Source organism: Centropristis striata, chromosome 15 (genome assembly GCF_030273125.1).
Source record: "Centropristis striata isolate RG_2023a ecotype Rhode Island chromosome 15, C.striata_1.0, whole genome shotgun sequence".
In the NCBI taxonomy this organism is placed as follows: domain Eukaryota; kingdom Metazoa; phylum Chordata; class Actinopteri; order Perciformes; family Serranidae; genus Centropristis; species Centropristis striata.
The window spans coordinates 20,037,404-20,154,143 of record NC_081531.1 but is presented as its reverse complement, the minus strand read 5'-3'; the positions used below and the strand labels follow the sequence as shown (position 1 = coordinate 20,154,143).

The 116,740-nt window shown below is 40.3% G+C and overlaps 9 protein-coding genes and 2 long non-coding RNA genes across 14 annotated transcripts; 9 read left to right on the top strand and 2 right to left on the bottom strand.

The window, feature by feature from the left end:
• Positions 1-10,116: 10,116 nt before the first annotated feature.
• Positions 10,117-19,509, top strand: LOC131986582 (15-hydroxyprostaglandin dehydrogenase [NAD(+)]-like). 2 transcript variants are annotated; one of them, XM_059351612.1, is made up of 8 exons: positions 10,117-10,287; positions 10,591-10,729; positions 11,035-11,158; positions 11,797-11,903; positions 12,228-12,324; positions 13,098-13,174; positions 17,254-17,411; positions 19,003-19,509. In XM_059351612.1, exons 2-8 carry the CDS (start codon positions 10,637-10,639, stop codon positions 19,121-19,123), a joined length of 777 nt encoding a protein of 258 aa, XP_059207595.1. In that variant the 5' UTR covers positions 10,117-10,287; positions 10,591-10,636; the 3' UTR covers positions 19,124-19,509. The 2 variants fall into 2 exon arrangements, with proteins under 2 accessions (XP_059207595.1, XP_059207594.1); XM_059351611.1 differs by having other exon boundaries at positions 10,117-10,729.
• Positions 19,510-20,914: 1,405 nt separating this feature from the next.
• LOC131986584 (15-hydroxyprostaglandin dehydrogenase [NAD(+)]-like) lies at positions 20,915-34,400 on the top strand. Of its 3 annotated transcripts, none has more exons than XM_059351615.1 (7): positions 20,915-21,576; positions 21,997-22,120; positions 22,400-22,506; positions 22,760-22,856; positions 23,659-23,735; positions 24,685-24,842; positions 33,844-34,400. In XM_059351615.1, exons 1-7 carry the CDS (start codon positions 21,484-21,486, stop codon positions 33,959-33,961), a joined length of 774 nt encoding a protein of 257 aa, XP_059207598.1. In that variant the 5' UTR covers positions 20,915-21,483; the 3' UTR covers positions 33,962-34,400. The 3 variants fall into 3 exon arrangements, with proteins under 3 accessions (XP_059207598.1, XP_059207597.1, XP_059207596.1); XM_059351614.1 differs by lacking the exon at positions 33,844-34,400 and adding an exon at positions 25,054-25,770 and having other exon boundaries at positions 20,930-21,576; XM_059351613.1 differs by lacking the exons at positions 20,915-21,576; positions 21,997-22,120; positions 22,400-22,506; ... (1 more) ...; positions 23,659-23,735; positions 24,685-24,842 and adding exons at positions 29,700-29,838; positions 30,763-30,886; positions 32,195-32,301; ... (1 more) ...; positions 33,231-33,307; positions 33,506-33,663 and having other exon boundaries at positions 33,844-34,276.
• A 4,515-nt stretch (positions 34,401-38,915) lies between these two features.
• On the top strand, positions 38,916-44,384 carry LOC131987116 (uncharacterized). The gene is made up of 3 exons (XR_009395737.1): positions 38,916-39,049; positions 43,034-43,157; positions 44,118-44,384. It is a non-coding gene; the product is annotated as an uncharacterized LOC131987116 (long non-coding RNA).
• Positions 44,385-59,485: 15,101 nt separating this feature from the next.
• On the bottom strand, positions 59,486-64,231 carry LOC131986209 (15-hydroxyprostaglandin dehydrogenase [NAD(+)]-like). Its single transcript, XM_059351061.1, has 8 exons — positions 64,109-64,231; positions 63,470-63,567; positions 62,906-63,029; positions 62,567-62,673; positions 62,342-62,438; positions 61,465-61,541; positions 60,463-60,617; positions 59,486-59,606 (listed from the first exon to the last, which is right to left on the bottom strand). The coding sequence occupies exons 2-8, from the start codon at positions 63,560-63,562 to the stop codon at positions 59,486-59,488; spliced, it is 774 nt and encodes a 257-aa protein (XP_059207044.1). The 5' UTR covers positions 63,563-63,567; positions 64,109-64,231.
• Positions 64,232-66,132: 1,901 nt separating this feature from the next.
• Positions 66,133-79,759, bottom strand: LOC131986208 (15-hydroxyprostaglandin dehydrogenase [NAD(+)]-like). Its single transcript, XM_059351060.1, has 9 exons — positions 79,667-79,759; positions 79,103-79,226; positions 78,884-78,990; positions 78,656-78,752; positions 77,955-78,031; positions 77,663-77,817; positions 76,613-76,682; positions 74,874-75,064; positions 66,133-66,250 (listed from the first exon to the last, which is right to left on the bottom strand). The coding sequence occupies exons 1-9, from the start codon at positions 79,757-79,759 to the stop codon at positions 66,133-66,135; spliced, it is 1,032 nt and encodes a 343-aa protein (XP_059207043.1).
• A 2,471-nt stretch (positions 79,760-82,230) lies between these two features.
• On the top strand, positions 82,231-85,608 carry LOC131987021 (uncharacterized). The gene is made up of 2 exons (XM_059352173.1): positions 82,231-83,700; positions 84,049-85,608. Exons 1-2 carry the CDS (start codon positions 82,356-82,358, stop codon positions 85,518-85,520), a joined length of 2,817 nt encoding a protein of 938 aa, XP_059208156.1. The 5' UTR covers positions 82,231-82,355; the 3' UTR covers positions 85,521-85,608.
• An 865-nt stretch (positions 85,609-86,473) lies between these two features.
• Positions 86,474-95,167, top strand: LOC131987264 (T-cell immunoglobulin and mucin domain-containing protein 4-like). The gene is made up of 6 exons (XM_059352451.1): positions 86,474-86,507; positions 87,310-87,657; positions 88,883-88,944; positions 89,436-89,517; positions 90,723-90,744; positions 92,913-95,167. Exons 1-6 carry the CDS (start codon positions 86,474-86,476, stop codon positions 93,055-93,057), a joined length of 693 nt encoding a protein of 230 aa, XP_059208434.1. The 3' UTR covers positions 93,058-95,167.
• Positions 95,168-96,884: 1,717 nt separating this feature from the next.
• LOC131986207 (hepatitis A virus cellular receptor 1 homolog) lies at positions 96,885-103,011 on the top strand. Its single transcript, XM_059351059.1, has 5 exons — positions 96,885-97,047; positions 101,400-101,738; positions 101,961-102,035; positions 102,277-102,338; positions 102,964-103,011. The coding sequence occupies exons 1-5, from the start codon at positions 97,014-97,016 to the stop codon at positions 103,009-103,011; spliced, it is 558 nt and encodes a 185-aa protein (XP_059207042.1). The 5' UTR covers positions 96,885-97,013.
• Positions 103,012-103,270: 259 nt separating this feature from the next.
• LOC131987265 (uncharacterized) lies at positions 103,271-106,995 on the top strand. The gene is made up of 2 exons (XR_009395755.1): positions 103,271-103,344; positions 106,645-106,995. It is a non-coding gene; the product is annotated as an uncharacterized LOC131987265 (long non-coding RNA).
• Positions 106,996-107,466: 471 nt separating this feature from the next.
• Positions 107,467-109,470, top strand: LOC131987046 (cornifelin homolog B-like). The gene is made up of 3 exons (XM_059352190.1): positions 107,467-107,569; positions 108,602-108,756; positions 109,017-109,470. The coding sequence occupies exons 1-3, from the start codon at positions 107,467-107,469 to the stop codon at positions 109,137-109,139; spliced, it is 381 nt and encodes a 126-aa protein (XP_059208173.1). The 3' UTR covers positions 109,140-109,470.
• A 1,467-nt stretch (positions 109,471-110,937) lies between these two features.
• On the top strand, positions 110,938-113,301 carry nhp2 (NHP2 ribonucleoprotein homolog (yeast)). Its single transcript, XM_059351623.1, has 4 exons — positions 110,938-111,228; positions 111,840-111,909; positions 112,113-112,218; positions 112,417-113,301. Exons 1-4 carry the CDS (start codon positions 111,057-111,059, stop codon positions 112,540-112,542), a joined length of 474 nt encoding a protein of 157 aa, XP_059207606.1. The 5' UTR covers positions 110,938-111,056; the 3' UTR covers positions 112,543-113,301.
• The last annotated feature ends 3,439 nt before the right edge of the window (positions 113,302-116,740 follow it).

Below are 116,740 nucleotides of genomic sequence, written 5' to 3'. Positions count from 1 at the left end.
AGTTTAATCTCGTGTTTAAAAGAGAAATCAGCAAAGCCAGTTTTATGCATCAGTTTTTCAATATTCTGCAGCAATATATATCTCTGACAAAAAAACTACAACATCCCTTGTAAAAAAGTTTTAATTAAAATATAAAAAACGTACTAATCTTAAAGATAAATAAAAACTTTTAACATTAACTACCATATAGCCACTCCTATAAACACATGAACAACAGTAGATCCACATCTCCTTTAATGTGTGATTTGATGAAATTACAGCTGTCTTTGTCTTTGAGGGGGTGAGTCATTTCCACAGCCAGTCAGATCCACAGAGGTCTACATTAGCTTATCACTGTAGCACATGACCAGAACACATTCAGTCACAGATATCAAGTCAGTTACACATTCATCACACTTGCTGCCTGTTTTCTGGTATCAAAAGTGAAGTTACTCAGACTGATCACTGTCAGAAAAGTAGAATGTTGTACAAATACATACAATACATAAAAATGTTGGGAGGAACCATGTAAAGCAACATACAAATAACACTAAAACAAATAATAGAAAATAATGTCACACAGCAAGCTTTAGCCTATTTATTATTTTCTTTATTTTCATTTCTCTGCATATTTACTTAATCTTTGTTTTATCTTACCATTGAGTATGCAACTTGTGTCTTATGACTGGGTTTTATTTTAATGTTTATGAGGAATAAAGTATAAATCATCACCCAATTATGTGTAGCACCGTTTTAGTCAACTTAATTCCAACGGATGACCACAAGTCTTTGATTTGTCAAATGTTACCAGAGGATAACAGGAGGGTTAGGCATTACTCTTTTACCCATGATGTATTTCTGCAACGCATAAGATTTTTCCGACAGACTTGAATGCAGCACGGTGCCCCACAGATGACGTCGGTCTCGCCCTCTGAACGCGTCTACAACTCCCCGTTCACTCGTTAAATATCTGTCAATAACACACGGTTCTTACTGCAACTACCAGCTTATAAAGCGTTGTGAATGTGGCTTAACATTAGTTTGTCCCTCAGTCATGTATTTTATTTTATTCTGTTTTCTGAAACCTGTAAATAAAACTGGGGAAAAACACCTAAAACCACCCCTACACGTTACACACGTGTCTACACCGGAGCTACACGTGTGAGGTCACGCTCTGAGTCCTGTTTTCCACGGAGTTTTTGCTTATTTTCTGAAGCTGTGTAATTTTATCAACAGACTGGGACTTTTACGAGTGTGTCCGTGTTCAATAAACGTCTATTGTGTGTGTCGTGTTGTGTTCAGTGACATCCAACGTGGATCGACATTAAAGGTTGTGTTTTTGTCTGTGTGGTTGATTATATAATAGCTTATAGAGTTGGACTGGATGTGTACTGTTTGATACTCACTGTGTGTTTTACTGTGCCTTAAATGGTAGAATGTAACACAGCACATTTGCAAGAAGGCTACTGTTACAGCCTTGCAGGCACTTTTTTTTAAATTTTACTTTACTTCAGTACTTTACTCCTGAACAACTCAGAGGTTGCCTAAATATTGTACTTTTTAGGCTCCACTAATTTTTGTTACTTTACAAATGACATTTTTAATTCCTGTCCTGTGAAAATGTATTTCCTAATTCAATTATTTAATGATTTCTATTTTTTTTTTACGATAAACTAAAGGACAAACTGTTCTTTATGTTATGAAAGTTGTCCTGTGTCTCCCACTAAATAAACTATTTTAAAACCCTCTTGGATCTAATAGGAAATGCAATGCAGTAAAATACCACATACGCATTAATGCAGCAGAGACATGAATCCAAAAGCATCATCTATAACAGTAAAAGCTCACAAGGAACACGTTTTTTCCTTCATACTTTTTTTAAAAAAAGTGAATACTTAAGATGATAATACTCACATATTTTTTTTTTAATTAAAGAAAGATTTTGAATGCCGTAATGGACCTAAGCATGGTGTGTTCACTGGTGTGTAAAAATGATGGGTTAAATACAGACGTTGAATTTTCCCATTATGGAACTAATAAGGGAATCTTAATCTTAATCCTAATCTACTTTTACTTAAGTAAAGTATCTGAATACTTCTTCCAACACTGGCCTCTACAGCGAATATTGATTGCTTTTTGTCAGTGATGGAAGAAGTACTCAGATATTAACTCTTTTACAAGTAAAAGTCCTTCAGTCAAATTTTACTTAAATGAAAGTACAAAACCAATGACAGCTTCTAGAATCTAGCTTCTAACCAAAATGTGCATATAAACACTAAAACCAATATATGATTATAGTTTAAGTGTTAAAAATGTTGTATAAACTATACAAGATTATGCATTAACATCATGATGTAACATATTTTACAGTCCACACAGACATCTGGCCTGAAACAACATGTTTTTAACCCAACACAGTCAGTCATCCTGTTTCCATGTCATGTACAGTTGCAGGGATTGTGCTGATGACTTTCTACATGTATGAAGAGAAACCATCAGGCTGCTTCTGACAGGTCAGAACAGTCATTCACTGTTTCTTTTCCAGGGAATGTATATAGCTGCATTCAGGTTTTTAAAATAGGTTACAGTGTTGTAATATAATTTGAAGACCCTTTTAGCCTTCTTCACTCAAGTAAAAACATGGAAATCCTGTTTGAACATACACATTAAATACTTACTTTCTTCTTACTCGTGTCTGTTCGGCCACAAGGCGCTTGTTCGCAACAATCAGGAGATGTTAAAGAGGAACTTTGGAGTTAAGGGTCCACACAAACTAGTTTGTAAAAAGTGTCATGAGATAACAGCTTCAGGCAAAAGTGTAATCGCTTGGCCTGAATGGCCACATTTGAAGGTTGGATGAAAAGCTTGTTTTGATAGAGAAGATTCAGACACAATGAACCCTACAAATAAAGATCATGGCATTTGAGATAATCAAAGTTATTCATGGTGTTGTACTCTGTTAATATACTCTTGATAAGTGATGAAAATAGTTGTATAAAATAGATTTTTCAAAAACTGTGAATCACCACAACCTCGAGAGGTCCTTGAGCATACAGTCATTGATGTGCACGAAAAGTATTAGGCTGGCTGGTTCTGTAGTATGAGAGACTGACAGAGGGGCGGATACAGACACACACACACACACACACACACACACACACACACACAATCACTCACTCTCACACAAGACCAAAGGATTCCCTGACAGAGATAATAGTTAAAACGTGCTGATAAACAGGGTGGGAGCTTCTCTGAAAGACTTCAGGCCTGCACACGGCCTGCAGGATTCCTCAAGTGTTTATGACTAAAGCCTGAAATATGCTGTCAGTCAGTACCGATCAACACAAGTGTGTAGTTTCTTGCTGCATACTGTAAATGGTTGCATTATTAGGTTAAAAGGGTGCAGCATTGGTGGCTACTCTTCTGTGTGTTTGAATGATGGGCGTGTTAATGGGTGTACAGAAGAAAAGAGAAACTATAGACAAAGAAAGAGTTTAACATTTAACATGAAATATGCTCTTAAAGTCCATTACACACACAACTCTCCTTTATACCTATCATACCTTGATGGGTGCTAATGACTCACAAGTCCAATTGGCCCTCATTAGTGCTGGCACTGATTTTTTTTATCGTATATGAAAGTCTATGACATCTATAATCAAACTGACCTCATCATCAGAGAAAACATGTGATTCAATGTCCATTAGTGACAGTAAACACAAGAACTTAAATCTAGTGCCTTGATTAACAGGTTTTTTTTTTTAAAGAATGGACATTTGTTTTTCATTTTAGCTCAATTTAACCCAAAATATGGATGTTTTTTCACCTGAAAATCTCAAAATGTTCTCCTATAGCGGGTGGATATACAGTATTAATTAAGATTCAATCCAGATATAGTGAAAAGGATATTCTATTTTTATGAATTTATTTTTTAATCTTTTTGTATCTGCAATGGCTAAAGATTGGTTAGGGGGCCGGGGGGAGGGGGGATATCCAAATATTGATAGAACATTTGCATTGTATTTGCATGTTTCTGTAAAACTAACCTTTTCCAATTATTCCAAAAATAATCATGAAAACAAAACAATGACAAAAAAGAAGATTCTTTATAAAAGTGGAAGGACCAACACCCCCTAAATCCCACAGATAACCAAAATTCCCCAGCTGAGCAGGGTGTGGTGTGGACAAGACTCTACCAGCCGTCCTCCTTGGGCTGCTGTAAAGCTTCTGGCTATTACTCACATTTAAGTCATCTGACAGTCAGATATTTAGTCCTCCAGGTGAGAAAAGCAAACAGTCAAATGTCAGATTCATGCCTGTATACAATGTTCTGGTGTGGAAATGCTAGATAAAAGCATAAAAGATTCCAGTCTTTACCTTCAAAATGACTGAGTTTTGCAATTCAAGGGGGGAAAAAACTCTCATTCCAACAGACGAGAGGCTATGGTGGATTTCAGGAAACTCTCTCAAGTTAGCTGTTTAGTGCTACTGTAGAAACATGGAGGTGCAACATGGCAGACTTTGTGGCAATAAGTCCTCCAAACCATGCAATCTCATATGTGGCTTGTTCTGTAGCTCAAACGCTGTACAAACGACACATGGATGGGATCATATTTTGGGAAGAGGATCCTCTCCCTATATGAATATAAAGGGCTCACAAGCTTACAGGAATACACTTAAACATTTTAGCCTGAAGTTTATGCACAAAATTCTGAATATTTTATCTAATTTTTGCAAACAGAGGTTCGTAAATTAGGGGTGTCAGACTGATTCATGAATGGGCCGGTGTGGCTGCAGTTTTTTGTTCCAACCAATCAGAAAGACACCTGACTTGACTCATTCAATCACCTGAACTGTCTTCCCTCAGTTGATTTGCTCTTGCTTTGTTGGAACAAACACCTGCAGCCACACCAGCCCATTCATGGATCAGTTTGAAACCCCTGCTAAACCTCACACACTGCTCCTTTAATATAGTATACAGCAGACCAATAATATACACTAGAAACAGCCTGAAAAGCCCAAGTAACATGGCTCCTGAGGTGTTTGCTTGGGGAACCATGAATTACCCCCCCAAAATGCTATTAGAAGCAGGAGCCATTTTGAAAGCACACTTTTGTTGGTGCATTTAAATGCTCGCAAGAGACTCCGACATCTGAGCTTTGGGAGTTGGCTGCCAAACAAACATTGCATTTATAAGATACATGAAGGCCAATTAAGTTGTGAAAAGCATGATGTGAATCTGGTGTTTATTGCATTAAAACTGATTATTAAGTGTTGTGATTTTTGCATTTTAGATCTATAACAGGGACAATCAAAGACATGTTTGACCTCTGTTATCACTCTGTTATAGAGTGAATACAGTTTCTGCGCCTGTTTCAGAAGCACTTCAGTAGCACAGTTAGTGGTGTTGGTGCAAGGATAGACCTCACGTTGTCTGTTATGCATCTGTTACTTGACTCATGTGTTCATCTCGAACATACAACAGTTTGTTTTTGAGTAACTGAATGAACCTCTCCCTCTCTCATCCTTCTCTGTTTAAGCTGTAATACCCGTCACACACCCTCAGACCACTTAATCTCTAAAAACACACACACCAAAGCCTTTTGTATTCACAGTCACAGTCTCCTGTAGGTATTGACATGTAGACACACACCCTCATACACACACACACCCTCATACACACACACACACACACACACACACACACACACACATCCTCCCCCCCGCCCGCCCATCGAGGCCCCTCACTGTAAACAGGCTGATATTTGGTTCAATGGCAGCGTCCTATTCTTTGCGACCGATGACACTGGTGACATGTAAAGCTCTCGGGCATTGTCCAGCTCTCTGGAGCTCTTTAGCAGTGTAATCACCAGTGAAATGGCAATGGGCCACTGGGATGAAAACACAAGTCAGCAGCTGGTCAGCAAATCACAGTTGAAAGCCGTTAAATGGTGGATTTGCCCCGTAAGCAAGACGAGCTCGAGGGGCCTTTGTGGACCTGGTTTGTGAGTGCACAGAGTTGGAAGGAGAGACTTTTTTCCATAACCATTTATATTAGTTAGATTCAAGGCCTCTGAACTACATACTGTGTAAATAGTTTTACTCAAAACATCAGCAGAGGAGCTGGATTGACTTGATAAAACCTTCAAATTTGTAAATGACCTCATTGTCAAAACCACACCATTTCAGAGCTGGTTAAAGGTGTTTAAAGTTCTGAATTAAGTCGTTTTTAACGTATCACCAGTTCCTGTTATAGTGGTTGGACATGAGCTGACTATTATTATTATTATAATACTGGAATTGGTTAAAAGTTGCTGGCTAGAAACATTTCATCAGGCTCTTAGTTAGCTTTGCTGTAACTGTACTATAATATTAATGTTATAATAGCATAACATGTAATATATGTTTATATACATATATTTTATTATATACATATAAATATATAAATATATATATATTTACATTTTCTGTGTCTGTCAATTTTGCTCAAAGCTGCTTTATAGGTTGCGATTAATAAAGTACATTATCTATCTATCTATCTATCCATCCATCCATCCATCTATCTATCTATCTATCTATCTATCTATCTATCTATCTATCTATCTATCTATCTATCTATCTATCTATCTATCTATCTATCTATCTATCTATCTATCTATCTATCTATCTATCTATCTATCTGTCTGTCTGTCTGTCTGTCTGATTACAATAATAATAAATATAATAGTTATTTATCTGACCCCGTGACCCGAGTGCGAATAAGCGGTTAAGGAAATGAATGAATGATATTTATCTGACACTGCAAATGGTACATGCAACAAATTACTAACAGTATATTTATATTATATTTTATGAAAAACAAGTACTGGTCCAACAACTGTATGATGACATCATCACCGTGTGCAACATGGAGGCAACAGCATCACAAACTAACAGTGGTCAGAGTGTGTTCTTCCACTAGGAAAAAACCCCAGAACAAATCTTACAAAATCATATAGAAAAGTACTAAATTAAACAGAGTGACTTCAGTTAAAAAACGAAATATGGTTTAAAAACTCTCACTTTCTGCACCCACATGTCTAAACTTTCTGAAACTCTATGAAACTATGATGTAATGGACTCAGTGTAGCAGGCAACATGTCACCATGTGGCAACTCGACACTCCACCTAGTGGCACATCAGGACACAGAGGTCTGTGCACTTCTCCACAGCAGGATAACACTAATATAGTCATTTATTTAACTTTAAACTATTGTATGGTTTTATTGTACTTGTGTACACTTTCTATAGCTAAAGATGTACCAGAGAAAATAAATTCTGCAGTAAGGATCTACACTGTGTGTTTTTAATTTGGGTTTGTATCAAACATCAAGACACTATCTTTCCAGAGCTTTTCCAAAAAAAGTTGGGATGCTGTAAGAAATGTATTAATTGCCTTTGCGACCAACATTTAGTCTAATTAAATGCAGTAAAAAACAAAATATCTGATTTCAGATAGTTTAAAAAAAACAAAAACACTGATTCTAAATTTGATGCCTTCTTGCCTTAGTTTTTATTAAGGTTTTATATATAGGTTACATATATATATATATATATATATATATTATTATTATTTTTTATTTTTTTACAGTCTACAATTGCATTTATTTCACTTATTTCCTGGTTTTATTTCAGGCTTGTTTTAGCTTTACTTTTTTTTTTTTTATTGACAATGCATGTTTTCAAATGGTTGTTTCATTTGGTTTTGTTTGCCTGGTAGATCAATGACCACTTTGTGAAGCTAATAGGCATCAAGAATAAAGAGTTAAAGATCCTCCTATAGTGCCAATCTTCAGGACAATTAGATCATTTTTATAACATGTGGAGATCCTCAAAGCTATAATTAAGTCTGGGTGTTTACAAGTTAAGGCTAATGTATTTATCTGTTTATTTAGGGTGTTCTTGTTAGCCGCAACAAAGGCAGTTATGGTTCTTATTGTTTTTTAACAGAACTGCATCACAGTTGGCTGAACTAAAATAGAGTCGGCTATTCTGCTGCATCTGTTGCAACATTTTTTGACACATTTCTTGTGGTTGTGACAGACTCACACAGTGTTTCCTTCAGCAAACTTTACTGTTGCAGCAGCATGCACAGTCTTGCCAAGTATGCTTATCAAAACCCTTGAAGCAACAGGCCATGCACACATGGGTGGAAAATCTAATACACATGCTGCTACTGTACCTGTTAACCCTTCATACAAGCAGTGACTCATCCACTGTTTATGTACTCCGAATATAACTGACTGTATGTGTATTGACAGATAGGATCCTGTTGTATCTGATTATCACTAAATCAGACAGAACTTATCATGCTTATTTATGAAAATAACTCACTGTCATAGAACACTTTACATTACAAATATCAATGGAAGCCCTTTTCTGCCCGTAAAAGAAAAAAAAAAAACGAAAAGAAACGGAGCAATGTAATTAAAAAAAAAAGATCGTGTACATCATTATGAGAAACTTTCTTGAATAAATGACTTTTCTCAAAATAAAGACACAGTATTGCAAAATGACTAATTAAAAATAATGATAGTATTGCAACAATGTGACATTTTTTCAAAAGAAAGCCTATTATTTATTTATTTATTTATTATGAGTGAGTCTTTGGGTTGAGAACTGTCGATTTGGTAACATATCTTTACATCATGCATCCAGGTTTAGGTAGTTTAAGCAACTGGGAAAAATAGCCATTACAAATGAGTAATAAATTAGTAATAGAAGGTTACTGTATTGCATCAATATTGCATTGACATTTGGATTGTAGATTTTATGGGAATAAATGTAAAGATTTCTGTGAGGTATATTCGTTATTCATCGTTCCTCGATATTCATTAAATTGGAGTAAAATATAAAATAGACTTTCCTGAGAATTATTATAATGTGCAAACTTCAAGTGTAGTAAGATTTATTCCAGTGAGGTGGGGGAAAAATGCCTTAAAGGGTTTCCTTAACCACACAAAAATGTTTATACGGTGCAAAAATAAATTGATTAAATAAAAAGGCACAAATAACTCATTAAGTATGTGATTCAGCTACTTTAGCTCATTTCAAGTTCACTAAAACACATAATTTGAGTAAAAGCAATGTGAAACACCAATATACTGTCAGCTATCAGGGTGGGCTGTGCCAAACCTGAAACCAGCTGATAGTGCTGCTGGTCAAACTCCCCCATGAACTAGAAATCTAATAATAACCCAATGAATGCATAGTGTACAGACTGCATGGATATACAAACACAAAATAATTGTGAGTCGGAAAAAATAACTGTAACCGTTAAATCAGGTGGAACTGAAATTCTAAATCAGGGATGGGCAACTTAAATGCTGGAGGGGGCCACAATTTTTCATCGACACTAGCACAGGGCAACATATAGGACTAGGCACTTAACCAGATATGATGAAACTGCAATTTTAAATATGTTTACATTGCAGTAACTTAACATATTTCATGCTCAAATGCATGTATAACAGTATAAAGAGGAATACAAAAGGTTTGAAGCAAAAAAAACAACACACTTATTGTGATTTCTTTTTTTTTTCAGTGCAAGAACGGCAGACCAACATTAATTGCAAGAAGTAATTTTGTGCATTTTTACACTGCACTTTTAAGATTTCATGCTCAAATGCATGTAGTTGTACTGAGGGCCACTTCAAGTGAGGGTGCGGGCCGTATGCGGCCCCCGGGCCTCCAGTTCCCCATCCCTGTTCTAAATTGATTTATACTGATTACAGATACCTGGATAAATATGAGCTAAAAACACAGCACGATACCTCCATCTAGTGGTGACATATACAAACAGGACGCGCCGGTGCTCAGGAAACGCTTCTCCTGGCACGGTCATTCCAAACTCCATTGAAAAATGTGGCAGCTGTGTGCTGCCCTTTGTATGAACAGAGATACAAACGATCAAAGTTGTCATTAAATAGATTTTTAGAGGTACAATGAGACGCTCTTAAATTCGGCATAGGCCTACATATTATCCACCAAAAAGCTAAAACCAATTGAATATCCAAACTTTTGCAGGTTTGTTAGCGATGCTGCTTAGCGCCCATTAGGCCTATGTTGAATTTTGTGATTTGTGAAGTTAGATTATTATTGATGACAACAGGGACACACCGAATCGAAAACGGTGTCTCATCGAGGCAGAAAAGGTATGTTATTGTGTACAGTAGGCTGTACACCTACCTGTCATGCCCAAGTACATTTTGTTAAATCGCAGTTTTTGGACGGAAATGTGCGTCATGTCGGGCTCTGAAGTTGATTCAGGTAAGTCACGTATGTAGAAACCGTGTGACTGGCGGTATTTCTGTAAAATTATAGAGGGGTCAGCGTGTAAGGTGGGCCTGGCTGTTTTTTAGTCCCCAAATGAAATGATCCCCACCCCAAAAAACGTGTTTTCTCAATCAATTTTTAATGAGAAACACACTAAACTGCATTTGTCCCACTTGCTGTTCACCTACCCCTCGACCTTAAACCACGCCTGCACGCAGTTTTAACCGTCGGAGGATGGGCGGTGTCACTTTGAAAGCATTCACTTCTCTGGATACATCACTTTAATATTTCCTGCAGGGAGCTTAAAGCTGAGCGCTTCTTCTCTTCTAACTGATCATCTGCAATGGCATTAATTGGTAAAACCGCAGTAGTGACTGGAGCAGCGATGGGAATAGGAAAAGCAATGACGGAAATACTCCTGAAAAACGGTGCCAAGGTAAAGTTTATTGTGATCTTGTGGTTAACTGCATAGATTTCATGCATACTATTACCTATTGTGGTACTGGCAGGATATTGTACTTTTTTCAGGAAAACCTTTTCATTTTACTTCCTATGTGACAACTTTAAGTGATCTTGTGGTTTGTGGAACTTACTGCCGACCAGTGTTTTTGAATATTTTTGCCATTTTTCAATCATTTTGGTATGGAATTGAGACATTTAATGTTTATTTTCCTTAATCTTTCTTATTCCAAGACTGCATTAGTTTTAGCGTGTAAATTTGATGGTCCTTCACCTGTACAGGTTGTCCTCTTGGATGTGAATGAAACTGCAGGAAAGGATTTAAAAGAAGCCCTCGATAAAGAATATGAACAGGAGAGGACTTTGTTCCTGAACTGTAATGTTGAATCAGAGGAGCAGTTTAAAGGTTACACACACACACACACACACACACGTTAGAAACAAAGTGTAGAGGGGGGATGTACTGTTGAGAGGAAAACAGCTGGAATCTCAAATGCATGAAGCTAATCTATTCCAGCTGAACATGCAGAGTTTTTTTATACATTTTTTGCAGTCGTCTGATGTTCGTCAGATACCATGAGTCATTACAACTCAGGGACATTTTGTTTGGAATTAAACCAGGTGTCTTGTAATCCTAGCTGGAGAACCACATCCCAGATAACAGTAATGAAAAAGATATAAAGTAATTATAGTTACATAATATTATGTATATTAAAGGAGAGGTCAAAAACTTAGTGTGGGTTAAGGTAGTTTGTTGCATAAATGCATAAGCTTTCTTTTGATTTGACAATGATTACATATAATAATTTGTAATAATTTTTTTGTTGCAATGTAGATTAGTGACTATCACAGGAGCAGAGGAGGAAGTCAGGTTGTTGATTCATTTTCTGGTGATACACTCATCACTTAGCTGACTAATTGTTGCTGCTCTAAAGTGAAGGATACCCTGCTAACAGGGTAATAATAGGCCATATAAGAGGAAAAGCCAAATCTGGCAATAAAATGAAAGGTTAACTACTAACTGTTTTCTTCTCTGTTCTCAAGCTGCCTTGCAGAGAAGCGGCGAAACATTTGGAGGAATAGACATCCTGTGCAACAACGCTGGCATCATGAATGAGGCCATGTGGGAGAAAACGGTCTCCATAAACCTAGTAAGAAGAAGACAGAGTAAAAAAAAAAACACAAAAAAATATGTTTGTGATTGCATGTTGTAACTTGTAGCTGTTTGCACTTCTCCCAAACAGGAAATTACACCACAACAGATATAATTGCAGTGTTGCATGAGGAACTGTTTGCACCACTGTCAACAGGAGCATTTATTTCTTTTTAGCAGTTAGAGTGTGAGGAAATGATTTGGTAACAAAACATTTAACGTTCAGCTTCCTGTGATTAATTCCACAACATTTGGCACACATAAATAACAGACAGAACAAGTGATGTCTGTCAAAATCCACATTAAGTATTATGTGTTTCAGATGGGTGTTATCAGGGGGACTTACCTGGCTCTGGAGCACATGAGCAAGTTGAGTGGAGGTCGGGGAGGGGTCATCGTCAACACTGCGTCTGTGGCAGGTAAAGTACACCATGTACTGCATATGTGTTTGGTTTCCATTAAAAAACAAAATTCTTTCCAGTCAGATGAGTAAAAAGTCTACATAGAACAGAAACATATTGGCTTAGGCCTATTAACTGTACATAGGATGCTAATATGGTGCAAAAAACTCTTGTTTTACAAAGAAGTTGCATGTTTTAAGTTTATATTTTTCTTAAAGCTCAAGTTAATGTCTTGTTAAAATAAATAGTCTTCTCCTTAAGCTTTCCTTAAAATGTTCACTTCAGTATTTTTTCCTTCTTAATCTTAATTTTATTACATAATACATTGCTTTACATCAGGTAAGCTGTTGCACAAAAGAGCATAGCAACCAAAGTAATGAAAATACTTTAGGACCCGGTGGCTCTATTTTGATCAAAACATAAAGAAATAGAAATAGAAGGAAATAGAATTCATCCAACTGTCTAGAGTTGAGTCACTCTACTTTCTTCCCAGTCAGTACTAGACAAGTAATCTAATGTCCCGATTGAGGCCAACGGCGTGCTTCAACATGTTTCAAAGGTCCTTACCCCTTTACTGAACATGTCGAAGTTCCTGTCAAAATAAGAAGGTAGACTTCTGTAAACTGCCAACTTCCCAAAAGTGTTAGGGTGATAATTGGGACAGAACTCAGGATTCAAGCACACATAGCCTAATTTATTAAAATATTTCATTTTACTACTATACATCTTTCAATGTATTAATGCCTTCATGTTTTTTTTTAACACTGACTGATATAACCCACATGCTGCAGGTTTTGGTCCCCTACTAAGCTGTCCTGTCTATACAGCAACTAAGCATGGAGTGGTCGGCTTCACTCGAGCCATGGCGGTAAGGAAGGTTCACCAGAAAAAAATTCAGGCAGATTAAAGCAACTAAAAGAAACTTTAATTTTGTGTTGACTATGGTGGCCCCCTGTGGTCAAAAGAGGTAGTGTTTCCACTGCCTCTTGTTGTATAGATCTGGCAAGTGTGTGGAGTACGTTTCCCCTTTGTGCTTGTATTATATCAAATCAAATCAAATCAAATCAAACTTTATTTATATAGCGCTTTTCATACATAAAAATGCAACACAAATTGCTTTACAAAAAATAAGAAAAAACAAACAATAAAAATGACAAAACCCACCCCTCCCTCCCCCACATACACATCTGTAAGTATACATACACAAACATGCACACACGCATTTAGTCATGCACGCACACAAACACACTCAGACTCACACACAGCACATATTGATTGACAGTGTAGAGACATGGCAAGGCACCGAGGATCCAGATGAGGGAAAAGCAACCTGTGGGAGCATCCACACTGAGAGGTGGCAGAGCCCACAGCCATAGAGGACGCCGTCACAGAGACCACCAGGACCCGGGGAGACCGAGGCGGACTCCACACATGGTGCAGAGCCGCCCAGCCCCCCGGGCCCAGGGAGTCCCCAAGACCACATCCCCACGGGCAGACTGAACACACACCCCTCAGTGAGGAGGCCCCCATGAGGGAACACTGGAGCTAAAGACTAAAAGACTAAAAGACAACAGGACAGAATAAAAACTAAAAGACTAAAAGACAACAGGAATTAAACTAAAAGACTAAAAGACAACAGGACAGGATAAAAACTAAAAGACTAAAAGACAACAGGACAGGATAAAAACTAAAAGACTAAAAGACAACAGGACAGGATAAAAACTAAAAGACTAAAAAACAACAGGACAGGATAAAAACTAAAAGACTAAAAGACAACAGGACAGGATAAAAACTAAAAGACAAGATAAAAACTAAAAGACTAAAAGACAACAGGATAGGGTAAAAACTAAAAGACTAAGAGACAACAGGATAGAAAAAAAAAAGATAAAAACTAAAATACAACGGGAATAAATAAATAAATAGTAAAATAATCAGTTAAAAGCTAGACCAAACAGGTGGGTCTTGAGCCTCCTTTTAAAAACATCAACAGTCTCTGCGGTCCTGATGTCCTCTGGCAGGCTGTTCCAAAGGCGTGGGCCATAATGGCTGAATGCAGCCTCCCCGTAGGTTTTAGTTTTAACTTGGAATGATTAAAAGGCCGGTGCCAGAGGACCTCAGGACCCGCGAGGGTTGATATGATAAAAGCATATCAGATAGATAAGATGGCCCAAGACCGTTAAGACATTTAAAAACTAATAAAAGAACCTTAAAATCGATCCTGAAACACACGGGGAGCCAATGCAGTGATTTTAAACCCGGTGTAATGTGCTCCCGCCCTCTGGTCCTCGTCAGCACGCGTGCGGCTGAGTTTTGTAATAATTGTAGGTTGTGGATGCTGTTTTTGGGAAGACCAGAGAGCAGGGCATTACAATAGTCTAAACGACAAGAGATAAAAGCATGCATCAGCACCTCCGTGTTGGCCTGGGAGAGAAACGGGCGGACTCTGGCTATGTTCTTAAGATGGTAAAAACCTATCTTTGTTGTATTTTTAATATGAGGAATAAAACTTAGCTCAGAGTCAAAAATGACGCCCAGGTTCTTTACACATTGTGAGGTTTTAAAATCTCGTAGTTTTGGTAAAAGTTTCTCTCTCTTGCCTTCAGGACCGATGACTAAAACCTCTGTTTTGTCCTGGTTGAGCTGTAGGAAGTTCACTGCCATCCATGACTTGATATCTAAAATACAGTTTAAAAGTGAATCAATTGGCTTAGTGTCATCAGGAGACACGGCGATGTACAGTTGTGTGTCATCAGCATAGCTGTGGAAGCTGATGCCGTGTCTCCTGATGACGTCCCCAAGGGGAAGCATATACAGATTAAAAAGAATTGGACCTAAAATTGACCCTTGGGGAACCCCACACTTGATTTCATGTGTTCTGGAGGAGCATGTATCCATACTTACAAAGAAACTTCGATCTGAGAGATAAGAACTGAACCAGTTAAAAACAGTACCAGAGAGGCCGACCAGGGTTCGGAGTCTCTTTAATAAAATGTGATGGTCTACTGTATCAAAGGCGGCGCTGAGATCCAGTAGAACCAAGACTGTTAATTTCTGTGAATCTAAATAACACCTGAAGTCATTTAAAATCTTTAAAAGAGCTGTCTCGGTACTGTGGTTCATTCTAAAACCAGATTGATATTTCTCTAAAATGTTGTTTCCATTTAAAAAATAATTTAACTGGTTAAAAACCAGTTTTTCTAAAATTTTACTTAAAAATGGTAAGTTGGATACAGGCCGGTAGTTATTTAAAATGTTGGGGTCTAAATTACTCTTCTTCAGAAGGGGCTTCACCACTGCCGTTTTGTAGGCAGTGGGGAAGACACCCGTCTGAAGAGAGCAATTCACAACATTTAAAATCTGTTCCTCAAAGAAAGCAGAAAATGATTTTAAGAGCGATGTGGGAATAGGATCTAAAAGGCAGGTTGTTGGGTTTGCTTGGGAGAAAACTCGACCAAGTGTCCTTGCATCAACGAGGGCAAAACTCTCCAGTGTTTCCTCAGATAAGAGCGATGGTTCAGGTGTGTAAAAAGTTACATTCTGGGATAAAAGACTGGATCTGATACCATCGATCTTACTTCTGAAGTGGTCTGCAAAGTCCTCGCAGAGGGCCTCTGATGGTGTCATGTGAGCTTTATTAAAACTAGTGTTGGTTAAAAGATCGAAGGTGGAGAAAAGAAACCTGGGGTTGTTTTTATTGTCTGTGATGAGTTTCGAGAAATGGGAAATTCTTGCTTGTTTGACTGCGTTATTGTAGGTTTTGAGTTGTTCACGTAGTATTTCATAATGGACTGTTAATTTAGTTTTTCTCCACCTTCTCTCCGCACTCCTGCAATTTCTTTTTAGTTTTTTGACGTTAGCGGTTCTCCAGGGTGGTACAGGTTTTGTTCTTACAGTTTTAGTTAAAAGTGGAGCCACTAAGTCCAGTGTTGATTTTAGTTTGGAATTAAAATTGTCAACAATAAAATCACAGGGTGCAGGTAAAACCTCAGCAGGGGTGCTCTGTAAAATCTCGATAAAATTTGCAGCCACTTCAGAAGTCAGGTAGCGTTTCCTCACTGTTCTCACCGGGGCCTCCTGAGGGTTAAAACTGGCGATGTTAAAATACACACAGTAGTGGTCAGACACAGCCAGGTCCACAACAGAGGACACACCAGCGGACAGGCCGTAGGTTATGACCAGGTCCAGGGTGTGTCCTCTGTTGTGAGTTGGCTGTGCGACGTGCTGTTTAAAATCTAGGCAGCTTAAAAGGTTTAAAAATTCTCTGGACATTGTGTCCGAGATGTTGTCAACATGTAGATTAAAATCACCAGCTATTAAAACCCTGTTGTAAGTGGTGTGGATGATTGATAAAAATTCAGAAAATTCACTGATAAAAGACGAAGAATATTGGGGTGGTCTGTAAACTGTGATGCAGATAATCGGAGGGCTGCTAAAAACAAAGGCGTGGTATTCAAATGATATGTAACTGTTAAAAGAAACCTCTTTTGAGTTCAGCGTTTCCTTTAAAAGTGACGCAGTACCGCCTCCCCTCCTAACCCCCCTTGTGGAAAATAAAAAAATAAAATTAGGTGGGCAGGCCTCAGTGAGAACAGCTGGTGCATCGGTGCCAAGCCATGTCTCTGTCAGAAGAAAAATGTCCAGGTTATGATCTGTAATTAAGTCATTTATGATGTAGGTTTTATTGGAGAGAGAGCGCACATTCAGCACGGCCAGATTAATGTTCGTGCCAAATGTGCGCTCACAAGGTGTGGTGATGGGGACCTGCAGGAGGCAGGTCAAGTTGCTCAGAGCCTTATTGAGAGGGCCTGAGCGCCTGTTTGTTATCCTGACTGGAATGGGTAGGGGAGAAATAACAGGGAGTTTGGGCAGAGTAGTAGTAAGCCCGCCTCGCCTTGTGCTTCTGAAAATTTAAAGCTTAAATGTTTGTTCATGTGTGTCTTTCACTAGGGTGCCTCTACCGTATCAGGTTACGGTATACGGTTCAATGTCGTTTGCCCGAGTTTCATCCAAACTGAGCTCTTCTCCAGTATTCCATCCAAATTGGGGCAATTCATCCACCTGGCTCCTGCAACCCAAGCAGTGGTAGATAAGTACGGGATGTTAAAGTAAGTCTGCTTGTTAAAGTTGGTATTTGGCTTCACACTGGAAAAAATAGCACCTCAAAATTAAGTTTAAAAAACCCCCAAAACAATGAAAAAGATCCTTATGAAGGGGAGACATAAAAAGCAATGTACCTCGCCCAGCACGGGTAAACCAGGGTCCCCTCCCCTCACAGCTCAAAAAACCCATCATGGATCCGCTGACCTGTGGGTCCACCACCCGCAGGGCTATACATAGAGGTCGGTGCAAAACAGCCTGCCCAATCTGAACCCAAGTGGTGCAGTGTTATTGAACTTTTATGCTACTCACAGATCGACCATAACAAACACCATGTTCGAGCATGGAGTTGCTCATAAGTGAACCAGAGCACTCTGTATCATCAGATCTGTGGACGAATGTCCTCAACGCTCGGGTGAAGAGAGGAGAAGAGCTGTCAACTGATCCCCACCTGGTGGTGAGTTGGATCAGGTGGCAGGGGAGGCTGCTGGACAGACCTGGCAAACCCAAAGTTGAACTGGGAACGTCTAGCGGAGGCTCCTGTCTGCAGGGTGCCTGTGGAGGCAGAGTCTAAGTCTGAAGACTCAGGGGAAGACTCCCCAATGTCCCTGGCAGAAGTTGCTAAGAAGCTGCCCGGCGGCAAGGCACCAGGGTAGGACGAGATTCGCCCTGAGATGCTGAAGTTTCTGGACACTGTTGGGCTGTCATGGTTTACGCACCTCTTCAGTGTAGGTCTGGGACAGTGCCAGTGGCGTGGCAGACCGGGGTGGTGGTTCCCATTTTCAAAAAAGGGAACTGGGGGGTGTGTTCTAATTACCGTGAAACCACACTGCTCAGCCTTCCTGGGAAAGTTTACTCCAGGGTGCTGTACAGGAGGCTCCAGCAGATTGTCAAACTCATATTCAGGGGGAACAATGCGGCTTCCGTCTTGGCCGTGGAACAGCGGAACAGCTCTTTACCCTCGTGAGACTGATGGAGGGGTCATGGAAGTTTGCTCATCCAGTCTATTTGTGTTTTGTTGACTTGGAGAAGCCTTACGACCGTGTCCCCTGGGAAGTCCTGTGGGGGGTACTGCGGGAATATGGGGTACCGTCCTCGTTGCTACGAGCAATCCGGTCCCAATATAGCCAAAGTGAAACCTGCTCGCCACAACTTCAAACACGTTCCAAGTGGTTGTTGGCCTCTGTCAAGGCTGTCCCTTGTCTCTTGTTCGGTTTGTGGCATTGATGGACAGGATCTCAAGGCGCAGCCGGGCAACTCTGCTGCAACTCTGCTTATTGCCGATGATGTGGTTCTTTTGGCTTCATCAAACCAAGACCTCCAGCACTCATTGGGACTGTTTGCAGCCAAGTGTGAAGCAGTTGGGATGGGAGTCAGCAACTCCAAGTCTGAGGCCATGGTTCTCTGTTGGAAACGGTGAACTGTCCCCTCTGGGTAGGGAGAGAGGTAATGCCTCAAGTGGCCCTGGAAAGGGGGAAAACATGGATGGATGGATAGAAAACAATGAATAAGGTGTTTTATTGTTTATAATAAATATGTTCAAATGTTAAGTACAAATACATGCATATTAATTGAAGTCACTGTACCTTTTTATCTCAGTGTGTCTGAGGTGGCCGAGGCCCTGCTGGAGCTGGTGACTGATGAGACGAAGAATGGACAGGCCCTGATGGTGACCCCGAAAGGAAAGCAATATATGGCTTTTCCTTCATTCAACTCGTAGCTCTCTGCAGTGACAAACCTCAAGAGTACTAGATCTTGTTTCTCTGTGCTTTAATATGCCTTAAGTGCCTCTGTGTAAAGCAGACAAGGATGTTTAGCTCACATGTTTAAGTCAACACGTGAGGTCTAAGCAAGAGGTTCTCAATTTTATTCTCCTTTATCTCAAAAGATAGGTGACCCCCTCATGTATGTCTCTTGTAGTAATATGATGAAGCCTATTTGTTACACTTCTATACTTTTACTTATGTTAAAGAAGAACATATGAATATTATTAATATATCTTCAAATGTATTAGAGAGATATTACAGATGTGAGTTAACTCTAAGAGTTATACATTTGTTAATTTGAAACTGTTATTAATGTCAAAATTAAAATATTATCTGTTGATCGATGAGGTCTTTTGCTCATATTGCACATATCTATACATATGCATTCAAGGTTAGGTAGTTTAAGCATCTGGGGGTTGGGGGGGGTTACTGTATGGCATCAGTATTGCCTTGACATTTTGATTGCAGCAAAAAATACCCGGGGCTACCTTCACCACACCCACATTTTTCAACAAAAAAAAGAAGAAATTAAAAGACACAAATACCATGGCATCTGAAAAAGCTAATATAGTCACAAATAAACTACCAATACCTCATCTTAAGTATGTGATTCAGCTCCTTTAGCTCATTTCAAGTTCACGAAAACTTAACTCTCATTATCTGAGTAAAAGCAATGTGAGACACCAGTATAATGTCAGCTATCAGGGTGGTCTGTTCCAAACCTGCAACCAGCTGATAGTGCTGCTGGTCAAACTCACTCCCCATAAACTAGAAATTGCTTTGCAATAACCCAATACATGCATAGTAGACACACTGCATCATCAATCAATCAATCAATCAATCAATCAATCAATCAATCAATCAATCAATCAATCAGACTTTATTTGTATAGTACTTTTCATACGAGATGCAGAACAAAGTGCTTTACATAAAAAGGAGGAAGTAATAATAATAATAATAAAATAATGAAACATAGAAACAAGCAAACACCCTCTGCCCATCCCCAACCCTCCACCCCACCCACCTTCATCCAACCCATCCTATTAAAAACAAAGCACAAACTGAGGAAGCACCATCTCAACATGGAGCATTGAGGAAACACTGGAGGCAGGTTAAAAATTAATTAGATAAAAAAATAAAGTAAGGTAAGATAAAATAAAATAAAACAAGGTTAAAAAAGATTTTAAAAAGTAAAAGTAAATATATATATATTTACTTTTACTTTTTTAAATCTTATATATATATATATATATATATATAGAGAGAGAGAGAGAGAGAGAGAGAGAGAGGAATAGAAATAGACTAATAAATAGTATCAAATAAATAAATAAAAGAGAAGATGTTTTAACACTAAGATGCATGAGCAGAAAAATCTCTAAAATTGGTTCAGGTAAAAGCCAAATTAAAAAGATAAGTCTTACGTTTGCTCCCCTAAAAATATGAAGAAAAAATATGAAGACTGCATGGACATACAAACATAAAACAGCTGTAAGTCTGAAAAATAACTAACACAGCAATATACCTCCATCTAGTGGTCATATAAATAGAGCGCGTCTGTCGACAGTGGCACAGTCATTCCAAACTCCATTGAAAAACGTGGCAGCTGTGTGCTGCCTTTTGTAAACAGAGGTACAAAATATCCAAGTGGTTATAGTTTTTAGAGGTACAATGAAACACTCTTAAATGCGGCATACATTTAATCCATCAACAAGCTATTACGGATTAAACATTTTAACTATTGCAGGTTTGTTATCGATGCTGCATAGCGCCCACATAAATTGAATTATGTGATTTGTGAAGATGTTATTGACATATAGCCTACTTGGCAACAGGGATATGCCAAATTGAAAAGGGCGTCTCATTGAAGCAGAAATAGTATTTGATTGTGTTCAGTATACACTTACATGTGACGTCCATGTACACTGATTGAATTGCAAGTTTTCTGTAAAATTGTAAAATTATTGACGGATGCACATGTATGATGGGCATGGCTGGCTGTTTGTTAGTCCTCAACCAAATTGCTCCCCCCGAAAACAACACTTTTCTCTTCTCAATCAACTTTTGATGAAAAACATATTGAACTGTATTAGACCCTCTTGCTGTAAGACCTACCCCTCACCCTCCAAAACACGCCTACATTCAGTTTCAAACTGTAAAATCTGTGTTATGTCCTCATTTTCCGCATGTTTCGACGCTATCCGGGCGATGGGCGGTGTGACTTTGGAAGCATTCACTTCTCTGGATACATCACTTTGATATTTCCTGCAGGGATCCTACAGCTGAGCGCTGCTTGTCTTCTAACTGAACATCTGAAATGGCATTAAATGGTAAAACCGCAGTGGTGACTGGAGCAGCGATGGGGATAGGAAAAGCAATGACGGAAATACTCCTGAAAAACGGTGCCAAGGTAAAGTTTATTGTGATCTTGTGATTAACAACATAGATTTCATGGTACTTTCAAGATATTGTACTCTTTTTTTTTTTTTTTTTTTTTTTTTTTTAGGAAAAAGTTTTAATTTCTACTCCCCTACCAGTGGTTTTGCATATTTTTGCTATTTTGAAAAGAAGAAATTTTGTTTATTTTGTTTTAAAATAAAAACATTGTCAGAATATTTCAGCGTGACTTTAGTGTACATTGATCTTATTACAAAAAACAAAAAATCGTAATCTATTTCTGCCTAACATAAGCTTAGTTTTACAACATTATTTTACACAAGTTGGTGTAAATAAAGAAAAATGGTAGAAATGTTTTAACAGGACTACACTTTCTTATTCCAAGACTGCATTAGATTTAGTGTTTAAATCTGATGGTCCTTCACCTGTACAGGTAGTCCTCTTGGATGTGAATGAAACTGCAGGAAAGAATTTAAAAGAAGCCCTCGATAAAGAATATGAACAGGAGAGGACTTTGTTCCTCAACTGTAATGTTGAATCAGAGGAGCAGTTTAAAGGTAACACACACACACACACACACACACACACACATTCTCACTTTAGCAAACAAAGTGTATAAGTGGGGGAGGTACTATTCAGAGGAAATTAGCTGGAATCTCACTTTCTGTAATTTTTTTCACTTAGGCTATATATTATGTTGTTTTATATTTTTGGATTGTATATATCATGTTATATGTCTGCAGAATGTCACCTTTTTGTAGAATATAAGGAGAAGAGCTGGACCTGGTAATGAAATGAAAAGTTAACTACTTATTGTTTTCTTCTCTGTTCTCAAGCTGCCTTGCAGAAAAGCACTGAATCATTCGGAGGAATAGACATCCTGTGCAACAACGCTGGCATCATGAATGAGGCCATGTGGGAGAAAACGGTCTCCATAAACCTTGTAAGAAGAAGACAGAGTAAAAAAACTGCATCTGGTTGTGATTTGGCCATTACTTAACCGGTTCCACTGCTCCCACACACAGGAAATTACACCACAACAGATATAGTTGCAGTGTTTCATGACTTACAGTTTCCACCACCAAAATGAAACATTTACATTTCCGTCTTTTCGGGAGAGTGTGAGGAAACTTTTTAGCATCAGTTTAACATCCAGCTTCCTGTGATTCATTCCATAACATTTGTGTGTGTTTCAGATGGGTGTTATCAGAGGGACTTACCTGGCTCTGGAGCACATGAGCAAGTTGAGTGGAGGTCGGGGAGGGGTCATCGTCAACACTGCGTCCGTTGCAGGTAAAACACACCATGTACTGCATATGTGTTTGTTTGGTTTTCCATTAAAAGAAAACAGCACTCTTTGCGTTTGTAGTGTAAATTTACTACCTCTCTTGAGTGAGAAAACGCTTGGGCACGTTTTCCGGGAACAAGCACGCTGCCAAATCTACAACCTATACTTGTTTATATTTCTGCTTCTACAGCCTCTACTCTCTGACAAATCCCAGATCCTACAGTACATTATTCTGGTTTAAACCAGTTGTTACAGTTCTGTTCTTAACAAAAGGTCAGACTGGGGCCCTTTAGTAAAAGACTTACACTAAAAGTAACATAGAATATTACACTTGTAACATAAAATATACTACACGTTCCTGATTAAAAATAGCACAGACATGATAATTTCTTGACTATGGGGAATTTAAGTTGTACAGCTAGCTCTAGCTATGACTTTAATAGCTTTTAAATATTGTTTAGAATACAACCAGAAACTCTTCTCACTGCTACGCTGTGCAGATGCGTGGAATTAACAGTACTTGTGTCTCTATTATTAACTGCTTTTGTAAAAGTCAGCAAAAAATGTCAGATGGTTAAAAGATCTGCACAGAACAGAAACATATTGATTTATTTACTGTACATAAGATTGGTTATGTGGTGCAAAAAACATTTGTTTTGCAAATAAGTTGCACGTTACAAGTTAATATTTTCCTTAGCCCCGGGCTTAACATTGCTGCATGAAAATAAAAGACAGTGTTGAATTTTGTGCATTCCTATTAGTGAGGATTAAACCCTAACACTGACTGATATAATCTACATCCTGCAGGTATTGGTCCCCTACTAAGCTGTCCTGTCTACACAGCAACTAAGCATGGAGTGGTCGGCTTCACTCGAGCCATGGCGGTAAGGAAGGTTTCCCAGGGGAAAAAAATCAGGAAGATTAAGGCAATTTAAAGAAACTTTCATTTTGTGTTGACTATGGTGGCCCCCTGTGGACAAAAGAGGTAGTGTTTCTGGCAAGCATTACGCATAGAAGCGAGTGAAAAAAAAAGAAGCAAATTGTTTTTAATGCTATTTTTCTCTCTTAAACACTTTCTTTCTTTGTAGAATGCACAGCAATGAGAAAAAAATCTGAAAGAAAAGAAGAAAAAAAATCTAAAGGAAAGTCTCCTTCTGCTTCAGTTTAACTGGCCAACATGCAGACACTGCCAACCTTTGCCTGGAAAAATGCTTTTCAAGCTGTTCTGACCCACAATCCTCTTTGCAGCATATGAACCAAAGGGTCACCGTTTAAGGCGAAATGTAATGACAAAGAAGTATGTCCCTGTTATATGCACACTTCATGCAACATTATGTACTTCTGCAGCAGTACATACTTCAAGTAAAAAGAAAAGAAAACACTTGCAATTTTGAAAACAACAAAAGGGTCTTCAGGTCGTTTTGTCTAATTTGCAGAAAATCAAACTCAGTGACAGTTAAGAATAATTATGTAGAAATAGCCAATCTTCTCGCTGATGGTCTTGTTTTTTGGGGTTTTTTTTAGGTCATGTTGGTCAAATCTGTGTACAAAAGGTCGATTAAACTATTCATTGCAAATAATGCTGATATACTTTATAGCTCTGTCATGACATTTTTATATCACAAAATAGCTAACTTATACTACTCTTTATAAGAGTCTATGCACTACTTCGACCCAGTAACTGATTTGACATACAGGTTGGGTTTGGCTGTTTATTTTAATTAAATGACTGTAATACAGAATGAGACAGCTTGTCCCCTTTGTGCTTGTATAATGTATTGTGTCTCTAAATATTTGAAGCTTAAATGTGTGTTCATGTGTGTCTTTTACTAGGAGGCCTCTACCGCATCAGGTTACGGCATACGGTTTAACGCCATTTGCCCGAGTTTTGTCCAAACTGAGCTTTTCTCTGGTCCTCTATCCCGATTGGGGCAGTTCATCCACCTGGCTCCAGCAATCCATGCATTTGCAGATAAGATTGGGTTATTAAAGTGAGTCTTTTCTGCTTGTGACGTTTTGTTAAAGTTGGTATTTAGCCTCACACTGGTAAAAAATAGCAACTCAAAATTGAGTTAAAAAAACAACAATGAATAATGTCTTTTTTTGTTTGTAATACATACGTACTATGTAAAAAGATATTTTGACTAGAAATTAGTCAAATACATGCATATTAATTAAGGTTACTGTACCTTTTTATCTCAGTGTGTCTGAGGTGGCCGAGGCCCTGCTGGAGCTGGTGACTGATGAGACGAAAAATGGACAGGCCCTGATGGTGACCCCGAGAGGAAAAGAATTTGTGGCTTTTCCTTCACATTTCTAATAGCTCTCTCTGTAAAGCAGACAAGAATGATTAGCTAAGATAATGTAGGTCGGCACAATGTCCATGGGAGGTCTAAACAAGATGTTCTCAATTTTATGCCCTTCATGTACATCTCTTGTAGTAATTTCATGAAGCCTATTTGTTACACTGTTACACTACTCTTGTCTAAAAGAAGAGCATATGAGAAATGTAGTATAGATATATTACAGATTTGTTAAACATACCTTCAGATTCTAAGAGTTATACATTTGTCAGATTGAAAACGTGTCTCATACCCTGTGGCAGACTGTTACTGCAGTTAGAGAATTGCTCATCTAAGCTGTATGCATTTGCATCTTGTGCTGGTTTTCACGTGTTTGCCAATCATTTAACCCTTGTGCCTTACTTTGTAAAAATTGCTCCGACATCCTTAGACGACAAAAACGTTTGTGTCAAAAAATATAAAGAAAAGAAAATAGGACAGAACAGAAGGCTGTTCACATTGCAGAAAGAGGACAGGAGAGGTTGTAAAAGACCCCCAATATGCATGGAACGTGTGGGCACTTGAAAGAGTGTTGTATGATTGAATTCCATTTCATTACAATTAAAAAATGATACATCAGAGAAATTCAACTTGCATTCGTCATTTTTTTTAAATGATTTATGTCATTATAATTATGTTGTACTTCACACAAGACACTTTTGAGTTGTTCCCCCCACTTCTTTAGGCACGTCCTATGATTAATTTAGCACCCGCTATGACTACCAGAAAGGACAAGTTGGCTGTTAGCAAACTAATGTTAGCTAGTTAGCAAGCTAAGGTACTTAATACTGCATAGTTTTATATATTTATGTATGTTTGTAACTGAGTTTGCCTATATGTACACTATATGGACAAAAATATTTGGCCACACTTGTTATTAACTGAATTCAGGTGTTTCAATCAGACCCTTGCTACAGATATGTACAAAGTCAAGCACCTAGCCATGCAGTCTCCATTTGCAAACATTTGTGATGCAAAATGGGTCATTCAAAAGAGCTCAGTGACTTTAAGCGTGGTACTGTGATGCTACCACTGCAGTAAGAGGGTTTGGGAAATGTAATTCCTGCTGGATATTCCACGGTCAAATGTAAGTCATGTTATTAGAAAGTGGAAGCGTTTAGGAACAAAAGCAAATCAGCCACGAAGCAGAAGACCACATAAAATCACAGATCAGGGTCAACGACTGCTAAGGCTCATGGTGTGTAAAAGTCGCTCTGCTGATGCCATAGCTGAAGAGTGAAGGAGGAATAATGATATGGGGCTGTTTTTCAGGGTTTGGGCAAGGCCCTTTATCTCCAGTGAAGGGCTATGTTAATGTTTTGGCATAAAAACACATTTTGGCTGATAATATGCTTCCAACTTTGGGGCAACAGTTTTGGGAAGGCCCTTTTCTGTTCCAACATGACTGTGTCCCAATGCACACAGCAAAGTCCAAAAAGACATGGTTTGATGAGTTCAGTGTGTAAGAACTTGACTGGTCCACACAGAGCCCTGACCTTAACCCCATCGAGCACCTTTGGGATGAACTGGAACGGAGATTGCAAGCCAGGCCTTCTTGTCCAACATCCGTGCCTGACCTCATAAATGCTCTACTGAATGAATGGGTACAAATTCCCACAGAACTCTGAAATCTTGTGGAAAGCCTTCCAAGAAGAGTGCAAGCTGTTATAGCTGCAAAAGGGGGACTAACTCCATATTAAAGTTTATGTATTTGAGTAAGGGCTGTCAATCGATTAAAATATTTAATCACAATTCATCGCATGATTGTCCATAGTAAACTCGCGATTAATCACAAATTAATTACACATATTTTATCTGTTCTAAATTTTTCAAGTTTTTAATACTCCTATCAACATGGAAAAGGACACATATGCTTGATTTATGCAAATGTATGTTTATTAGTATTGCAACAGTCGGCCCCTGGGCCTCCAGTTGCCCATCCCTGCTTTAATATTTCCTGCAGGGATCCTACAGCTAAGCACTGCTTCTAACTGAACATCTGAAATGGCATTAAATGGTAACACTGCAGTAGTGACTGGAGCAGCGATGGGGATAGGAAAAGCAATGACAGAAATACTCCTGAAATACGGTGCCGAGGTAAAGTTTATTGTGATCTTATGGTTACAATAATGTTTTTTATAACATGCACACCATTACATTATGCAAACAGTGGCAGAGTTACAATAATCGATACTGTACTGAAATTCACACTTGAGTTACAAAAACATTGTCAGAATATTTCAGCATGATTTCACTGTAAATCGATTTTATTACAAAACAAATCTATCTCAATTAAATGAAATTTAAATGAAAATGAAGAAAAATGTTTGAAATCTTCTAACTGCACTACATTTCTTTCCAAATGAATCATTGACACAAGGTACTCTCAAATACAAGGTTCGGTAAGGTCAGAAAAGGTAAGGCAATAAGGTCAGAAAAGAAGGTAAATGGTACAAATACAAAAAATTTCAGACTGCTTTATTCCAAGATTGCATTAGTTTTAGCGTGTAAATTTGATGGTCCTTCACCTGTACAGGTAGTCCTCTTGGATGTGAATGAAACTGCAGGAACGAATTTAAAAGAAGCCCTCGATAAAGAATATGGACAGGAGAGGACTTTGTTCCTCAACTGTAATGTTGAATCAGAGGAGCAGTTTAAAGGTAACACACACACACACACACGCACGCACGCACGCACGCACGCACACACACTATGAATGGGGTTTGGAAGTGGGGGAGGTACTGTTGATAGAAAAACAGCTGGAATCTCATTTGTTGGGATAAACATGTCTTCAAATGCACAAAGCTAATAAATCCCAGCAACACATGCAGAGTTGTTTATACAATTTTTGTCCCAGATGTTTGTCAGATACCATGAGTCATAACAAAGCAGGGGCATTTTGTTTTGAGTTAAACTTTCAATCGCAGCCGGAGAACCACACCCCAAATTTAAATGAGATATGAGGTATTTACAGTTACGTAATATTAAGTTATGTATATTAAAGGAGAAAACACACTCCCTGAGGCCTTAATGTAAGTTAAGTAGAGGAGGAGGTCAGGTTGTTGTCATTTTCTGGTGATACACTCATTGCTTAGCTGACTAATTGTTGCTGCTCTAAAGTGAAGGATACCCTGCTAACAGGGTAATAATAGGCCATATAAGAGGAAAAGCCAAATCTGGCTATAAAATGAAAGGCTAACTACTAACTGTTTTCTTCTCTGTTCTCAAGCTGCCTTGCAGAGAAGCGCCAAAACATTTTTGGGAAAAGACATCCTGTGCAACAACGCTGGCATCTTAAACGAGGCCATGTGGGAGAAAACAGTCTGAATAAACCTCGTAAGAAGACAGAGTAAAAAAAATGCATCTGGTGGTGACCACAACAGATATAGTTGCAGTGTTTCATGAATTACTGTTTGCACCACCAACAGAAACATTTACAATTCTTTCTTTTCGAGAGAGTGTGAAGAGATTATTGAGGAGATGGTGGATGAAACACATGCATCAAGGTGTCGCAGATCCGACTACAAGAGCAAAACATACGTGATGTGCATGAAGTGCAAGGTATTCCTTTGTGTTTCCAAGAAGGGGGATTGCTTTTTGAAATATCATACCAAATAAGCACAACAAAGCAAAGCAAAACAAAACAAAACCAAAGTGATGATGGACAGTTACGTGGATGTTAAACCCTGGTATTTCTTTGTGACTAACTGGTTGCCATCAAGATTCAGTTTCACATACGGCGTTCCGATGCCCGCTGTGGATGTCTTAAAAGCACAACAAAGCAAAAGTAATGATAAGCAGTTATTTGGATGTTCAACTCATTCTCATGTTGACTTTTTGATATTTTCTATGAGATTAACTAGTTGCCATGAAGGTTCCATTTCACATGTATGGCGTTCCGATGTCCACTGCAGTGGACACATGATATCTTAAAAAAAACAACTTTTTTTTCAAAAAAAATGTTTTCAGTATTCTAATTACCTTACAAAGATTGGGGAATTTAAAAAAAAATTTGATGGGACAATATTTTTTTTCCTGGTAGTCAGGAGGATATGATTATTTTAGCACCTGCTATGAGAACCAGAAAGGATAAGTTATCTGTAACTGACTTTATGTATCTGCTAACTCACTTACAAAATGTACTGCATAGGTACGTTACTGTTAAATATACTTTTTCAGGATTGCACAGTTTCCCCATTGTACTGCTAATGTCCTAAGTCCGTATACGTCTGTATCCACCTAAGTCCTCCTAAAAATTCAGTTTTTCAGGTAAGTTTTTGAAAAACTTAGTTATGGTTTCTTCACCCTGTTGTTAGTGCAGTTCACCACACAGCAGCTTTTAGACATGTTTCTGGTGTTTGCTAGTGACCAAATGAACAGAAAGGATCCTTCTTACTCTCTTCAGTCAATGGATTGGTTTCCCCTCCTGTGGGGGCGGGGCTTAAGTGCCCTCTGGATCCAGTTTAAAAGCACTGACTTCTCTCCATTCATCCCTCTAATATTTCCTGCAGGGATCCTACAGCTAAGCACTGCTTCTAACTGAACATCTGAAATGGCATTGAATGGTAAAACTGCAGTAGTGACTGGAGCAGCGATGGGGATAGGAAAAGCAATAACGGAAATACTCCTGAAAAACGGTGCCAAGGTAAAGTTTATTGTGATCTTGTGGTTACCAGAATATATTTATAGCATGCAAACCATTATATTATGCAAACAGTGGCAGTGACAGAGTTACAGTACTTGATAGGAGACTGATATTTTTTACAGGGATGTATTGTAATTTTACTCCACTTTGTTTATTTGACCCTTCTGTCTCCCAGTGGTTATTCATATTTTTGCATTTTTCAATGATGCAGTTACTTTAGTATGGAATTGAGACTTTAAATGTTTATTCCCCTTTTAAAATAAATGAAAACAAAAATATTATAAGAATATTTCAGCATGAGTTAAATGTATAAGCATAGTTGAGAAACATTTTTTTTTACACAAGTTGATGTAAATTAAGAAAAATGTTTGAAATGTTCTTACTGGGCTTCCTCCTGTTTTTTAAAGAAATCAATTATAAACACAAATGACCTTCAGACTTATTAATTTAATTACAGATTAAACTGCCAAACATTTATTTCCACCTTTTTACTGCAACAAAGAATATTTATATATCCATTTAAGGGCGCTTCATACTGCAAATGTTATGTAATTGGTAGCCCACTTTTCATAAACAATACCCTGGTGTGATATTACCTATATAGGTGTAACCAATCCGTGGCTTCTATCCTGGGACTTGACTACTGTTTTTGAAGTACATTCAAATACCAGGTTCAGTAAGTTCAGATAAGATAAGCAATAAGGTAGCATAAGCCTTTATTTACCCCCAGGGGATAAATAAAGGTGTGGCAGCAGCAGGGACAGACATAAGTACAGATAAAAGTAAAAAAAAAAAAGAAAAAGAAAAGATAATTAGAAATATATAAAATAAAATGAGAATAGAAATACAAAATATGTCAGATTGTTTTATTCCAAGACTGCATTAGTTTTAACGTGTAAATCTGATGGTCCTTCACCTGTACAGGTAGTCCTCTTTGATGTGAATGAAACTGCAGGAAAGAGTTTAAAAGAAGCCCTCGATAAAGAATATGGACAGGAGAGGACTTTGTTCTTGAACTGTAATGTTGAATCAGAGGAGCAGTTTAAAGGTAACACAAAAACAAACTATCTCTCTCTCTCTCTGTCTTTCTCTCTCTAACACACACACACACACACACACAACATGTCAGATAACATGAAAGCAGGGACATTCTGTTCTGAATAGAACTTTCAATTGCAGCTGGAGAACCACACCTCAGATAAGAGTAATGCATAATATATAAGGGAATTACATAACATTATAGTTACGTATATTATAGGAGAAGACAAACACCCTGTGGCCTTCATGTAAGTTAAGGTAGTTTAATTCAAGGTTCTTTTTCCACTTAGGCTAGGGTGACCATATTTTGATTTCCAAAAAAGAGGACAATTGGCACGACCTCGAGACACAAATTCAGACAGGCTTCTCGGAGGTTGATGAACATGCTTTATTATGCTTCAATGGTGCAAAATTAACTTCTGTAATAAAATAAAATGAAATCTGTAAAAACTTGTAACAAAATAATAGCTCTCGTAGACTCTTTTCAAATAAATGAATAAATAATATGAAATAATGTTCTAAATATGAACTCTTCTGTTAGAAAATCTAGCTTCAACAATATATCTCTTAATAACTGCAATAAGATAAATAATAGAAGAGTCTCACAAAGATACTAACTTAACAAACAAAAAGGATCTATACTTTTCATCTTTAGTTGTCTTTGAGCTTTGAGCTTTGAGATCTCCAGCACCTTTATTAGACACTGAGACATATATGTCAGCATTGCACACGGTGCACTTCACCTCCCACCTGTCCCGACCGGGATGGTACGTCGGAAACATTTTTTTGCAGTTCATCTGTGAAGCTGCACTTACGCTTCGGCATTTCCCGTGCAATGTTGCTCCGCTGTTCGATCTGCCCTCTGTCTGCTCTGCTCTCTGTGTGTGTGTGCTCGGTGCTGACCCGCCCACAAGGCAGCCTCTTGGTAATTACATCTCGCAAAATTGTGTGCAAAGCGCCGGTCAATTTACGTGCACGTGTACTGGTCCTATGAAAAACAGTGAACACCGGACATTTTCGTGAATTTATAAAACCCGGCCGGACGCCCCGGACAGGACGTAAAAAGTGGACATGTCCGGGCAAAAGAGGACGTTTGGTCACCCTAACTTAGGCTGTTGGTGCGGTGAAAAATAAAATACATAAGAATTCTTTTTATTTGACAAAGATTAAATGATATATTCAGTTGTTGTACATTTATTTGTTGGATTGCATATATCATGTTATATGTCAGCACAATGTTACCTTTTTGTTGAATATAAGAGACCCTGGTTATGGAATGAAAAGTTAACTACTAACTGTTTTCTTCTCTGTTCTCAAGCTGCCTTGCAGAAAAGCGCCAAAACATTCGGAGGAATAGACATTCTGTGCAACAACGCTGGCATCTTGAATGAGGCCATGTGGGAGAAAACGGTCTCCATAAACCTTGTAAGTAGAAGACAGAGTAAAAAAAACTGCATCTGGTTGTAATTTTGCCATTACTTATGCGGTTGCACTTCTCCAACACATGAAATGACACCACAACAGATATAGTTGCAGTGTTTCATGAGTTACTGTTTGCACCACCAACAGAAACATTTACATTTCTTTCATTTCGGGAGAGTGTGAGGAAACTATTTGGCAACCGTTACCTATTCAGCTTCCTGTGATTCATTTGACAACATTTGTCTGTGTTTCAGATGGGTGTTATCAGAGGGACTTACCTGGCTCTGGAGCACATGAGCAAGTTGAGTGGAGGTCGGGGAGGGGTCATCGTCAACACTGCGTCCATTGCAGGTAAAACACACCATGTACTGCATATGTGTTAAATTGATTTCCATGAATAGAAAACAGCACTCTTTGCATCCCTAAAGAAAAATAGAACAGCAGTCAATTTGTGTCCCTCTATTTTGCACCTGATCTCTTGAAGACAGTTTAAGATTGCTCTATGTTTTTATACCGCGGGGTCTTTCCAGTCACTACTTGACAAGCTATTTAATGTCCTGAGGTCAATAGTGTGCTTCACCGTGTTTCAAACACCCTTACACCTCCGCCGAACACTGTGAAGTAATTTTTAGTAAGTTACTCTTCGGTAAGGCCCTTAGCTAAGAAGAAATTAAACCTTAAGCTCCAAACACGAGGTGTTTTATGCAACCAGTCCCAGGATTGTTGGTATGTAGAAACTCTACATCCAATATAGCTTTAAGTAAGTTTATAAAGCATTCATAATTTAATTTGTTTGCCTTTTGGTAATATCATGGCCTCACTGCAAAGCCCATACAATGTTGCATGAAAATAAAAGACAGTGTTAAATTTTCGGCATCCCTGTTAGTCAGGATTGAATCCTCACACTGACTTATATAACCTTCATCCTGCAGGTATTGGTCCCCTACTAAGCTGTCCTGTCTATACAGCAACTAAGTACGGAGTGGTCGGCTTCACCCGAGCCATGGCGGTAAGGAAGGTTCACCAGAAAAAAATTCAGGCAGATTAAAGCAACTACACGGTCGCCCATAAAGTTGGAATAACTTTGTTTTCAGACATAATCCTCTGTTAATTGTGGTTTCATTTTCATTGTGATATATTTGGAAGAGATTGATTAATAACATTTTGAGAAGATATACACTTTTTGTTTATGTATGTCTTTCACTAGGAGGCCTCTACTGCATCAGGTTACGGTATTCGGTTAAACTTCATTTGCCCGAGTTTTGTCCAAACTGAGCTCTTCTCCAGCCTTCCTTCCCAAATGGGGCAATTCATCCACCTGGCTCCTGCAACCCAAGCATTAGTAGATAAGATTGGGGTTTTAAAGTGAGTCTTTTCTGCTTGTGATGTTTTGTTAAAGTTGGTATTTAGTCTCACACTGGAAGAATAGCACCTAAAAAAACAATGAGTAAGGTTTTTTCTTGTTTGTAACATAAGATATTTTTCGACAAGAAATTAGTCAAACAGATGCATATTAATTAAAGTCACTGTACCTGTTTATCTCAGTGTGTCTGAGGTGGCCGAGGCCCTGCTGGAGCTGGTGACTGATGAGACGAAGAATGGACAGGCCCTGATGGTGACCCCGAGAGGAAAAGAATATGTGGCTTTTCCTTCACATTTCTAATAGCTCTTGTGTAAAACAGACAAGAATGTTTAGCTAAAATAATATAAGTCAACATGTCAACATGGTGAATCTAAACAAGAGGTTCTCAATTTTATGCCCCTCATGTATGTCTTTTGTAGTAACATGATGAAGCCTATTTGTTAAACTTCTAGTCTTATTTATGTGAAAGAAGAGCATATGAGATATGTATTAGAGAGATATTACAGATTTATTAAACATACTTTCAGATTCTAAGAGTTATACATTTGTTAGATTGAAAAGGGTAATCTTTAAACTGTTATAGATGTCAAATATAAAATATATGTTGATCTGTGAAGCCTTTTGTAAAAATGTTTAAATGAATGAATATGAAAACGTGTCTAATACCCTGTGGCAGACTGCCAATGCAGTTTGAGAATCGCTGAGGCCCGGCCCTAACCAGGCGGCAATCTCCGTGTCTGAGCATGGAGGCCAACCAGGAAGTGCATTAAGCCTGCAAGTCACCGAAAATTCCAGTAGGGGGTGCTAAGTTTGGCTGCAAAAAAATCTGCCCATTCATTTCAGTGCAAAATTTGAAAACTTCTCACTTGATTTATTACCTCAGAAAAAATTTTCAGGACAACATTATGGTCTCAATTGCTAGTAAAAAAATCATCTTCAAGACAATTTGATGTCAATAGTTCTAATAATGGCCCCATTTAGAAGAAAATAGAAGATAAAGAGTATGATTTGGGGTGTTTCTAGCTTTGATTGACAGGTCACTGACAAGGCGAGCCGTCACCAGGAGAGAAGCAGAACAATGCGTATCCACGGCAGCGTGTCAATAAAGTTATATATAACGTTATATAGATAGAAAAGAGGACGTTTGCCGATTTGGTCTCATAACTTTGACCCTTTCACACTGTATTTTCACTTAATGACAGTTTATTTGAACGTTTTGTTCAGTAAAAATGCCTTGTTCAGTGTTTGGCTGGACTAACAGACACTCCAAGGAGTCGCTGCTCAGTTTTCTGAGGGAAGAAAGATACATTTTGTTTTTGTTTTTTTGCTAGCCAAAACTAACATCTCAGCTAATGCTCCAATTAATGCTAACATGAATTAGCAGCAGCTTCTCTCAGTCGGGTTGCCGGTGTAGAGAGGCGTGTAGTCAGTGTCGTCAGATCCCTCTCGCTCCTCTACAGTCCAATAATGGTCTGCTCCGCGTATCGGAAACAAGATGGCGACGCAAGATGGCGACGAGTGTAACGCTGAACTCGAGGCTTCCAACGGGCAGTCCACAAACCAATGGGTGACGTCACGGTGACTACGTCCATTATTAATATACAGTCTATGGCCAATCTGGCACCCTAGATTTTAGGTGGCGCCCCCCTCTTACATCGCCAGTGTAGTGTATATACTCACAAGAAAACAAATAGCTTCGTCTTTGACCTTTTTTTTAACTTAAAGAAAGCAAATTCACAATCAGAATAGTTAACAAGATAAAAAAATATAAATAAATACAAAAAATAAAAATTTATATATGAAATACAATCATTTTTACATACAGTACATTCATAAATAGCCTACATAAAGTATAAGATCTTACTAAACACAAAATAAAACATGTCAACAAGTTGTATAAAACGACGTAATGCTGTAACATTACAAACACCGCCTACACACCACCGGCGTTTCATGCTGGTGAAAAATTACCATAAAAGTCACTAAAAGACTTTAGTAAAATCGGCAAAATGCCACCCAAACCAAACAAACAAAACGTGATTGATGAGGAAATGGAAGAAATCAGGAAATCACTGTTGTTTATGAGTGAAGAGTTAAGCAACGTCTCCAAACAGCAGACCAAACTCATCGAGCTGATGAATGAGGTGAAGTACCTCAAAACAATCATCAAAGAACAAGATAGGAAAATCCACGATATGGAGAAAAGAATCGAAAATCTGGAACAATACACGTGAATGGAAGACCTGGTCATTTCTGGACTGGAAACAAAGCACCAAACATACGCCAGGGCGGCAGTTGCCACAAACAAAGGTGAGGAAGCCCCGACCCGAGTTACAAACATTGGAACAACAAGTTATGCAGTTCTTTGAGTCCAGGGATATTTCCAGCGCAAGGAGTAATATCTCGGCATGTCACACACTACCCAGAAAGTACAGCAGATCAAAAGCCTGTTATCATAATTCGGAAAGAGAGCAAAACTGATTCACTGAAACAGGGCAAGAAGCTGACCGGGACTGGAGTATACCTGAATGAACACCTTACAAAAAAGAATGCTGAAATTGCCAGGGAGGCACGCATTCTAAGAAAACAGAATAAAATCCAAGCAACATGGACAAGAAACTGCAAGGTCCTGATACGGCTGAATGGACCTCCCAAAAGTGCAAAAGTGGTGACGGTGAGAGAACTAAAAGATCTGGATAACTCGGCAAACAGCGTTGATCCGTATACCGTAGCCTGCGCCGGCGGAGGTAGCCTGGTAAAAGACACATTCACACAATTAAGCTTCAACAGCTCACAGGCACAATGTATAATACAAGTATAAGTATTACAGAGAAAAGAAATTCAAGCAGTTCTTTTTTGATCAGTAAACATAAGAAAACCTTTCTTACCGCAAAGGCTCGAGTGAAGCCGATCACTCCATGCTTAGCTGCTGAATAGACAGGACAGCACCTAACTGGAAGGAGACCTGCAGGATGGGGTTTTTATCAGTCATTATCATTGTTTTTATGAAGTAATTTCCCTTTAAATAAAATAATTCTTGACCCATAACCCATAAACTGTAGGCCTACATGAAAACTCACCAAAAGTGAACCCAAAACATCCAATTTCCAGTAGTTCAAGTCAAATAGCCCCTACCAAGTATTGAGTGCATATAGATGGACATACTTTTCAGAGGCCAACATTTCCATATTAAACATAGTTTTTAGTTTCTAAAAACTTAGTTTTGGCTTCTTCACCCTGTCAGTAGTGCAGTTCACCACACAGCAGCTTTTAGACATGTTTCTGGTGTTTGCTATTGACGAAATTAACAGAAAGGATCCTTCTTACTCAATCAATGGATTGGTTTCCCCTCCTGTGGGGGCGGGGCTTATTTGCCCTCTGGATCCAGTTTAAAAGCACTGACTTCTCTCGATTCATCCCTCTAATATTTCCTGCAGGGATCCTACTAAGGATATGATTATTTTAGCACCCGCTATGACTACCAGAAACATTCTTGTTAACGAGATGAAAATACAGAATCCTTTCAAAATAAAACAATACGCAGTTTATGCAGCCTAAAACAACTTCACATCAACATTGCGTCTTGGCACCAGATCAGCAATCAATCAATCAATCAATCAATCAAAGGGTCTCAGAGGGTCGGAGACATGGATGACAAGAGTCGGATTGTTGAAGTGGAACGTCATCAATTTATGACATACAGTGGCGGACTCTAACTGTTAGAAGGGCAGGGGTGAAAAAATAAAAAGGGCCCATTCTGCACAACATGGGGCCCCACAAGCACGCAAAAAGCTCTGATGCATCATGTATGATGAAATATTAGCATGAAGTTAAAAGGAGATCCAGATCAAAGTAATTAATGATATGGTACTGACAATTAAAAGTATCGAACCAAACCATCCAGGGGGGTCTGCGGGCATGCCCCCCCGGGAGAAAATTTGTACATTTTTAAGTAAAATGCATCTATTTTGTGCACTTTGAGAGCTAAATGAGAGCAAACATCTAGAGGGCACCAAATATTTTTTTGCACGTGCAAAGGGCAGCCAATAAGGCACTTCCTCTTGTTTTCACCACTCTAGAGGCACTTTAGAGCGCTTTTTCAACCATGGAGGCGCCACTGATGACATAACATTCTTTCTATAAGGATAGATGGTCAGATCAACAGATCTTCCACGTCGGAGAAGCAAAGTAAGCTGTATGTTGTTGTTGTTGTTTACCTTATACACAGTTCATCACGGGATCTCGCGGTCTCCCGTATGGTCAGGATTATCGCGTGTTCTCGTTATCTCGCGTGTATACGGCTGGCTCGCTACGCTGCCGTTAAGCGCCCGGTGGGAACTGACGCCGGGCAGAGGACGGAGCAAACCCGCGGCGGAGCCGTTCCGCGCCCGGTGGAAATGTGGGAGAGCGCACGCACGGACCGTATAGCCGTGTTTCGGCTACCACCGGGAAAGTCTCATGCCACACCCTCTCTAATGTCCGCTCACTCTGCGTGTCTCCACTACAAGTTGGCCCCCAGAGCGATTTAGAAACTCTGGAGGTGTCGTATGGTTTTCGCCGTAGTTAACTGTGCACAGCAAATGATCATAAACAAAGCAGCATGGCTAATTATTATGCACAGTGTCTCGCTGATCATAAACATAGTGATCTTGAATAAACGGTACACGCTAACTGCGCACAGAGTGTCCGGTGCTTGTTGTAAACAAACAGATCGCTGTTTCTCCTGCAGCAGCAGCACATACACACTGTACTGCTACAGAGCTAACTGCCGCTAATGGCGGCTCTTCTTAACGAGCCGGCCTCCGGCTCCTTAGCGGGTCGTTAAAAAGAGAGTAAGAAGGAGTTGCTGGATTTGTCTCCAGTCACTTTCTTGAGAAATAGTAATGACGTGGGTCTAAAGCACGCTCGCCGATGAGCCGCCTTCTTCTTCTCCGGCAGGCTATACGCTATCCACCGTAATGCCGCCTCCCCGGTCTTACCCAGATCTAACTAACTAAGGGTTTTAAACACGGTTAAAAAAAAAAAAAAAAAACACCGAAAAAATCCCGAGCCGGATTTCCAGCACCGCGCCGGAAGTCTTCAAGCCCTGTGTTTCTGGTGTTTGCTATTGACGGAATGAACAGAAAGGATCCTTCTTACTCTCTTCAGTCAATGGATTGGTTTCCCCTCCTGTGGGGGCGGGGCTCAAGTGCCCTCTGGATCCAGTTTAAAAGCACTGACTTCTCTCCATTCATCCCTCTAATATTTCCTGCAGGGATCCTACAGCTAAGCACTGCTTCTAACTGAACATCTGAAATGGCATTGAATGGTAAAACTGCAGTAGTGACTGGAGCAGCGATGGGGATAGGAAAAGCAATAACGGAAATACTCCTGAAAAACGGTGCCAAGGTAAAGTTTATTGTGATCTTGTGGTTACCAGAATATATTTATAGCATGCAAACCATTATATTATGCAAACAGTGGCAGAGTTACAGTACTTGATAGGAGACTGATATTTTTACAGGGATATATTGTAATTTTACTCCACTTTGTTTATTTGACCCTTCTGTCTCCCAGTGGTTATTCATATTTTTGCATTTTTCAATGATGCAGTTACTTTAGTATGGAATTGAGACTTTAAATGTTTACTCCGCTCTTAACTTTGAAACCAAAAATATTGTAAGAATATTTCAGCATGAGTTAAAAGTATAAGCATAGTTGAGAAACATTTTTTTGTTTAAGTTGATGTAAATGAAGAAAAATGTTTGAAATGTTCTAATTGTGCTTGCCTTTTTTTTTTTTATTAATTATTAACACAAATGACCTTCAGGCTTATTAATTTAATTACAGATTAAACTGCCAAACATTTATTTCCATCTTTTTACTGCAACAAAAAATATTTATATACCCATTTAAGAGAGCTTCATACTGCGAATGTTATGTAATTGGTAGCCTGGTGTGATATTACCTATATAGGTGTAACCAATCCGTGGCTTCTATCCTGGGACTTGACTACTGTTTTTGAAGTACATTCAAATACCAGGTTCAGTGAGTTCAGATAATATTAAGCAATAAGGTAGCATAAGCCTTTATTTACCCCCAGGGGATTAATAAAGGTGTGGCAGCAGCAGGGACAGAAATAAGTACAGATAAAAGTAAAAAAAGAAAAGATAATTATAAATATATAAAATAAAACAAGAATAAAAATACAACATATGTCACACTGTTTTATTCCAAGACTGCATTAGTTTTAGCTAGGGGTGCACCGATCGATCGATCGGTGCCGATTTCCTTAAGTTTGCGGGATCGGCGATCGGTCGATTCTTCTACGTCAAACCGATCTTATCTACATCTTATCTACCTCGATAATAACCCCCCACAGGCGAAACTGCAATCAAGTGAGCCGTCATTCGCTTCTCCGTAGTCAAGCCAGCCGTCCCTATATAATGTAGTGCACCCGTATTGTGATATTTACGGTAAATTCACTGAAACTGCTCCAAGCGAGCTGACATGAAGGATAAACACTTTACTGTCATTCTTTATCATCTTTTTTCAGTATACAACTCTTACCAGCAGAGAGGAGATGCAGTATTAACGTTACATCAACACACCATGTGAAATAATCAAATTGCGTCGTTTGAAAATGTATTTGTTGTTTCAGTTTTCAGAATAAAGTGTTACACAACCAGGCCCTAATATCAGAAAAATATGGAAATACGATTAATTGCATGATATTCACAGAACTGTTCACTTTATTTTGTAAAATGCCTTTAGATATAGACTGTACAGTAAAATATTACATTATATTAAAATTAATTAAAATTAAACTGTCTGTTTCCAGTCACTAATTTCACTGCAGGTTCACTCTATGGCACCTAAGGTATATTCTCACAAAATTACAGCACTTTTCACTGTGGAAATTCATAATAAAATGCACTTCAATATTTACTGTACCGTAAAAATATTACATAAAAAAATAATTAAAATTAAACTGTCTGTTTCCAGTCACTAATTCCACTGCAGGTTCATTCTACAGGACTTCAGGTATATTATCACAAAATTACAGCACTTTTCACTGCGAAAATTCATAATAAAATGCACTTCAATATTTACTGTACGCTAAAATATTACATTAAAAATTAATTAAAATTAAACTATCTGTTTCCAGTCACTAATTTCACTGCAGATTCATTCTACAGGACTTCAGGTATATTCTAACAAATTAACAGGACTTTTCACTGTGGAAATTAATAATAAAATGCACTTCAATATTTACTGTACATTAAAAATATTACATAAAAAATTAATTAAAATTAAACTGTCTGTTTCCAGTCACTAATTCCACTGCAGATTCATTCTACAGGACTTCGGGTATATTATCACAAATTCACAGCACTTTTCACTGTGGAAATCCATAATAAAATACACTTGAATATTTACTGTACAGTAAAATATTACATTAAAAAATTATTAAAATTAAACTTTCCATTCACTAATTCCACTGCAGGTTCATTCTACATGACCTCAGGTATATTCTCACAAACTTACAGGCTTTACTTTTAATTAATTTTTTATGTAATATTATGTAAATGTGTGATAATATACCTTAGGTGCCATAGAATGAACCTGCAGTGGAATTAGTGACTGGAAACAGACAGTTTAATTTAAATTAATTTTTAATGTAATATATTACTGTACAGTAAATATTCAAATGCATTTTATTATGAATTTCCACAGTGAAAAGTCCTGTATGTGTAAGGATATACCTGAAGTCCTGTAGAATGAACCTGCAGTGAAATTAGTGACTGGAAACAGACAGTTTAATTTCAATGAATTTTTAAAAATACAATGTAATATTTTACTGTACAGTAAATATTCAAATGCATTCTATTATGAATTTCCATAGTGAAAAGTTCTGTAAATGTGTGATAATATACCTTAGGTGCCATAGAATGAACCTGCAGTGGAATTAGTGACTGGAAACAGACAGTTTAATTTTAATTCATTTTTAATGTAATATATTACTGTACAGTAAATATTCAAATGCATTCTATTATGAATTTCCACGGTGAAAAGTCCTATAAATGTGTGAGGATATGCCTGAAGTCCTGTAGAATGAAACTGCAGTGATATTAGTGACTGGAAACAGACAGTTTAATTTTTATGAATTTTTTGAAATACAATGTAATATTTTACTGTACAGTAAATATTCAAATGCATTTTATTATGAATTTCCACAGTGAAAAGTCCTGTAAATTTGTTAGAATATACCTGCAGTCCTGTAGAATGAATCTGCGGTAAAATTTGTGACTGGGAACAGACAGTTTAATTTCAATTAATTTTTAATATAATATTTTTAATGTACAGTAAATATTCAAGTGCATTTTATTATGAATGTCCACAGTTAAAAGTCCTGTTAATTTGTTAGAATATACCTGAAGTCCTGTGGAATGAATCTGCAGTGAAATTAGTGACTGGAAACAGACAGTTTAATTTTAATTAATTTTAATATAATGTAATATTTTACTGTACAGTCTATATCTAAAGGCATTTTACAAAATAAAGTGAACTTCTCTGTGAATATCATGCAATTAATCTTATTTCCATATTTATCTGATATTTGGGCCTGGTTGTGTAATACTTTATTGTAAAAACTGAAAACCGCACGTGGACACAAAAAATAAATTTTCGGTACGACATAATTTGATTATTTCACATGGTGTGTTGATGTAACGTTAATACTTCATCTCCTCTCTGCTGGTAAGAGTTTTATACTGAAAAAAGGTGATAAAGAATGACAGTAAAGTGTTTATCCTTCATGTCAGCTCGCTTGGAGCAGTTTCAGTGAATTTACCGTAAATATCACAATACGGGTGCACTACATTATATAGGGACGGCTGGCTTGACCACGGAGAAGCGAATGACGGCTCACTTGACTGCAGTCAGGCGAAGCAGTGCTCCCAACTTTGTAGCTAAATTTAGTAACTTTTCAGACCCCGTTAGCAACTATTTTTCAAGAAAACGACTAGAGCCAAATCCAGCGACTCCTTCTTACTCTTCTTAACGAGCGGCTAATGAGCCGGCCTCCGGCAAAAAAACTCAGGACACTTTATTTATGTTTGCAGTTCTTCTGTTAGTTTGTCCTGTAAATTGTTGCTATTTATTTTAAGTTCAATATTTTATTACCTCAGGCATTGTGATTTCCTATATTTGTTAAAGAAAAATACTGCTGTGTTATTTTTCAATAAAATAAGATTCAAACATTGAAGGTTCAGCTGTGAGTAAAAAAAAAAAAACGGTATTGGCCAAAATCAGAATCGGCAGGTCAGTCTTTTTAAAAATCGGTGATCGGGAGTTTTATTGTGTAAATCTGATGTTCTTTCACCTGTACAGGTAGTCCTCTTTGATGTGAATGAAACTGCAGGAAAGAATTTAAAAGAAGCCCTCGATAAAGAATGTGGACAGGAGAGGACTTTGTTCCTGAACTGTAATGTTGAATCAGAGGAACAGTTTAAAGGTAACACACACGCGCGCACACACGCACTTTACAAATGGAGTGTGAAAGTAGGGGATGTACTGTTCTGTTTTTTGCAAAAGACAAACATATCTTGAAATGCATTAAGCTAATCCCAACATGACAATGTTGTACATTTCTTTGTACAAAACTGAAAAAGAACAATAATTGGAGATTTTCAAACGTCTTCTTCTCCGGCATAATTTCACCTAGAGACTCCATTTATGAATTGTTGTATTAATCCACGTTTCGATAGGTCATATAGTTTTTTTTATTAATCCCTGTTCAATGACCATGATCATTTTTGGAGAAATTCTGAGATTATAATGGGTGTGTATTGCATGGAATGTTCGTGTCAGAGTGTGTGACATCATCACGCAGAGTGTAGAGGGAGAGAAAAAAATTTCCAAAAATAAATTTGAAAACTGCGCTCCAAGCCGCAAATTCCACTCTACAGAAATAATTTATACATAGAAACGTAGGAAAATGTATCTTATCACTCACAATCCTCTGGTAAAGCTGTCAGAGATTTATAGTTTGAGTGTAGGACACACAGATGCGCCACCAACACGCACTAACAGCCCAATTGACTCCCATATTAAAAACGCAGGAAGATTTCTGTAGAAAAGCATATTTAACAGTTTTTCATATCGCTCTTACAATGCTATTTCTTCATTTTTCTTCACAAAAAACATATGTAGCTAGTGGTCGGCTTCACCCGAGCCATGGCGGTAAGGAAGGTTCACCAGAAAAAAAATGATTTTGATTGAACTGTGATTACTTTAATTACATATATTCCATTTGCTTAAACTGATTAAGATTCTATAATCACAAAGAATATATTGTATTTCATATTTTTCAGACTTTAGAATCCATGTAAGACAGTGAAAATCCTTTGTCTACTGTTATATCTCTGTAAGACATAACAAGGCAGAATGTTATTCATAACAAGTTTGTTAGCAGGTCAGGGCACGGCCTTGTTCCGGGCAGCAAGATTGTTGCCCAGGTGGCATGACGTGTCCTTGGCTTGTATTGATTAAGACTGGCGAATCAGCGGATCAAGAAGGCGGAACTTCCTGGAAGAAATCTACCAGCATGTTTAGTAAACCATTGTTAGTATTTAATGGGTTCAGGGAAATTAGACGGGGTTCAGACTTCATGAACTGAAACCCGTCTGTGTGTATCAGGGACATGGAGTTTTGGACCCAGAGCTCTGTAACTGCACATTTCTTGACGTATTGTAATAAAATGATGTTAAACTGAAAACTTGGACGTCCTCCTGCTCATCATTTCCCCATCAACGATCTGCGCAGAAAAATGGTGAGGATTATCAGTTGGTGTCAGATTATCCATTTTCAAGGTTTCCTCAAGATATTTTTCTAACAGATTTCATGTGAAGACTAATGGGTGTCACTGTTAAACTGGTAAATGTGTAGAGCATAAAGGAACCGATTTACCACAAAAATCGTGGTTGTAGTGGGCGGAGCATGCCACTTGGACATAGGCTGAGACTTGGATCAAGTCGGTCAGGTCACCTGGATGAGGGTGTCTGTTGCAAGACCCGAAACACCCAGTGAGTCTAGGATACAACACTGATGATGTGTCCAAGTCTGTGCATGAGTAGATGTGCTGTTAACTATGTTCATTGATAATGCTGTTTTTTTTTTTTTTCCAAATCTTTGTTTCTGCTGTGTACCACAAATCAGTGAGCAGGATTAAGAACATTAAACATTGAGCTGCTAGCTGTTAGCATTCGGCCTTACTACCTCCCGCGAGAACTAAGCAGTGTTCTCGCAATAACTGTTTACATCCCCCCCCCGCGGCCGATGCTACCGCAGCTACAGATCTGATCCACTCTGTCGTCTCTCAGCTACAGACCCAGCACCCTCAAGCCCTCATCCTCATCTCTGGGGACTTCAACCATGCCTCCTTGTCCTCTGCTCTCCCCACCTTCACCCAGTACGTGAAATGCCACACCAGGGACAATAAAACGTTGGACCTACTGTATGCAAACATCAAGAATGCATACACCTCATCCCCCCTCCCCCCACTGGGTCGCTCAGATCACAACCTTGTCCACCTCATCTCAGACTACACCCCCATGGTGGCCAGACAGCCACCTGAGCAGAACTCTGTGAAGGAGTGGTCTGAGGAGACCAGTGCAAGGCTCAGGGACTGTTTTGAAACAACAGACTGGGAAGCACTCTGCAGCCCCCGCAGTGACGACATTGACAGTCTGACCCACTGCATTACGGACTATATCAACTTTTGTGTGGAGAACACTGTGCCCTCCAAGCTGGTACGGTGTTTCCCTAACAACAAACCCTGGGTGACCTCCGAGATAAAGGCCCTGCTGAACGAGAAGGAGAGGGTCTTTAGATCGGGGGATAAAGAGGAGCTGCGCAGAGTCCAGAAGGAACTCCGGCTGAAGATCAGGAGGGGGAAGCCCTGCTACAGGAGGAAGCTAGAGGAGCGGCTGGAGCAGAACAACACCAGGGACGTCTGAAGAGGACTACAGAACATCTCGGGCCATGGGAAAGGAGTGGGGAGACACCAAGCCAGCGCTGACAAGGGCTGGGCAGATGAACCAAATCTGTTTTTTAACAGATTTGATTCTGCCCCCTCTCCACCCCTCAATCCCCCTTTTGACCTCTCATCCAAGAGGTCAACTAAAAGATGTCTTCGTCTTCTGCATTGTCACAATCATCAACAGTAGCAATATCCGTGAGCAGCAAAGCATGCAATTCAGAGTGGATTAATGTCATTTGATATGGGGAAGGGGATTTACCTTCGATGACCATGGAGATGAGGCAGACACAGACAGAGCAGATACAAGAGACACACACACACACACAACACCACTATAATTGTGTCGTCAATATGTCAATTCCTATATATAATATAGTAATAATATAATAATATTACCACCATACGGTACTCTGTGTCCTGGTGTGGGTGGTCCACTCTCCCCCTCAGCTCCAGGTAAAACAGAACAGAGATCAAGCATATGTTGTTGCTGTTTCAACCTGATATGGACCTGCCCAACGTGGTTCCGTCCACTTCCTTTTGATGACCTTCAGCCACACCCACTCAGAGAGTCTTACACCCATACCCGAGCTTTTCTCTGTCTGGAGCTGTCATGTCTCCTGGACCTGTGTAGACAGAAGGCTTCAAGTGCAATTAATGTCCAGCAAAAGGACACATGGCCCAACTGTGGTAAATCCAAGGGCACCCCCCTTTCACCCACAGTGGCCGGTCCTTCAAAGTATTTACTGTAGAATAGTGAAGCACACTCAGTGGAAATGAAACCAAATAAATCACAAAGTATCTCAGTACACTGATAATAACTGAATAAGTATTGGAGAATAAATTGCAAGAAATGCTGGGCAAGTATATAAATTCAGGCAGATTGTGAGTCAAATATCCATTTGAAAAAGTGCTTTTAGCCTTTTCAAAAATCTATTATAAAATAACTTTGACCAATGGGGTAAAAATAGACTGCATTTAAAACAGCTGTATTTTGCTGACATCCAGACCAAATTAATGAATGGACTAAATTGCTCTCTATGCATCTGAAGCTCTGTGCATCTAAAGTAACCCTCTCTGCTGTTTAAACGTTAAACCTGTATGCCACAACAAGTAGAGACAACATATTACATGGTGAAAACAGCTGACGGGACTTCTGATAAATCCCCCCTCTTTTTTTTATTTTATTTTTTAATTTTTTAAACTGGCCTTCAAGACAACTTTCACTCTGTCTTTTATAAGTTTGTCACCAACATCAAGGCCATAATGTTGTGCTATTTTTAGCAGCTGCTCTTTTGTGCAGAGAGCCAAAAAACTCCACTAAAGGAGCAATAAAAATAAAGAATAAAAATAAAAGATAAATAAAATAAAAATAAAAATAAATAAAAAATAACTCATCAACACTTGTCATACTTGGGTGTGCGCAAAAATCAATGCAATGAACAGTGCAGCCACCTGGTGCACAACCAGCCAAACACTATGGCCTAGACAGTAAACAATGTGCCCCTCTAGCTGACTACCTGACCATTACTGTCTAACAATCTCAGCCCTAGTCTTCACGTGGATGACCAGCGGCGGGTACTTACGCACTGAAGCCCATGGCGAGGGGAAGCAACCAGAAACTGGGACCTACCCTTGACCATGGATGTGCTCCCGAGACAAATGCTCTAACCAGAGCCACCACAACACTAGTAAAACAAAAAACAAGACGAAACCCAAAGGGGTAACGCCACTTGGTCTAACAGGGGAACACTTGTTCACATTACAGTAATATTCTGCACACCAGTCAATTACAATTATACTATGCTTCCACACAGACCAGGAAAAACTCCTCCGCCCAAAGCACAACACATAAAGGATAATAAATCAATCAAAACATAAACCAAAGATACCATGAGGTGTGATTATCAGTGAAAGTCAGTATGGGTGAGTGAGTGTAGCTGTTAATTTGAAAAGAAAAATGCTGTGTATCCATAAACAAAACAACAGGCCTGAAGGAGACCAGGCTACCTCTCTCTCTATTTCTCTCTGCCTTATCTGTGGCCTTGGCTCCTCTCTGTCTTTTTCTACACTGAGAAAAATAACGTAAGATTTACTTAAAAAAATATATTGTCAGTATTTGCACACAAATGATTTAAGTAAAATTTAATGCTGCAATATCAAGTAACACTCACTTGCCAGTATCAAGTCGATTTTACTTTCCATAAAACATATCAGTTCTGAAGATATTAAGTAACATTTACTTAATTACATCCACGTTTTCAGTTATATTTATTTAAACAAATTAAGTAAAGTCTATTTGTTTTTCATAAGCAAGAACATAATTTTACTCAAAAATTTAAGAACACTTTATATATCTGTAGTATTTGCTGTTATGAAGTTATTTAGTAGATATTAGTTATTTTCTTGTGCTTGACATTTTAATTTACTTGCTTGCATTATGTTACATTACTCACTAAAATTAGGTAATCATTGCCAGTTTCTTTTGATAAATGTCACCAAATAAATTTAACCAATACTCTATGCATTATATATTTATCACATATCATACAACTAAATTACAATGCAATTAAATCCACTGCTACTGTGGATTAAATTGCCCAATCTTTTACGGGGCTGTCATAAATTCAACATTGGCATGACTGACATAAAAAGAACAAACAGACAGTATTACACAGTAAACACTGTCAATACAATGCACTATAATGGTAGACCAGCACTATCCACCACAACTTCAGTAATAAACGTAAAGTCCAATGTATCACCTTTGGTCTTGTAAAAATAAAATAAAAATAAAAACTGAGCAGTGTGTGGATACTTCAACAGATAATGTTTATATTTTTGTATATATAACACATAGTAATGTAGTGTATAAACGCATTATTACCATTATTAACCTACATAACTTGTTACCATCCCACACACACACAAGTACACACACACCCACGCAGCACCCACCTACTTTCATCTCACACACCTGTTTTCATCCCTATATCGTGTGAAGACATGCTCTTTAAATTTGATTTTGAAGTGTTTAATGTTTGAACATTGTTTAAATTCTTCACACATCCCATTCCATATTTTTACTCCGCTGAATGAAATGCAAAACCTTTTTTCTATGATATATATGTTCACATATAAATCACTTTGCCACACGTGCTCAAGTCAAAAGATTGTATTGGACACATTGCCCCGTGTTTTGAACCAGATTGAGAAGCTTCTACAATATTTATAAGAAATATTGCGCTCAATCTCTGGGAGTTTAACTCAGTTCAGCACACAGTTTTAAATACAATCTGACAGTCACCAACAGTTTAAAACAAACCTCCCACAATTCCCCACAGACAAATCTAAGAGGAGAGACACACATGTGCTCTTTTAATTCACTCTATGAGAAAAGACCCAGCCCAGACATTTCAACCCTTCATGGATAACTTTGATTTATTATTATATACACACACGTTATGAAAACGTCTTGATTAAAACAATACAGCGAGACCTCGTCTCCTGCTTTTCGGCTGGACTTTCTTGAAAAAAAAAATCCCCCTTTAAAATCAACACAGAGAACCGAATTTTCCGTCTTCTGGCTGGACTTATGGTCCCCCATTTAAAAACACAGTGGACCGAATCCCTGTTTTCAGGCTGGATTTATGATCCCCCTTTCACTATTTATACAGCAGACTAAATGTTAGGGGTAGCGGGGAGAGGCTCGAGCGCACAACACAGGAGGCAGGATTTAGTAGAGTTCAGGGTTTTATTAGTAGGGTGATGTGGGGGGAAAAGGCTGGGTGAGCTGGAGGGGAGCTGGAGGTGAGCTGGAGGGGAACCGGAGGTGAGCTGGAGGTGAAGAGCAGGTGAGGTGACTGGGCTGGTTGACGGGCAGGCAAGCCGGATCACTGCTGGAGAGGGGAGATCTGTGGGAAGAGAGGTTGAATATGAGTTGGAGCAAGGCAAGGAGGCAAAAAGGTTCAAAAAGCCAAAAGGCAAAAAGGCAACAGCAACAAAACACTTCTCTTCTCTTCTAGGTACTTGCCAGGTAACAATCAGGGAAGATCTGGCGATGACTGGCAGGAGAGCTGGAGTCTTGTAGGCAGAGGGGTTGATTGGAGAGTGGCAGCAGGTGTGCAGTGATCCGGCTCATTCACCTCGTCAACTAACCTGTTGCAGCTGTGTCTGAGGAGTGCCCGCTGGGAGCGAGCTGAGGTGCTGGGAGTGGCTGAGGCCGGAACAGAGGGGTGTGAAGGAGCAGAGGAGGAGGGTGTGGGTGGAGCCGTAACAGGACCCCCCCCCGAGCGAGCACCTCCAGGTGCGGCCATCCGGGGCCCACCCGGGGCATCAGGGTGGGCCCTGTAGAAGTCCCGGAGGAGGGCAGGGGACATGATCTGCGACCTGGGAACCCAGCTCCGTTCCTCAGGCCCATACCCCTCCCAGTCAACAAGGTACTGGAACCCCCTGCCCTGGCGCCGGGCCCGAAGGAGCCGCCGAACCGCCCACTGAGGGTGACCATCCACCAGCTGAGGAGGGGGCGGAGCAGGAGCCGGCGGCACAAGAGCATTTGTGACGACGGGCTTGACCCGGGAGACGTGGAACACCGGGTGGACACGCCGAAGGGAGTGGGGGAGGACCAGCCGGACAGCCACAGGGTTGATCACCCGGTCGATGACATAGGGGCCGATGAACCTGGGCGCCAGCTTCCGGGAGGGGACGTGGAGGGGGAGGTCAGCAGTGGACAACCAAACCTGCTGGCCGGCCTGGTACTCAGGTGCAGGGGAGCGGCGCCGGTTGGCACCCCGAGCGGCCCGCGACGTAGCACGGAGCAGAGCCGAGCGCACAGAGGCCCAAACCCGCCGACACCGACGGATGTGAGCCTGGACAGACGGGACCGAAGCATCAGCCTCCTGGAGTGGGAGCAGGGGGGGCTGGTACCCCAGGGAGCACTCAAAAGGTGACCGGCCGGTGGAGTCGCTGACCATGGCATTCAGGGAGTACTCAACCCAGGGCAGGTCCCTGCTCCAGGAGGATGGATGGAGGGAAGCCATGCAGCGGAGTGCCGACTCCAGACTTTGGTTTGTCCTCTCGGCCTGCCCGTTGGTCTGGGGGTGGTAGCCGGATGAGAGGCTTGCCGTGGCCCCAATACCCCCACAGAAGGCCTGCCACACCTTCGAGGTGAACTGGGGACCACGGTCAGACACCACATCCTGGGGGAGCCCGTACAGCCTGAAGACATGGGCAGTCAGCAGCTCTGCAGTCTCCGCTGCGGTTGGCAGCTTCGCCAGGGCCACCAACCGCACAGACTTTGAAAATCGGTCCACAATGGTGAGGATGACTGAGTCACCCTGGGACAGGGGGAGACCAGTCACAAAGTCGACCGCGATGTGGGACCATGGACGACTGGGTACGGGGAGGGGCCGCAGCAGACCAGACGGGGGCTGATGGGATGTCTTGCTGCGGGCACAAGTGGGGCAGGCTGAGACGTACCCCCGGACATCCTCTGCCATAGTAGGCCACCAGAACTGCCGGCGCAGGAAGGACAGGGTACGTCGGGCCCCCGGGTGGCAGGCAAAGCGGCTGGCATGACCCCACTGGATTACCGTGGCTCTGACGGCCTCCGGAACGAAGAGACGACCAGGTGGACCAGTCCCAGGGTCGGGCTGGGTGTGCTGAGCCCTTATGACCGCTGCCTCGATGTCCATATTGACCACTCCGATGACCCGGGAGGAAGGAAGGATGGTATCTGGAGTGGTAGGCTCCTCCCCCGCCGCATGACACCGAGACAGAGAGTCAGCCTTATTGTTCAGGGACCCCGGGCGGAACGTGATGGTGAAGTCGAACCGCCCGAGGAACAGGGCCCAGCGTGCCTGGCGGGAGGTCAACCTCCTGGCCGACCTGATGTATGTCAGATTCTTGTGGTCTGATAGAACGGTGATGGGGTGCTCTGCGCCCTCCAGCCAGTGCCGCCACTCCTGGAATGCCTCCACAACAGCCAGTAGCTCCCGGTTACCGATGTCGTAGTTGGCCTCAGCGGGGGAGTAGCGACGGGAAAAGAAGGCACAGGGGCGCATCTTCTGGTCAGCAGCCCGCTGAGAGAGGACACCGCCCACGCCCGTGTCTGAGGCGTCCACCTCCACTATGAAGGGCTTCGTGGGATCTGGGTTGACCAGGATTGGTGCAGAGGTGAAGCGCCTCTTCAGGTCAGCGAAGGCGGTACTGGCCCCTGGTGTCCAGGCAAACGGTCGCAGAGAGGAGGTGAGGGCAGTGAGGGGGGCAGCCACCCGACTGTAGTCCCGAACGAACCGGCGATAAAAGTTGGCGAAGCCGAGGAAGGACTGCAGCTGCTTGCGGGAGGTAGGCTGTTCCCAGTCGACGACTGCCCGGATCTTCTTAGGGTCAGGCCGGGTCCGTCCCCCCTCCACAATGAGTCCCAGAAATTCCACGGAGGGAGCGTGGAAGATGCATTTCTCAGCCTTAATAAACAGTCGGTTCTCCAAGAGACGCTGGATGACGAGGCGGACATGCTGGACGTGTTCCTCGGAGTCTCTGGAGAACACCAGGATGTCATCCAGGTACAGGACCACAAAGATGTCCAACATATCCCTCAGCACGTCGTTCATCAGGGCCTGGAAAACCGAGGGGGCGTTGGTTAGGCCGAAGGGCATCACTCGGTATTCATAGTGGCCACGGGGGGTCTTGAAAGCCGTCTTCCACTCGTCCCCCTCACGGATCCGGACCAGATGGTATGCGTTCCGTAGGTCCAACTTAGTGAACACCGTGGCCCCGAGGAGGGGCTCGAAGTTGGAGCTCATGAGGGGGAGAGGGTAGGTGTTCCGGATGGTGATGGCGTTGAGCTCACGGTAGTCAATGCACGGCCTGAGGGACCCATCCTTCTTCTTCACAAAGAAAAATCCCGCTGCCACCGGGGAGTGAGAAGGTCGGATAAGCCCCTCGGCCAGGCTCTCGGAGATGTACTCATCCATGGCGGCCTTCTCTGGAGGGGCAAGGTTGTACAGGCGGCTGACCGGGTGTTTGCTGCCAGGGCGGAGCTCAATGGCACAGTCATAGGGCCGGTGCGGGGGCAGGGTGCGTGCACGCTCTTTACTGAAGGCCTCTCCTAAGTCATGGTAGACCTCTGGTACGGAGGAGAGGTTGGGGGGAGCTGGAGGGGGCTGTGGTGGTGACGACGGGGTATGAGCAGCACGGAGACACCGCGCATAGCAGGCCGTACTCCAGCTGAGGATGCGCCCCTCACCATAGCTGACATGGGGAATGTGGAGCTCAAGCCATGGTCGGCCCAGAATGAGGGGGGCTTGGGGAGAATTGAGGACATAGAAGTCGATAGTCTCCACATGGTTCCCGGAGATGGTCATGGAGAGGGGTCTTGTGCGGTGGGTGAGGGGCCCCAGACTGTGTCCATCAAGGGCAGATACTGCAAGTGGGGACTCCAGGGCGACGAGGGGGAGGGCAGCCGAGCGGGCAAACTGGGCGTCCAGGAAGTTCCCGTCTGCCCCTGAGTCTATGATGGCCCCGACTGAAATAGTCTGACCCTGCCAGGAGAGGGTGACAGGGAACCTGGCTGGGCTGATAGGTGGTGGGGAGTGAGTAATTCGGCTCACCCGCAATCCCCCTTCGGGTGAGCCTACTCCTTTTGACAGGGAGGGGCAGGTGGTGGCTGGTTCTCGAACAGGGGGGTTGGCCCTTGGTGGGGAGGCCCCGAGGATGGTGTTCCAGGGCCGTGATGAGCTGGTCGGGGGCCGCCTCTCACGCTGGCGCTCCCTGATGCGCTCGTCCACATCAATAGCCAAGGCCACCAGTTCGTCCAGAGTGGAGGGCTTGTCTCTGATGAGTTCGTCCTTGATGTTCTCACTCAGCCCCTGACGAAAAGCGCTCCTTAGCCCAGCGTCATTCCAACCACTCCCAGCGGCAAGAGTGCGAAACTCCGTGGAGAAGGCAGCTGCTGTCCGGTTCCCCTGGCGGAGGGACATCAGCCGTGCCCCAATCTCCTGCCCGGCAGTGGGGTGGTCGAAGACCCTCCTGAACTCAGCGAGGAAGGTGGTGTAGTCATCAAACAAAGCCGGGCGAGAGCTGAGGATGGCCTGGGCCCAATTCAGGGCCTCGCTGGTGGTGAGGTTGGTGATGAAGGCCACACGGGCTGCTGGTGTGAGGAACTGGCTGGGTTGATGGGAAAATATCAACTCACACTGCATGACGAAGCCACGGAACTGGGAAAAGGTCCCGTCGAAGGGGCGGGGACTGGCCAAGTTGGGCTCACGGGGCTGGACGGAAGACAGGGCCGGAGGCGGAGCAGCCAACGGGGGTGGACCTGCGGCAGGGGCAGCCAGGGGGGTGATGGCAGCCATAAGTGCCGCCACCTGCTCCGACAGGGCCTGGACCATCGATGTGAGGTTCTGGACCTGGGAAGAGCGCCCCTGCTGTAGAGCCTCCTGGGCCAGGAGCCGGTCACCCAGGGACTGGACAGAAACTGAAGCCTCCCTGAGGAGACGGCTGTGGTCCGAAATAACTCTCCCTTGGGCCTGGAGAGCCTGTTGTGCGGGTTCAGGAAGCGGGGTTTGGGTCCGCTCTCCTGTGTCTGCCGAGCCTGGGTCCATGGCCAGATCTTCTGTTAGGGGTAGCGGGGAGAGGCTCGAGCGCACAACACAGGAGGCAGGATTTAGTAGAGTTCAGGGTTTTATTAGTAGGGTGATGTGGGGGGAAAAGGCTGGGTGAGCTGGAGGGGAGCTGGAGGTGAGCTGGAGGGGAACCGGAGGTGAGCTGGAGGTGAAGAGCAGGTGAGGTGACTGGGCTGGTTGACGGGCAGGCAAGCCGGATCACTGCTGGAGAGGGGAGATCTGTGGGAAGAGAGGTTGAATATGAGTTGGAGCAAGGCAAGGAGGCAAAAAGGTTCAAAAAGCCAAAAGGCAAAAAGGCAACAGCAACAAAACACTTCTCTTCTCTTCTAGGTACTTGCCAGGTAACAATCAGGGAAGATCTGGCGATGACTGGCAGGAGAGCTGGAGTCTTGTAGGCAGAGGGGTTGATTGGAGAGTGGCAGCAGGTGTGCAGTGATCCGGCTCATTCACCTCGTCAACTAACCTGTTGCAGCTGTGTCTGAGGAGTGCCCGCTGGGAGCGAGCTGAGGTGCTGGGAGTGGCTGAGGCCGGAACAGAGGGGTGTGAAGGAGCAGAGGAGGAGGGTGTGGGTGGAGCCGTAACACTAAATCCCTGTTTTCAGGCAAGACTTGCCCAGTCTTCCTTTTCCAACAAATAGGCCTACAGCGGGACCGTATCGCCTGTCTTCGGGCTGGACACCAGACAGTCCCCCCTTTAGTCAATACATTTCTTGATGTAACTCCTGGAGTTGGAGTTTTCTTTCTTTCTCTTCCGCACATTTTTGCATATAATTTGCACTCTGCACATTCCTCACACAGGGTTATGGAAGGAGATGTTAATCAGTGTAAAATTTGTTAATAAGTTATTTCATCTGACCTGGATAAAGACTATAAGATACAAGAATCATTATTACAAGGTTTATGGAGATGGTTTTCATTCATTATGCCCTGCACTAAAGCATACCATGCACTAAAGCACACCATGCTTTATATACCATAATAAACAAAATACACATCATTAAAGAAGACTTGAAACAAGCCATTGAGACAACAAACTCACCAGTCTACTGAGGTAATAAATTGTAACAATCAAGTGTAAATAACCTTTTTTTGCAACCACTAGAGTCGCCCCCTACTGAGCATCAGAAATAATGCAGGTTTTAGTACAAAATCAAAAGATAGAACCCAAAAGGAGAAAACAGTGATGGCAGGAAGAGGTTGCACTGTGTTTATATCTGTGAGATGTAACACATCGTCAAAATATGGGCTACAGGCGTGTAATTACAATTAACGTTTGAACCTTTTCCTACACTGCTACTGTCTCAAAAATTTGCATGAAATTCAGAAAACATGCTAATTTTTTTAATCATGCTATACTGGTATGTAATATGTCTTTTTTTTAGTAATATCTAGTATCGGTGACACAATACACAACCATGGGTTGTAACACTGATGGACCCTGTCCACTCTAAAGGGTGGCCTTTTAGCGGACAATAGTATTGAGATAAATAAATGTTATTCTCCACCCTGCCTCTCAAACATCCTGAGTCCATCGGTGGGTTTAAGCATGTCATATGATTATTTTAGCACCTGCTATGACAACCAGAAAGGATAGATTATCTGTCACTGATTATCTGTCACTTACTTTATGTATCTGCTAACTCTGTACTGCATAGGTATGTTTTTTGTTTTTGTTTTTTTTAAATAAATTTTTATCCCACGATTTTGTAACCCATTTTATTTATCACCCAGTTTGTCCTATGTCATGATCCTGGGGGTCCCTGTCGGCCTGGGAAGAGCCCTGAACTAGTCCCATGCTTCCTCCGATACATGCGGAGTTAGCAGGCCCTTCTTGTCACCTGACAGGGGGAGATTCCCCGGTGGGACGTAGCACGTGGGAGGATCACGTTATTCGCACCGGTTCCTCTCCCCCCCATCAGGCGCCCCGACCGACCAGAGGAAGGCTCTATAGCGACCAGGATCAATGCATGTTTTTGTGAGAGGTCCCTGTAAGGGGATCCTCGGGGGGATCATGCAAACATGAGAACATGCAAACTCCACACAGAAAGGCCCTTTTGCCGACACCGTTCAGCGCTGCAGACACCGGAGACATGGAGCTGGGGACACGCCTCCAACGCCCACAGCACCCTGGCGGGAATCGAACCCAGGACCTTCTAGCTCTGAGGCGAGAGCCCTACTTTTTTGAGGATTGCAGTTTCTCCATTGTACTGCTAATGTCCTAAGTCCGTATATGTCTGTTTTGTTTCCACCAAAGTCCTCCTAAAAATTCAGTTTTTCAGGTAAGTTTTTAAAAACTTAGTTTTGGCTTCAAACTCCCTCTTGTTAAGTTCCTCTTGAGTACAAACAGTTCTGCTTCCTAAAACTGAAATAAAAATACTATATTTTAATATTCATAAATATTTTCCACTTTCACTTAGTGAAATGTTTAACTGATATTCGTCCTGATTGTTACACCCAAACATTCTTATTTTTGTCACAATCTGTAAGACAATGCCATTTCATGTGAAGACCACTGGGTGTCACTGTTAAACTGGTAAATGTGTAGAGCATAGAGGAACCGATTTACCACAAAACATGTTTTCCTCACTGAGCACTTCAGTAGATCGTGCTCATTTTTATTTATAATGGCATGCATTTATAGATAATACATACTGTATTATTAGTCCGTGCAGAAGGGAGGAATACCAGGAGTTCCTGGTTGCCTGGAACACACGGGCGTGGTAACCCAACTCATCAGGGAGGCGAGAGAAGGTAGAGGGGATCTGGCGGTGCAATGGCTGGATCTCACCAACGCCTATGGCTCGATACCACACAAGCTGGTGGAAGTCGCACTGGAGAAACACCATGTTCCCCAGAAGGTGAAACACCTCATCCTGGACTACTACAGCAAGTTCAGCTTGAGAATCTCCTCTGGCGAGATGACATCTGACTGGCACCAGCTGGCAGTTGGCAGTTGGCATAATCACTGGGTGCACAATCTCAGTGACCCTATTTGCGTTGGCAATGAACATGCCGGTCAAGGCAGCTGAACCAGAATGCAGAGGTCCCCTCAGCAAGTCTGGAGTAAGGCAACCTTCCATCAGAGCCTTCATGGATGACCTCACAGTGACAACAACAGCTTTACCAGGAGCCAGGTGGATACTCCAGGGGTTGGGGCTCATGCGAGCGTGGGCTCGCATGAGCTTCAAACCGGCAAAGTCCCGGTCTTTGGTTCTGAAGAAGGGGAAGATAACAGACAGATTCCGCTTCAGCCTGGGAGGACCCATCAGTCACTGAGAGGCCAGTGAGGAGCCTCGGAAAGGTCTTCAACTGCAGTCTGAAGGATGCAGATTTCATCAAGGCAATCAGTACTGACCTGGAGGGCTGGTTAAGGACAGTGGACAAGTCTGGACTCCCTGGAAGATTCAAGACCTGCGTCTACCAGCATGGGATCCTCCCAAGAATCCTCTGGCCTCTCCTCATCTACAAGGTCCCCATGACTGGTGGAAGGCTTTGAGCAAAAGGTGAGCAGTTATCTGCGAAGATGGCTAGGATTGCCACGCAGTCTAAGCAGCATTGGGCTGTATAGGAACACCAACAGGCTCAGGAAAAGGACAAAGGACAAAGGCCGGAAAAAACACCAAGGAACTGCTCTACGGGTTTGCTCTCCATGGCCCGAGACTGGGTGATGACAGTTGACCTGGAGAAGCAGCTGAAAATTCCACCACACATCACCCACTCCAGATTGAGACCAGACATCATCTTGGTATCAGAGGCCACAAAGTTCCCTGGGAGGAGAGGATGGAGGAGGCCCAAGAAAGAAAGAGGGAGAAGCAACAGGAGCTGGTGGAGGATTTTCAGAGGAACGGGAGGTGTGAAGACCAGGTGTGTGCCAGTGGAGGTGGGCTGTCAGGGGTTTGCCAGCCACTCCCTGAGCAAAGACAATGGCTCACGAGGCATAACGGGTGTCAACCATAGGCATACCATGTAGTGGCTGCAGAAAAAGCCTACAGCTGGCTCTGGTTGAAAAGTGGAGAGCAGTGGTTGTAGTGGGTGGAGCATGCCACTTGGACACAGGCCGAGACCTGATCACCTCGGTCAGGTCGCCTGGATGAGGTCTGTTGCAAGACCCGAAACACCCAGTGAGTCTAGGATACAACACTGATGATGTGTCCAAGTCTGTGCATCAGTAGATGTATTGTTAACTATGTTCATTGATAATGCTGTTTTTTTTTTTTTTTTCAAATGGTTGTTTCTGCTGTGTACCACAAATCAGTGAGCAGGATTAACAACATTAAGACGCTACAACTCCTGAGTGAGAAGCAAAATAATTTAAAGACGTTTTGGCTGCAAGAGGAGTCCTGCAGCTGGAGTTGTAGGTTATTATATTAGACATATTTAATAATATGTGTTCTTCTATTCAAATGTTTTATATATTTGAACATGTTTTGTTTTATATTTCCTGGATCTGTCAACAGACAGAGAACAAACAAACATCAAAAGGAACAGTGATGTTTGGACAGATTCCCAACAGCAGTCATGTAGGGCATTATTTTGTTTAACATCATGTTGAGTTCGGTGTCGATTAATGTTGCATATCACAAAATTTTGATATTTAATCAAATGACTCTTTGCACTTTGAAGATGTTGGAGCAACTGCAAATGACTGAAAACAGAGATATGGTAAGTTTTATTGGTTTAGATTGTTAATGTAAGCTATACATTTGTTGAACTATAAAAAACATATTCAGGTAAGTAATGAGTCAACATATTTCTTGATGATAAGCATGATGAACATCATCATGTTGTCTGTTCTATCTGATTGGCAAAGGCATGTAGCAATCAAAACTTAACTTGATGATTTACAGGAATCAGTCTTTACACACAGAAGATACCATTTATCGTATAAAGAAACTGTAAAAACAAGCATTAACATCAGATTTAAATATTCCAACAGGTTACGAACACTTCCGTCAATGAAACTTAAAATTGTGATATTTTTCACAAAATCACTTTATTCTACATGTTAATTTAAAATGTTGCTGAAGTAAATTGTTTGGCGCATATGTATCATGATAAAAACATTCGATTCTGTGCTCCTTAGCGGAAATAGCGCTAAACACAAAAAAGTTTTTTGTTGCCACTTCTAGCCATGATTGTGCTGATTCCACAGAGGTGCACGACTTCGGAAACAGCTTCGGATTTAGAAGGTTAACACAGGAAATGTCATGTATTTCTTTTCACCATATTTCACCAGTAAGGCCTCTCCATTCTTCGTCTCATCTGTCACCAGCTGGAGGACACACTCGGCTACCTCAGATGGACTGAAACAAAAGACACAGTGGTTTAAGATTGTAGATGGTTTAAAACTAATGGACATGGTCACTGCCACATTGACTATTGGTTTGTAGACTCAGAGTTTGAAGCCTTGTGTTCAGCATCTTGTCAACACACTGAACTGTGGTAATTAACTATCAATCATAAGACAACCCTGCCCTAAAACATATCAAGCTTCATTTACCATAGTAAACAAAAAAAACATCATGCTGTATTGAAGAAGACTTGAAACTAGCCATTTAGACCACACACACATGTGAATATATATTGAGGCAATAAGTAAATCAATTGAGAAGTTGAGTTATTTTCTCATTGATTTTTATACAATCAGACTTCTTTTTGCAAGTGGTGGAGATACCCCCTGCAGGGCATCAGAAATAATGCAGGTTTAAGGCACTTCTGCATTAGACTGCCTCACAGGATGTAGGCTGCATGCTGCAGTTAGCATTCATGGGAACATGAACATCAGAGCTTAGCCGTGAACTTCATGAAGACCGCTAGCCAACGTTAGCAGTTATATTAACTTCTATTCTCATTAATGTGACAGTCTGCAAGAAACAGTCTGCTGCTAAACCGCTAAAAAGATGTGACAGCACCTATTCATACTTATCGATGCTGTTTCGCAGCATTTCTAGGCTGGAGAAAAGGACTGCTCTCTTACTGTATCTATGGCTTGCTATTTTAGTGGAGTTATCCTCCCCTTCTTCTATCTCTACTCCTATACCCACAGATCCACACATGCAAAACAAATGACTGAACACATGATTCCTTCCAGGCTTATCCTATCCCTGACGGAGATAAAAAAAAAAATTGGGTTTGATTTCAAGGGAACCTTCAACTCACTTTATAACCCCTGTCTCTTCACATTGTTCAACTGATAGAGCAAGGTGGCAAAATGGTCCCAAACTGCTATAAATGTTGGAATAGAGGTCAGTTCGGACATAACTTGGGCAAACGGCGTTGATCCGTATACCGTAGCCTGCACCGGTGGAGGTAGCCTGTTAAAAGACACATACACACAATTACCCCTGGATTCCACTGGATGTGTAACGGCTGCAGATCCGTCGTCAGGAGCTGTTACGCACCCATTATAATCAATGTGTGAGATTCCACTGACTGCAGATCTGCTGCATAATGAGTCCGATAACGCATGGCCATCCGACAGCCCTTGCAACACTTGCGCAGAGCTTCTATTTTTGTCGGACGACGGAGCACGACGCATAAATTCAGCACAGAACAGATCGTTCGGGACAGGAAGTCGTGCACAGACACAAAATAAAACATCCGGTATATTTTCAAAAATAAAGTACCTCGGGTTCACGGCGGATCGTATTTCATAACTTGAAGACCTGAAATCAACAGGTTAGAGGTTTTCACTCGTCTTTTCACCCCACTGACACCGCTCACTCCGGTGCTTGTTGTAAACAAACAGAGATCACTAATGCTTGTTAACAAGAGGCTCTTGTTAACAAGCCGGCCAACCTCGTTAGCGCTCGTTAAGACGGAGTCGCTGGATTTGTCTCCAGTCATTAACGAGGAGATGTTGATTATCTTCCAGTTATATCAATTGATTAGGCGTGAATTCGCGAGATCTCGTGCATCCTCGGTACTCTGCTGTCCGCAACAGCTCCGACACAGACGGATCCGGTGGGTGTTGACGGGCTGCGTAGATACGCAGCCGTTGCGGACGGACCCCTTTCGGAGTCGTTACGCATCCAGTGGAATACTGGCATTAGGCTTCAACAGCTCACAGGCACAATGTATAATACAAGTATTACAGAGAAAAGAAATTCAAGCAGGTATTTTTTGATCAGTAAACTTCATCATAAGAAAAACCTTTCTTACCGCAAAGGCTCGAGTGAAGCCGATCACTCCATGCTTAGCTGCTGAATAGACAGGACAGCACCTAACTGGAAGGAGACCTGCAAATGGGTTTTTTATTATCATTGTTTTTATGAAGTAATTTCCCTTTAAATAAAATAATTATTGTGCCCATGAACTGTACATGACAACTTGCCAAAAGTGAACCCAAAACATCCAATTTCCAGTAGTTCAAGTCAAATAGCCCCTCCCAAGTATTGAGTGCATATAGATGGACATACTTTTCAGAGGCCAACATTTCCATACTAAACATACTTTTTTTAAATTGGTCTTTTGTAAAATTTTTGAGACACTGGATTTTAGGTCTTCATTAAATGTAAGTCATTATCATTATAATTAGAATAAATTAAGAAATGAAATGTTTCATTATATGTGTAATGGATCTATTTAATGTGTTATTTCCATTTTTTAAATTAAATTACTGACATAAATGAACTTTTCTATGATATTCTAATTTATTGAGATCCATCTGTACTTGTTGTCCCTGTGGTGTGTTTTCAAGTGTTTAGTTTTCCTATAAGTTTGATTTTAATTTGTCATCTGATGCTATAAAATAGTGGTGTAATGTCTTGAGTGACAGGTCAGTCAGTATTTTTGTAAAATAATAATAATGATATATAAGCCTATGCACATCATATCAGAGATGTAATAGAGACAAAAGCTCTCAGCATAAGCAGTGTTTTCAACTTTAACTTCTGCTAATTGATTACTTCCTATTTTACAGTTTCCTTTATAGTTCTAAATTGTTATATAACTATCATGAGTGCTCACTGCATTTTCTATTTTTTTTTTTTTTTTTTTTTTTAAGCGAAGACACACTAAAATGAATTGTGCGTTGTACCTGCAATGGATGCAGTGTTGACCATGACTCCACCACGACCTCCAGCCAACTTGTTCATGTGCTCCAGAGCCAGGTAGGTCACCCTGACAACAGCCACCTACATCACAGAAAGTTACTGTAGTGTACACAGGGTTATGTAAGGAGATGCTAATCAGTGTAAAATTTGTTAATAAGTTATTTATTCAGACATGAATAAAGACTGTAAGATACAAGAATCATTATTACAAGGTTTATGGAAATGGTTTTCTCCCACTCTGTCTCATTCATGATGCCGGCGTTATTGCACAAGATGTCTATTCCTCCAAAGGTTTCTACAGTTTTCTGAAAGGCAGCTTGAAGGCAGAAAATAACAGTTAGTTACTATAATTTTACACACAAGTTGAACTCCAGCAGCTACGTTATACAGTACATCTTGGCTGCTAGAGCCAAGTGTGTGTGTGTGTGTGTGTGTGTGTGTGTGTGTGTGTGAGAGAGAGGTTCTGTGTTTGAGAGTGTGTTTGTGTGTGTATATGTGTGTGTGTGAGAGAGTGTGTGTGTGTGTGTGTGTGTGTGTGAGAGAGATACCTTTGATTTGCTCCTCTGACTCAACATTGCATTTGAAGAACAGTGTATTCTCTTGTCCGTACTGTTTGTCAAGGGCTTCCTTCAAACTCTTCCCTGCAGTTTCATTCCAATCCAGGAGAGCTACCTGCACAGATGAAGGACAATCAGATATACATTTCTACTTTTCAAAGCTTTATTGTTTTCAGAGATGGAATTAAAATGGGCACTGAACAGTCTTCATGTATTGCGTTTTATGGCTGAACTTCACTTCAATGGGCACATAAAGAACTACAGAAAATATGCTATTTAAAAAGTGTCAAACATACTGCGTCTAATGACATTATACAAAAAACAACTCTTGATTTCATTTTTTGTGTTGTTGTAAACCATTCACAGTTAAATGCATCTACATATCAAAAAGCTACTCATTGTTAAATGCAGACTGTGTCTTAACCTCTTAATATACATTTTCTATACAAAACGGTTGTCTGGTTAAAGATGGTTTGCTGTTGAGATGCACAATAAACATATGCAGTTGCTCACAAAAATGCACACACACATAGTTAGATGTGTTATGTTGTTTACCTTGGCACCGTTTTGCAGGAGTATCTCTGTTATTGCTTTTCCTATCCCCATCGCTGCTCCAGTCACTACTGCGGTTTTACCATTTAATGCCATTGCAGCTGTTGGTAAGAAGAGACGGGGAGGTCAGCTGTAGGATCCTGCTTGATAAAGAACAAGAATGAACTGGGATAACTCAGTGACAGAGGTGATGCCAACCTAATTAAAGTGGGATGGCAAGGCAGGCACTGTAATAACTAATCTGGAGTGAGTTAAACTTCAATTCTATGTTTCCTTTAAAATAAATTAAAAAGATTTATTTCTGAGTTTTGCATTTTGATCAGTACAGAGCAATATTTTCATTATTTTAACTTTTATCATTTTATTAAGTGTTTTTCACAGCATCATACATGTGTAGGGGTATCTGGTTGCAGATACAAATTGCCTCCAACAGGGGGCACCCAGAGATGTAAGGGGTGTCTGCTTATTTAGATCAATTTTGCAATCAGAAATTGACTAAATTAATATTCATACTTTAAATAAATTAAAGTTACTGTCGGGGCACCACCTCTTTACTTAGAAAGAGGAAAGATAGCAAATCATAGTAAATCAGTCTCGTAAAGTTAACAAATTATCAATTTGGAACATTGATTAATAATTTACCTTAGTAATGGTTGAAGGCTTTGGAAGTTCTTCTCATAGCAGACGTTTAGCGAATCACTCATTCATGTTCAACATTAAAAGGGGCAGCGTATTAATCCAAAAATATATTTATTCTAAAACAAAGCGAAGCAAACAAAACACAACACACAATAACTCATCTAAAAGACTATTTACAGTGGAAGTGTGGGAGGGAGAAATGTGTGTAACAAAATGGCCGACCAAGGGCGGTCATTGAAGCTGATCAAAATGGCAGGAGCCCTTTTGTTCTTGGGAGAACAATAGACCATGTGGCCTTGAAAGTCTATGTGTTTGTAGGAAGCCAAAAATAAAGTATATTTTATGTGGATTAGTGTGTGAGCAAATCAAATGAGTTAGAGTTCATTTACATGTACAACTTAAAGTCTGTAGAGCAAGATTAATCATATAACTCCAAATGATGTGGCTACACAAAATATCACAAACATACTTAACAAACACACAACAGATCAACACCATTGATTCAAGTTTAACAAACTTGTTCTTGCTTTCTATATGTGCCCAGTACTGTACCACAGAGTCCAGAGTTGAAAAAGGGGGGAAGCCGAAATCCTTTTCAAGAAGAATCAGCCGCTGGTTTGGTGTCAGTGTGCTCAGAGTCTTTCGCTGTTGTTGGCTCCAAAAGCTTGGTGAAGGTCTCTGTGATTATATCCAGTATAGATCACAGGCAGGAAACTTAGGACGTGGTGGTGGGCCCAAGCTTGGTTTGGGGCCTTGCAGGCCTTCCCTTACAGCTGGAGAGAGGATGAAATTATCTGATCTACCCCCCTTGAAGATCAGAGCAGGACAGCAGCCATGCTGTTCCTCTGAGGGAGATGAGATGAAGAGAGTGAAGAGAAGGCTGCAGGAAACTTTTGTGTCTCCTGGGAGTTGTACATCCTGGGAGGGCCAGCCAATGAGGTGTAGGTGCAGATACCTGTGGCCATGGTGATGGTGGGGGTCGTTTGTCTTTGTTTGGGGTGAACAAAGAAAGGCACCCATCTTGAAGCATGGGATCAAGCATGTATCTCATACATTTACTGCTGACAAACTAGGGCTCTCAGAATATTCTTATCCAGTGAGAACTCTCCAATGTAAATATAAGCACCTCAGCAACCTACCTTTGCCTCCTGTAGACCACGCTCAACCCCAACTGCTCATTGGATCCGACATGCCTCATCTCCTGACACCCAGCCAGTGCAGATGGGCTCCTCAGGGGGACCCATCGCCGTCCACACCAAGCTCGGCTATGCACTTCAAGGTCCCACCAGTACTGATCAAATTCCTGCATCCAAGCAGCAGTGTCTATTCACAGCGACAGTCTCACCTACCTCTGAGCTCTTTAAGAATGTGGAACATCTTTGGCAAATTGACACACTGCCCTATACAAGCGAGAAGGAGTTGACCCAAATGAAGCAAGATCAGCAAGCTTTAAAACTGCTCCAGACATCCACTGTCAGGGTTAATGTTGACGGGGTCCAAAGATATGCTACATTGCTGCTTCACCAAGCCAACTCCACGACCCTTCAAGCTCCTATGGAAGCAGTGTTGCCAAGTCTTCGTAGTACTGAGAGGAGACTCGCCAAAGACTCACAGTGTGCAGAGGTTTGTCAAGAGATCCAGAAACTAGAGAAGATGGGCTACGTAGCAGTGGTGCCACCTAAGGCAGCAGTATCAACTCCGGAATCCTGGTTTATACCTCACCACATGGTGCAGCACAACAACAAAGACAGGATTGTTTTTAACTGCTCCTTTTAGTACGATGGAAAGTCTCTCAATGACCTTCTCCTCCCTGGACCTGCCCTTGGCCCATCGCGGTCTGACTTGCCAAGTGAAGCAACTGACTACATCCAAGCTGAGAATCTCCTCCTAAAACAAGTGTAGTTGGATTCATTCCCAGAAGAAGTCAAAGCTCTCATCTCTGACCGACTCTTACCACCCTCCAGTCGTTTGGGCTCCCTATCTCCTGAGTATGACAAGGACACAGGACTCGTTAGAGTAGGGGGAGGTTACGGAGAGCTGAGCATCTGGAACCAGACAACATCCGCCCGGTCTTGCTTGACCCAAAGCATCGGCTGACCAGCCTTATCATCCAGCATTCCGATGAGAGCCTCCTGCATCCTGGACCTGAAAGAGTGTTGGGTGAATTGCGTTGTCGGTTTTGGATCCTGCAGGGGAGGGAAGCTGTAAAAAGGTATCAGACTCGCTGCTTGCAATGCCAGGCATGGCACGCAAATCCATCCGTTCCTAAGATGGCGGATTTGCCCCTTGCTGGTTTACGTTGCTATAAGAGAGCCTTGATGCTCACGCATTTCGTAGCCAGAAGAGGCAAACCATTCGAGCTCTGATAATGTCTGATAATGGAACAAATTTTGTTGGTGGAGCCCGCAAGCTACGTGAGGCCTTTGAGGCCATGGTCCCTCAAGTGAAGGGACAGTTGGCAGAACAGCAGATTCAGTTCTGTTTCAATCCCCGGATCCTATCACGCCTAGCATTCTACTAATGGGACGCTATGATGCATCACTTCCTCAGACCGTTTATGACCATAGTAACACCATTGGGAAGCGTCGATGGAGGCATAGCCAAGTGTTGTTAACTTGTTTATTGTATTAAGTTCCGCTCAGTTTACATATATGTCCCATGCTCTCGAACACACCATGGCTGTTCCTACACTTTTGAATGCACCAAAACTTGCCTTGTGGGTGGACCTGTTGTGACATGTTTTGTTTTCTCCTCTGGATGCAGCAGCAGACAGATAGTGATTTCATTTTACCTTTTCCAATACTTACTTGTACCTCCCTGGTTTTCTTGCTGTATTTAAATGCCCCCCCCTCCCCCTCCTTTTTATGGTCCTTCGAGCCGGATTAGAGTGACAATCAAGGTATCGATTGGACAGATGCTCAGACTGAGCCTGCACCCCAACGTGTTTCGCAGAGAGAGCGACACACCCCAGCTTACCTGAGTGACTATGTGGTTGCCTCCCTTTTACAAACATTTTCAGTACCCTTTAAAACACGGTCTAACATCACATTTAAATGTAAAACACCAATAGTAGATATGTACGTTTCAAAACATCACCAACCTGTGAAACAGGAGAAAGAGTGAGACAAACGACCGTTTGCTTCTGTCCAGTACAGCTTCGCTCAGTAGAAAGAGGAAGTAAACAAAAGTAAGTCCGTCACAAGATGAATCCAAGAGGAGAAGCAAATCGCAACACTGCCTCCTGCTAGTAACACTGAATATCTGCTTTTACTCTTACCAAGAGGTAATAGTTGACCATTTTGGCACATATTAATACATTTATTTAACAGAAATAATATATTTCAAAATAAAAAAAACGAAATGACATAAATGTGACCTTACATTTCATGAGCATCACAGAAGTGATACCCATGGATGCGTAAGAGACCTGGATCCGGTGCTGCGTAGTCTTGCAGCCAGTAATTTTCAGGGGCAACTTCGGGTATTGCAGTAAAAAAATTTCACTGTGGCCAAAAAAGCATTTTTTTTACATGTACACAACCCATAGAATGTATAAATAATCGTCAAAGTCACCGTGACATCACCCAATAGGTTTGTGGACTGCCCGTTTGAGGCATCGAGTTCAGCGTTACACTCTACTACACACCTGACTGGGCGAAGCTGCTGCTAATTCATGTTAGCATTAACTGTAGCATAAATTGGGATGTTAGTTTTGTCTGGCCTACTTACCTAAGAAAAATGAACAGCGACTCATTGGAGTGTCTATTAGTCCAACCGACTGCTGAACAAGACATTTTTGCCGAACAAAACTTTCAAATAAACTGCCATTAAGTGAAAATTAAGTTTGAAAGGGTCAAAGTTATGAGACCAAACCATATATATATATATATATATATATTTTTTTTAATCGCATATAAATATTTGACCTGAGAATATTGAGAAGTAATTTTTTTCACATGGACTTTTAGTATACCATTGAATAATGACTGTGTAGGGGTCACAGCTACTCCACAAGGTTCATTTAGATTAAAGACTGAATGCAGTGAGAATTGTGTCAACAAATTCTCTCCATGCTTCAATATGGAGGTCTCTCTTTGTTCCCCAAACAAAGACAAACGACCCCCACCCCCCACAGGTATCTGCAGATACCTAAAGGCGTCTCATTGGCTGATACCAACAGGAAATACAACTTCAAGGTTGAGACACAAAAGTCTCCTGCAGCCATCCCTTCTCTCTCTTCTCTTCTCGACTCCCTGAGGAACAGCATGCCTGCTGTCCTGGTCTGATCTTCCAGGAGGAAGCCAACAGGAGCCAACAGCAAACAACGCTACAACCACCAAAACCCAACCAGGAACCAGATTCTTCCTCAAAAGGATTCCTGCTTCCCCTTTCAACTTTGGACTCTGTGGTATAGTACTGGGCAGTTAGTAAGCAAGAACAAGTTTGTTAAGCTTTAATCAATGGTGTTGATCTGTTGTGTGTTTAAGTATATTTGTTGGGATATTTTGTGTAGTTAGATCACTTGAAGTTGTATGATTAATGTTGCTCTACATATCTCAAGTTGTACATGTAAATTAACTATAACTCATTTGATTTGCTCACACACTAACCCACATGAAATATACTTTAATTTGGCTTCCTACAACACATAGACCTTCAAGACCGCATGGTCTATTGTTCTTCAAGAACAAAAGGGCTTCCGCCATTTTGATTTATTTAAATGACCGCCCTTCGTCAGCCATTTTGTTACACATTCTTTCTCACCCACATTTCCACTGTAAATAGTCTTTTAGATTAGTTATTAGGGACCGAGCACTAACGGTGCGAGGACCCTATTGTAATTGGTCCGTCTATTATTATTTTGACAAATGAATCGCCTTTTTGAGGCCTTTATCATATTCAAAAACTCCCCAAACTTGGCACAAAATTTAATCGTGGCGAAAATTTACGTATTTCATTGCTTTCAGAAATGGGCGTGGCAAAATGACCTACTAGCGCCCCCTAGAATTCAGCCCCTCACACAGGTTTGTCGTAGAGACACGAAATTTGGTACATACATGTATCATGGGAAGACGCACCAAAAAGTCTCAAGAAGCCATACCCTAAAATGTACAGGAAGTCGGCCATCTTGGATTTTATATAGAATTTTCGCCATTTCCACATTACATACTTTAACGAACTCCTCCTACAGATTTCACCCGATTTACATCAAACTTGGTCAGAAGCATCACAACGACTTTTGGATCAAAAGTTGTATAAATCTTTACCGACGGTCACACTATGTGGGCGTGGCATGGCGCCAAAATATGGCGTCCCGCCATAAAACACGAGATCGTTGTAACTTCTCCATTCTTTGTCCGATCTGGTCCAAACTTCTCATGCTTCATCAGAGTCCAGCCCTTAACACTGCTACATAACAATATTTCATAATATTTCCCGCCCCTTATGCTTTATCAACGCCCCCTTTCATAAAATTACCACGTTGCATATTTTACGTAACTCCTCCTACAGATTTCATCCGATTTACTTCAAACTTCGTCAGTAGCATCACAAGGCCTTGGGGATCAAATGATGTATAAATCTTTACCGCCTGTCACACTATGTGGGCGTGGCATGGCTGCAAAATATGGCGTCTCGCCATAACACACGAGACTGTATAACTTGACCATACATTGTCCAATCTGTCCCAAATTTCGCACACATGATTAGGGTCCAGCCCGGAACACACCCACGTGTCAATATTGACACACAGTCATAGCGCCTCCGCTGTCTACAAGAAGTAACTTGTTTTAGACTTAGCCCTTGTAGTAGGTTTCACGTAGAGACACGAAATTTGGTACACACATTACTCATGTGGAGACGCACCAAAAAGCCTCCTGGACCCATACTTCAAACCCAACTGGAAGTCCGCCATCTTGGTTTGAATATCGCACTAGTCATCGTTTTTGGCCATTTTCAGGTCGCATACTTTAACGAACTCCTCCTACAGATTTCACCCGATTTACTTCAAAGTTGGTCAGTACCATCACAAGGCCTTAACACAAGCTTAACTGACGGTCACACTATGTGGGCGTGGCATGGCTGCAAAATATGGCGTCTCGCCATAACACACGAGACTGTATAACTTGACCATACATTGTCCAATCTGTCCCAAATTTCGCATACATGATTAGGGTCCAGCCCGGAACACACCCATGTGTCAATATTGACACACAGTCATAGCGCCTCCGCTGGCTACAAGAAGTAACTTGTTTTAGACTTAGCCCTTGTAGTAGGTTTCACGTAGAGACACGAAATTTGGTACACACATTACTCATGTGGAGACGCACCAAAAAGACTCTTGGACCCATACCTCAAACCCAACTGGAAGTCTGCCATCTTGGTTTGAATATCGCACTTGTCATCGTTTTTGGCCATTTTCAGGTCGCATACATTCACAAACTCCTCCTACAGATTTCACCCGATTTACTTCAAACTTGGTCAGTACCATCACAAGGCCTTAACACAAGCTTAACTGACGGTCACACTATGTGGGCAGGGCATGGCGGCAAACTATGGCGTCTCGCAATGAAACAAGAGACTGTATAACTTGACCATACATTGTCCAATCTGTCCCAAATTTCTCACCCGTGATTAGGGTCCAGCCCGGGACACACCCACGTGTCTATATTGACACACAGTCATAGCGCCCCCTGCTGGCTACAGCAAGTATTATGTTTTATACCTACCCCTAGCAAAGTGGTAGGAGACACGCCATTTGGTAAGCATAGGGACTGAGACCACAGCGCCACGTCCGACTTGCCCTACCCCGACGTGCCCTTCCCCCGACGGCTCCACTCTGCGAGGGCCCGTTCGGTACTGTGCGCAGTTCTAGTTATTAGGGACCGAGCACCGAGGTGCGAGGACCCTATTGAAATTGGTCCGTTTCTTATTAGGGCCCGAGCAGGCAACGACCTGCGAGGTCCCTATTATATTTCGAATGATTCTTTATTATTTTTATTCTTAGCCCCAAATGATCGCATATTTCACTGCCTGAACATAACCCAAAACTCATGAAACTTTAAATATAAGTCACACCTGGCGAAAAATTGTATAATCTATTGTCATCCTGAATTTTCACCACTAGATGGCGCTATAATAAAGGAAAGTGCATTTTGGCTAATAACTCCCACATACTTTATCGCACATTCAAAAAACTTATATCCACACGTTCACTGAGTTGTGCTGAATCCCTGAAGCCCCTGAGGCTCGCTGCAAAATTTTGGGCAATGAACACTAGGTGGCGCTCTTTAAATTGAAGTATTTTATATCTCCAAATCGGTTGGTCAGTTTAACACCAAACTTGGTATACTTATTGTCAATGCGGATAACCCTTGAAGATTTTATTGATCGGTCCCTAGGTGGCGCTCTGGCGGCAGTTTAATTGAATGAGTGCCACTGTGCCCACACCATAAGACTTAAGGCAATGAAATTCATAGGGGTGGTATAGACTGGCCCCTGTAACACACAAACCCCGACTGCAGCATGCCCCGACACGCGTGTACTGCGAGGGCCCGTTCAGTACTGCGCGCAGTCCTAGTTGTGTGTTCTGTTTGCTTCGCTTTATTTAGAGTAAATATGTTTTTGGATTAATATGCTTCTCCTTTTAATGTTGCACATGAATGAATGATTTGCTAACCTCTGCTATGGAAAGAACTCAAAATTCCTTCAACCGTTACTAAATATTAATAAGGTAACTCGATTATAATTATATTCATAATTAATAATCAATGTTCCAAATTGATAATTTGTTAACTTTATGAGACTGATCCACTATAATTTGCTATCTTTCCTCTTTCTAAGTAAAGAGGTGGTGCCCCGAAAATAACTTTACACCATTTAAAGTATTAAATATTAATTTAGTCAATTTCTGATAGCAAAATTGATCTAAATTAGCTTTACCTCTAAATATTTTGGTACCCCTGCTGGAGGCAATGTGTATCTGAACCAGATACCCCTACAACTGAATACATAAGCTTAAGCAACAAAAATATTGTTTATTTTTGTTCAAGTCCAACAGACCAGTACAATTTTTGCCATCAAGCTAGCTGCTATATGTGTTGCATTGAGGTGATACTTGAGGCTCGATGTGCTGCGGTGATATGCGAATTCCTTGTTGCATAGCTTGCACACAACCATGCTCTTATCGACGCTTCCATCCGTTGTTTTTTTTCCCCATTTCCCGTTGGTAAAATTTCCCATCCACAGAGCCAACCAAAGCGGTCTCATCAGCTTCTTTGTTCATGTTCACTGTGGTTTGTTGTCTGAACTCATGAACGCTAGTTGGTACTCCAGTATAATCGGTCCGCCTGAAACCCACATCTGTATGTGTTGTCCAGTCATCCTGTACACATACACATGCACGTGACCTCGTGCATGTGACCTTGTGTACGAGCAAATACACAATACAGTACAGGCCTAGAAGCCCATGTAGACGTATCCAAAACATATGGAAAACAATAATGATAAAATATGAAAAAACATGTATACTGTACATATCATGTAATATAGAATATATGATGGGTATTTAAATATAATAATACCTTAAATATAATAATATGAAGAATATTAGTACTAAATATCGAGCCACGTGCACACATGTACTTACACTCACTTACAAGTGCATATCCATACAATTAAATATATATATATATATATATATATATATATATATATATATACAGAAAATGCTTCATAAAAAACAACACAAAAATGTTTTTTTGTGTACCAAATGCTTTTCCGTGCAAGTCAGACATAGAAAACACACATAAACTCCCTCTTGTTAAGTTCCTCTTGAGTACAAATAATATATATATATATATATTATATTTTAATATTCATTAATATTTTCCACTTTAACTTAGTTAATTTTTTAACTGACATTAGGTCAGATTGTTTGATGCAAATATTCTTCTTTTTGTCACAATCTGTAAGTGCCATTTCATTTGAAGACCACTGGGTGTCACTGTTAAACTGTTAAATGTGTAGAGCTAAGGAACCGATTTACCACAAAACATGTTTTCCTCACTGAGCATTTCGGTAGATCCTGCTCATTTTTTATTTATAATGGCATGCATTTATAGATAATACTACTAATAAAAATAATACATTTTATTTGAATTGCACTTTTCATTGTTAAAAGCAATCCCAAGGTGCTACATAGTACAACAAGATTAAGAAAAGGTTTAAAAGCCAAAGCACAACGATACATTTAAGAAAAGGCTTTTTTAAAGAGAAAGGTTTTTAGGCCTTTCTTGAAAGAGTTTGTTGTTTGTGGAGCCCTCAGGTGGTTTGGGAGGGAATTCCACAGGTGAGGAGCGGCTGAGCAGAAGGCCCAATCACCCATAGCATGGAGCTTAGTCCTGGGGGGCTGTAAGGTGTCTTTGTGTCCTGAGCGGAGGTTACGTGAGGTTAGGGTTGCCAACCGTCCCTTGAAAAACGGAATCGTCCCGTATTTAGAAACAAAAGCACCCGTCCCGTATTGAGGTGAAAAGGGACGCACTTTGTCCCGTATTATTGTGACAGTCAAAAAATAGTCAGTAAATGCCAATGAAAATTTAATAACAGGGCGCTTTATATGTAAACTTACGGTAAACTTGTTCCAAGGCCCCGTCCTGCTCTGTGACCAATGAACTGACAGCATATTCACACACGAGTATGACGATACAGAATACGCTCATCCCATTGGTCGAGGAGAAGATAGCAGAAGACAACAAAGCAGAATGCGTAGGTGACAGTGACACAGACGCCGGCCCGACATTGCTTTACAGGGCGCTACACCTTCGAGCAGCAATGTGTCTAGTACCCCTCCGAGAAAAAAAACAGAAAAGGATGCAAAAATACTGAAGAATGGGTAAAAGAAAGCACCTGGGTGGAAAAAGTGCGTGATAACATCTATAAAGCACACTGCACGTTGTGCCGGCGCTCTTTTTCCTTAGTCCATGGTGGACTGACTGATCTGAAACAACATGCTTCCAGTACTGCGGTCACGCCATCTGCACTTTAAATTTTAGTGCGCAATTACATTGCACTTTACGGCCCGTTTGTCAGCTGCATGACTCCAAAATAGCCATTCAATTGTATTCATGCATCCAATAAAATAAATACATCAATTTGTTATCAGCAAACTCCAGTGCATTCTTGAAGACCAGGTCCCCATGTGTTCATGACATGAATTTATTGCCTTTTTACTGAACCAATTTGGAATTATGGAATGCTATAATCTTCCAAAATGGCCATTCAATTGCATACATGCTGCATTTTAAAAGCCAACAAAAGGAGTGAATCAAATTGTTATCAGCAAACTCCACTACATCTTTGAAGAACAGGGCCTAATTGTTGTTTTGTGTTAAAGTGAATTGCTGGATAATCATTTGTTTTCCATGTATTCATGTCACACAAAAATATGCATCTAATTCAATTCAGGTTCGAGTCAAATTGTTAAAAAAATAATTTTACTTACAAAAAAGGCGCTAAAAAATTTCCCCACACCAGGATGGGTGAAGGCAATCGGGTCGGCCGGCCCTGCCAATGAAGTGTCCCTTATTTATTTTTCAGGGAGTTGGCAACCCTACGTGAGGTGGTTTGTGGTGTGAGGAGTACTTTGAGATAGGGCAGGGAATTTCCATGGACGCACTGAAGTAGAACGATTTTGTAGTCGATCCTGGATGAAACATGAAGCCAGTGGAGTGAGTGAATTGTGGGTGTGATGTGGTCATATTTACACAACCTCATCAGGACCCGAGCGGTGCTGTTCTGGATGTGTTGCAGTTTTTGTAGGCTCTTACTAGGGGTCCTAATGAGGAGTGCGTTACAATAGTTGAGCCTTGAGGAGATAAAGGCGTGGACCAGTTGTTCTGCATCTGACAGACTGAGCGTGGAACGGAGTTTGGCAATGTTCCGGAGGTGGTAGAAGGAGGTCTTGCAGAGATGAGAGTGTCAAATTTTACACCCAGGATGGTGACTGTAGATGACAGAGGTATGTTTTGACCATAGAGGGTGTGTGTTATTGGAGATGAACGGACCTGGTGTGGTGTGCCAACTAAGACAGCTTCTGTTTGAGCTATTAGGTTGGAGAACGTTTTTCGCCTTCCACGTCTTTATCTAAGGCAGGTGCTCAGTGTTGATGATGATGATGATGATGATGATAATGTGTAGAGGGTGAACAGGGTTTGGCCGAGAACCGATCCTTGAGGAACGCCATAGGTGACAGTCTGTGTCTTTGACTTTGCCCCTCCCAAGGAGACATATTCTGTTCTTCAAAACAGGTAGGACTGGAACCTGCTCAAAGTGGAGTCAGAGAGTGGATACAGTATGTTCATTGATAATGCTGTTTTTTTTTCAAATGTTTCATTCTGCTGTGAACCACAAATCTGTGAGCAGGATTAAGAACATTAAGACACTTTAACACCTGAATGAGAAGCAAAATAATTTATTTAAAGAGGTTCTGGCTAAAGGAGGAATCCTGCAGCTGGAGTTATAGGTTATTATATTAGATATACTTAATAATATAATGTGTTCCTCTATTTAAATGTTTTATATGTTTAAACACATTTTGTTTTATATTTCATGAATCTGTCAACAGAAAACAAACACACATCAAAGGAACAGTGATGTTTGGACAGATTCTCGCCAGCAGTCATGTCGTATGCATTATTTTGTTTAACATCATGTTGAGTTTGGCGTGGATGAATGTTGCATATAGCAAAATTTTGATATTTAATTAAATGACAAAATATGAGCAAGCCAATGTTTGACTGAAAACAGAGATATGGTAAGTTTTATTGGTTTAGATTGTTAATGTAAGCTATACATTTGTTGAACTATAAAAAACATATTCAGGTAAGTAATGAGTCAACATATTTCTTGATGATAAGCATGATAAACATCATCATGTTGTGTATCTGATTGACAAGAGCATGTAGCAATCAAAACTTAACTTGATGATTTACAGGAATCAGTCTGTGAACCCCATAGGGTTTGAAAAGTATGTTTTCTTTAATTAAACACCAAAAAATACACCATTTATCGTAGAAAGAAACTGTAAAAGCAAGCATTAACATCAGATTTAAACATTCCGACAGTCCTTGAACGAAACATAGGTTACGAACGCTTCCATCTGAAAAATTAACCAAAATGAAACCTAAAATTGCGATATTTCTGTCAAATCACTTCATTCTACATGTTAATTTAAAATGTTGCTAAAGTAAATTGTTTGGAATATGTATCATAATAAAAACATTCGATTCTGCGCTCCTTAGCGCAAATAGTAAGCCCTGAACTACCTTGCATTTTTTTGTTTTTTATGATATATGTCAATATAAATGTTATACTGCACAAAAGAGTTAGTTGTTGCCACTTCTAGCCATGATTGTGCTGATTCCACAGAGGTGCACGACTTCGGAAACAGCTTCAAATTTAGAAGGTTAACACAGGAAATGCCATGTATTTCTTTTCACCATGTTTCACCAGTAAGGCCTCTCCATTCTTCGTCTCATCTGTCACCAGCTGGAGGACACACTTGGCTACCTCAGATGGACTGAAACAAAACAGTGGTTTAAGATTATTGATTGTTTAAAACTAATGGACATGGTCACTGCCACATTGCCGATTGGTTTGTAGACTCAGATTTTTGAAGCCTCGTGTTCAGCATCTTGTCAACACACTGCCCTGCCCTAGAACATATCAAGCTTCATTTACCATAATAAATAAATAAAAACCATCATGCTGTATCGAAGAAGACTTGAAACTAGCCATTGAGACCACAAACTCATGAGAATATATATTGAGGGAATAAATTAATCAATTGAGAAGTTGAGTTATTTTCTCATTGATTTTTATACAATCAGACTTCTTTTTGCAACCAGTGGAGATGCCCCCTGCAGGGCATCAAAAAGAATGCAGGTTTAAGGCATTTCTGCATTAGACTGCCTCACCGGATGTAGGCTGCATGCTGCAGTTAGCATTCAGTATCAACAAAAATGTTACATCTTTTGGGGTTAAGGGGGAAACAAAGTCCTGCTTAAAATATTGTGTGGTACAAAATCAAATCGTCAAAATATAGGCTACTGGCATGAAGTAACATTTCATATGTGAACCGAGTCAAAATGCTTATAGTGTCATTAATGAGCTTGTTCTTGTTTCCTGAACACCCATTCAGAGCTTAGCCGTGAACTTCAAGAAGACTGCTAGCCAACGTTAGCGCTCATATTAACTTCTATTCTCATTAATGTGACAGTCTGCTGCTAAACCGCTAAAAAGATGTGACAGGATCTATTTTTAGTTGTCAATGCTGTTTCACGGCATTTCTAGGCTGGAGAAAAGGACTGCTCTCTTACTGTATCTATGGCTTGCTATTTTAGTGGAGTTATCCTCCCCTTCTTCTATCTCTGCTCCTATACCCACAGATCCACACATGCAAAACAAATGACTGAACACATGATTCCTTTCAGGCTTATCCTATCCCTGACGGAGATAAAAAAAAAATTGGGTTTGATTTCAAGGGAACCTTCAACTCACTTTATAACCCCTGTCTTTTCACGTGTTTCGGCTGATGCAGCAAGGTGGCAAAATTGTCCCAAACTGCTGGAAATGTTGGAAAAGAGGTCAGTTCGGACAAAACTAGGGCAAATGGCGTTGATCCGTATACCGTAGCCTGCACCGGCAGAGGTAGCCTGTTAAAAGACACATACACACAATTAGGCTTCAACAGCTCACAGGTGCAATGTATAATACAAGTATTACAGAGAAAAGAAATTCAAGCAGTTATTTTTTTATCTGTAAACTTCATCGTAAAAAAAAATTTTCTTACCGCAAAGGCTCGAGTGAAGCCGATCACTCCATGCTTAGCTGCTGAATAGACAGGACAGCACCTAACTGGAAGGAGACCTGCAGGATGGGGTTTTTATCAGTCATTATCATTGTTTTCATTAAGTAATTTCCCTTTAAATGAAAAACTGTTGTGCCCATAAACTGTACATGATAGCTCCCCAAGAGTGAACCCAAAACATCCATGACGCCCCCTGGTGGTTGGCTGCAGTGATTGTCACAAACCCTGCCCTCTGCATGTTAATGAATGTGACATGGGCCAATAAAAACTCAAACAAATAAGATGGTGTCTGTCATTTTAAGTACTTGTTGTCCCTGTGGTGTGTGTTCAAGTGTTCATTTTCCTTATACGTTTGATTTTAATTATTTATCTGATGCTATTAAATGGTGGTGTAATGTCTTGAGTGAGAGGTCAGTCAGAATTTTTGGAAAATCATAATGATATATAAGCCTATGCACATCATATCAGAGATGTAAGAGAGAGAGATAAAAGCTCTCAGCATAAGCAGTGTTTTCAACTTTAACTTCTGCGTGCTGTTAATTGATTACTTCCTATTTTACAGTTTCCTTTATAGTTCTAAATCGTTATATAATGATCATGAGTGCTCACTGCATTTTCTGTTTTTTTAATTTATTTTTTTTAATTTTAAGCGAAGACACACTAAAATGAATTGTGCGTTGTACCTGTAATGGATGCAGTGTTGACCATGACTCCACCACGACCTCCAGCCAACTTGTTCATGTGCTCCAGAGCCAGGTAGGTCACCCTGACGACAGCCACCTACATCACAGAAAGTTACTGTAGTGTACACAGGGTTATGTAAGGATATGTTAATCAGTGTAAGAAAATTGTTAATAAGTTATTTCATCTGACCTGGATAAAGACTATAAAGATACAGTAATCATTATTACAAGGTTTATGGAAATGGTTTTCTCCCACTCTGTCTCATTCATGATGCCGGCGTTATTGCACAAGATGTCTATTCCTCCAAAGGTTTCTACAGTTTTCTGAAAGGCAGCTTGAAGGCAGAAAATAACACAGTTAGTTACTATAATTTTACACACAGGTTGAACTTATAGAATCAAGTGTGTGTGTGTGTGTGTGTGTGTGTGAGTGTGTGAGAGAGATACCTTTTATTTGCTCCTCTGACTCAACATTGCATTTGAAGAACAGTGTATTCTCTTGTCCGTACTGTTTGTCAAGGGCTTCCTTCAAACTCTTCCCTGCAGTTTCATTCCAATCCAGGAGAGCTACCTGCACAGATTAAGGACAATCAGATATACATTTCTACTTTTCAAAGCTTTATTGTTTTCAGAGATGGAATTAAAATGGGCACTGAACAGTCTTCATGTATTGCGTTTTATGGCTGGACTTCACTTCAATGGGCACATAAAAAACTACAGAAAATATGCTATTTAAAAAGTGTCAAACATACTGCGTCTAATGACATGATACAAAAAACAACTCTTGATTTCAATTTGTGTGTTGTTGTAAACCATTCACAGTTTAATGCATCTACATATCAAAAAGCTACTCATTGTTAAATGCAGACTGTGTCTTAACCTCTTAATATACATTTTCTATACAAAACAGTTGTCTGGTTAAAGATGGTTTGCTGTTAAGATGCACAATAAACATATGCAGTTGCTCACAAAAATGCACACACACATAGTTAGATGTGTTATGTTGTTTACCTTGGCACCGTTTTGCAGGAGTATCTCTGTTATTGCTTTTCCTATCCCCATCGCTGCTCCAGTCACTACTGCGGTTTTACCATTTAATGCCATTGCAGCTGTTGGTAAGAAGAGACGGGGAGGTCAGCTGTAGGATCCTGCTTGATAAAGGACAAGAATGAACTGGGATAACTCAGTGACAGAGGTGATGCCAACCTAATTAAAGTGGGATGGCAAGGCAGGCACTGTAATAACTAATCTGGAGTGAGTTAAACTTCAATTCTATGTTTCCTTTAAAATAAATTAAAGATTTATTTCTGTGTTCTGAGTTTTGCATTTAAAGGTGCCCTGTCAACATTTTGATCCATACAGAGCAATATTTTTTCATCACTTTAACTTTTATCACTTTTATTAAGTGTTTTTCAGAGCATCATGCATGTGTACGAGGATGTTGAAGATGCATATGCATGCAAGTGACACCCATGGATGCGCAACTTTGGGTATTGCAGCAAAGAAATTCCACTGTGGCTCAAAAAGCATTTTTTCCATGTACACAACCATTGTTATAGAGGCGGCTGAAGGCTATATTTGACATACTGTGGTACACCCAGGAAAGGCAGCGCCACCAGCCCATAGACTTGCTCGTTGTGGCCGAAGATGGTATTGAATAAGATGGTGTCCTTAATCTTTTGTCATTAACTTTTTAGCAAAATAAGCTTTATTAACATTTTTCAGTGAACAGTTTGTGATAAGACATAACAACCTGACTTTATTTAACTTGTTTTCTCAATTAAGGTTTTACATTATAAGATAACCAATTAGTCAAGTTTAGTTCAGTTCACTCACAATGGGACTTTTGTACCCACTTCAGTCTTAGATTATTTTACACATTGATCTAAATCACTTTGTTGCTGCAATGAAAACTGAACCCTCTGAGGGGCACTGTAGACTGTATTAAAGACAAACTTAAGACCAGACAACAACAAAAAGTACTTTATTCAATTTGTTGACTGCTATTATAAAAATGTATTTTATTTAAGCTTTGTTTTTTTATTTAGGTGTTATATACATTTTTTGCAGTGTGGAGCACAGCTGTCCTCTCTCAACCTGTGATGAAGTGAAACTCAGCGTCCGAGGTTCAGATACAGGAAACCCTAATGCCGCTAACACACAGGAAATCATGCGCTAAGCAACCTCTAAAGATCATCTGCTCAACATGTTTATTTGGACACACTGCAGAGGAAGTCTGAAGTAATCCGTCTGGTAGCTGATGACAGAAATAAGAAAACTTTGGAGTCATAACATTATTCTGCCATTATTATGTGGCAGACTACAGTGGTTGATTCTTACCAGATTAATATTTATAGAGGGAAAGCTATAAATTAAAAAAATCAAACTCTAATTTTATGACAAAATATTTATAAGGAGGTCTTCGTTGATAGAAATCAATTTATCACTGTTACAACTTATTAAACCATGATTAAGGCTCAAAGCCTTTAATGTAAAATCATAGTGGTTTCTCAGCTCATTAAAAGGTCATTAAGACAGTTAGTATTAAAATTGCGTCTTGAGCGATCATTGGAACTAACAAGATAGCTACTTGTGACTCAAATTGTTGTTGTAATCCCACGTAATAAATGTGCATAGGGAAATTTAATCCTCTCGCAAAAAGTGTCGTAGGTAGTAACATCTGAACCCCCTTGGAGATGATACACACAGGTGTTTTCTTTTTTACTTTAGCAGATTGAAGGAATGTGTCCACTAGGAAACACTGTCACATTAAGCAAACCATGATATACAGAAGCACAGAAATCAGTTTAACCACAGTGTCAACAAAAACTACATCTATGAAACAAACATGAAAGAATTTTTGATTTATCAACGGAAACAGGCGGGGAAATGACCAAAAAGATGACTTAAAAAAGGTATGAAGGTCTAGAACAGGGGTCGGCAATCTTTACTAACAAAAGAGCCATTGGTGGCCAAATAGAGGGAAAAAATTTCGAAATTGGAGCCGCAAACCTTATTTAACCTTACCTACCAACATTATAAATAGGCCATAATGAGCATTTATTAATATGTTTTTGTCAGAATGCAGGGAAGACCCAAGTGCAAATGATTTGATGAATGTTTGATGAATGTTTAACCACCACAGAGGCAGCTGAGAAGGCCTCTAGATGGCTGTGGATCAAAAGGGGTGATCCGTGGGTATATGCTACTCAGACACAAGTTGGGACTTGATCAATCCCGGCTGGGTCGCCTGGGTGAGGGTGTATGATGTTGCGAGACCCGAAACACCCAATGACCCCAGGTTCCATCACTGATGATGTGTCTGAGTGCATCAAATAGATGTATTTTAAACTGTTTTACCCTGGCCTGGCCAGTGACGTTCAGGAACAGACTGGATGACGACCATGAATAGCGTGGCGACAACTGGAGAGACAGTGGACAGCTCGGAGAGACGGCAACCGGGGTAGGAAGGGCCAGCAACCCAACCTGCAACTTCTGTGAGGAAGTACCCAAATCAGCTACGGAAAGCCTCAATGAAACATACCCCCAGGGGTGCCCGAGAGGGGGGGAGAATGAGCACCCTGACAGGACGGACCTACAGTTATCGACCAACGCAAACGGATTATCGACAACGATTACAGAATGTGTCTGCGGCAAAGTATGCAAAAACCCGCGTGGCCTGAAGATCCACCAGACCAAAATGAAATGCTTGTCGAAGGAGCAACTGATACAGCGCACAGGGATAACCCCTGGTGAGACGCAGGAGGAGCCAAGCCCGGAGTCACCCCACAGTGCTCGGAGCCTCCACGTACCAGTAGCCCCAGACCCAGGCAGAGTAACCGAACATCGTCGGGTCAAGTGGCCTCCGGCCAGTAAGGAGAAACAGTGGCTCCAGTTCGATGATGATGTGGATACGATCCTAGAATCAGCAGCCAAGGGCGACGCAGACAGGAAGCTCAAAACCATGGCAACCATCATCATCAGCCTTGCTGTCGAGAGGTTTGGTACAGTGGAGAAGTCGGGTACCAAGACCCCCTACATGAACAACCGTAGGGCAGAGAAGATCAGCCAGTTAAGGCAGGAGCTGCGGGTCCTGAAGCGGCAGTACAAGGTAGCGCGAGAAGAGGAAAGGGATGCCTTATCAGAACTTCGCGGCATCCTCAGGAAGAAGCTTACTACTCTTCGAAGGGCAGAATGGCACAGACGGCGGGGGAAAGAGAGGGCCAAGAGGCGGTCTGCCTTCATCGCAAACCCCTTTGGAGTCACCAAGCAGTTACTTGGGCAAAAACGAAGCGGCAACCTCGTTTGTCCCAAAGAGGAGATCGACAACCACCTCTGCAACACATACAGTGATGCTGCGTGGGAGGAAGACCTAGGCCCCTACAGATCTTTGATAGACCCCCCAGGACCCACCACAGACTTCAACTGCAAGGAGCCCAGTTGGAAGGAGGTTCAGGAGGTTGTCAAGGCAGCCAGAGCCAGCTCAGCCCCTGGACCAAGCGGAGTGCCATACAAGCTATATAAGAGGTGTCCCAGACTCCTTCGCCGGCTGTGGAAGATCCTGAGGGTTATCTGGAGGAGGGGAAAGGTAGCCCAACAATGGAGATTTGCAGAAGGTGTCTGGATTCCCAAGGAGGAGAATGCTAAGAACATCGAGCAGTTCCGAACCATCTCGCTGCTCAGCGTTGAGGGGAAGATATTCTTCGCCATCCTATCCCGTCGGTTGACGGAGTTCCTCCTGAAGAACGAATACATCGACACCTCTGTGCAGAAGGGTGGAATCCCAAAGGTGCCAGGATGCCTCGAACATACAGGTGTGGTCACGCAGTTGATCAGAGAGGCAAGAGAAGGGAAAGGAGACCTAGCAGTGCTGTGGCTTGATCTCACCAATGCTTATGGATCCATTCCCCATAAGCTGGTGGAAACAGCACTGGACCGGCACCATGTCCCAGGTAAAATCAGGGACCTTATCTTGGACTATTACAAGAGTTTCAAGCTGAGAGTCACCTCTGGGACAGTTACATCTGAGTGGCATCGGCTGGAAAAAGGGATCATCACTGGATGCACCATTTCAGTGATCCTCTTTTCCTTGGCCATGAACATGCTGGTCAAGTCAGCCGAAGTCGAGTGCAGAGGTCCGCTCACCAAGTCTGGAGTCCGCCAGCCCCCCATCAGAGCCTTTATGGACGACCTGACAGTAACAACAACGTCAGTGCCGGGGTGCCGATGGATCCTTCAGGGCTTGGAGAAGATCATCACCTGGGCTCGGATGTGTTTCAAGCCCGCAAAATCTAGGTCCCTGGTGCTGAAGAGAGGGAAAGTGACTGACAAGTTCCGCTTCTCTCTGGACGGCACCCAGATTCCATCGGTGACTGAGAAACCCATCAAAAGCCTCGGGAAGACCTTTGATTGCACCCTGAAAGACGCTGCATCCACCAAGGCAACAAATCGGGAGCTGGAGGCGTGGCTGACAGCAGTGGACAAGTCAGGTCTGCCTGGTAAATTCAAGGCCTGGATTTACCAGCACGGTATTCTCCCCAGGATTCTGTGGCCCCTGCTGGTGTACGAGTTCCCTATAACAACGGTACAGGGCTTCGAGAGGAGGATTAGCTGTTATCTCCGTAGATGGCTGGGCCTGCCACGAAGCCTGAGTAGCATCGCTCTGTACGGGCACAACAACAAACTGAAGATCCCCATTAGCAGCCTGAATGAGGAGTTTATGGTTACCCGTGCAAGAGAGGTGCTGCAGTACAGGGAATCCAGTGACCCGAAGGTCTCCAAGGCTGGCATTGTAGTAAGGACTGGGAGGAAGTGGAGGGCTCAGGAAGCAGTCGAGCAGGCGGAGTCACGCTTGCGTCACAGCGTGCTGGTCGGCCAAGTGGCATCTGGACGAGCAGGGCTTGGCAGCGTTGCAACCACGCGCTACGACAAAGCCCTGGGCAAAGACAGACGCCGATTAGTCCAAGAGGAAGTGAGAGCTGGCATGGAGGAACTGCGCGCTAGCCAGATGGTGGGGATGAAACAGCAAGGCGCATGGACGAGATGGGAACAGGCAGTGGACCGTAAGATCTCCTGGTCTGAGCTTTGGCGAGCTGAGCCGTACCGGATCAAGTTCCTGATTGCGTCCGTCTATGACGTCTTACCCAGCCCATCCAACCTCTTCTGCTGGGGCAAGGTTGACGCACCATCATGTCCTTTGTGCCTCAGGAGAGGAACCCTAGAGCACATCCTCAGCTGTTGCCCAAAAGCCCTGGGAGAAGGACGCTACACTTGGCGCCATGACCAGGTGCTGAAGGTGATAGCAGAAACCATCTTCTCCAGCATCACTGAGAACAAGCCTCTCCGACCAGCAAGGCAGGCGATTGCTTTCATTCGAGCAGGGGAGAAGCCCAAGCTCCAGCCAAGGGGGGCAGCGGGACTCCTTGGAACCGCACCGGACTGGCAGATGAGGGCCGACCTGGGAAAGCAGCTCAGATTCCCAGAGCACATCATGGAGACCACCCTGAGACCAGACCTAGTTCTGTTCTCAGATTCAACCAAACAGGTGGTCCTTCTGGAGCTGACAGTTCCCTGGGAAGAACGTATGGAAGAGGCCTACGAGAGGAAGCGTGCCAAGTACGCCAACTTAGTGGAGGAGTGCCGCAGTCGGGGGTGGCTTGCCCGGTGTGTGCCAATAGAGGTGGGCTGTAGAGGCTTTGCAGCGCGATCTCTCTGCAAAGCATACAGCATGCTTGGAATCACAGGTGCACGCCAGAGAAAGGCCATCAAGACCACCACAGAGGCAGCTGAGAAGGCCTCTAGATGGCTGTGGATCAAAAGGGGTGATCCGTGGGTATATGCTACTCAGACACAAGTTGGGACTTGATCAATCCCGGCTGGGTCGCCTGGGTGAGGGTGTATGATGTTGCGAGACCCGAAACACCCAATGACCCCAGGTTCCATCACTGATGATGTGTCTGAGTGCATCAAATAGATGTATTTTAAACTAACTTCTGGTGAGTTAGCGGAAGTAGCAGTAAGCTAGTTTTTTTTTAAAAGATATATAAAGTGATGGTTTAGATATTTTAAGTCTGGTTGTATGAGATATTATCCATAGTCTGTGTATTACTTACTAGAAATGAAGGCAATATAAGACATTTAAATATAGCACAAGCCCCGCTTGCCATTTCTCAACAGTCAGTAGCAACAGAGTCAATAAAGTAGCTAAACTGTACTGTGCGTTATCAAATGCAACTTATTCAGGTCATCATGTCATCCCTCAGTAGTAGAAGGCAGAGATGTGATCACATTATCCAGTTCGAGGTGCAAGTTGCAACCTAAGTTCATGTAAGGTTTCATGGTGGCTGGGAATAATGTCAGTAGGGTTTAAGACGGTTAGAAGGGAATTACTAAGTAGTTAGGCTGCTGTTATTGTACATACTGAGTTCAGGACTCAGGAGTTCCTATTTCTGACACAATATCTCAAACTGTTTAAAAATAATATGACTCAAAGTAATAATTTGATTAGTTTTTAATTAATTTCTTAATGATTTTTTCTCTTCTTTAACAACTGTGGTTTCATGATACTGAAAGTTCAACAGCAGTTTTTTTTTGTTTTTGGTTTTTTTGTGTGTGACAAAACTCTCAAATATTAGTTTCTGTCCTGTTCACATAAACATTGAACACAGCTTGAACACTTCCTTCAATTTCATTGAGTTGTGGCTTTCTGCTGACAGAGGATGATTTTTTACAGTGTGCAGCTGCGATGACTCACAGTGTTTCAGCAGCTGTGTGTTTAAATGTGTGAGTGTGTGATAGCAGTTTGTCAGTGTGTTCATCATGACGCTCATTCTGCTCCTCGCTCTCATCACAGGTAAGTTATATGTACTCTACATCAGTCAGGGGTCAGGTTACTGTTTTACTGACTGTTTTCATTTACAAGCTATCAAATAGATGAATATAAGAGTATTTAGAATTGTTTAAAAGTGTCTCCTTCTGTTGAGGTTTTCATCTTTTATGCTCAGTTTTAGACAAAACGAGCTCAAGCTTGAAGATGTGTTTTGTTTCTATGCATTGTGTGACCATTACTTGTCATATTATCATTTTGTTACTTTCTTTGTCTCCTGTCTCGGTTGTATTTTCTCTATGTATGTGCTTTAAATGTCTTTGGATAATATACTGTTTCTCCATTTCATTTGCAAGTCACAGATTTCCTCAAAACCAATTTCTTCTTGCCATTTTAGATTTTTTTTCTTAACAGAGATGCTATCTGTTATAATTATTTACATATTAGGTAAAATCGCTTTTCAAAGTCCATAAAAGCATCAGCATGAGCTGTGATATATTTTCATTTTAAACAAACAAGCCAAAGTAACATATGAAGAGCTGCAGCTCAACATAAACACTATTGGATACCAGTTGGCAGAAAAACCAACATGTGGGTTTCATATTTATTTCTGACAGTTCAGTTCATCTGTTTATTGTGAGATGTGTGCGAAATTTGACTTTCAGTTTAGCAGAAACCAGTAACACACAACAACCGTAAAACTAATGTCTACAGGGGAGAGATGTTGAGAACAGGTCGAGATCTTTTCAAGAAAGAAGCTGAGTTTAGATTTTAGCTTTAACACAGATTGTGATGTCTAAATGTACAGTGTTTGTTTGTGTCTCCACAGTCAGTGAAAGTGACGGCCGCAGCGTTGTTGGTCGAACAGGTGAAGATGTCACTCTCCCCTGTCAATATGACATCAGACAATACAATGCGCTTTCAGTTTGTTGGGGCCGAGGACAATTACCAAGCTCAGGCTGCAACAACCTGCTCATCTCCACAGACGGATATAAAGTCAAAGAAGATGCCAGATTTTCTAGCAAGTATCAGTTACTGGGACGACTGGATAAAGGAGATGTTTCTTTGACGATACTGAACGTCTCAGAGACAGATGCTGGACGATATGGGTGCAGGGTGGATATACCGGGATGGTTCAATGATGACAAACATCACTATGATTTGAAAGTTGAGAGAGGTGAGAAATTGTAAGACATTTCTTAAAGTTTATGCAGGATGGACAAAGTTTGTACAAATGTATTTTATTAAATGACTGGCAGAGTTTGTATGAAATTGTATGAAAGTCTGAGAAAACGACCCTCCTTGTCACTTTAAAATCTCAGTAAACATTTTCATAATGAGTTAATGGTCTCATTAGCTAGTTTCAAGTCTTCTTCAATTCAGCATGATGTTCTGCTTGTGAATAATGGTCCAATTTTGTGGGAAAAGATGATAAAACAGGGTATGTTTTAGGGCATAACTGATAAGTGACTACCACTGTGACCTGTCAGTCAGGATAGAGACATAACAATCCAAAGCACTGTGTACATTTAAATTAATTTGTTTTATGATCACCTTGAATTATGGAAGCTAACTTTTTGAGCAGTGACCTCACACAGCGTAGCCATGAGCCAGGGGAAGTCATGTTGCTGGTATAGTGGCTGTGCATAGTGTCCTCAGCTTATACGTCAGATCAACCCTCTCCCCCAAACGTGGTCACCTGTGGTTTCAAAAGAAAACCAAGAAAAAAAGTCTTTAAAACGGTAGTCCACAAACTAATGGGTGATAACCATAGACTGTTTAAATAAGGTGATAACACAGTGGCTACAACAACTTCTTTTAACAGTGTATCATTTCAAACTCTGAAAGTCTGACTGATTAGTATTCAGAAAAGCTAGTAGTTCATTTTGAAAGTGCAATAAATCAACTTCTCCCTCTGTGAATAAACTGGTAAAATCAGCATATCTGGGATATATTTGGGGTCAGAATTAAATTGAGTTCATCTATTGAAGTCAGACTTTTGCAGAAAACCTGTGGAGTGCCATACTGATGTGATTGTTGCTACTGTTGCATGTTAATATTACACTGGTTTGTGTTTCAGTGCTACAGACAACGGCATCAACAACATTTAGCGAAGAGACGTCTACAGAGCAGACCACAGCCAATTATACATCAGGTACACACATCAGCACACAGTCACAGTACTACTGCTAAACATCTTGATAGTTTACATTTTCACCTCATGGTTATTGGCACAATGGCTCTAACATGACTTAAACGTGCTAATAGGCCGACTGCCTTTGAACGCCATTGACCTTTTAACTCAAAATTCCACTTATATCTGCAAATAAACCTTCTTTATGACATCATGCTGCTGACACTGCTGCACTAAAAACATCTGCTTTCGTTTCCTTGTCCTGCAGGTCAGGTGGCCTCAACAGAGCTCCCCCAAACTTCCTCCTCCAGCAGCAGCATCACAGCCGAGGTGAGAGAGATGAACTTACTGACTGTGAGTAATATTGTTGTTTAAGATAATAAGTTTAGACAAATTGCTATAGGGTGAAAGTTTAAGATTACAGAATCAATCCAATCCACAACTGAAAGCAAGTTACTTGCAGAAGTTACAAGTGGTTGGTGGTCATAAACATCATGACTGGAGTATATATATTAAGTAATATTGATGATTGAATGATTGAAAAATTGAATGATTAAAAAATGAACTGATTGCGGAATTGCCAAAATCTGCAGTTTCTCAAATGGACACTTGGCTGGCCTCCATGTTAACGTGCCCAACTTTACAGCAGTAATAGCTATTTTTTTTCCATCAATGACAACTGTGACCTGATGTGTATCAACACAAAGCATTGCTGTATAGCTCATTTTCTGATACAGATATTGGGGATACTTTGAATTTCAAGTTAAGATTGTGGGCAATCTAAAGAGCTAAAGTGTTTTTGTATGTTTCACTGACAGGAGAACAGCAGCTTTAACGTGGTTCTGGTGTGTGTTCTGTTTGGATTAGTAGCTTTGGTCATGACGGGCACAATCATCATTATCGGTAAGTACAACAGTCAGGGTTCTCAGAGTTGTCATCACACCTTCACACCCACAACAGCAGAGAGGGACATCCAGTTTCATGGAGAAACTACTTCAGCAAAAAAAACATTCAACTGTCCGACCATTATTATAGACATAATAGACATAACTAACCATAGTCTCTTGCTACTTCTGTCGAGCCAATCCACTCAAACCTTCCCCCCATATGTCTTATGGGCCCTTGGTCAGATACTGACGCACAGAACACCCTTTGTATGAGACACACCAGTCTCGGACTGGGCTGCCTCTGGTGGCCATAGTCATTATGACGAGAGTCAGGTGACATAGTATAAAAAGCAACAATGTCCTAGTAGGGAGGAGGTCAAACAAACACAAGACTTTGACCATGACCAGGAGACCACTGTTTGTGTCCCTTTTGAAACTAAAAGTCAAAGGTGACTCATTTTCCATTATGTCACCTACTTAAGTTACATCACATATACTAATGTAAATCACTTAACTGTAACTTAATTTACGTAACAAACTTACTTGTTTTAACCCAAACCATGATCTTTTTTATAAACTTCAAGCAGATTTAACCAAGGGGTCCTGACCAAGTGCTTGTGTGTGATGAATTAAGAGTGACATTTAAGGTCCAGGGTTTATGTTACTTCAGAGAAAGACTCAATGCACACACTGCATCTTTAGTTATTAGCGTAGTTACAAATGTTGATAAGGTTTTCTTTCTTCTGAAACCGAAGTTCAAGTTTCTCTTCCCCTCTCTATTTATGGTATCCAGGTGGCCTAATGCCCAAACCTCAACATCTACAGTTAACGCTCAGCTAAAGATATTTGTCTTACCGTGTCTCCCTCTACCTCTAGTTTAGTCATCTCTTTACCGTCGACTTGCTAAAAAAGACATAAAAATGCCCCAAATATCTCTTAATTCTTCAGAAATGATTCCTCATAATTATCTCACACTTGTTAGTATGAGATGTCAAGTCATAATTAGAATTCTAATGTCAGTCTCTTTATTTCCTAGTTTTACATCATTTATCATAAAAAATATCCTTTAACTATTCTACTAAAGCAGAAAATCCAAAGTCTGTATTTCTGGAATAAAAATGTAATATAATTTGTGTCAATTATTCTAGTATATCTATGATTCTTTAATAAAAGTGACCTTCTCCTCTCATTAATGATTTTGATGTGTTTGTGTCTCTGCAGTGAGAAAGAGGCAACTCAAAAAGTAAGTTTCATAATGTGACTCATCAGATTGGGAAACTTCTTCTTTTCTTGTTCCATTGTCTTATTGGACTTTTTCCGAACTTCTTCCCTAAAACAAATTCACGTCTGGCAACTTTTGAAGCTTCAGAGCAGCTTAAAGACAATCATTAAAGTTTCAGAGGTTGTGGTTAATAAAAAGCTGTTGGAACAATGTAGCTATCTGATGACAAATCATGAGTCAGCAGAGACGTCATGAGTTGGCAGTTTTACCACAGGGTTGGGAACCTCTCATCAATGCGTTGTGTATAATTACTACATTATTTCCTTCTTCGTCCCGGCTTTATGTTCACATGGTTCAGTGATGCTGTGGTGTGTTCAAAACGAAACTTGATGTGACTATGAAGTGATCATGACCACCAACCACATGTTCATCAGAGTCAGAACAGAAAACTCAGGCTTTTGCTGAATATATACTCATCATCCTGCAGAACGTTCTGAATTGAAACTTAACGTTTTCTTGTGACAGATATATGATGACTAAAATGTAACTTCTAAACCTTGTGACAAAGCTGTCATATTCAAGATTTTCCATTGTTGTCAGACGTAACTTTATTTATCTAAAACTTTTGTTAAAGTTGTCACACCATTGTAATGTAGAACAAATTAAGCCTTTATGAAATACATGCATCTGTTAATATCATATTTTAAGTTGCGTCAAAAGTAAAGATATACACTAATTAGCCACTTGCCATTTGGTACAATGTAAAACAATCCAATACAACAGCTCTGCCATTAAATCTACTTTAATGAAGCTGGTCATTTAAAAAAATAACTTTTTTTCTGTCAGAAACATAATAATTCTACTTCATGTTTATTGCTGAAGTTGTAGTGGCCGGTGATGTGGTACTTGAGTGCATTATATGGACAGGTGTTTTTAATGTAGCCCTCACATATGCAAATGCATTGCCTTGATTATGATCAGCGCTAATATAATGCAGTCCAGTTCAACACTACTGCAAACCCCAACCTCAATAATAATAAACATGTGGTGAAATAAATACCTCTTTGACTGTGTCAATTGAAAAGGCAGACATTATAGCCGTATTGGTTTACATTAGTTTACCTAATAAAGTGCCCTGCAAATATATTAGAAATGGAGTTACTATTTCCAACTCCTGGTCAAAATAACTTGGAGTTGTTTATTGAAATTTGGATTTTTACTAGCAGTTCTCTCCCTGCTTAGTCTTTGTGCTAAACATGCCCTTGACCTATTTCATTATTTGACTCAAGAAAAGACAGAAAACTGAAATGCTGATGATCCATTAGCTGGATAAAACAACAGCTTGTAGTCATGACATTTTTTCATGAATTCATGATTAAAACCTCAATGTTCCTGGAAAATATGATATATTGAAGAAGGACTGTCTCCAGTCTGCTGCAGATTGTCTTTTACCAGAAAAAGACAAGAAGCAGAGATGAAGGCGAGGAGAGGAAACCTCTGTGGTTTCAAACTTCTGAGGTTACCGCCCTGAATCAAATGACATTCACAGAATGCGCTGATGATGTTCGGACGGAAATGTCACTACAAAAATAAGAGAAAAAAAAAGAAGAGGATGCATCTTGAATAACTAGGTCAACCTGAACTGTAATGTAATTAGAAACAGCCAGCAAAGTGGGGAGAAAAGATGTTTAAAAAGTGGATTTCTTTTAACAACTCGGAAAAAAATTAAAATGAAAAACAATAAAACAGACAATTGACTTGACTTTAAAGAAAATTCCATAAAAAGGACAATGCAAATTTGTATGTATTACCCTGTAGAGAAATTATGATAAATTGTTCAGCTGGTACTCTTTCATTTGATTAATTGATTTGTACTAACTGTCTTTTATAGGTCACGGTGAGATCAACTGAATATGCTGAAATGTTAATGTAAATTTGTAATAACAGGAGTTTAATTAGAAAGCTCCCTGAAACTTTTTTTTAGGATTTTCTTTCAAGGAAATACCTCTGGAAATCTACACATATACTATGTATATGTGTCCTAATGTTCCCTATAATGAATGCTAGTGTTCTTTCCAGTTCATCTTAGAAAGTCATTATACATTTACAGTTAATGGGACTAAAGAAACAAATAACTTTAAAAATAATTAGATGAATAAAAATTTATTAATTCTGATTCTGTGTTTTAGCCCTCAGCAGCAGCAGGTCAACAGTACTGTCCGTTTCAGCACGACCTCGTCCAATCTGCACCTCCAGAGTCGAGGTTCGGCGGTGGAAAACATCTACCAAATAGACGGAGGCGTTGATGGAAGCGAGTATGAGTACTGCCCCTGAGCTCTGATGCTCCGCCCATTAACCTGCAGCCCTGGGAGACAGAAAGAAAAGTTCTGGACAAAAAACATGATTTCCTGAGCTCAATTTAGGAGGTCTTCAAGAATCCTGCAATCCCACAAACTGCGACCAGGAAAACTTTTTAAAGGGGGAACCGTCCTGTTCCAAACAATGAGACACTGAACAGAAAATGCTCTGTTTCATTGACATAAAACAAAAAACTAATGATGTGTACTGTGTCCAAGTTTAGCAGAAAAACCAACAAAGCAACTAGTAGTCCCAGAGAGCATTGCTGTAGGAACAATCAGACAGCTTGGCGACATCATGGCAGACATTACAATACAAGTCAGAAACTAGTAATTATGAACTCAAATATGATGTAAACACAATTTAAAGTTTGTGTCATATAGAAATTATTACACTAACTTATTTCTGTCACGGCAATCGCATCATCCCCAAGTCTGTGAAATATAAAATAATATAATATAATATATATAATAATAATATAATATAAAACCTGGATGCCTTACAAGCCAAAGAATATTGTTCAAGATAATCAAATGTAAATCTAAATGTAGGATGATCATGGTGATCATGATCAAGTTGTTTAAGTAAACAACCAACAACCATTTGGTCTACTTCATAGACTGTATATGAAAATGAATGGCCTGACAGCTGCCAGATGGTTTCTGTCATTTTAGGGAGTTCTCCTTACACTGATGTATGTTCAAGTGTTCATTTTTCAGAGTTTGGCTTTAATTAGTTATTTCATGCTACAAAGTGGGGGTGTAGCGCCATGATTGACAGCGCAGTGCTTGAGTCGGGCCCGCGTTTGGAAGTCCAAATAACATCACCAGTGCAAGATGATGCATAGACTTTAGAGTTAGTTATGCAGAGAGAGACTTTAATGCTCTGTTACATTTTATTACAACTTCACAGATCCACCAGCCTTTACAGTCATATATATATTATATGTAACACTAGCCCCTTTCAGACAGCTGTTTTAAGCAGCAATATTTATGAAGTAGTAACAGAAGTGTTAAATTGGTGAGACTGTTAGAGGTGGAATCAATGTGAACCAGTGGAGCTGGCAAGATGGAAAATATGTGATGTATGTTATTTGTCTGACCAACACTCGGGTAATAAGAAAGAAAGTGGATCAGTAATCAAATCATGTTCAGCAAAATTTCTGACAATAATCGCCGCTCTCTTCCCTTATTGTCATTGTTGGGGGTAATGTGTTACAAATTAACTTCAGCTGAGGAAAAGCTTGACATTTGACACACCGAGCAGCAGAGAGACAAGCTATCGCTAGCTGCTGAGCTATGTAGCTAACAGAATTGCATAACACACCAGATGAGATGAGCTATAAAGTAGCTACAAGAAGGAGAGAGATATAAGTGCTGAAGCAAAACTAGCGGAGGTGTAAATAAAGTGGACAATCCGCTATGATGTGTAACTTTAACAGAGTTAACTGTATTCAGTGATGTGCACTTTATATTGTGGCAGATAAAAAACAGTTTTTGTATGTTGTTGACATGGTTTGTATGATCAATAGATAAATTAATTAATTAATTCATTAATTTGAAGATGTCATGCTTTCCATGTTTTCTTTTGAGTTGGTAGTGTGGATATGTCTTTACGATAAAAGGGACAACACACCAAGCGCCATATCTAAAAAGTATTTATGTAGGTCACTTTGAAATTACTTTATTAATTAATTTCAATAAAGAGTAACTTAGCACATACATACTGTACTGTGCTACTGTGCTACACTGCCGCTGCCCTGTAACATGGCGCTACTGTCTTCTGCCACTTGCTCCGCAATGCCGGGTTGCAATGTGAATGGACACCAATATTACGCCGTAACAGAATCAGTATGAATGTCCTATGGCAAAAATCTGGCAGGGCTCATTATGGCACTATCATGGAACTTTGCATAAAGGCCGTCTGAAAGTGGCTAGTGTTCTGTGATATGAATTGTGATTAATGAGTGTGATGGTGATAGTGATTACTGTTTTCCTGTTTAACCGTAACAGTTTTTACTTGTAAATAACTTTTGAAGTTTGCATACGTATGTTTTCATGTGATCATTCACTATCATTCAAATAATAATAACAATAATAAAATTAAGATATTCCTATTTCAGTGGAATTCTCCACCCTTCTTCTATGTCTATACGCACAAATTCAAACCAAATGACTGAAAACATTATTCCTGGCAGGAATAAAAGTTGGGTTTTATCTTTTATTTTTTTTAAATTCAACTTAAATTGTAACTTTAAATACCCTATGTCTACAAGTTTGACCCAAACTGCTGGAAATGTTGGAATAGAGGTCATTTCGGACATAACTTGGGCAAACAGTGTTGATCCTTAGACCATAGCCTGCGCCGGCGGAGGTAGCCTGGTAAAAGACATACACACAGTAACGCTTCAACAGCTCACAGGCACAATGTATATAATACAAGTATCACAGAGAAAAGAAATTCAAGCAGTTATTTCTGATCTGTAAACTTCATAGTAAGAAAACCTTTCTTACCGCAAAGGCTCGAGTGAAGCCGATCACTCCATGCTTAGCTGCTGAATAGACAGGACAGCACCTAACTGGAAGGAGACCTGCAGGATGGGGTTTTTATCAGTCATTATCATTGTTTTCATTATTTAATTTCCCTTTACATATTTTTTTTTGTGACCATAGATTGTAAAAAAATATTGAAGTCACGACAGCTCCCCAAAAGTGAAACTAAAACATCTAGATCGCCGCCTCGTGGCTGCAGTGAAGATCATAAACCTTGCTCTCTGTGTATTAATGATGGTGACCAGCATTTTGTAAATCCGACTATGAGGTTAATTCTTTCACAGCATTTGTTGCTTCACATGAAAAGCTGTTGGATTGGACCTTCATCATATCAGAGGTGGAACAGAGATAAAAGCTCTCAGCATTAGCACTGTTTCCAGCTTTAAATTATGTGTGCTGTTGATTAATTAAATCCTACTTTAAAGTTACCATTATAGTTCTTAATAGTTATATAATAATTATCAAGAGTGCTCCCTGCAATTTATGCTTTTTTAAATTATTTTTTTAAAGCGAAAACACAATAAAATTAATTGTGCGTTGTACCTGCAATGGATGCAGTGTTGACCATGACTCCACCACGACCTCATGCCAACTTGTTCATGTGCTCCGGAGCCAGGTAGGTCACCCTGACAACAGCCACCTGAGTCACAAGTTATTGCAGTGTACATGGAGATAGATGTTGTAAGTTGGGTTGTATGAGGTATTTATCCATAGTAAGTGTATTACCGACCGTAAATGAAGGCAACATAATAGCTAAAATGAAACGAATAAATTTTTTTAAGGTAGCTTAAAGACATTTTACTTCGCCTGCCTCTCCAAATTGGGGGCGCCCCGACTGCCATTACTCATCAGCCTGTAGCAACAGAGTGAATAAAGTAACTAAATTACAGAACGCGTTATCAAATGACACTTATTCCTCGTCTCATCCTTCAGTAGTAGAAGGCAGTGGTGCAATCACATTATCCAGTTAAAGGTCCAATTGCACCGATAATTCAGGCAAGGTATCATGGTGGCTGGGAATAAGGTCAGTAGGGTTTGAGACAGTTTGAAGGGAATGAATAAGTAGTTAGGCTGCTGTTATTATACATGAGGTTTAGTGATACTAGCTTAAGATTTATATAGTCACTGATTATGAGGTCCAGTTTCTGACACAATTTTTTCCCCAAAAAAGTGACAAAACTCTCACATATTAGTTTCTGTCCGGTTCACATAAACATTGACTTGCTTGAACACGTTCTTCAATTTCATTGAATTGTGGTTTCTACTTAAAGTGACAGCAGATGATTTTTTACAGTGTTCAGTTGCAATGACTCACAGTGTTTCAGCAGCTGTGTGTTTAAATGTGTGAGCATGTGATAGCAGTTTATCAGTGTGTTCATCATGACGCTCATTCTGCTCCTCGCTCTCATCACAGGTAAGTTATATATACTTTACATCAGTCAGAGTCAGGTTACTGTTTTACTGACTGTTTTCATTTACAAATGATCAAATAGATGAATATAAGAGTATTTCAAAATGTTGAAAACTGTCTCCTTCTGTCGAGGTTTTCAGTTCAACATTAAACCAAATGAGCTCAAGTCTTTAGATGTGGGTTTTTTTTGTTTCCTGTCTTTGTTGCATTTTCTCTATGTATGTGCTTTATATGTCTTTGGATTAACTAAGTTACTCAATGCATCATTTACTAGTACTAAAAATAAATTGTTTCTTATTCACGTCATTTAATCATAACCGATCTGTCCTCCAGACCATTTCTTCTTCAATTTCTGTCAGATCAGTTCAGTCTTGTCTTGTGTTAGAAATTTGACTCTCAGTTGTAGCACACAACAACTTTAAAAACTAGTGATGTTCGATACCACCAATTTCCTTTCCGATCCGATACTGAGTAAAATTCAGGCTGGTATCGGCGATACCGATCCGATACCGATACTTTGTGCAAATACACCTAATGTGCCTGGTAAATCTAAAAAAAGGAGTGTATTTCACATAGCTTAAGAATGCGAGACATCAGAGTCACTTATGTAGCTATTTATTTTAAACTCAGAAGAATACTGAGGTACCGGCCTCATTCACAATATATATGTTAGGGGATACAAACAATTGCTTTTTTATAATCTTGGGTCACTCAAAAAGTGCCAGTAAAATATTTAATTAAATAGATGCCACAATGTTTGCACAAGTTGGTCAGTACCAACATTTTAAAATATTTACAAATCAGTTAAAGCAAATTAGACTAATAGTTGGGTCATAAACCTCAATTCCGTGACCATTCTCTGGCTAATATGTTTTGACGACTGATTTGACTTCTATACACCCTTTATAAAAAATTTAGCCCCCATGTCCCTCGCAAAAATGTCGGCATTTTTTGCTAGAGGGCCAAATCCAAAATGGCCGCCGGCATCATCTTAAAAAAGTATTTAAAAAGCATTATTTTCATCAGAGCACCAACAGTTATGTATGAATACACTTTTTGTGGCAAATTGACCATGAGGATTGTGATTCTGACATCATTTTGAGATTTAACATCATCTTGGCCCTGAAATCCAAGATGGCTGCCATCTGGTAGAGGAAAAATCATAATTTCTAATACACAAGTTTATTTTTTAACCAGAGCACCTAGAATGATGCATGAAGATACTTTTTGTGGTAAATTGACCATAAGGATTGTGATTGACATAATTTTGACATTAAGACATTGTTCTGACCCCAAAACCCAAGATGGCCAACAGCTCTTTTGTTGGCTTGCTCCAGCTTTTTGGCGTTTGAAAATGTCAACATACATGCATTATGAACACATTGTCCAATGGGACCATTATCCCAATCGACAGTTGTGTAGACATCTCCATACTTGTCTAGACCCTTCCATAGCAGGGCCTTTTTCTTTAGATTCGCCCACCTCTCCATTGAGATAATTGAATCAGTGTCTTTATCACAAAGCCTGCCACACAGAAGAACACATGGAATGCCTGGCATGTTTGCAATTGTCAATTCACTTTGCCGTCAGAACAGAAATGAATAAGTGAGAGTGAGAATGAAGTGAGTGATGATATGATTGTAGTGGGTGGGGTTTAAAAGAACCTTCGAGAATTTAGTCAAACAAATTACATTATATGACGACCTTGTGAAATTGCTGTTTATTTAAAATATATAAATAAAATGTACTTTATTATTTATTGTATTAATTTATAATACAATATTATGTATTTAAAAATGAAATATTATATAAAACATTTTTAAAACGTAATTCATGAAATGACACCTTCATACATTCTATAACCATTACACATTCAGTGGCATGTTTCAGTAGCCTGGTCCTACCAAACTCTCGTACATATTTCATAATGTACAGAGAGTCCGGCCACTTTCCATTGCCAAGCGTTAACTTCCTTGAATGTGGGTACTCTGTTGAAGTTTAAAACTATTGGATCTGCCCAGAGCCACTCTGGATCTGCCATAACCAATCGCTAACATCGTTCTTATTTTAGCGAATGCTAACATCGTTCTTAGCTACTCCCCCTGTTCACTGATTGGATCTGCAAAATTTTGGCCGAAGAAAACCTGTGAATATACCACAGACACAGACAACGTACTGAAGGGGGAAATGAAAATTGAGCGGAAGTACGTAGTAGGGCAGAGCCAGGCTAATGTTTCATTCACTTGATTGTTTCCACGATATATGATGTTTCCACGATATTCAATTTTTTTTAGATGTACCTGTACATTTTTGCTCTCCCGGATGGTGGCCATTTTAGTCTTTGGGATCAAAATAATGTCTTAATGTAACACTATGGAACAATTTTACCTTGTCAGTGCTAGGGAAGTTATTCACTTGCTAGTTTGTCATGAAAAAAGTAAGCAAGTTACAACAGGTTTTGCTAGGTTTAGTGCTAGCAAGACCTCTCGTTAGCAATGTTAGCAAGTTTGTTATTAACACTCTTGTAGTTCGAAGCTAGTAATAAGTGCTCTTTGGCTTCTTTACAATGTTATTGTGATAGCTATGTTGGCTAGCTTGCTACTTAAGTTCCACGAGTGTCAGGATAGTCCAGGATTTGTAAGACATTTAGCGATAGTTGACTAGCTGTACTTTGCTCATTAGCATTCTCACTCTCACTCACTAATATCTGTCTTTCCGCTGTATGCAGTGGAGCCAGCAGAGTTTAACAGCATTTCTCTGGTTCAGGTGATTGTGCATACCTTTGTAGGCTACAGATGTAGTTGCAAACATACTGAATTGGTCCTTTTTCCAGCTCTCGACAACTAGCTTCTGTGATCGTGAGCATACCAATTCCTCCATGGTGGGGCTTTAATATCAGAATTACAATTCTTATGGTCAATTTTACCAAAAATAGTGTCTTCATGCATTATTCTAGGTGCTCTGATTAAAAAGTAAATTTGTATATTAGAAAAGATGTTCTCGCTCTACCAGATGGCGGCCATCTTGGATTTCAAAGCCAAGATGATGCCTAAATCTCAAAATGATGTCAGAATCACAATCCTCATGGTCAATTTGCCACAAAAAGTGTATTCATACATAACTGTAGGTGCTCTGGTAAAAATAATACTTTCAAAATACTTTTTCAAGATGATGCCGGCGGCCATTTTGGATTTGGCCCTCTAGCAAAAAATGCCGACATTTTTGCGAGGGACATGGGGGCTAAATTTTTTATAAAGGGTGTATAGAAGTCAAATCAGTCGTCAAAACATATTAGCCAGAGAATGGTCACGGAATTGAGGTTTATGACCCAACTTGTAATTGTAATTGTATTTAATAATTGTAAATAATAATAAATTATATAGATAAAATGTTATTTTTTTATCCATCTTTTCCAGTAGGCTATATATTTTTCTTTCTTTAATGACACCCAGTCTATATAATCCACTTTAAATGATCGATATTTTAGGAAACCTTACCTGAATAAATCTAGGCTTTATATTTGAGATTATCTGAGTGATACACATATTAGGCTATTACTCCAAACTGAACTCATGCAGCTATTTGTTGAAGCAAGTATTCATTTTTGTTACTTCTCATAACCCTATAACAACTCCAACAGCAACAGGGCTTAGCGGCGCTGAAAGCTCCGCATTTTCCCTCTCTTTACCTGGGTAATGTCTGGCTGTAGCACCGAAGGACTCCACCAGAGATGTCTGCCTTGCCCTAGCATCTATCATAACCTGCGGCTGTCTCATATTCAGTGTTGTGGTTTGTTCTTAAGTGTTTCACCAGGTTTGTTGTGTTACCACAACTATTTTCCAACTGATGACATACACTGCATCCTGGCTGTTTGTGGAGCTAAAAAGCTCCACACACAACTTCTTTTCCGCTCCGCCATTCAATTACACACACGGAGAGAGAGACGAGTGAGCAGCAGCGTGCCACCGTGCCACTGTGCTTACGTATTAGGCACTTACCCAGGCGGAAGAAAAAGTAGTTCCTACCAGCAGCGTGTCATTTAGACAAGATCTGAATAGTTTAATTACTTTCCCACGTATTCCTGTTAATGATATGCATTACCACAAATGACTGAAGTATCAAAAGTATCGATATTTTCATTTGAGAATCGATTTTAGAGCATACAGATCTGGTATCGGAAGTATCAATATTTCAGTATCGATGCGCACATCACTATTAAAAACTAATGACAACAGGGGAGAGCTGATGAGAACAGGTCAAGATCTTTCAAGAAAGAAGCTGAGTTTATATTTTAGCTTCAACACAGATTGTGATGTCTAGATGTACAGTTTGTCAGTTTGTTTGTGTCTCCACAGTCAGTGAAAGTGACGGCAGCAGCGTTGTTTGTCGAACAGGTGAAGACGTCACTCTCCCCTGTAAATATGACATCAGACAATACAATGCGCAGCCAGTTTGTTGGAGCCGAGGACAATTACCAAGCGCAGGCTGCAACAACATGCTCATCTCCACATATGGATATAAAGTCAAAGAAGATGCCAGATTTTCTAGCAAGTATCAGTTACTGGGACGACTGGACAAAGGAGATGTTTCTTTGACGATACTGAACGTCTCAGAGACAGATGCTGGACGATATGGGTGCAGGGTAAGAATACCGGGATGGTTCAATGATGACAAACATCACTATGATTTGAAAGGTGAGGCATTATTAAAATTATCTTAAAGTTTATGCAGGAGGGCAAAAGTTTGTACAAATGTCAAACAATGTCAATGTCAAACTGGTGGGGCAAGCATGGAGTCAGAATTAAACTGAGTTCATTAGAGTCAGACTGGCAGAAAACCTGTGCAGAGCCATACTGACATCACACAGTGATTGTTGCTAGTGTTGCATGTTAATGTTACACTGGTTTGTGTTTCAGTGCTACAGATGACCAAATCAACAATATTAAGTAGAGAGACGCCTACAGAGCAGCCAGCAGCCAGTTTTACAACAGGTACAACACAAACACACAGTCACAGAACTACTAGACATCTTAATAGTTTACATTTTCACCCCATGGTTATTGGCATAATGGTTCTTATAAGACTTAAATGTGCTGATAGGCCGACTGCCTTTGAACACATTAAGCTTTTAACTCAAAATTCCACTTATATCTGCAAGTAAACCTATCTTATGACATCATGCTGCTGACATTGCTTCACTAAAACATTTGCTGCTGTTTCCTCGTCCTGCAGGTCAGGTGGCCTCCATAAAGCTCCCCCAAACTTCCTCCTCCAACAGCAGCATCACAGCCAAGGTGAGAGAGACGAACTTACTGTGTGATGAATTCAAGATGTTTAGACTAACTGCTACAGTGTGAAAGCTTAGGATTGTGAAACGTAAAAACACAATTTGCAACTGAAATCAAATTACTTTTAACTTTTGTGGGAATTTTGGACAAATGCTGTAACTATGGCCATGTTTTTAGTTAAAAATATTCTATAGATTAATTCTCAAAAAATAATGTAAAAAATTTAAATTGTTGGTCATAAACTTTATGACTGGAGGATATATTCAGTAACATTAATGAAACCATTTAAATATGGTTACATCCCAGAATCACCCTCCAGGCTGAAAGATGAAGGGATCGTGGAGTAACCAAAAACTGCAGTTCCTCAAATGGACACTTGAGGCTGACTCCTAAAGCGAGTCAATCCCCATTGACCCCCATGTTATAACAGATTCATGACAGCTGTAAGGGAGGTAAATTTGTATATAAGTCATAGCTTTTAACTTTATTATGGCTATTCAGAAACATATGGGTGCTGTCTGTGTTTATATTTTGTGGTGGTTGTACAAGAGCAGCACAGATTTCCCTGAATATCGATCTCAGCTTCCGTACACACATGACCCCATGCATGTGTGTGTCCGATGACACCCAGGAGTCCATGAGGGAGTTGCAGGGGGTCCCCAGAAAAGATGAAAAATAGTTGTTTTTTCACTTTTTAATTCACAACAAGTGAGCCCAATGTGAGCTTAAGCATGACTATTCTTATCATAAGTTTCACTTCCTCCACAGTTATCTCTTCAACGGTTATTGACAACTAAAGAATCATTGTCTGAATCATATGTAGCAACCAAAATCTCTTCAGCCAGAAGTCCCGAAGCAAAATCACACAATACAGTTTAGCTGTAGCTAAAGTTTTCTTAAAAGTGTTTGTGTATGTTTCACTGATAGGTGAACATCAGTTTGGACTTGGTTCGGGTGTGTGTTCTGTTCGAGTTGTTAGCTTTGGTCATGGCGGGCACAATCATCATTATTGGTAAGTACAATAGTTCTCAGAGTCCACACACTCAACCGTCATACCGTTAATAGACATGTGAACTGACCGCAATGTCTTGCTTCTACTGTTGAATCAATCCACTATAACCCTCCTCCACAACTCATATGGGAAACAAAATCGTGCAAGCGTGTAAGCTTGCGGCACAACACACAGTGGCGTTCAGTGTTAGCCTCTGAAAATAACATCAACTTAAATAATGTCATATCTGGAACGCAATCCAAGACCAATGTTTGAGATTCTCTCTGTGCCTGGCAAGAGGTTTCCCTGAAGCAGAGAGCGGAGTTACACATGGCACCATGACCAGGTGTTGAAGGCAGTAGAGGACACCATCTGCACTGGAAACCAGCAGAGCAAACATCAGCTCCCAGCAAAGCACAACATCACCTTTGTCAGGGCAGGGGAGAAACCAAAGGCAGAGCGGAAGACCTCATATGGCTGCGAGCCTCGGCTCATGACTGGAAAAGGTGGTAAAGTCAGATGTTAGGACCAAGTCTGGCCTGAGTGTTGTTCTCACAATCTGCTCCGGAAACTTTAGCTGTCTACCAAGGTCCACCCTAAATAAAGAGGGGAAGAGCAACTTGAACTTTGGTTTCAGAAGTAAGAAAACCTCATCAACATTTGTAACTATGCTAGTAAATACAGATGCAGTGTATAAATTGAGACTTTCTCTTAAGTAACATAAGCCTTTAACCCTGAGCGCCACAGCTCTAAAAACACACTGTCATCTGCATGTAGATGGTGTGGCTTGGACATTAATGAGCAGCACAGGCCCACACTGCATCTTTATTTACTAGCATAGTTACAAATGTTGATGAGGTTTTCTTACTTCTGAAACCAAAGTTCAAGTTGCTCTTCCCCTCTTTATTTAGGGTGGACCTTGGTAGACAGCTAAAGTTTCCGGAGCAGATTGTGAGAACAACACTCAGGCCAGACTTGGTCCTAACATCTGACTGTCCAAAGCAAGAGGTGCTCTTGGAACTGACAGTCCCCTGGGGAGACCGTATAGAGGAGGCTCATGAGCATAAGAAGGCCAAATACCTTGAGCTGCTAGAGGCCTGCAGAGGGAATTGTTGGAATATCATCAGATGAGGGTGTCTGACGATCAAAACACCCCGAGTACTTCTGGATGTGGCAGGATTAGAGTTGTATTTGAAGTCTGCTGTGTACAGTGTGAACAGGAACGGAGCCAGAACGACAGAACAATGCTGTCCTTTACGTGCTTCACCCTGCCCTTGCTCATCTGGAGGAAACTGGTCCTTATGTGAGAATCATGTTCTTTGATTTTTCAAGCACATTCAACACCATTCAACCCAACATACTCAAAAACAAGCTCACAGAGATGGGAGTGGATCTTTCCTTCATCTCCTAGATCACAGATTACCTGACAGGAAGACCACAGTATGTCAGGTTGGGGAACTGTGTTTCTGGGACATTAATGAGCAGCACAGGGGCTCCACAAGGCACTGTTCTGGCTCCATTCCTGTTCACACTGTAAACAGTGGACTTCAAATACAACTCTGAGTCCTGCCACATTCAGAAGTACTTGAATGACACTGCTATTGTGGCGTGTATCAGGAATGGACAGGAATCTAAATATAAGGATCTGATAAAAGCCTTCGGTGACTGGAGTCACAAGAACTATCTCCTACTGAACACCTCAAAGACTAAGGAAATGATCATAGATTTCCACTGGTTCTGAATTGAATTTTGAATTTGAATGACCCTGGGTTCATCACTGATGTGTCCAAGCCACACCATCTACATGCAGATGACAGTGTGTTTTTAGAGCTGTGGCGCTAAGGGTTAAAGGCTTATGTTACTTAAGAGAAAGTCTCAATTTATACACTGCATCTTTATTTACTAGCGTAGTTACAAATGTTGATGAGGTTTTCTTACTTCTGAAACCGAAGTTCAAGTTGCTCTTCCCCTCTTTATTTAGGGTGTCCTGGTGACCTAACGCCCAAACCTCAATATCTACAGTTAAAGCTCAGCTAAAGATATTTGTCTTACCTTGTCTCCCTCTACCTCTATTTAGTCATCTCTTCACCGTCACCTTGCTACCAAAGACATAAAAATCCCCAACACATCTCTTAATTTTTCAGAAATGCTTCCTCATAATTATCTCACACTTGTTAGTATGAGATGTCAAGTCATTATTAGCATTCTAATGTCAGTCTCTTTATTTCCTAGTTTTACATAATTTACCTTTAAAATTATCCTTTAAATATTCTACTAAAGCAGAAAATCCAAAGTGTTAAAGTCTGTATTTCTGGAATGAAATATTAAATATAATTTGTGTCAATTATTCCAGTAAATCCAAGATTCCTTAGGAAAAGTGACCTACTTTCTATATATATATTAAACTGTATATATACTTTGTGATATCACATTGACTTAAGACAGACTTCAAGTTGTTTGATGAAATGTGGAATTTTTTTTCTCTTAGCTAAAGCTTAGCAGCCCCCCCCCCCCTGCTGTCTTTGTCCAAAACTAGGCTTAAAATGCCATTGACCTATCTTCATATGCACTTCAAAGAAATAAAATGGATCCATTTGATTATTTTAGTCAAGAAAAGACAGAAAACCTGAATGTTGAATCTTTTAGCTGTATGAAATACAGAAAATATATAGTGATTTTTTAAATCTATGATTAAAACCTGAATGTGCCTAAAAAGTCAGATATGTTGAAGAATGACTGTCTCCAGTCTGCAGCAGGAGCAGAGATGTAAGTGAAGAGAGGAAACCACAGGTTAGTGGCCTAAAAGAGCAGGAAGATAACGTGACCAAAGTGGTGATTAGTCTTAAATATCTACCTGAACCTAAAGAACAATGTGGGGGGAAGCATGCACAAAAACTTAAATGAAAAAAATCTAATGAAAAATAATAATACAGAGGAAAAAAAAGTGTAACTTCATGGGTTCCTGAGAAGAACAATGTAATTTTCTTTGAATTACAGTGCAGATCAACAGTATGAAGTTGTTCTATTGGTTCTCTTTCATTTGATTAATAATAATTTGTACTAACTGTAGTAACATTTACAAATTCATTAATAAGATAGATAAGATTTTTGGGGGATTTTCTTTCAAGGAAAAGCTCTGGAAATCCAAATGGGGAATTAATTCAAATAACTAAGTTACTAAGTATATGTCACAACACAGAGTTTTGTTTCTAAAAGTCATACAGGAAATTTTACAGGAAATGGTGATATTAAAGAAATATATAATTTAAAAAAGTGAAACAGATGAATAATGAATGTATTCATTCTGTCTCTGTGTTTTAGCCCTCAGCAGGTCAACAGTTCGGTTGAGTTCATCTGGAACTCGTCCAATCTGAAAAACATCTACAAGATGGACGGAGGCGTTGATGGAAGCGAGTAGGAGTACTGCACCTCTGTTACATATTATCACAAATCTTCAGATCCTCTAGCCTTTACAGGAATGATGTAACAGTGTTTGGTATATTTGATTTAATAAAACTCTGATATAATGTGTGTGATGGTGATATTGATTACTGTCTTTCTGTTAAACCGATACAGTTTTTACTTGTAAATAAGTTTTGGAGTTTGCTTACTCATGTTTTCATGTGATCACTAATTTGAAATCACGATAATAAAATTAAACTGGAACCCAGAGTCCACTGCTGTCTGTTTGTCTCCACCTAGAGGGTGAATTAACTGCGTGCAGACTTTTGTATACTGTATTTTCTATGCAAGAGTGATTACATAAGTAATCACATAGTAGAACATTGTGCAGATCTGACATTAACATTTCCTCCATAGTTTAAAGGTGACAACACCGTGACCGAAAAAAGAAATAAAACCCAGTCAGACAGGTCGAGCTGGTTCGTCTGAAAACTCACTGAGACGTACTTGTCCAATCAGACGTGTCACACACACACACACACACACACACACACACAGACACAGGTAAGATTATGATCTTTTTCTCTCTTCTTTGATTTTAATCAGTTTTTACGTAACTATCCTCACTCCTGCTTCAGTAATGGATCTGAGTAAAAATGATACTGTATACATTTACTGCAGGCTATATAAAAGTGTGTAGTTGTGAGTTGGTTGACTGTCTTTTGTGTTTTCAGTTTGAGGATGAGTTGGCCGGTGCGGAGGCAGCCTAGCCCTTTGATTGTTTCCTCTGTTGAAGCTGAATGGGCCTCTAGGATTTGCGACTGCTGCGACAACAAGAAAGAATGTACAGTAACACTAATATTTCATTCAGAAAGAAAGTGAGGGATGGTCAGAGTTATATTAATTCAGATATTACTATTATTAAGACATTTTAAGTTGACCTTTGCAAAGTTTCCATGCATAATTTTTCTGGTTAAAGTCCATGACTTGGTTGGAGTCGTAACATGACGTCCTCCCTGTATTCTCAGTAACAGCCAGTTAACAGCCCATTTTGAAGCCTTGAGTTTGGCATTTTGGTCGCTGGTCTTGGTTTTTGGAGATATTTTGACAAGCTGGGAAGATTAATCAGGTTACCAGCTCGGTGTCGCAAGGTACTGTTAGCATAGCAAATCCAGACAATGCCTGCGCTTGCTACCTAGTTTGGTTAGCAGTGTGCTTCTGTAATTAATATTAACTGTAATATCATTGGGGTGCTAATTTTGGCTTGTAATAAACAGGTTTAAAACAATAAAATCTTAACACCTGATTCCTTAGAGTATCATTTAGTGCAACCTAACACTGAACAAGACAATATTAGATGACCAAAGTGTTCAAATTAACTTTTATGAACTGAAAACACTGCAAAAATGGTAGTTAAGCTAAGACGAAACCACTGACAACTCGCAAAAGGAAGTTCATGGCTATTAAAAAAAATGTACACAGTGCCCATTATACACTACACCTCTATCCTGATTGAGCAATCATGAGAAGCCATACCCTTAATGCTTTATTCTCTAGTCTAAATGGTACAATAATTAACTAAATGAACATCAGTGAAGAAGAGGCTAGCAAAAATGTTTGCTAAGGTATAAATCAATTGACAAGTATAGGGTAATCTTCTCATATATTTTTAAACAATCTGACTCCTCTCTGCAACCATTGGAGTCGCCCCCTGGCTATCAGAAAGAATGCAGGTTTAAGGCACATCCACACTAGCCTCACATTTCAGACCCAGAGGCTATGTCCACTTATTTTACACAGTATGGTGGTGTTGTGTATTTATGTGTGTGTGTTTGATGTTATGTGTTAATAGTTGTATCTGTTTCCTGTGCTGAAGGCTGCTTTGCGTTCTGGTGCTGTCCCTGTTTTGCCTGCAAAACCACTAAACGGTTTGGACAGTGTCTCTGCCTCCCCCTGCTGGATATCTTCAGCTGCTGTCATCCCATCACCATGTCAATGAGAGTCTCTGTGCGGCACCGCTACAGCATCAAGGTAAGGACACAAGTCTTATCTTTATATGTACTGCATGTCTAAAAAACTAAGTTTCTTCCTCTCTCCTCTACCATTAATCATCTTGCAACAACCCTTTGGAGGGTCACGACCCAGAGACTGGGAACCACTGAAACAAACTAGAATTTGACTGTTTTACTTGAGTAGGAGTTTGAATGCATGACTTTTATGTATCATTTTTACATTGTAGTATTGTTGCTTTTTCAGCAATAGATTTGAGTACTTGTCTGTTATGTTTTCAGGGCAGTTTGTGCAAAGACTGTTTGTGCTCCACCTTCTGTTTGCCCTGCGTCTGGTGTCAGATGTCCAGAGAGATGAATGAACAGCAACTCCCTACCGTGTTTAGTGACATATTTAACCGCTGATGACATCATCACTGTGACATCATCACTGTGACTCAAACCTACAGTCATTGATTAACTAATTAACTAATACCAATAATCATTTTGACATCTACATTAAGTTGAATATTGTTTACATGCTCACACTTGTATTAATTATCTGCTTTGAACAAACTGTATTTAGTTAAATATTTGTTTTCTTCACATTCTTGATTTTTTATTTCATCAAATATTTTATACTTTTCATTTAATTTATTTTGTATGTTTTTAAGTTTTTGACTCAGCGCACTATTATTCTTTATTTATTCATCTGCACTTATTAAGTACTAAATGTATCTTGATATTCAATAAAATACTCACTTAAAATGACCTTATTCGCTGAGAGACTTTTTTTTTAAACAAAGAAACCAGAAGAGAATGGAAATAGGAGAGTAAGGTAAATAAGGAAGAAAAAAAATAGATAGTAAAATAAAGACAAAGCTTACTTTTACTCTGAGAACAGTCTCAATTTTACAATACAATTTTAGCACAAGGGCTACTCTGGAGCTTTGGACTCTATGTGATCTTGATGTTTCAATGTTCACACATTTAATATGTGGAGAATATTACATCCAAGTTAAAAGTTTTATTTTTGACCCTGGAAAATAGCTATTCAAGGTCAAGAATGAACTTTGAAATGAAAATGGTTTTGATTTTAACACAAATTATTTCTTGTATCATCCTGTAAATCTCCTTCAAATGTAACAATGTCCTTTTTGGATTAACAGATTGTAGGAAAAAAATTGATTGCTTTTATTCTTCAAAATAAATTGTGTTTCGAGCCAAATCCTACTTTTATAAATCATGGTAAGGATGTTGGTAATTACATGGAAATAATGTCTTCTTCTCAGCTGTCTCACGCCGTTGTTTCTACAGTTTATGAGCTTTTTAAAATGTCAAAATGTGGCCTGTAACAGACCAGGTCAGGCTTGTTTTAGTTTAGTTGATTGCTGAAAATGCTTTTGCTATTTACCTGAAGCAGTTGTTGATGATTTACGAACCCTAGCATCCGGAGGAGTGAGGAGTCGGATAAGAGGAGACAGCAATCAATAATTGACAAAATAAAACAATCATTAAAACCGGTGTATCAAATATTATGAATTAATGTGACCATGAGCACAGCAACATTGTTAGACCTGGGCGTACGAGGCGCAGTTGTTTTTATTATACTGCCTCTACTCAATACTAATTACTAACAAATACTAATCTTTTATTAAACATCACAATTCCAAATTATTCTGGAAAGTAAATTAAACAGTAAATAAAACAAATTTCAGTAAATCAGGCAGCCTGGTACACTGAAAAAAAAAAAATTTGGGGCCCTGTAATTATTATTTCAATCATCTATATAAATTCTACAAAGAAATATGAATTCAGTGATTTTACTTTAAAATAGCAGTTTTTCATGTAGTGCATTACTTAGTAATTGTTTGTTATTATGCGTCCTCAGTTTTGTATGTAAATTGGATCATTCATTCCAAGTGATATTCACTACATCAGTTCATTGGCTTAATTAGTTGATATTTCCAAGTAAAATGTAATTGAGGGACATCAGTGAATCTGCAATTTACTTGTGTGTTTTCATTAAAAAGAATAAGTGGCTCTATTAAATAAATATTACTTAGAAACAGCCTGAGATTGCAAACACTTTCTGTGTGGAAAAACTCGCCTAGCTTTTTTTAAGTAAATGTCACTCAAATTTTTTTTTTTTAAGTTTTATTTTGAAAGGCCGGGTTGTTGTTGTTACCCTCCGGTCTGCTAGGGGGCGCTGCTGTGCTCTCCGTTCACACACATACGAAGAGGAAGACGAATCGCAAACACGTGTGGTTTCCTTGCAGAGAGCGTGTTGGGATCGGCCAAAAGAAATCAGATTTAAAACTACAACTTTAGTTCGATTAAATAATGACGAAGATCAAGAAGGAGAAGGCTCCTGTAGACGGAGAGGAGGCCGCCGCTGCCGCAGCCGACGGGACCGAGAAGTCTTACCAGGAGCTGATCGCTAACATGAACCCCATCGCTCAGCCGCTGGCCTCCAAAAAACTTAGCAAGAAACTCTACAAATGTGTCAAAAAGGGTAATAACATAAATAATGAACAGTCTGATTTGTTAACTGGCTCTGATGTCTCTTAACTTTCTCTTGATTTTGTTATTTTTACGAAACATATTCCCACTGATAATAGCGAGGAGTCTTTTTCTAACTACAATCAGCGTCTCTACTCATGTAAGGAAACGTTTGACTTGATTGTTTTCTCCGGTTGCTGCCTCGTGTTGGCAGCAGAGGGGGAACATGTGTTTAATGTGTCCGCTTTGCGATTGCTAGTAAGGACGAATTCAGTGCACTGTAGATGTGTGCCGGTTTTTCTAGTATATTTTAGCAAACTGATGCCAAACTGTGTTTAAAAAACAAAGATTTGTGTCAGCAGACATGATCGCCATCGTAGGTGTTGAATTAAAACGTTTGAATGAACTAGTAGCTGAGGGTTCTGCCTCGTTCAGGCAACAGAGAGAATAAAGACTTTAACATATTAGTAACTGTAATAATACATTTTGAAATAATAATAAAATAAAATTAATTGTGTCATTCCTACTCAGACTGAAATCTGTTTGTAGCTGAATTCAGGATGAATGACAGATTTTTAGATTGAAGTCTGAACAGAGTCTTTGTTTTTATTTTCTTCATTCCAGCTGCCAAAGTGAAGAACATCCGCAGAGGAGTGAAAGAAGTTCAGAAGTTTATCAACAAAGGAGAGAAAGGGTGAGTCTGCCATGTTTTTAATGTTTAGTGCCACTTTAAAGGACTACTTTGTTGCTTAATGACCACAAAAGTTTAATGAATATTTGCATATACAGGAGTCATAATTGGAAAATTAGCTGTTTTAAACCATCTCCCTGGTTTACTGCTGATGTAAACAAACCTTTGAGCTATGTTTTTGTATTCATTAATGTTTCTCTCTGCAGCATTGTAGTGTTGGCTGGCGACACGATGCCCATCGATGTGTACTGTCACCTGCCCATCATGTGTGAGGACAGAAACATGCCGTATGCCTACATTCCCTCTAAAGGGGTGAGTTTGCCACCGCCATGACACAAAATCAACATCGTTTTAATCAGCAGAAGCTTAACACATAGCCAGGAATTCAATCAAAAGGCTTTTAGTAGAGTCTTGCATATATATGGCAAATCTGCAGTTATACAGAGCATCTTTTTTGTATGATTTCTGAGTGGATTTGTGGACTTTTTTAATTTCCATCTCTGGTTCCAGGATCTGGGTTCGTCTGCCGGCTCCAAGAGGCCGACGTGTGTCATTATGATCAAACCTCATCAGGACTATCAAGAAGCCTATGATGAGTGTGTGGAGGAGGTGTCCAGCCTGCCCAAACCTCTCTGAGACATCAGACAATCAGTGAGCAGCTCAGAGACCACTGCCTTCATTCAAATAGACCCACACTTTGAAGGAGCAATCTGTCATCTTAGGAAATCCTCTTATTTCTCATCAGTTGCTCCAGAGAAACATTTCCTTTCTACATTTGTTCAATGGACAACATGTAACAGGTTTGAAGGTGGAGCTAGGCTAGTTTCCTCCTACTTCTAGCATTTGTGCTAAGCCAAGCTTAACCTGTCCTGGACCATCAAACTTGTTTATCCATTAATGCTGAAAGGAAAGTGTGTAAATCATCTGTTGTGTTTCTGCATCCCACCAAGATGCAAGAGGTTTCTATTTGAAAAGTATCATTTTTGCACGATGATACAACTCCAAAAGATAATTTTCCATGTTTTTTGCAAAAATTATGTCTGTAAAATAAGCGGTGGAGATGCATCGTGTTGGTCTGTTTTTGTTATGTAGGTAAACAGTCTGACATGCCGATCAGATTGATAAAGGATGACCTGGACAGTGGCAGCAGGACAGTATGAGAAAACTGTAAATCCTCTGTTTGAATATTCCCTGGTAAAATATATCAGAAACCTGTAGTTTGATCATTTTGGAGAAAAAAAGTATTTTCTATTATTTTTTCCCCTTTCCACCAAATCCTGAATTGAAGATGTTTTTTCTCTTTGAGTTCTGAAGGATTTTGGCGTTTCTGCTGTTAAATATGTTTTAATTGTTTGGTGTTTGTTTTGTTTTTTAATTAAAAGAAATGTAAACAGACTCTGGTGTGTGTAGTGTATTTTTCTCTTCTCAGCCTGAAAATATCTGTCTGATTATCAACATACTTAAAGGCTATTAGTCCTCACTTAAGAGGCTGTCTGGTCTTTTAAGGAATCCTCTTGTTTATACTATTTATAATATAAGCCTAAGAAGTGAATGAATGAAATTGTCTGTGTAGATCTGTAGTTGCTTTTATTCTTTTTTTTAAAACAGTTATGTGAGCAGGGAAACACTGGAGATCAAACAGTTAATTAAAAAATATTTTTCTAAAATATGATTGTTGAATCATATTGAATATGAATCAAACTGATGTTTAGTTGTTTTAATTGGATATTTCAAACTTTACTTCGAACTAATTGACAGTGGTATTGTTTCATTTTTAAAAGGGCTTTAATCTGTTTTATTTGTCAGCAAAAATGTTGAAATGATCATTTCACAATTGTGTGATCAGTCAGTATAATTTCAATGATTTCCAATGTAAAGGTAGTGTAGCCTTGAGACTTCATATCAAAGTCAAGGTACAGCAGGTCAGCTGACCATAAAAAAACATTTGTTTCCAAACAAGCATGATTCAGCATAATAAGTTGATAAAGTTTCCAATGACAGATAATTAATATTTACTTGGAGCACTTATTTCATTGTAGTCATAAGAAACATGTTGGATTAAATGATAGAAAACATTTAATTTCTATCTTTATATTCTGTTGTAATGATAATTTACACTTTCATTTTTTGCATAATCACGAAACATTTTATCTGTCAGTTAATGTTGATGTTTATGATTCAGTCTGCTGCTGTTTGATGTTTTAGCCACACGGTGGCAGCGTTGAGTCAAATGTAATCCACTGAACAGAACAAAATACAAAAAACAGCTCTTGTATCACGTCTCTCACTTATTTTTAATTATATAGTTATATATTTTATTACTATCTACATCATGTCTTGTATTCTCGATAATTTACTCCAGTTCTACTCAAGTTTACTCTTGCATTCTATTAGAGTATTTCCTTTTTTTCCCCACTTTATATTTCTACTTCACTGCATTTTAGATGGAAATATTGTACTTTTAACTACACTTAATTTATTTGACACTTAAAGTTACTAGTTTCTTTATAGATAAAACTATTGGAATTTACAATAGCTGTGACTACGACTCTCATGACATCCATGCCAAATTTCAGCCCTCAAGTACAAAAGTTATGCCTGCAAGAGGATGGAGAAATCTGTGGAACGACCAACCGACCATCCAGCAAGGCGAGCTATAGAGCTGCTGGTTGCAGCTTAAAAAACATGATATGCGTATATGATATGATGTTAAACTACTAAATCACGCAGTAGCATACAAATGATCTTTAAGTGGCTCCACGATGATAAACTGCAACATTAAATTGCTCTTACATGCATTTGTTACTGCTACAAACAGAATGATGTGATATTCTATAATAACATAACACTGAAAAATGAGTAGATTTGTCCTTATAAGTAGCCTACATTTTGTTGATAGTTTTTTTTACTTAAGTAACATTTTTAATTCAGAACTTTTACGTTGTAATGGAGTATTTTCAGACTACAATGTTAACACTTTACTAAAGAAAAGGATATGAATACTTCTTCCACCTCTGACACCAAGTGTGTGGGTTTTCATTAAGTCCGTTGTCTTTCACAATTTAAAAATCAGATAACATTTGAAAATCATCTGGTGTGCAACAGGAATTACTATGAATGTGGAGAGGAGGCCTCTTTTTCTGTTTGGCCCCCAGCCCTCAGAGAATCTGGGCACACCATTGGTTTGTGGTTTATTTCATAGTTTGAGATGTATTTGAGGAGGTTTCAGGAGTCATTGAAGAGGTTTGGATGGACGTTGATTTCTTCATACTGAATCTACCTGATCTACAAGTCTGCCACATGACAAATAAAAGTGTGTTGATGAACTGTCAGAGCAGGTGTACTGAAATGTTGAGCAGATATCCTTCAGCCTGGGGACATAAAAAGAGGAAGAAAAATTAGGTTTTTCTAACAGCTTTCTACTGATGGAAGATTCCTCCTTCTCCTCAGTCTGTCCTGTAAACCTGTTCGGACTTGTCGTCATAATCTCTCTCCGCTGTGATGTTCATAAACTCCTGTCAACACTGAGCCCAAGGCAACAGAAACTTTCCACTACTGACATAACGACAGACGGACAGGGAGAGGTTAAAAAGTGCAGGAAAGATTCACAAAGGAAGCCGAGAAAGTCTATGGGGATTTGGGGTAATTTGAGGGGTTTTATGGGTACATAAAACGCTGCATACTATTTTTCATTGTTTCTTGATCATATACTTTCAGGGTCCTTGAAGGAGCTTAGCAGTCCTTAAGAAGGTATAAAAGTTCCTTCATTGAGACTTGTGAGGGTTTCTTTCCCCTTCTTGGCTCCTTTATGGCTTCATCATTGAGGGCATTCCAAAAACTCTCTTAAGACTTTCATAGGTTTCATAAGGGTACTCAATAAAGGGTTCCAGGAGTCCTTGAGCAGGTGTTAGGGGTCAGTGAAGATGTCCCAATAGACATGTGAGGTTTAACCACTGAGTGGCCTGTTTAGCCTTGATGAAATGTTGGATAGAGCTTTCTGAAAGGGTTGAAGAAGTTCTAGGGAATGTAGGTAGGTTTTTAAAAAGGGGTTCTAGATGTCTTTGTGAGGCTCCTAATGGTCCAAATATTTCAAGGGGTATGGTTCCAGCATAGTTAAAGGGTTAGTGCGAGTTTCAGGGAATTCCAGATGTACTCAAGATTTCAGGGAGCTTCAAATATCCTTATCCTTGTACAGATATCAGGTCTTTCAAGAAGTTCTAAGTGTCCTTTATGGGGTTCTTGAGGATATTCAGGAGGGTTATGGGTCTTACACTAAGTCCTAACACTTGTGGGAGAGATTCTGGTAGTGCACAGAGTATTTTTTAATTTTTAACAGGTTCTAAAAGACATTGGTGGTTTCGCATGTTTTTAAAGTGTCCAGTAGTCCTGAGGGCAATGCTATAGTAGACCACTGTGTTAACAGGAAGAGTTATGAGAATCCTTGAAGTTATTCTTTGAGACTTTAAGGTGGGTGTCAGCAGAGGTGTGGACTCGAGTCACATGACTTGGACTCGAGTCAGACTCGGGTCATGAATTTGATGACTTTTGACCCGACTTGACAAAATGTAAAGAGACTTGCAACTCGACTTGGACTTAATAACTTGTGACTTCACTTGGACTTGAGCCTTTTGACTTGAAAAGACTTGGTACTTTCCCCAAAACCCAAAGAATAAAAAGTATGTTACGAAGGACCGCTCTCTCTCTTTGTGTAAATGTGTGCGTCTCTCGCTGTGTGTGTCTGTGTGTCGGCACACCATCTAATCAAATTCCGTCCACGTTATTTTGATGTTGGCATCCATCCAATCAAATTGCAGGACAACCAATGAAGAAGAAC

What these genes read in the sequence shown, in the direction of transcription:
- LOC131986582 (XM_059351612.1), top strand. Translation starts at nt 10,637, where the DNA reads ATGGCATTAATTGGTAAAACCGCAGTAGTGACTGGAGCAGCGATGGGA. An exon ending in ATCAGAGGAGCAGTTTAAAG is followed by an intron (nt 11,159 to 11,796) that starts GTTACACACACA and finishes TCTGTTCTCAAG; the next exon opens with CTGCCTTGCAGAGAAGCGGC. An exon ending in AAACGGTCTCCATAAACCTA is followed by an intron (nt 11,904 to 12,227) that starts GTAAGAAGAAGA and finishes TATGTGTTTCAG; the next exon opens with ATGGGTGTTATCAGGGGGAC.
- LOC131986584 (XM_059351615.1), top strand. Translation starts at nt 21,484, where the DNA reads ATGGCATTAAATGGTAAAACCGCAGTGGTGACTGGAGCAGCGATGGGG. An exon ending in ATCAGAGGAGCAGTTTAAAG is followed by an intron (nt 22,121 to 22,399) that starts GTAACACACACA and finishes TCTGTTCTCAAG; the next exon opens with CTGCCTTGCAGAAAAGCACT. An exon ending in CAACACTGCGTCCGTTGCAG is followed by an intron (nt 22,857 to 23,658) that starts GTAAAACACACC and finishes TACATCCTGCAG; the next exon opens with GTATTGGTCCCCTACTAAGC.
- LOC131986209 (XM_059351061.1), bottom strand. Translation starts at nt 63,562, where the DNA reads ATGGCATTAAATGGTAAAACCGCAGTAGTGACTGGAGCAGCGATGGGG. An exon ending in TCCTGCAAAACGGTGCCAAG is followed by an intron (nt 63,030 to 63,469) that starts GTAAACAACATA and finishes TCATCTGTGCAG; the next exon opens with GTAGCTCTCCTGGATTGGAA. An exon ending in AAACCATTTCCATAAACCTT is followed by an intron (nt 62,439 to 62,566) that starts GTAATAATGATT and finishes TCTGTGATGTAG; the next exon opens with GTGGCTGTTGTCAGGGTGAC.
- LOC131986208 (XM_059351060.1), bottom strand. Translation starts at nt 79,759, where the DNA reads ATGGCATTAAATGGTAAAACCGCAGTAGTGACTGGAGCAGCGATGGGG. An exon ending in GCTTCACTCGAGCCTTTGCG is followed by an intron (nt 77,818 to 77,954) that starts GTAAGAAAATTT and finishes GTCTTTTAACAG; the next exon opens with GCTACCTCTGCCGGTGCAGG. An exon ending in GAAAAGACAGGGGTTATAAA is followed by an intron (nt 76,683 to 77,662) that starts GTGAGTTGAAGG and finishes GTTTTGTTTCAG; the next exon opens with TCCATCTGAGGTAGCCAAGT.
- LOC131987021 (XM_059352173.1), top strand. Translation starts at nt 82,356, where the DNA reads ATGAAATGCTTGTCGAAGGAGCAACTGATACAGCGCACAGGGATAACC. An exon ending in TGAGTGGCATCGGCTGGAAA is followed by an intron (nt 83,701 to 84,048) that starts AAGGGATCATCA and finishes CCATCAAAAGCC; the next exon opens with TCGGGAAGACCTTTGATTGC.
- LOC131987264 (XM_059352451.1), top strand. Translation starts at nt 86,474, where the DNA reads ATGACGCTCATTCTGCTCCTCGCTCTCATCACAG. An exon ending in GCTCCTCGCTCTCATCACAG is followed by an intron (nt 86,508 to 87,309) that starts GTAAGTTATATG and finishes GTGTCTCCACAG; the next exon opens with TCAGTGAAAGTGACGGCCGC. An exon ending in GCAGCAGCATCACAGCCGAG is followed by an intron (nt 88,945 to 89,435) that starts GTGAGAGAGATG and finishes CACTGACAGGAG; the next exon opens with AACAGCAGCTTTAACGTGGT.
- LOC131986207 (XM_059351059.1), top strand. Translation starts at nt 97,014, where the DNA reads ATGACGCTCATTCTGCTCCTCGCTCTCATCACAG. An exon ending in AGCAGCCAGTTTTACAACAG is followed by an intron (nt 102,036 to 102,276) that starts GTACAACACAAA and finishes CTCGTCCTGCAG; the next exon opens with GTCAGGTGGCCTCCATAAAG. An exon ending in ACAGCAGCATCACAGCCAAG is followed by an intron (nt 102,339 to 102,963) that starts GTGAGAGAGACG and finishes GATGACACCCAG; the next exon opens with GAGTCCATGAGGGAGTTGCA.
- LOC131987046 (XM_059352190.1), top strand. Translation starts at nt 107,467, where the DNA reads ATGAGTTGGCCGGTGCGGAGGCAGCCTAGCCCTTTGATTGTTTCCTCT. An exon ending in CTGCGACAACAAGAAAGAAT is followed by an intron (nt 107,570 to 108,601) that starts GTACAGTAACAC and finishes CCTGTGCTGAAG; the next exon opens with GCTGCTTTGCGTTCTGGTGC. An exon ending in GGCACCGCTACAGCATCAAG is followed by an intron (nt 108,757 to 109,016) that starts GTAAGGACACAA and finishes TTATGTTTTCAG; the next exon opens with GGCAGTTTGTGCAAAGACTG.
- nhp2 (XM_059351623.1), top strand. Translation starts at nt 111,057, where the DNA reads ATGACGAAGATCAAGAAGGAGAAGGCTCCTGTAGACGGAGAGGAGGCC. An exon ending in CTACAAATGTGTCAAAAAGG is followed by an intron (nt 111,229 to 111,839) that starts GTAATAACATAA and finishes TCTTCATTCCAG; the next exon opens with CTGCCAAAGTGAAGAACATC. An exon ending in CCTACATTCCCTCTAAAGGG is followed by an intron (nt 112,219 to 112,416) that starts GTGAGTTTGCCA and finishes CTCTGGTTCCAG; the next exon opens with GATCTGGGTTCGTCTGCCGG.